The sequence below is a fragment of the Bubalus kerabau genome, chromosome 15, assembly GCF_029407905.1.
Source record: "Bubalus kerabau isolate K-KA32 ecotype Philippines breed swamp buffalo chromosome 15, PCC_UOA_SB_1v2, whole genome shotgun sequence".
In the NCBI taxonomy this organism is placed as follows: domain Eukaryota; kingdom Metazoa; phylum Chordata; class Mammalia; order Artiodactyla; family Bovidae; genus Bubalus; species Bubalus kerabau.
Genome location: NC_073638.1, coordinates 46,403,083 through 46,546,604, shown reverse-complemented (window position 1 = coordinate 46,546,604; position 143,522 = coordinate 46,403,083). Strand labels below are relative to the sequence as shown.

General features: G+C 40.0%; 1 protein-coding gene and 1 pseudogene across 2 annotated transcripts; both read right to left on the bottom strand.

Moving 5' to 3' along the window:
- Positions 1 to 38,263: 38,263 nt before the first annotated feature.
- On the bottom strand, positions 38,264 to 90,944 carry LOC129629034 (interferon-induced very large GTPase 1-like). 2 transcript variants are annotated; one of them, XM_055548806.1, is made up of 3 exons: positions 90,813 to 90,943; positions 78,401 to 78,470; positions 38,264 to 48,113 (listed from the first exon to the last, which is right to left on the bottom strand). In XM_055548806.1, exon 3 carries the CDS (start codon positions 47,767 to 47,769, stop codon positions 40,825 to 40,827), a length of 6,945 nt encoding a protein of 2,314 aa, XP_055404781.1. In that variant the 5' UTR covers positions 47,770 to 48,113; positions 78,401 to 78,470; positions 90,813 to 90,943; the 3' UTR covers positions 38,264 to 40,824. The 2 variants fall into 2 exon arrangements, with proteins under 2 accessions (XP_055404781.1, XP_055404780.1); XM_055548805.1 differs by lacking the exon at positions 78,401 to 78,470 and having other exon boundaries at positions 90,813 to 90,944.
- Positions 90,945 to 132,958: 42,014 nt separating this feature from the next.
- Positions 132,959 to 140,833, bottom strand: LOC129627755 (interferon-induced very large GTPase 1-like; annotated as a pseudogene).
- Between the last annotated feature and the right edge of the window lie 2,689 nt (positions 140,834 to 143,522).

Sequence of the window (143,522 nt, the reverse complement as noted above, 5' to 3'; positions counted from 1 at the left end):
TAGAAATCAGCATAACCCTCTGTGGTGACGCCTCCCTCTGGAAATGATGACTATTGATAATTCCAGCTTGGCTTATTTTCCTCATGTGGGTTCTTTCCCCTCTCTACTTCATTTCCTTGTATTGTGAGATGAACTGCCTGCTGCTGAAATTATAAGGTCCTTTAAGGTCAGAGAAGGACTGTGATTCATGTATCCTATCTCCTCTCTCCCTGCCTACCTCCAACCTAGTTCTGTGCTGCTCTAACCAACCCCCTGCAAAGTCTTTCAATAAAATTTTGTAAAAAACAGAACTTGGATTTTTGTTTCTTTGTGTCCCTTGATGATTTCACTTTTACTTATATCAATTGTTTATCTTTCACTTTCTCTTTCATCTGATAAATATTTGCTGAGAATTTACTATATGGCTAGGTACATTGCTTGTTAGCTACCCTTGATTATAGTTCAGTCGCTCAGTCGTGTCTGGCTCTTTGCAATCCCATAGACTTCAGCACACAAGGCTTCCCTGTCCATCACCAACTCCTGGAGCCTACTCAAACTCATGTCCATTGAGTCGGTGATGCCATGTAACCATCTTATCCTCTGTCATCCCCTTCTCCTCCCACCTTCAATCTTTCCCAGCCTCAGGGTCTTTTCCAATGAGTTGGTTCTTCGCATCAGGTGGCCAAAGTATTGGAGTTTCAGCTTCAGCATCAGTCCTTCCAATGAATTTTCAGGACTGATTTCCTTTAGGATTGACTGGTTTGATCTCCCTGCAGTCCAAGGGATTCTCAAGAGTCTTTTCCAACATCACAGTTCAAAAGCATCAATTCTTCGGCACTGAGCTTTCTTTATAGTCCAGCTCTCTTTTCATCACACTTCAACACCAAACATCTCACTAATTGTACCTCTCACAGTACATCCCTTTCTCTGTGATCTTTTGCTATTGAGTTTAAATTATTAAAAAGGTTTCTCTAGTGCATTTCTTCTTATGAATCTGAACTCACACATGACACTGACTGTATGTAGTATTTGCTGTGTATCTGACTTGCTTTTGCTTTGGGTCTGTCTCTTACCATAGCTGACATATTTCTTCATCACTGGGAGTTGGAACTTTCTTTTAGTCCATGGAATTCTCTAGATGGAATTCTCTAGACCAGAATATGGAGTGGGTAGCCTTTCCCTTCTCCAGGGGATCTTCCCAACCCAGAGGTTGAATCTAGGTCTCCCGCATAGTAGGAGGATTCTTTACCACCTGAGCCACAAGGGAAGCCCAAGAATACTGGAGTCGGTAGCCTATCCCTTCTTCAGGAGATCTTCCCGACCCAGAAATCAAACCAGGGTCTCCTGCATTGCAGTGGGATTCTTTACCAACTGAGCTGTCAGGGAAGCCCACCCTTTTATTCCCTACCCACTGTCTTAGAAACCCTAAAGCCATTTAAAAGTTGGACAGTAGACCCATCGGAGTAGATAATAGCTATAAACCATTTAAAAGAAAACTTGCTGATTATCCAGCCCACCTGTTCTTAACCTTTTCTGTGCCTTTTGACCAAGACTGATGAATTCTGTTCTTCTGAAAAATAGTTTTTTAATGTAAAATTAATTTAAAAATATTATAAAGGAACCAATTATTAATATATTGAAACACCTCATTATAAAACTCTCCATATTGCTTTACAACCCATTTTGAATTCGAGTAAGAAAAATGCTAGAATTTGTTTTTTGTCTAATTTCCATAGTCTAAAATAAATATAAAATACACAATAATGTCATTAGCAACATAACATAAAGTGAGAAATGAGCTTTAAAATGATGGGCAATATAACCACATTTATTTAAGAATGTATTCCAGTATCTAAAAACAGCAAAGTTGAGCAATGCAAAACCGTACTTATTAATAGCTTCTCTTTCTTTACTGATTTCATTTATTTTGTCTCTCTTTTTCTTCCTTGATGTGTTTCACCAGAGGTTTATCAATTTTATCTCATCGAACTAGCTTAGTTTCATTGATCTTTTCATTTGTTTTTCAGTCTCTTTTTCAATTATTTTTTCTCCAAGCTTATTATTTTTCTTTTATGAGCTTCAGGTTTTGCTTGCACTTTTTATTCTCATTCCTCTAGGTATAAGGTTAGTTTGTTTATTTGAGACTTTTTTGTTTCTTTGTTTTCTTTAGGTAGACCTATATTACTATACACCTCCCTGTTAGAGCTTCATTTGTTCTGCCTCATTGGTTTTGGAGCATTGTGTTTTCATTTTCAGTTGTCTTGAGATTATTTTTTTTAATTTTATCTTTGATTTCTTCAAGGAACCATTTGTTGTTTAGTAGCATGTTGTTTCAGAGAAGGCAATGGCACTCCACTCCAGTACTCTTGCCTGGAAAATCCCATGGATGGAGGAGCCTGGTAGGTTGCAGTCCACTGGGTCGCTAGGAGTCGGACACAACTGAGCGACTTCACTTTGACTTTTCACTTTCATGCATTGGAGAAGGAAATGGCAACCCACTCCAGTGTTCTTGCCTGGAGAATCCCAGGGACAGGGGAGCTTGGTGGGCTGCCATCTATGGGGTCGCACAGAGTTGGACACGACTGAAGCAACTTAGCAGCAGCAGCATGTTATTTAGACCACAAGTTTATGGTTTTTCTAGTTTTTTTTAGTTATATTCTTGTTTTATCCTGCTGTGGTCAGACAAGATAGTGATATAATTTTAGTTTTCTTATATATACTAAGACTTGTTTTATGGAGTTGCATATGATTTATTGTTGAGAATGTTCCTTGGGCACTTGAAAAGAATATGTATTCTGTTTTATTTGAATATAAATTTGATATTTTTTGTGTATTTAATAAGTCAACCTGATCAAATGCATTGTTTAAGGCCCGTATTTCTTTATTGATTTTCTGCCTGGATCATCTGTCCAGGGATGTAAGTGGGCTTTTAAATTCCTGTACTTTTATTGTATTACTGTTCATTTCTCCCTTTATGCCTGTTAGTATTTGCTTTATGTGCTTAGGGGACACCTGTATAGGGTGAATTAATAGTTACAAGTTTGGAAATAAGAGCTGGATCCATAAGAAATCAATTGACATTCAAATTTCAATTTTATGTACTTTTTTTTGGTAGAGAAGTCATTATGCAACACATATATCTGGTAAAGTGCCTACATGGAAAGAACAATAAAATCACCACAAAATGAATATGGATGAGAGACTTGAGCAGGCACTTTATAAAAGTGAATATTCAAATAGTCACAAGGAATGAAGGAAGTCCAGTCTCAGTAGTAATCAGGGAAACACAAACTATAGTGAGTTATTAGTACTACATAGTTCAGAGTGACTAAAATTTAAAAGAGTGATAATAGTGTTAATAAACATGAGAAGCAACTGAAATACCCATATATTGCTAGTAAAGTTATAAATTTGTACAGCTACTTTAAAAATTGACTGTTATTCTCTCCTAACATTGAAGAGACATCTAGGTATGTAGATAAACTATGACCCCAAAATTATTCTCCTGGTATATACCTAATGGAAATGTGTGAGTAAATGCAACAAAAGACATGTGCAAGAATTCTTAGAGCAGCAGTATTTAAATAAACACAGCTGAAGAAAATTCAAGTGTTTGTCAGTAGTATAATGGATAAATGAATTGTGATATATAGTGGAATATTATACAATGATGAAAAACCCAACTGTAGCTCCATTTAGTAATAGATAAATTTCCCAAATATTGTTGAATGAATGGAAGTCAGACACGAAACAGTTACACTGAATCATTCAATTTGCCTGTTCAAAAACAGAACTCATCTATGGTATTGAACTTCTGGAATAGAGAGGGTATAGTTATTAGAAGAGGACATGTGAGGGAGGTGATTCTAGGAGGTTGGTGATGTTCTGTAACTTTTCCTCCATGGTGGTTAAATTGATGTGTGTGTTATGGAATAATTCCACGAGCTATACACGTGTAATTTGTGTTGTTGGTTTTTTTTTTTTTTTGGTAGTATAACTCTTGTATTTCAGTTAAAAATAGATTTAAAAAAAATCACAGGTTTTATAGCCTCATGACTCTCTGAGAGTTATTTCTCTTTCATTCTATGAGTTGGTGTGATATAATGAATAAAGGACCCCCCCCCCAAAAAAAAGATATCCATTTTCGAATCCCCAGAAGCTGTGAATATATTGCTTTACATGCCAAAAAGAACTTTTCAGATGTGACTAAAGATATTTAGTTACAAGATTGGGAGATTATTATGGGGGTTGTGATGAATGTAATCAGAAGGGTCCTTATGAGAGGGAGGTGTGAAGGTCAGAGGTAGAGTGATGTTCCTTGCGGACAACTTGACTGGTCACTGACAGCTTTGAAGATGGAAGGAGATTGTGAGCCTAGGAAGGAGGCAGCCTCCCTCCAGCTCCTGGAAAAAGCAAGAAAACAGACTTTCCTTTAGAGCTTCCAAAAGGAATGCAGCTTTGCCAATTATTTGTGTTTAGCCCCATAAGACCCAATTTTGGACATATCACCTCTGGAACTATAAGAGAATTAACCTGTTGTTTTAAGTCACCAAATCTGTGGTAATTTTTTACAGTAGCAATAGGAAACTAATAGTGGTAGCTCATGGGCGGTGTACTCTGACAGGTACAATGTCAGAGTACACTGTCCATAATAGGTGCTCTGCAATTGTGCTGAATGTATGGTCAAGCTTCAGAAGTGTCATTCCTAAGTACGGTAAGGGGATTTTTGAAATAAATAAGGATGTTGAGAATTCAAGACCACTATGATGTGATGTGACCAGGCAGTTTGTACCAGTCTCTTTCCCTCTAATCTTCAAACTTCCATAAACATGAAAGGCTTAGAGTCTGGAGGTGAAGGAAAAGAGCACAGGGTTTGTAGTTATCAGGCACAACAAAATTGGAGATGAGGATGCAGATGAAGATGGCATGATAGCACTTTCCCTTAGTCTGTGAAAGGCATTTGTTGTCAAGAGGGTGATTACAATATTTTACAAAGGAAATAAGACAGAGGTAATAATTCTCTTGATATCCCAAATGGACTTTGTTGTTGTAGTTCAACCACTCAATCCTGTCCGACTCTGCAATCCCATGGACTGCAGCACGTCAGACTTCCCTGTCCTTCACCATCTCCCAGAGATTGCTCAAACTCATGTCCATTGAGTTGATGATTCCATCCAACCATCTTGTCCTCTGCTGTCCTGTTCTCCTCCTGCCAACAGGCTTTCCCAGGATCACAGTCTTTTCCAATGAGTCCATTATTTGCATCAGGTGGCCAAAGAATTGGAGCTTCAACATCAGTCCTTCCAATGAATATTGAGGATTGATTTCCTTTAGGATTGACTGGTTGGATCTCCTTGCAGTCCAAGGGACTCTCAAGAGTCTTCTCCGACACCACAGTTCAAAAGCACCAGTTCTTTGGCACTCAGCCTTCTTTATCATTCAACTCTCACATCCATACATGACTATTGGAAAAACCATAGTTTTGACTATAGGACCTTTGTTGACAAAGTAGTATCTCTGCTTTTTAATATGCTGTTTAGGTTTGTCATAACTTTTCTTCCAAATTAAAATAATTTCGTGGCTGCAGTCACCATCCACAGTGATTTTGGAGCCCAAGAAAATAAAGTCTGTCACCGTTTCCACTGTTTCCTCATCTATTTGCCATGAAGTGGTGGGACTGAATGCCATGATCTTTGTTTTTTTGAATGTTGAATTTTAAGCCAGCTTTTTCATTCCTCTTTCACCTTCATCAAGAGGCTCTTTAGTTCCTCTTCACTTTATGCCATAAGGGTGGTGTCATCTCCTTTTCTGATGTTATTGATATTTCTCCCTTGAATCTTGATACCAGCTTGTGCTTCATCCAGCCCAGCATTTTGCATGATGTACCCTGCATATAAGTTAAATAAGCAGGGTGACAGTATACAGCTTTGACCTACTCCTTCCCAATTTTAACCAGTCCATTGTTCCATGTCCCGTTCTAACTGTTGCTTCTTGACCTGCCTACAGGTTTCTCAGGATGCAGGTAAGGTGGTCTGGTATTCCCATATCTTGAAGTATTTGCCACAGTTTCTTGTGATCCACAGATTTAAAGCCTTTAGTATAGTCAATGAAGCAGAAGTAGATATTTTTCTAGAATTCCTTTGCTTTTTCTATGATCCAGCGGGTGTTGGCAATTTTATCTCTGGTTCCTCTGGCTTTTCTAAATCCATCCTGAACATCTAGAAGTTGTCAGTTCATGTACTGTTGAAGCCTAGCTTGGAGAATTTTGAGCATTTCTTTGCTAGCGAGGGAGATGAGTTCTATTGTGTGGTAGTTTGAGCATTCTTTGGCATTGCCTTTCTTTGGTATTGGAATGAAAACTGACCTTTTCCAGTCCTGTGGCCACTGCTGAGTTTTCCACATTTGCTGGCACAATGAGTGCAGCATCTAACAGCATCATCTTTTAGGGTTTGAAATAGCTCAGCTGAAATTCAGTCACCTCCACTAGCTGTGTTCTAAGGTCTACTTGACTTAGCACTCCAGGATGCATTCTAGGTGAGTGATCACACCATCGTGGTTATCTGGGTCATTAAGATCTTTTATGCCTAGTACTTCTGTGTATCGTTGCCACCTCTTCTTAATATCTTCTGCTTCTGTTAGGTCTATACCATTTCTGTCCTTTATTGTGCCCATCTTTGCATGAAATGTTCCCTTGGTATCTCTAATTTTCTTAAAGAGATCTCTGGTCTTTTCCATTCTGTTGTTTTCCTCTATTTCTTTGCACTGATCACTTAGGAAGGCTTTCTCATCTCTCCTTGCTATTCTTTGGAACTCTGCATTCAGATGGATGTATCTTTCCATTTCTTCTTTGTCTTTAGCTGCTCTTCTTTTCTCAGCTATTTGTAAGGCCTCCTCAGACAACAGTTTTACCTTTTTGCATTTCTTTTTCTTGGGGATGGTCTTGATCCCTGCCTCCTGTACAGTGTTACAAACCTCCATCCATACTTCTTCAGGCACTCTATCAGATCTAATCCCTTGCATCTATTTGTCACTTCCACTGTACTATCATAAGGGATTTGATTTAGGTCATACCTGAATTGCTTAGAGGTCTTCCCTACTTTCCTCAATTTAAGTCTAGTTATAATTACTACGGAGAAGGCAATGGCACCCCACTCCAGTACTCTTGCCTGGAAAATCCCATGGATGGAGGAGCCTGGTGGGCTGCAGTCCATGGGGTCGCTAAGAGTAGGACACGACTGAGTGACTTCACTTTCACTTTTCACTTTCATGCATTGGAGAAGGAAATAGCAATCCACTCCAGTGTTCTTGCCCGGAGAATCCCAGGGACCGGGGAGCCTGGTGGGCTGCCATCTATGGAGTCGCACAGAGTCAGACACGACTGAAGCGACTTAGCAGCAGCAGCAGCATAATTACTAAGATCTGTTCCCAACCATAGAACACTTCTGACACTAAAATGTGGGTTTTCCCTACCAAACAGTTCTCTAATTCTGTGCAGATACCAACTGGGTGTCCTACAATTTAATTCAATTCTGACACTAACTACCTGGAGTTGGTCCAGACCTCCCTTGTTAAGGGCTCAGCCCCACCAGACTGCCCTCCCACTTCAGATAGCAATTGCAAATTTTGGATACCTAGTTATCCACAAGTTGTCTGCCTTGTCTTAAAATTTGGGATTCCCATGACCCTCTCTTCTAGTTTGATAATTTGCTATGACAGCACGTGGAAATCAGGGACTTTTCTTATTTATAGCTAAATATATATGGGAGATATGTATTTATATATCCTTATAAAGGATGTTGCTACTGCTGCTGCTGCTGCTAAGTCGCTTTAGTCGTGTCCGACTCTGTGTGACCCCATGGAGTGCAGCCTACCAGGCTCCTCCGTCCATGGGATTTTCTAGGCAAAAGTGCTGTAGTGGGATGCCATTGCCTTCTCTGATGTAGGATATTAGAAAATATATACATGAAGAACCTGATTAAGAGGCAAATAATATGAGGTACGGAAGTATCCTGAATCCTTTCTGTGTGTGGAGGTGTTCACCATCCTAGAAGCTCTGCAAACCCTTCCCTTTTCAGTTTTATGGAGGTCCCATGACATAAGCATGATTAAATCATTGGCAACTCTGGATTAACTCAGTCTCTATCCCGTTTCCCTCCTGGAGGTGTGAGGGGATTTGGAGCTGAAAGTTCCAACCCTGTAATCACATGGTTTCTTTGGCAGGCAACCTCCATCCTGAAACTATCTAGGGGGCTCATACAGAGTCACCTCATTAACATAAACTCAAGTATTCTCTACAGGGATTTTTTTAGGAGTAACGAAAGAGGCTCCTCTCATCCTTGTAACTCATGAAGTCCCAAGAATTCTAGGAGCTCTGCTCCAGGAACCTGGACAAACCTGGAACTGGATGTATCTTTATTATTGTATCACAATATTGTACTAGTTAATAATGAGAAGTAATTGAAAACATCTCCTGGAAGCAGCCCCTTCCTTTTCCAGAAGAGACTCATCTGTGTTGCCAGTTTATTTCTCCTCTTCTCCCTCTTCTTCATTTTTCTTCATCTGTGTGTAAACTGTTCATTGAATCAGCAGGACTCAGTGGTGTATAATTGAAATATTTCTTTATTTATCTCTACTCTCTGCTTGCTACCATGTTATTTTGGTTCTCCCTGCCCCCATTCCTGGTAATATTCTTGGGAAATTGACTTTTCTAGTCACTTTTGGTATTAGAATATCTAAAGTCTTAGGCATTAAAAAGTTTAGTCCTATCTACTATCAAAACTTCCACCTCTCATTAAACCCTAAGCTGGCTCTTTGACCACCTTTCACCACCTCCATCAAGATCAGGCCTGATTTACAATTTCATAGGACAGTAGGGACTAAGTATGTCTTGGCCTGTTTTTTTTTTTTTTTTCTCATTTCTTTACTTCTTTTACTCCTCCTATTCTCATTATTTGGTTTGAGGGATGAGAGCTGAAGGGTAGCTGGTGCTATTTGTGATTTTTCTTTTAGTTGTTGAATATACAATAGCTGCTTCTTGTGGTTGTGCTTTTGTGGAGTCTTCAGAATGCGCCCATACACTTAATCACCTGATAGTGTAAGCTACCAGCACAACACATTGATGGATTTGTGGATAACAACCCATCCTAGCATCCCTGGGATGAATCCTACTTGATCACTGTATATGAGCCTTTTAATGTATTTTTGAATTTGGTTTGCTAATATTTTTTTTGAGAATTTTTGCTTCTATGTTCATTAGTGATATTGCCCTAATGTCTTCAACTATTTGCTGGCCTGTTTTGCTGACATCCCAGGGTAACCTGTTTGACTTTCCCCTCATTCCTGCTTCTGGCAGTATATTTCCAGTTGTCTCTGCTAAAGTGGGCGGTGGGAGGGGTGGGGCATGGCAGGGGTGAGGGGTGGGCGGGGTGAGAAAACTGTTGGGCAGAGGATCCCATCTGTATCCCATGGATCTTGGAGAAATTCAGCATCTTGTTCAGGAATAGAGAACACTAGTGACCATGAGCAGGTAGCCCCAGCCTCCATGTTAGCTACCATTATTGCTATTTCCTGAAGGTTGCTCAAACTCAGTGATGCTGTCTAAACATCTCATCCTCTGCTGCCCTCTTCTTTTGCCTTCAATCTTGATATCTCCTCCAAATTAAAAGACATAGAAGTCTGTCTTAAATCCCTATGGATTTCGGGATGACAGAAATATTGAGTCTGTAACAGTCCATAATACACTTCATTTACTTAGAGACCTAAATGAAAATCTTCTTAGTGCAAATTTCCATCTTTTTTAAAGCATGTGCTGGTGCTCAGTCATGTCCAACTCTTTTCAGCCTCATGGACTGTGGCCCACCAGTCTCGTCTGTCTATGGAATTTCCAGGCAAGAATACTGGAGTGGGTTGCCATTTCCTTCTCCAGGGGATCTTCCCAACTTAGGGATTGAACTTCGCTGTCTCTTTTATCTCCTGCATCGGCAAGTGAGTTCTTCACCATTGGTGCCACCTGAGAAGCAACTCACATCGTATTTGTGTTATTATCTTGTCCTAGAATCCATCCGGAGAAGGCAATGGCACCCCACTCCAGTACTCTTGCCTGGAAAATCCCATGGATGGAGGAGCCTGGTAGGCTGCAGTCCATGGGGTCGCTAAGAGTTGGACACGACTGAGTGACTTCACTTTCACTTTTCACTTTCATGCATTGGAGAAGGAAATGGCAACCCACTCCAGTATTCTTGCCTGGAGAATCCCAGGGACAGGGGAGCCTGGTGGGCTGCCGTCTATGGGATCATACAGAGTCGGACACGACTGAAGTGACTTAGCAGCAGCATGAATGCAGGAAAGATTACATTAAAGAGAGCATTAGTTGAGGCTCCTCTCACATTTGGTTACATCCCTTTCCATTTCTACAGAGTGTAGGAGCTATGTGGTCAGACCTTTCTCATCTTCAAAGATTGTCACCTTCAAATTAAGACTCTATTATCCATTCTTGTGTTCTTCCCTCTGGTCCCTAAGGAAGAGGCATCCCTAACCTCTTTGCAATACTAACTCTGTTCTCTAAATCCTTCTGTACTCACTTCCCTTGGGCTTTTTCCTTTTTCTCTTTATCTTGGGTCTAAAATATCTTCAGTTTTTACTTTCGTGGTTTCTTTACTTTGGATAAGAAAACACACATCTTCCTATTTTGTTTAAATATAGAGTGGATCTTGCCTCCTTCATGAGCTTTTCTTTATATGTCTTTTATTGCCAGATTTCTCAAAAAGGAATTTCAAATTTAGCACTTCTGGCTCAGTAAATGTTTGTTGATGAAATAAATAGCTGAATGCATCCTATCCACTTATTATTATTATTTAGTTTCACTTCTGCCCTCACCTTTTTCTAGAAGAAGTTCTCTAGAAGCCTGATATTCACATTCTAATTATCAAATCCAGGGAGCCTTTCCAGCTTTCTATCCTGTTAAACCTGGGAGCTCCTCTTTGTGGACCATCTCTCCTCTCTTGTACCCATCATGATAATGTGCCTTTGAGTGAATGAGATCATACAAGTACTGCTGATTGGAAGTTTGGTAAAGATTTTTTAAATGTCAGCATTTACTTCACACATATTTATTGAGGGCTTTCAGCATGCTGGGAAATGCTTTAGGTACTGTGTGTTGACCAATGACTAAGGCAGGTTAGCTCCCTGCCTCTAGTGTTTACCTCTACCTGAGGGAAGCAAACCATAAACTTCAAAATATTTGAAGAAGGAAAATAATTTCAGGTTAAGTGTTAGCAAAGAAACAATCAGATAATTGGATGGAGAGTCACCTGAGCCTGCTTTTGATCATGTAGTTAGAGAATATGTGTTCAAAGACTCTGCTGCTAATCGTGAGCTGCTTTAGGCTCTTTATGCAGTGTCTAGCAGTCCATGGGGTCTCTAGGAGTTGGACACGACTGAGCGACTTCACTTTATTTTTTCACTTTCATGCATTGGAGAAGGAAATGGCAACCCACTCCAGTGTTCTTGCCTGGAGAATTCCAGGGATGGGGGAGCCTGGTGGGCTGCTGTCTATGGGGTCGCACAGAGTTGGACACGACTGAAGCGACTTAGCAGCAGCAGCCTTTTCCAGTTTCTGTCAAATATCATGATCCACCAGTGACACCAGTGGGTATTTATCTAAAGGAAAGAAAATAGTAATTTGAAAAGATCCTCCCCATCCCTGACCAGGTTCATTCCAGTATTTACAATAACCAAAGTTGAAAGCAACATAAATGTCCATTGATGGATAGATGGATAAGAAAGTGTGGTACATTTCTAATGGAATATTACTCAGCAAAAAAAAAAAAAAAAAAAAAAAAGAGAGAGAGAAATCCTGCCATTTGTGACAACATGGTTTGACCTTGAGGGCATTATGTTAAGTAAAATGTCAGACAAAGATAAATAAATACCATATGATCTCACTTACATATGGAAGCTAAAACAAAACATAACAAAACCACAAACAAGCTAAATGATACAGAGAACAGATTGGTGGTTGCCAGAACTTGGGAGAGAAGGACAGAAAATGGGTGAAGGAGGTACAAAGGCTGAAATTTCCAGTTATAAAAAGAATAAGTCCTGGGAATGTTATGTGCAGCATGATGACTATAGTTGATAATACACTATTGTGATTTGAAAGTTGCTAAGAAGACTTTTGGAGAAGGCAATGGCAACCCACTCCAGTACTCTTGCCTGGACAATCCATGGGTGGAGGAGCCTGGTAGGCTGCAGTCCATGGAGTTGCTGAGAGTTGGATGTGACTGAGAGACTTCACTTTCACTTTTCACTTTCCTGCATTGGAGAAGGAAATGGCAACCCACCCCAGTGTTCTTGCCTGGAGAATCCCAGGGACGGGGAAGCCTGGTGGGTTGCTGTCTATGGGGTCGCACAGAGTTGGACACGACTGAAGCGACTTAGCAGCAGCAGCAGCAGCAGCAAGAAGACTTTAAAATTTTTCATCATAAGGAAAAGTACACTATAACTGTGTGGTGATGGATGTTTACAAGGCTTTCTGTGGGTTATCCTTTTGAAATATATACACATATGGAAACATGAGGCACAGTTTAATATTATATGTCAATTAATATCTCAATAAAAAAGAAAAAAGTAACAAAATGTTAGCTTGCCTCTTAATGTCTACCTCCTATTGTAGATTTTACTATTTCTTTTTTTTTTTTTTTTTTTTTGATTCATCTGTATTTCTTTTTTTTTTTTTTTTTTTTTTAATTTTATTTTATTTTTAAACTTTACATAACTGTATTAGATTTGCCAAATATCAAAATGAATCCGCCACAGGTATACATGTGTTCCCCATCCTGAACCCTCCTCCCTCCTCCCTCCCCATTCCATCCCTCTGGGTCGTCCCAGTGCACCAGCCCCAAGCATCCAGTATCGTGCATCGAACCTGGACTGGCATCTCATTTCATACATGATATTTACATGTTTCAATGCCATTCTCCCAAATCTTCCCACCCTCTCCCTCTCCCACAGAGTCCATAAGATTTTACTATTTCTGTAGCTCCTCTTTGGACTTGGATTTAAGGTGTTAGTGGCTTATCCAGTTAGAAACTTATTTTGAATTCCTAACTCTGGCCCTTTGGGGGTATTATTCCATTTTAATGGGCAAATGGTGATGTGGGCACCTTTTATTTCTTGGAAGCCATTTTTTCCTACTTCTTCACCTAAACTATGTCCCTGTTAGTTACCTACTAAATACCGGGCATTAGTTTCTGCTATTTGACTGCTCTGTATAAGAAGCGCTTAAATCTGTATCTCTATCCTTGTATGGTCCACCTTTCACAGTGCATCCTGAAACTCATAGGTAAGTAATTTACTTGTTTACAAAACTCGAGAAGTCCTCATTGGTTTATGATATGATCAAATTACTTGGCCCTAGCATTCAATTCTTCTCACAATCTGGCAACAGTCAACCCAGTCACCCCTTTTATTCTTTGAAATGAAGTGAAATGAAGTCACTCAGTTGTGTCTGACTCTTTGTGACCCCATGGACTGTAGCCTACCAGGCTCCTCTGTCCATGGGATTATCCAGGCAAGAGTACTGGAGTGGGTTGCCATTTCCTTCTCCAGAGGATCTTCACGACCCAGAGATTGAACCCGGGACTCCAGCATTGTAGGCAGACGCTTTACCGTCTGAGCCTTCTGTTATAATATTACTTCTCTCTTAGGGTTTGGTTACCTGGCTGCAAGGCAGTTGGCATCTTAGCTCCCCCACTGGGGAGCTAAGCTAAGTCCCAACCTAATTCTTTTTACAACCACTCTTTTTCCTTTTCTGAACTTCTAGTTCACTTTCTTCCCTTAAAAGCTGTACTCTGTCATCTTTCCTCAATCTCATAGTTTTTTTAACCCTGTATGTTGAGGTGGAGCAGAATATTCCATGTCCAAATCTGCCACTTTGACATGTGGATTGTTCTGAGCAGAAGACAATTAAGACCCATCAGACTCAGGAATTGGAGAAGGCAATGGCACCCCACTCCAGTACTCTTGCCTGGAAAATCCCATGGATGGAGGAGCCTGGTAGGTTGCAGTCCATGGGGTCGCTAAGAGTTGGACACGACGGAGCAACTTCACTTTGACTTTTCACTTTCATGCACTGGAGAAGGAAATGGCAAACCATTCCAGTATTCTTGCCTAGAGAATCCCAGGGATGGGGAAGCCTGGTGGGCTTCCATCTATGGGGTCGCACAGAGTCAGACACGACTGAAGCGACTTAGCAGCAGCAGCAGACTCAGGAATAGCTTTTTTACCTCTTCTTGAACTGCTTAAAAGAATTATATAGAGGGCCTGTACCAGAAATTCTTGGAGAAGGAAATGGCAACCCACTTCAGTATTGTTGCCTGGAGAACTCCATGGACAGAGGAGCCTGGTTGGCTACAGTCCGTGGGGTAGCAAAGAGTAGAGTGACTGAGCGACTAACACTGTACCAGAAAGAACTATTACCAGAGAAAGCTTTTTTATCAGAAAGACATATTTGCACGGCATTGCAAACATTTGCTTACCAATCATTTGCTCTTCCCATCTTCTTAACTGTCACCCTCCTCTTTGAAGCCCCAGACCCCTACTGCCTCCTCCTTAGCTTGAGATGGTATATATGCCTCAATTGCCAGACCATCTTTGAGTCTTGGTGGGGATTCTGTAAGTATGTAATTAAACTTAACTTTGTCCTGTTTATCTGTTTTATATCAATTCAAATATTAGATCAGCAAAATATTATATTAGAAGAGCATTTCCCAGGATACTATACTCCTAACCCAATTCTCCTTATTTGTGAAGCCTTCCTTTATTCTTCCAGGTCCAGTTAGTTCCCTTCTTCTCTGTATTTACCATAGCACCTGTTACTTACATGAGTCATAATAAAGTTAAACTTTTCATGAGTCCTTTGCTCTCGGAAAGCAGTGATGGTTAAAAGAACTTCATGCAACCTTTTGTGCTCTGAGAATTAACTTACTGCAAAGAGCCCCCTTTTTGCATATGACTTTGGTAGGACTCATTGGTGTGTTCCCCTGTTACTTACAAGGAGGCCAGACACAGACCCCCTTTTTAAAAATTAACTGCTTTTCTTTCTCTCTTTATTGTTATACAGTAGATCTTTCTTGGTTACTTGTTTTAAATATGAAATCAGACAAAGACCCTTTAAATTCCATTCTTTGCCTCATGAAACTTTCACTGAGCTGTTTGTCCCCCTGATCAACTGCAGTGTTTGAAACTAAACATTAATTAAACTTCTCTCCTTTTTAGCCCCCTTAAGGTTGACCCATCCTCGTTCTGATCCAGCATACAACCCCTCCTTAATGATCGCTCCTAAGAATAAAAATATTTCCTTTTATACACACTCTCTATTCTGTGTTCTTTCTAGCTTGTTGACCCTCCCCTACAAAAGAAAATTCCTTTCAGCCTGTCCTTTGAGATGGTTGCAGTTCTGTTTGAATTATTTTCTCTATTACAATAGTCTTTTTCCCTTTATTGCAAAAATCCTTTCAAACGAAGTCTGTTTTTTATGTAAGTGTAGATTTATTTTTATTTGACGATAGAAGTTACCAAATTGTTTGTCTCTTTTGGTAATGTATTCCCTTTCCCTCAGATTTGGAGCGTTTATTGGAACAATGAGAATGTTAGATTCATATTTGTGTTCTCATCATGCCTTAATCTGCCTTGATCTCTGACTGTCCCTATTCCCGTTTCCATCAATTTCTGTTTTTTTAAGTCTCTGAGTATGTTGTTTTATCTCTCTGTCTACCAATTCTCTCCTTTTCCTTCACTTACCTGCCTCCTTGAGGCCAAGCTCCTGTCTTCAGTTTACTCCAGAGAGATGAGCGAGAAGGCAGAGCAGGTTCCTTCCCCGAGTCTGGCAGTTTGCTTATTGAAATCTCTAGCCTAGACCTCAGCTTGTTCTGTGGTAAAAGGGCAAGCAGGAAGTGAAAAACTGGTTTCACTTTGGGTTTTTTTTAATTTCTTTTAAAAAATCAGCTGATTTTAAGAAATCCTACTCATTTATTCATTCATTCATTTATAATTGTGATTTATATTTATTTATATATTTATGATTAAATAATTGTGATTTATAATTGGGTTTACATTGTGATTCCTGGGTGTTAAGGTTATTGCAAATGGAAGACTAATCTGAGGGGGAGTGGTGTGTGAGCATGTTTCTTTATGGTGGCCTGGGGTGAGCACCAAATAAAGAACATGGGAGAAGCAGGATAGGGAAAGAATTTCAGAAAAGAGACAAGGGCACCTTAGGAATGTCTTCCTCAGGGAACTTACTTTAACTGCTTTACTGTTCTAGCTGTGTGATTGATTTGAAAATTAACAAAGTTTCAAAATTGTATTACCTGATGTGGATGCTTCAACACTAACATGAGCTAAATTCTTAAAAGCATGCTGCTGCTGCTGCTGCTGCTAAGTCGCTTCAATCGTGTCTGACTCTGTGCGATCCCGTAGACGGCAGCCCACCAGGCTCCCCTGTCCTTGGGATTCTCCAGGCAAGAACACTGGAGTGGGTTGCCATTTCCTTCTCCAATGCATGAAAGTGAAAAAATAAAGTGAAGTCGCTCAGTCGTGCCTGACTCCCAGCGACCCCATGGACTGCAGCCTACCAGGCTCCTCCGTCCATGTGATCTTCCAGGCAAGAGTACTGGAGTGGTTTGCCATTGCCTTCTCCGTCTTAAAAGCATACTCTGTGTTTATAGTGAGAAAGAGAATTTTACTGTTCTCTAACGACTGAGCGACTGAACTGAACTGAACTGAACTGAATTTTATATTAGAGCTTTTGTCCGTCTAGTCAAGGCTATGGTTTTTCCTGTGGTCATGTATGGATGTGAGAGTTGGACTGTTAAGAAGGCTGAGCGCGGAAGAATTGATGGTTTTGAACTGTGGTGTTGGAGAAGACTCTTGAGAGTCCCTTGGACTGCAAGGAGATCCAACCAGTCCATTCTGAAGGAGATCAGCCCTGGGATTTCTTTGGAAGGAATGATGCTAAAGCTGAAACTCCAGTACTTTGGCCGCCTCATGCGAAGAGCTGACTCACTGGAAAAGACTGATGCTGGGAGGGGTTGGGGGCAGGAGGAGAAGGGGACGACAGAGGATGAGATGGCTGGATGGCATCACTGACTCGATGGACGTGAGTCTGGGTGAACTCCGGGAGCTGGTGATGGACAGGGAGGCCTGGCGTGCTGCGATTCATGGGGTCGCAAAGAGTCGGACATGACTGAGCGACTGAACTGAACTGAACTGAGCAGGTGTCTTACAATTTAACTTGATTCTGACACTATGTATCTTTCTGAATATACTGTCAGGTTCCACAGTTTACGGGCTCAGTCCCAGGAGACTGCCACTGTCTTCACATGTAAATTTCTGGCAGTAGATCCCCAGATTACCCTCAACTTCTGTATGCTGCTGCTGGGTTGCTTCAGTCGTGTTGGACTCTGTGTGACCCCAGAGACGGCAGCCACCAGGCTCCTCCATCCCTGGGATTCTCCAGGCAAGAACACTGGAGTGGGTTGCCATTTCCTTCTCCAATGCATAAAAGTGAAAAGTGAAAGTGAAGTCACTCAGTCATGTCTGACTCCTAGTGACCCCACGGACTGCAGCCTACCAGGCTCCTCCGTCGATGGGATTTTCCAGGCAAGAGTGCTGGAGTGGGGTGCCATTGCCTTCTCCAAACTTCTGTATGACTTGGCTATAAATCAGAAGTTCCCTAAAGCTGCCTCTTCAGGTTTGATGTACTTGCTAGAGCATCTTCTAAAACTCAGGGAAGACTTATGTTTACTAGTTGAGTAAAGAATGTGATAAAGGATGTAGATGAAGAGACAGATGAAGAGATACAAAGGTTGAGGTCTGGTGGGTTCTGTTCTTCTGGAGTAGGGGTCCATCCCTCTCTTCGTATATGTGGATGTGTTCACCAAACTGAAAGCCCTTCAAACCCCATGCTGTTGGGATTTTATGTAGGCTTTCTCATATAGGATTCATTTATCTTTAAGTTAATTTCCAGCCCCTCTCTGGAGAATGGGAAGTGGAGGCCTGAAAATGTGAAACTTCTAATCATGGCTTTGTCTTTCTGGTGAACGTCTCCCATCCAGGGGCCCAACCAGTGTTGCTCATTAGAAGAAAAGTGGTTCTACCATTCTTACTACTTAGGAATTTATAAGCATTTCAAGAACCTGTTTTATGAACTGGGACAAAGATTAATTATATATTTCTCATTATAAATAACAATATTACACAGGGAAAGACACAGAGGCATCAGATCCTGCCTTCAGTGGACTTCTCCCCCTACCTCTCAGGGCAGGGCCCAGCTGCAGCCAGTAGGGCTTTGCTAGCCCTAGGTAGAGGTAGAAAGAAAGAGCGTCTTCTTCTGTGAACCCTGAGATTTTACTGCTTCTGCTGTCTGACCCTACTTCCAGTCTACTCCCTTTAGAAAACATGAATTTCTAAGCAAATATTTAGGTGGCATTATCCTTGTAGATGACAGGGATATAAAAATTTGGGGTGATTTGTCAAGTTTAGGGATGGCTATCAGTACTAGTCTCCTTAAAGGTATGTATTTTCATGGAAAGTGGACCTGAACTCCATTGTTGTTACTTTCTAATAATGCAAACTTTGGTCACACATTTAATCTTTCTCAGTTTTTCAGTAACTAAGTTGGACCCTTTAGGGCTTTCCCTAAACCAAACTGCCCCACCCTGCCATGTGCTCCATCTGCCTCTTTGTAGAAAAGCTTTAGTCTCCCAGGTCTCTCCTGAATCACAAAAGGCTGGCTCAAGACTTGATTTAAAGACTGTGGATTTGTAGTAACAAAAAAAAGCAGCTGGGCCAGGAGAACTGGTAACAATTTAAACAACAGATCAGCCACATAGCAGTCACAGGATCTTTAGTTTCTTCCTGAAGTACATAGATAATGGTGTCTGATACAACTTCTTGAGTTGTTTTGCAAATACTATAAAGCCTCCACCAGATGCAAGAAGTTAACTGCATTATGACTATGAGAACATGGCCCCCAGACTGATTAGAGTCTGAGGATTGATGGTATTCACCCCTATGACACTAACTTGTTATATAACCATCAACCAATCAGAGAATTATGCACAAGCTGATATCCCACACCTGTAATTCTCTTCCTCACTTTGTGTTTAAAAAAAAAGGGGGGGCCTTTTCTGAAATCTACTGGGGAATCTGGACCTTTTGAGCCCATATGACACCTTGTATGGCTCTCTAATAAATGCAGCATGTTTCATAGCTCAGCTGGTGAAGAATCAGCCTGCAGTGTGGGAGACCCCAGTTTGATTCCTGGGTAGGGAAAATGCCCAGGATAAGGGATAGACTTCCCAATCCAGTATTCTTGGGCTTCCCTGGTGGCTCATCTAGTAAAGAATCAGCCTGCAATGTGGGAGACTGGGTTCGATCCCTGGGTTAGGAAGATCCCCTGGAGAAGTAAACAGCTATCCACTCCAGTATTCTGGCCTAGAGAATTCCATGGACCATATAGTCCATGGGTACAGTCTGCAAAGAGTCAGCAAGGACTGAGTGACTTTCCCTTTCACTTTCCTTCACCAAAACTTGGTGTCAGTAGATTGGCTTTACATGTGCTAATGGACTCAAGTTTGTAAACGTTCAGACATTTCTTCTTGTGACTTTTCATTGTGTTGATGAAATGAGAATTTCAGGGCTGAACCTGAGGTAGGGGCTCAAAATATTAGTTCTTTCCATCTCTTCTTCCCATTTAAGTTCTGCTTAAAGGAATCTCCAGTGTAAACTCCATCTCAGTTTCAGTTGGGGATATTGAAACTGATTGTGCAAAACTGATGGTATCTCAGACAGTAAAGAATCCACTTGCAGTGCAGGAGTCCTGGGTTCGATTCCTGGGTCAGGACGATCCCTGGAGAAGGGAATGGCTACCTACTCCAGTATTCTTGCCTAGAGAATTCCATGGATAAAGGAGCCTGGTAGGCTACAGTCCATAGGGTTGCAAAAAGTTGGACATGACTGAGTGACTAACTTTCATTTTCACACTGTGTGAGACAGAAGATGGAATTCAAGGATGCTTCCATCACCAAGCGGAGAACATATTATGCCTTTCTAGACATTAAGATAGGTTTTATAATTGATGATATTGAATACTTTAGAATCCAGGGTAAATATCCATCAATATGAATCTAGAAGAGCAAATGTAGTAAATTTACAGTGGTTGGGATATAGAGTGGCCCCCATTTCAGAAGAACCTGAGGGATTTTCAGAATAGCCAGGAAGCATGCAAAGGGAAATTAAGTCAGAAGCTTAATTTAGAGTATCTACCATGGAAGTGGTAAGAATGAACTTAGGGAACAGCTCCCAGTAATATGGGAGCAGTCGTGGATTTTGCTCACTCTGAAAGGGATTTAGTTGCATTCTGGTACCACTCATGAATACTGAAAACTTTAGAAGACATTACTAATTACTAAAGGTATCTCTCAGGTTTGAGGTCAGATATGAGGGGGAAGCAGATCCAGGATTTTTGCTAATTTGGTCAAATAGAGACTTGGAGTTGACATAATTTGAGATACCATTTTAGGGGAATATTTTTGAACCCTCAATCTGACTATCGCAGACATGTTAGAATATATGCTTTATTGAGCCCTAAAACATGTGCTGCTTCAGTTCGTCCAGGATCTAGTAGCTACTAACTATATTTAGGTGTGGGGGCTATCTAGGTAAGCAACTGTCCAGTGGTGGAATGATTTTCCAGCAGCACTGGCTACCTCACACAACATTAATGAGGATAAATGAGAAAGGTCTGTCCCACCCAGTGCTTGACCTGAAGCTGGTATTCAACTATGAATTCTTTTCTCCCCCAGCACATGATTTGTTTGAAGGTCAAAAGTGTCCGAACAAGAGATATCAAATAGAGTGTCTTCAGCTGCAGTGTTCCTTCAGTGTTTACTTTGAATCTGAGTATTTCTATATGAGTGGAGTTTTTTTTTTTTTTTTTTTTGTATCAGTGCCTGTGTCTTCTCTATTGCTCTGCTGTGGAGAGATCATAGAGTCTTTGTCTGATGTACCTTAGGTTCTCACAACGTGAGCACATTTTCTATATGTGATTAAGATTTCAGGAAACGATAAATTAACTAGGGGGTAAAGCAATCCCATGAACTCAAAATCAGATTCACAAACAAGTTTATTTCAGCACATAGCTGCTGCTTGCTACTCAGGTCCACTCCCACGGCTGAGAACAGACTTTTGGTTTCATTTCTCAGTCTGATGTCAAAGTTCCAGAAATGTTTTTAACATAAATGTTTGTTAAATGATCAGTAAAAGATTTGAGGAGCCCTGTGTCAGGAATGAGAATGAATATACATTTCTTATTATAAATCACAACATCACACCATGGAAAGACACAGAGGCATCAGATCCCACCTTCAGTGGCCTTCTGTCCCTCTCAGGGCAGTGCCCAGCTGCAAACAGTAGGGCTTTGCTTGCTGGAGGAGGTAGAAAGGAAGAGCGTCCTCTTCTCTTGTGAACCCTGAATTTTTCCTATTTCTGCTGTCTGATCATACCTCCATCCTACTCACTTCAGAAAACATGGAGTTCTGAGGAAATTATCAGGTGGCATTATGCTTGCAGATGACCGGGATCTGAAAATTTGGGGTTATTTGTCCAGTTAAGAGATAGCTATTATCATTAGTCCCCACTCTTTTCTCACTTCTTCCTAACTCTGTGATCTTGGATTTCATCTTTCAGTTTGTCTCTCCTCTTACCACTTTAAATTGGGTTAATCAAATGAAATAATTTCAGTGCTTTATCTGAAGTAGTGACTCAAAAATTCAACTCTTTCCATCCCTTCTTCCCATTTAAATCTTGCTTAAAGGACCCTCCAGTGTAAATTCCATCTCAGCCTCCTGTGGGGATATAAAACAGAAGATGGAATTCAAGGAAGCTTCCTCCACCAAGCCAAGGGGAAAACCTCTTATACATTTCCAGACATTGTGCTGTGCTGTGCTGAGTTGTGTCCCACTCTTTGTGACCCTGTGAACTGTAGCCCACCAGGCTGCTCTGTCCATGGGGATTCTCCAAGCAAGAATACTGGAGTGGGTTGCCATTTCCTTCTCCAAGGGATCTTCCCAACCCAGGGATTGAACCCAGGTCTCCCACATTGCAGGTGGATTCTTTACCATCTGAGCCACCAGGGAAGCCTATAATTTCCTATAATAGATGGTATTGAGCACTCTAGGATCCAGGATAATTATTCACCAATAAGGATCTGGAAGTGTCAATGTAGAGAACTTGCAGTGAATGGGGATTTAGGAAGGCCCCCGTTGTGGAGGATCCTGAGGAATTTTCAGAATGGCTGGGTAAAGGACAAAGGGCAATTGAGTCAGAAGACTAACTCAAAGAGTAGCCACCAGGGTAGTGGTAGGGATGGACTTTGGGAAGCGCTTCCAGTAATATGGCAGCAACTGTGGACTTTGCTGACTCTGCAGGGGTGCGCTTACATTCTGGTAACACCAGTGAATATTGAGAGCATTAGAAGAGATTGTTAATCACTAAAGGTACTCCTGGGGCTTGGGGTCATATTTGAGGGAGAAACAGATCCAAGATTTTGTTAGTTTACTCAAATAGAGATTTGGATTTGATGTGATTTGAGATGGTACCCCACTCCAGTACTCTTGCCTGGAAAATCCCATGGACGGAGGAGCCTGGTAGGCTGCAATCCATGGGGTTGCTAAGAGTCAGACACGACTTCACTTTCACTTTTCACTTTCATGCATTGGAGAAGGAAATGGCAACCCACTCCAGTGTTCTTGCCTGGAGAAGCCCAGGGATGGGGGAGCCTGGTGGGCTGCCGTCTATGGCTGCCGACTGAAGCGACTTAGCAGCAGTAGCAGCAGCAGAGATACAATTTTAGGGGATCATTTTTGAACCTGGTTTATTGTTTACATATCCAATTCAAGCAGTTATTCGATCTACCATGAAATGTATTCTGGGAGAGATCAAGATGGCAGAGTAGGAGGATGTGGAGCTCACTGTTCCCAATGAGCACATCAGAAATTCATCTACATGTGGAATAATTCTCATTAAAACATAACATGAAACTGGCTGAAGGAATCTTATATAATCAAGGCTTTTAGAAAGATCTCATGTTATCAGGTAGGTTGGGAAGAAAAGTGATTGGGTTGGGACCTGAGCCCTTAGAATGGAACTCAGAGGAAAAGGAAGAGTCCACAGGTGGGCATCCACTCTGGGTCATGAGGAGGTTGAGTCACAGACTTGCCATCCTAGTCTTGAGGTCCTATGTATAGGGAGCAAACCCTACTGGATGATTGGAGAACTTTGAAGAACAGATAAAAAGGCTCTAGAAACCTCAGTTCCACTCATGAACAAGTCCCCTCTCTGCATGGAGAGACGTCTGCCCTAGCAGCTGCCTCACCATACTCCTCAGCCCCAACTGGAGTGAATGCCCTGGCCCTGTGCATTTTACTTCACAGAGTGGCACCGAACCTAGGGCATCCAGGACCAGGGAAAATACTCAACCTTGCAATGCAGAGGCCGTCCATTCCTAGGGCAGAGCACCGGTGGGTGGGTGTCAGCCATTGCTGGCCCTTACTCAGGCAGTGCCCCACAAGCAGCCCAGACTTCTGATTGCAGTGCAGCTGCCAGGATGCTCATGACTGTCTCACTGTGCATCCCAGTTCCAACGAAGCAAACGCTCCATTCACTTACCTACACTTTCCACGTGGCATTAGATCTTGGGTAGCTATGACAGGGGAAAATGTAACCATGAGCTGTGTCTGCATGGATACACAGATGCCTACAAAGGCAGAGCATAGGACCTCAGTAGGTGCATAAACCCCATTCCTCATTCCCTTTGTGGCAAAGGATCTAGAACAGGCAGAAAGAAACCATAACTTTAAGGGGACAGAGCAAACACAAGACTGGCCCTAAGGACTTCCACATCAGCAACTTGGGATCAGACCCCACCCTTGGCCACTGAGTAGAGAGAAGTCCCACATGCAGAGAGGAAGTTCTTATAGCCTGCAGAAAGACTGCAGGCTGTAGCTCCACCATATCTAGTCCCACCTCTACCAAGGTGATAGCTGCCAGTACACGCTGAGGAAAGGCGGCTGATGTCCATGTCAAATTCAGGTTCTCACTAAAGGCACTGGACACATTTAATATGTATAGATGTTCTTCCACAAAAGAATACCCCTTCAGGACCACAGTAACTGTTTCATCTAAATTGAAAGAGGCAGAGAATGTTAAGCAAAAATGAAAATGCAGAAGAACTACTCTCAAATGAAAGAGAAAGAGACAACTCCAGGTTAAAAAAAAAAAAAAGAATAAACAATTTACCAGATAAAGATTTTAGAAATTGGTAATAAAAATGTTAACTGAATAAGGGAAGATGATTGATCTAAATAGTAATCATTTCAATAAGGAACTAAATTATATAAAAAGACCCAATGAAAAAGAAATAATTCAATATCTGAGATTAAAAAAAAAAACACTAGAAGGAATGAATAGCAGACTAAGTGGTTCAGAAGAACACATACATGATCTGGAAGATAGAGTAATGGAAATCACCTAATTAGAACAGCAGAAAAAAATTCAAATTAAGAAAAAATGTTAGCAATCTATGAAATCTCTGGGAAACAATTAAATGTGCCAATATTCACATTATAGATGTTTCAGAAGAAGAGAGAGAAGAAAATGGAAAGTGTATTTGAAGAAATTTTGCCTGAAAACAACCCAAACCTGAAGAAGAAAACAGATATTCAGATATAGGAAGCACAGAGGGTCCCAAACAAGATAAACCCCAACAGACCCACACCAAGATACATCATAATTATAATGGCAGTAGTTAAAGAGAATTCTAAAGGCAGCAAGAGAAAAAGTTATATACAAGGGAACCTCTCTAAAGCTACCATCTGATTTCTCTGCAGAAATTTTGCAGGCCAGAAGCAAATGACATAATATATTCAGAGTGGTGTAAGGGAAAACCCTGCAACCCAGGGTACTCTATCCAGTAAGACTGTCATTTAGAATAGAAGGATAGATAAAGAACTTAAACAAGCAAAACTAAAATAATTCCACAATAATAGACCTACCCTGAAACAAATGCTAAAGGGTCTTCTCTCAATGGGAAAGAAGTAAGAGTCATAGGAAAAGAAAAATCCCAACAGGAAAGACAACTATATAGTAAGGATTGAAGATCACTTCAACAAGCAGGTACACAGATTAAAAAACAAAAAATTGGCCAAGTAGTATTCCATTTTATATAGGTACCACACCTTCTGAAGTAAGTCTGAAAGAGAAAAGCAAGTATAGTAACACATATATATATGTAATTTAGAAAAACTGTCCTGATGGACCAGTTTGCAAGATAGAAATAAAGATGCAGATGTAGAGAAAGGACTTGTGGACACATGCGGGGAAGGAGAAGGAGAAGGAGAGATGAATTAAGAGAGTAGCACTGATACCCGTACATCACCATGTGTCAAACAGAAGCTGCTGTATAACACAGGAAGCTCAACCCAGTGCTCTCTGATGACATAGAAGGGTGGGATGTGATAAGATGACAAAATGAATTGTACAAACTCAGTGCCGTCAAAGGCCAAAGCATTATGTCTGGCTTTGTTCTAAGGAAAAGGTAAAATCTGTCATAACAAAACTGGGAATTCTTCAAAAGGCATCATGCTTACCAGTTATCCATTGTGGTCATATTTCCACAAGGGAAAAATATATATAAAATAAATTTTTAGGGAATATATATAACTTTAGGAAACTCCCCAATATTATGGGCTTCCCTGGTGGCTCAGATGGTAAAGGATTTGTCTGCAATGCAGGACACGTGGGTGGCAACCACAGGAAAAAATGTATATGTAAAATAAATTCTTAGGGAATATAAATAGTCTTTTAGGAAACTCTCCAATATTATTAGGTTGGTGCAACATAATTGTGGTTTCAGATTGTGAATTTTAAAGCATTGTAACTAGGCTCAAACACATCTTTATTAATCAAAATAGGAACCATTACAATCAACACGTTTTTCCCAATGAAAAATAAGTTTATTATTCCTGTAGCATAAAACTGCATGCTTCGAGTTTTCGAAAAACTCTTGGAAAGATTTTTCTGTCTCTTTTGGTTGTGGAAGTCTTTTCTCTGCAACAAGTTGTTGAGATGCTTGACGAAGTGGTAGTCAGTTGGCAAGAGTTCAGGTGAATATTGGGCTTCCTAGCTGGCGCAGGGCTAAAGAATCTGCCTGCCAATGTAAGAGAAGAAGGTTCAATTCCTGGGTTGGGAAGATCCCCTGGAGTAGGAAATAGCAACCCACTTCAGTATTTTTGCATGGAAAATGATAAGGACAGCCCACTGGTGGGCTACAGTCCATGGGGTCACAAAGAGTTGGACACGACTGAGCCCATATGGAGGATGAGGCAAAACTTTGTACTCCAATTCATTCAACAGTTGAAGTGTTGGCTGTGCAACATGCGGTTGGGCATTGTCTGGAGAAGAATTGGGCCCTTTCTGTTGGCCAATGCTGGCTGCAGGCATTGAGGTTTTCAGGCTTTTGGTGCATCTCATCAATTTGCTGAGCATACTTCTCAGATTTACTAATGGTTTCGCTAGGATTCAGAAAGCTGTCATGGATCAGACCAGCAGCAGACCACCAAACAGTGACCATGACCTTTTTTTGGTGCAGGTTTGGCTTTGGGAAGTGCTTTGGAGCTTCTTCTCAGTCTGACCACTGAGCTGGTCATCACTGGTTGTTGTATAAAATCCACTTTTCATTGCACATCACAATCTGATTGAGAAGTGGTTCGTTGTTATTGCTTAGAATAAGAGAAGCTGACACTTCACAACAATGATTTTTTAAGATTTTCGTCAGCTTACGAGGCACCCATTTATTGAGCTTTTTCACCTTTCCAATTTGCCTCAATTTCCAGTCAACCATAGAATGGTTGATATTGAGTTCTTTAGCAACTTCTTGCGTAATTTTAAGAGGATCAGCTTTGATGATGGCTCTCAATTGGTCATTGTCAACTTCCAATGGCCAGCCACTACTCTCCTCACCTTCAAGGCTCTTGTCTCCTTTGGAAAACGTTTTGAAATACTGCTGCACTGTACATTTGTTAGCAGTTCTTGGGCCAAATGCGTTAATGTTGCAAGTTGTCTCCGCTGCTTTACAACCCATTTTGAATTTGAATAAGAAAATTGCTAGAATTTGCTTTTTGTCTAATATAATTTCCATAGTCTAAAATAAATATAAAATACATAGAAAGTAATGTCATTAGCAAAATAACATAAAGTGAGAAATGAGCTTTAAAATGATGTGCAATATAACCACATTTATTTAAGAATGTATTCCAGTATCTAAAAACAGCAAAGTTGAGCCATGCAAAACCACAATTATTAATAACTTCTCTTTCTTTACTGATTTCATTTATTTTATCTCTCTTTTTCTTCCTTGATGTGTTTCACTAGAGGTTTATCAATTTTATCTCATCAAAGAGCTAGCTTAGTTTCATTGATCTTTTCACTTGTTTTTCAGTCTCTATTTCAATTATTTCTTTTCCAAGCTTATTGTTTTTCTGTTATGAGCTTCAGGTTTTGTTTGTACTTTTTATTCTCATTCCTCTAGGGATAAGGTTAGTTTGTTTATTTGAGACTTTTTTTTTTGTTTGTCATCTATACGTAGGCCTATATTACTATGTACCTCCTTGTTAGAGCTTTTGTTCTGCCTCAAAGGTTTTGGAGCATTGTGTTTTCATTTGCAGTTGTCTTGAGATTGTTTTTTAAATTTTATCTTTGATTTCTTCAAGGAACCATTTGTTGTTTAGTAGCATGTTGTTTTCTGAATGTTCAGCTTTAAGCCCACTTTTTCACTCTCCACTTTCATTTTCATCAAGAGGCTTTTGAGTTCCTCTTCACTTTCTGCCATAAGGGTGGTGTCATCTGCATATATGAGGTTATTGATATTTCTCCAGGCAATCTTGATTCCAGCTTGTGTTTCTTCCAGTCCAGCGTTTCTCATGATGTACTCTGCATATAAGTTAAATAAACAGGGTGACAATATACAGCCTTGACGAACTCCTTTTCCTTATTTGGAACCAGTCTGTTGTTCCATGTCCAGTTCTAACTGTTGCTTCCTGACCTACATACAAATTTCTCAAGAGGCAGATCAGGTAGTCCGGTATTCCCATCTCTTTCAAAATTTTCCACAGTTTATTGTGATCCACACAGTCAAAGGCTTTGGCATACTCAATAAAGCAGAAATAGATGTTTTTCTGGAACTCTCTTGCTTTTTCCATGATCAAGTGGATGTTGGCATTTGATCTCTGGTTCCTCTGCCTTTTCTAAAACCAGCTTGAACATCAGGAAATTCACGGTTCACATATTGCTGAAGCCTGGCTTGGAGAATTTTGAGCATTCCTTTACTAGTGTGTGAGATGAGTGCAATTGTGTGGTAGTTTGAGCATTCTTTGGCATTGCCTTTATTTGGGATTAGAATGAAAACTGACCTTTTCCAGTCCTGTGGCCACTGCTGAATTTTCCAAATTTGCTGGCATATTGAGTGCAGCACTTTCACAGCATCATCTTTCAGGATTTGGAATAGCTCAACTGGAATTCCATCACCTCCACTAGCTTTGTTCGTAGTGATGCTTTCTAAGGCCCACTTGACTTCACATTCCAGGATGTCTGGCTCTAGGTCAGTGATCACACCATTGTGATTATCTGGGTCGTGAAGATCTTTTTTGTACAGTTCTTCTGTGTATTCTTGCCATCTCTTCTTAATATCTTCTGCTATTGTTAGGTCCATACAATTTCTGTCCTTAATTGAGTCCATCTTTGCATGAAATATTCCTTTGGTATCTCTGATTTTCTTGAAGAGATCCCTAGTCTTTCCCATTCTGTTGTTTTTCTCTATTTCTTTGCATTGATCGCTGAGGAAGGCTTTCTTATCTCTTCTTGCTATTCTTTGGAACTCTGCATTCAGATGCTTATATCTTTCCTTTTCTCCTTTGCTTTTCGCTTCTCTTCTTTTCACAGCTATTTGTAAGGCCTCCCCAGACAGCCATTTTGCTTTTTTGCATTTCTTTTCCATGGGGATGGTCTTGATCCCTGTCTCCTGTACATGGCATCTGGTCCCATCTCTTCATGGGAAATAGATGGGGAAACAGTGGAAACAGTGTCAGACTTTATTTTTCTGGGCTCCAAAATCACTACAGATGGTGACTGCAGCCATGAAATTAAAAGACGCTTACTCCTTGGAAGGCAAGTTATGACCAACCTAGATAGCATATTGAAAAGCAGAGACATTACTTTGCCAACAAAGGTTCGTCTAGTCAAGGCTATGGTTTTTCCTGTGGTCGTGTATGGATGTGAGAGTTGGACTGTGAAGAAGGCTGGGTGCCGAAGAACTGATGCTTTTGAACTGTGGTGTTGGAGAAGACTCTTGAGAGTCCCTTGGACTGCAAGGAGATCCAACCAGTCCACTCTGAAGGAGATCAGCCCCGGGATTTCTTTGGAAGGAATGATGCTAAAGCTGAAACTCCAGTACTTTGGCCACCTCATTTGAAGAGTTGACTCATTGGAAAAGACTCTGATGCTGGGAGGAATTGGGGGAAGGAGGAGAAGGGGACGACAGAGGATGAGATGGCTGGATGGCATCACTGACTTGATGGACGTGAGTCTGGGTGAACTCTGGGAGTTGGTGATGGACAGGGAGGCCTGGCGTGCTGCGATTCATGGGGTTGCAAAGAGTCGGACATGACTGAGTGACTGATCTGATCTGATCTGATCTGAGCATGTTGTTTATACCACAAGTTTATGGTTTTTCTAGTTTTCTTTGGTTATATTCTTGTTTTATCCTGTTGTGGACAGACAAGATACTTGATATAATTTTAGTTTTCTTAAATATACTAAGACTTGTTTTGTGGAGTTGCATATGATTTATTGTTGAGAATGTTCCTTGGGCACTTGAAAAGAATATGTATGTGTTTTATTTGAATGAAATATTTTTTTGTGTATCTAATAACTCAACCTGATCAAATGCATTGTTTAAGGCCCGTATTTCTTTATTGATTTTCTGCCTGGATCATCTGCCCAGCGATGTAAGTGAGCTTTTATATTCCTGTACTTTTATTGTATTACTGTTCATTTCTCCCTTTATGCCTGTTAATATTTGCTTCATATGCATAGGGGGCATCTGTATTGGGTGAATTGATGGTTACAAGTTTGGAAATAAGAGCTGGATCCATAAGAAATCAATTGACATTCAAATTTCAATTTTATGTACTTTTTTTTTGGTAGAGAAGTCATTATGCAACACATACATCTGATAAAGTGCCTCCATGCAGAATATGGAAAGAACTATGAAATCACAGCGAAATGAATATGGATGAAAGACTTGAGCAGGCAGTTTATAAAAGTGAATATTCAAATAGTCACAAGGAATGAAGGAAGTCCAGTCTCAGCAGTAATCAGGGAAATGCAAACTACAGTGAGTTATTAGTACTACATAGTCCAGAGTGGCTAAAATTTAAAAGAGTGATAATAGTGTTAATAAACATGAGAAGCAATGGAAACACTCATATATTGCTAGTAATGTTATAATTTTGTACAGCTACTTTAAAAATTGGCTGGTATTCTCTCCTAAAGTTGAAGAGATATCTAGGTATGTAGATAAACTATGACCCCAAAATTATTCTCCTGGTATATACCTAATGGACAGGTCTGAGTAAATGCAACAAAAGACATGTGCAAGAATTCTTAGAGCAGCAGTATTTAAATACAAGCTGAAGAAAATTCAAATATTTGCAGTAGTATAATGCATAAATGAATTGTGATATATAATGGAATATTATATAATGTTGAAAAACCTAACTGAAGCTCCATTTAGTAACAGATAAATTTCCCAAACATTGTTGAGTGAATGGAAGTCAGACAGAAAACAATTACACTGAATCATTCAATTTTCCTGTTTAAAAACAGAACTAATCTATGGTGTTGAACCTCTGGAATAGAGAGGGTATAGTTATTAGAAGAGGACATGTTGCGAGGGAGGTGATTCTAGGAGGTTTGTATGTTCTGTAACTTTTCCTCCATGGTGGTGAAATTGATGTGTTTGTTATAGAATAATTCCATGAGCTGTACACATGTAATTTGTGTTGTTGTTGTTGTTTTTTTTTGGTAGTATAACTCTTGTATTCCAGTTAAAAATAGATTAAAAAAAATCACATCTTTTATAGCCTCCGGACTCTCCAAGAGTTGTTTCTCTTTCATTCTATGAGTAGGTATGATATAATGAATAAAGGACCCCCACCCAAAAATATCCATTTTCTAATCCCCAGAACCTGTGAATATATGGCTTTACATGGCGAAAAGAATTTTTCAGATGTGACTAAGATATTGAGATTGGGAGACTATTATGGGTTATCTGGGTGTTCTTTGGAAGGAATGATACTAAAGCTGAAATTCCAATACTTTGGCACCTGATGCGAAGAGTTGACTCACTGGAAAAGACTCTGATGCTGGGAGGGATTGTGGGCAGGAGGAAAAGGGGGTGACAGAGGATGAGATGGCTGGATGGCATCACCGACTCGATGGGAGAGAGTCTGAGTGAACTCCAGGAGTTGGTTATGGACAGGGATGCCTGGCATGCTGCGATTCATGGGGTTAAGAGTTGGACATGACTGAGCGACTGAACTGAACTGATGGGTTATCCAGTTGTGACAAACGTAATCAGAAGGGTCCTTATGAGAGGGAGGTGTGGGGGTCAGAGGTAGAGTGATGTTCCTTGCGGACAACTTGACTGGTCACTGACAGCTTTGAAGATGGAAGGAGATTGTGAGCCTAGGAAGGAGGCAGCCTCCCTCCAGATCCTGGAAAAGGCAAGAAAACAGACTTTCCTTTACAGCTTCCAAAAGGAATGCAGCTTTGCCAATTATTTGTGTTTAGCCCCATAAGACCCAATTTTGGACATATCACCTCTGGAACTATAAGAGAATTAACCTGTTGTTTTAAGTCACCAAATCTGTGGTAATTTTTTACAGTAGCAATAGGAAACTAATAGTGGTAGCTCATGGGCAGTGTACTCTGACAGGTACAATGTCAGAGTACACTGTCCATAATAGGTGCTCTGCAATTGTGCTGAATATATGATCAAGCTTCAAAAGTGTCATTCCAGAGTACAGTAAGGGGATTTTTGAAATAAATAAGGATGTTGAGAATTCAAGACCACTATGATGTGATGTGACCAGGCAGTTTCTACCAGTCTGTTTCCCTCTAATCTTCAGACTTCCTTAAACGTGAAAGGCTTAGTGTCTAGAGGTGAAGGAAAAGAGCACAGGGTTTGTAGTTATCAGGCACAACAAAATTGGAGATGAGGATGCAGATGAAGATGGCATGATTAGGAATTTCACTTAGTCTGTGAAAGGCATTCATTGTCAAGAGGGAGATTAGAATATTTTACAAAAGAAATGTGCAAAGAAATAAGATGGAGGTAATAATGCTCTTGACATCACAAATGGATTTTGTTGTTGTAGTTCAACCACTCAGTTGTGTCCGACTCTGCAATCCCATGGACTGCAGCACACCAGACTTCCCTGTCCTTCACCATCTCCCAGAGCTTGCTGAAACTCATGTCCATTGAGTCGATGATGCCATCCGGCCATCTTGTCCTCTGTCGTCCCCTTCTCCTGCCATCAATCTTTCCCAGCATCATGGTCCTTTCCAATGAGTCCGTTCTTTGCAACAGGTAACCAAAGAATTGGAGCTTCAGTATCAGTCCTACCAATGAATATTGAGGATTGATTTCCTTTAGGATTGACTGGTTTGATCTCCTTGCAGTCCAGGGGACTCTCAAGAGTCTTCTCCAACACCATAGTTCAAAAGCATCAATTCTAGGGCGCTCAGCCTTCTTTATGGTTCAGCATTTACATTCAAAAACTGGGCTTCCCTGGTGGCTCAGAGGGTAAAGTGTCTGCCTGCAATGTGGGAGACCTGGGTTCAATCCCAGGGTCAGGAAGACCCCCTGGAGAAGGAAATGGCAACCCACTCCAGTACTCTTGCCTGGAAAATCCCATGGACAGAGAAGCCTGGTGGGCTACAGTCGATGGGATGACAAAGAGTCGGACACGATTGAGCGACTTCACTTTCTCATATCAATACATGACTACTGGAAAAACCATAGCTTTGACTATAGGACCTTTGTTGCCAAAGTAGTGTCTCTACTTTTTCTTTTTATGCTGTTTAGGTTTGTCATAACTTTTCTTCCAAGGAGCAAGCATCTTTTAATTTCATGGCTTCAGTCACCATCCGCAGTGATTTCGGAACTCAGGAAAATAAAGTCTGTCACCATTTCCATAGTTTCCCCGTCTATTTGTCATGAAGTGCTGGGGCCAAATGCCATGAGCTTCCTTTTTTTGAATGTTGAGTTTTAAGCCAACTTGTTCACTCTTCTCTTTCACTTTCATCAAGAGCCTCTTTAGTTCCTCTTCAATTTCTGCCATGAGGGTGGTGTCATCTGCTTCTCTGAGGTTATTGATATTGCTCCCAGCAATCTTGATTCCAGCTTGTGCTTCATCCAGCCCAGTATTTCACATTATGTACCCTGTATATAAGTGAAATAAGCAGGGTGACAGTATACAGCCTTGACATACTCCTTTCCAAATTTTGAACCAGTCCATTGTTCCATGTCCCATTCTAACCGTTGCTTCCTGACCTGCATACAGGTTTCTCAGAAGGCAGGTAAGGTGGTTTGGTTTTCCCATCTCTTTAAGAATTTTAATCACCACAGTTTGTTGTGATCCAGAGAGTTAAAGACTTTAGTATAGTCAATGAAGCAGAAGTAGATGTTTTTCTAGAATTCCCTTGCTTTTTCTATGATCCAGCAGATGTTGGCAATGTGATCTCTGGTTCCTCTGTCTTTTCTAAATCCATCTTGAACAGCTGGAAGTTGTTGGTTCATGTACTGTTGAAGCCTAGCTTGGAGAATTTTGAGCATTTTTTTTGCTAGCAAGGGAGATGAGTCCTACTGTGCAGTAGTTGGAGCATTGTTTGGCATTGCCTTTCTTTGGGATTGGAATGAAAACTGACCTTTTCCAGTCCTGTGGCCACTGCTGAGTTTTCCACATTTGCTGGCACAATGAGTGCAGCACCTAACAGCATCATCTTTTAGGGTTTGAAATAGCTCAGCTGAAATTTAGTCACCTCCACTAGCTTTGTTCTAAGGTCTACTTGACTTAGCACTCCAGGATGTCTGGTTCTAGGTGCGTGATCACACCATTATGGTTATCTGGGTCATGAGGATCTTTTATGTCTAGTACTTCTTGTATTCTTGCCACCTCTTCTTAATATCTTCTGCTTCTATTAGTCTATACCATTTCTGTCCTTTATTGTGCCCATCTTTGCATGAAATGTTCCCTTGGTATCTCTAATTTTCTTAAAGAGATCTCTAGTCTTTCCCATTCTATTGTTTTCCTCTATTTCTTTGCACTGATCACTTAGGAAGGCTTTCTCATCTCTCCCTGCTATTCTTCGGAACTCTGCCTTCAGAGGGATGTATCTTTCCTTTTCTCCTTTGCCTTTAGCTGCTCTTCTTTTCTCAGCTATTTGAAAGGCCTCCTCAGACAACCGTTTTGCTTTTTTGCATTTCTTTTTCTTGGCTCTGATCTTGATCACTGCCTCCTATACAATGTTACAAATCTCCATCCATAGTTCTTGTGGCACTCTATTTATCAAATCTAATCCCTTGAATCTATTTGTCAATTCCACTGTATAATTGTAAGGGATTGGTTTAGGTCATACCTGAATTGCTTAGTGATTTCCCCTATTTGTTCAGTGTAAATATAGTTATAATTACTAAGATCTATTCAAAACCATAAAACACTTCTGACACTAAAAATGTGGGTTTTCCCTACCAAACAGTTCTCTAACTCTGTGCAGATACCCACTGGGTGTCCTACAATTTGATTCAGTTCTGACACTAACTACCTGGAGTTAGTTCAGACCTCACTGGTTAAGGACTCAGCCCCACAAGACTGCCCTCCCACTTCAGACAGCAGTTGCAAATATTGGGTCCCTAGTTACTCACAATTTATCTGACTTGTCTTAAAATTTGGGATTCCCATAACCCTCTCTTCTGGTTTGATAATTTGCTGTGACTTCACATGGAAATCAAGAACTTTTCTTATTTACAGCTAAATATATGTAGGATATATAGTTATGTATCCTTATAAAGGATGTTAGAAAATATACACATGAAGAACCTGATTAAGAGGCAAATAATATAAGGTGTGGAAGTGTCCTGAAACCAAGGGTTTCTGTGACTGTGGAGGTTGGGGTACACCACCTTTCTGCATGTGGGGGTGTTCACCACCCTAGAAGCTCTTCAAACCCTTTCCCTTATGGATTTATGGAGGTCCCATGACATAAGCATGATTAAATCATCGGCAACTCCAGATTAACTCAGTCTCTATCCAGTTTCCCTCCTGGAGGTGTGAGGGGATTTGGAGCTGAAAGTTCCAACCTTCTTATCACATGGTTTCTTTGGCAGGCAATCTCCATCCTGAAACTATCTAGGGGGCTCATACAGAGTCACCTCATTAACACAAACTCAAGTATTCTTGACAGGGACCTTTTAGGAGTAACAAAAGAGGCTCCTCTCATCCGTGTAACTCATGAAGTTCCAAGGATTCTAGGAGCTCTTCTCCAGAAACCTGGACAAAGACTGCATATATCTTTATTATTATATCACAATATTGTACTAGTTAATAATGAGAAGTAATTGAAAACATCTCCTAGAAGCAGTCCCTTCCTTTTCCAGGAGAGACTCATCTGTGTTTCCAGTTTATTTCTCCTCTTGCCCATCTTCCTCATTTTTCTTCATCTGTGTGTAAACTGTTCATTGAATGAGCTGGACTCAGTGGTGCATAATTGGAATATTCCTTTATTTATCTCTACCCTTGATTGCCACCATGTTATTTTTGTTCTCCCCACCCCCATTCCTGGTAATATTCCTGGGAAAGTGACTTTTCTAGTCACTTTTGGTATTAGAATATCTAAAGTCGTAGGCATTAAAAAGTTTAAGTCCTATCTACTGTCAAAACTTCCATCTCTCATTAAATCCTAAGCTGGCTCTTTGACCACCTTTCACCACCTCCATCAAGTTCAGGCCTTATTTACAATTTCATAGAACTGGAGGGAATAAGTGTGTCATGGCCTGTTTTCTTTTTCTCATTTCTTTACTTCCTTTTCTCCTCCTACTCTCACTATTTGGTTTGAGGGATGAGAGCTGAAAGGTAGCTGGTGCTCTTTGTGATTTGTCTTTTAGTTGTTGAATATACAATAGGGGCTTCTTGTGGTTATGCTTTTGTGGAGTCTTCAGAATGCCCCCATACACTTGATGATCTGATAGTGTACTGTTTGCTGACCTGTTTTGCTGACATCCCAGGGTAAGCTCTTTGACTTTCCCCTCATTCCTGCTTCTGGCAGTATATTTCCAGTTGTCTGTCTCTGCTGAAGTGGGAGGTGGGAGGGGTGGAGCGTGGGAGGGGTTGGAGGGGTGGGAGTGGAGGGGCATGGGTGGGGTGAGCTGTGGGAGGGATGAGCCATGGAAGGGGTGAGGAAACTCTTTTGGGCAGAGGATCCAATCTGTATCCCATGGACCTTGGAAAAATTCAGCATCTTGTTCAGGAGTAGAGGACACTAGTGATCATGAGCAGATAGCCCCAGCCTCCATGTTAACTATTATTATTGCTGTTTCCTGGAGGTTGCTCAAACTCAGTGATGCTATCTAAACATCTCATCCTCTGCTGCCCTCTTCTCCTTTTGCCTTCAATCTTGATATCTCCTCCAAATGAAAATGCATATAAGTCTGTCTTAAATCCCTATGGATTTAGGGATGACAGAAAGAATTAGTCTGTAGTAGTCTGTAATACACTTCATTCACTTAGACCTAAGTGAAAATCTTCTTAGTGCAAATTTCCATCTTTTTAAAGCATGTGCTGGTGCTCAGTCCTCCCCAGCTCTTTGCGGCCTCATTGACTGTGGCCCCTCAGGCTCCTCTGTGTATGGAATTTTCCAGGCAAGAATACTGAAGTGGGTTGCCATTTCCTTCTCCAGGGGGTCTTCCCAACCTAGGGATTGAACTTCACCGTCTCTTTTATCTCCTGCATTGGCAAGTGAGTTCTTCACCATTGGTGCCACCTGAGAAGCAACTCACATCGTATTTGTGTTCTTTGTCTTGTGCTAGAATCCATCACTCTCCTAGCCCCATTCCTGCAGGATTTGTCCTGTCTTGCTTAAATCACTCTGGAAATTCCCTATGTCTATTGATATGGTGACCCCTGATTCCTTTGTTTCCGTGGTCCACATTTTCAGTGACTCTGAGAGACTCTTTCTACTGATCATGTGAACCTTACCTCCAGTGACTTTACAATGCTGGCCATCTCTAATCCCTGTGACCTAAACTGGGCCCAGCATCTCCCACTTTGATGACTATATGATTCATTCCTATGAACTCTATCACCCTACTCCAGTGTTCCTAAGATCTCCCTCACTGACCTCAACCCATTGACACTTTGATCCTGACCCCACCTTGATGGCACTTTACTCTCCACTACTATCATAGAAAACTGCATTCGTATGTTTCCATCTACCCTCATTCCCAACTTATGTCTAGCCATTTTGTAGGGAACTCTTGAGACCATCTCAGAATTGCATTTAGTAATCACTCTACTTAAATGACTGAGAAATTTTTTAAAAAATTATTTGTTTATACACAAGAATTTTGCCTGAAAATCAAAATTAATTATAATGCTTGTTAGTTAAAAGTTTTAATGGACTTATTGAACAAATATGAAAATCATTGAACAAATGTTAACATTACACAGTTATCAAGGATGCAGATGTCAGAGACAGGTACTATATTGTGCATGGGTTCTGTTTTTATCACTATTTCAACTTTATCCTATTCGGAGGCTCCTCCAACTCTCAGTGAGACTATTTTTAAAGAACAAAAGGAAAATCCATCTATTCAAGAACATCTGCTTTCTATATAGTTTTTCTGTTTCATGATTTCTTCTGGAGACATGGTCATTTGACCTGAAACTGAAGAGTATGCTTGGGGCACAGAGATAGCAGAGTGAGCACTCCTATCCCCCCACTCTGAAGATCCAAGTCCTTTGATTGTTCTTCTTTGTACTGTATGTTTTCATACAGGCTGTGGAGGGGTAGAGAGTGTACTCTTAAAGGGAAGCCAATGAATGGCCCTGTGTCAGACATGAGTAACTTTTTTCTTTGCATCAGGATTCCTTCAGATCATTAGCTTTGAGAACCTAGCATAAGTCATTGTTTCAGAAGGTATAGGTTTGCCAAATGGAGATTTCCTCCCCTCTCAGGTCCCTGATTGGCTTCAAAATGTTCTTTTTTATTTCTGATCATGACTGTATGGCTCAGGTAATGTGAAAAGTCACAAGGTGCTTGGTTGGAGATAAGCATTTTCTTACATTTTAATACATAGAAACATTTCTTATTGAATTATCACTAGGTTTAGTGACTAAGACATGTCCGACTCTTGTGACCCCATGGACTGTAGTTAACCAGGCCACTCTGCCCATGGGATTCTCCAGGCAAGAATACTGGAGTGGGTTGCTATTTCCTTCTCCAGGAAATCTTCCCAACCCTGGACTTGAACCCGGGTCTCCTGCATTGCACGCAGACTCTTTACTGATTGAGCTACGAGGGAAGCCCTGACCTGGTTCACAGCCTTGATTAAAATGGCCCTTTTTCCCTGGTCATAAATCTTGTTCCAAAAATGGGTCCTTCTCAGACTTGTACAGAGCTCTAGGCTTTGAATATCTAAACTTCTGTGATTTTTTTCTTTATCTTTTTTTTTTAATTTTATTTTATTTTTAAACTTTACATAATTGTATTAGTTTTGCCAAATATCAAAATGAATACACCACAGGTATGCACAGGCAAGTGCCAAAGTGCCCAGGAAGAAGAGAAAATGGTTAAATTAGAAAAAGTTATTTAAGACTGAGTGACTGAACTGAACTGAACTGATGACATAAATACTAAGTACTTTCATCTTCAAGACATCAATAAGCCTTTACAGAAACTACTTGCTTCTGCATATAAGATGGGTTCCAATAGCTGGATAAGAAGCCAGAAACCCATGATATTTCTCAATACCAACTGCCTTTCAAAGGTGATTTGGTCATTCAATAACTTTATGATGAGCTAAAGATGCTAATATACACCACTAACTGTAACTTGACTTTTTTTTTCTGTTACTGCTATTATACTAGTTTTTAGGCTGCATTAAAAAGCAGTAAAATACATTAGAGAAGATTACATAATTCATATCTTAGAAAAAGAGAGTTTATTTTGCTTTTTTCTATTGAGGTATAGTTGATTTACAATGTTGTGCCAATCTCTGTTGTACAGCAAAGTGAAGCAGTTTTACACATACAGACATTCTTTGTAAAATATTCTTTTCCATTATGGTTTATCCCAGGAGACAGTATACAGTTCCCTGTACTATACAGGAGGACCTTGCTGTTCATCCATTCTAAAAGCAATAGTTTGCATATATCAACCTCAAATTCTCAGTCCATCCCTCTCCTTCTGCCCTCTTCCCCCAGGCAACCACAAGTCTAATCTCTGTGCCTATGAGTCTGTTTCTGTTTGGTAGATAGGTTTGTTTGTGTCATATTTTAGATTGCACATGTATGTTATATTATATTTGTCTTTCTCTTTCTGACTTACTTCACTTAGAAGGGTAATCTATAGTTGTATCCAATGTTGCACAAATGGCATTATTTTATTATTTGAAATGAAAGTTTAAGTACAAAATGAATTAACATAATGTGTTGAGTTTTGTGAATTAAGACCTTGTCAATTATGATATATTACAGCACCTTGTAAAATGTCTATATTCTTGGAAAGGTACCTGCATTAAAGGGAACAACAACAAAAAAGATATGTCCCAAGCAAAGTCTTGAAGCTAAGTATAAATTTCAGACAATGAAAAATAATGGATGGTCAATTAGAAAAGACTAAAAATGATAACATACAAAAAAAAATGCATAGGCAAGTGCCAAAGTGCCCAGGAAGAAGAGAAAATGGTTAAATTAGAAAAAGTTATTTAAGTTCTATTTTTCATATTTGTTTAATATTGTTTCTTGAATAGATGCAGGCTCTATCCTGGCCAAATTTCTGTTTTTTTTTTTTTTAATTCCTATAATAGAATAGCTCTAAATGGCATTATATTTGAGAATTGGAAATCTTGAATTTCCTATGAATGTTTTTGCATTGAAGCATTAATAACTCTTCCTCACAATTTCATAGAGTGAAAAAAATGCACTTAGAAATGAAAAGAATTTGTAACTTCCAGTCAATAACTGTATATTGATAAAAACATTTGTATAGTTATTCTGTAGATTTTGTAGCCATCTGCAATGGTTTTAATTTCCCTCCATGAAAATGACTTTCTTGAAGCTTTATATAACATTATATATTTAAAAATAAAAACATTCAGAATAATAATATAAAATATGCAGTTGGTATATTAAATGCACTTTATTCGATTTTATCATGTACTCATATATATCAGCTGTTTTTAAAGAAGAAGGAATTGAGGCAAAGAGAAATAATTTTCTTACTCAAGAAATCTTCAACTCTTGCTATGATTGATTTAGTTTTAGATGTTTCATTTGAAAAAAATTGATATAAGGAAGGTTTTCATTCTGAGTCGGTGGTATTTTAAGCTTGTTCTGGTAATGTGCCTTCTTTGTTTAGATATTGGAACCTTTCTCTGGTCATTGAGTATTAATGTTTTTTCAAGTCATCGAGCACATCCTGCTTTGTGATTTTCTTCCAGGCATCAGGAATTTCACCTCTATTGATAAATCTTCTGTGATATTTTTCTTCTAGCTTTGATTTGAAGTGACAGACAAACCATTTCCAGTATGGCTGCATTGATGTGTCTGGGGTGATGCTCCATGTGGCATATTCCCCTCCTGCTTCTCGATAGGTCTTATATGGGATTCTCCTGCCATCACTCAAAATAAAATTACAATCACTTGCTACTGAACTAGTACAGTAATCAATGTCAAAATGGTCTGTTTGATACCACCCCCATCCACTGACAGCCTTTGGACGGTGGAAAGGAACACTGTGGTCTCCGTCATGGGTAGGGATTGTGTTCGTACAAATTGCTTTACAGAAGGGACACTGTTTCCAGCAGCCACAGAGATGTTCAGAGAGCATTTTCTGGATTTCAGGAACCATTTCTTTTACAAGTTTAGACAAACAGTTCTGTTCTACCTTCTTCATTTCAGGATCCAAAGCTTTACTCATGGCCTCTTTGATAAACTCGGTATCTTTTATCTCCTGGTGTTCAATGTTTATCAAGTCTTTTCGTGGAAAGATCAAGATACTCCCCAGGCGATCACAGAACAAATCTAACCACCCAGACACTGTGCTGCTTTTATCTTTAGCTATTGCTGTAGATGCATGTATAGCTGAGAGGATGGCGCTCTTGATGTCATCTAAACTCATTTGTAGAAAAGTCTTTATTTTCTCACTTCCTGTGTCAGAAAAATATCTTCTAACATGGTTTTCAATGTAATTCTTCAAAAATGATTCTGGATTATGAAGGTACTGCCAGTAGTTATCAAAATTTTCCTCTTCTGCCAGAGAGATGAGAATGTGTTTCTCCAGGTTAGCTCTGTTTTCATTGAATGCCCGGCAGGTGGATCGAATGTCCCCAGCAATTTTGAGGGCCATGTTTTTCCTTATGGTGCTGGAGACAGCAGGTGTGAGTTTCTTCCAAAGAAAATCAACAAATGTTTTAATTGAAGATGCTCCTTGACAAGAGATCTTAAAGCTCATGAAGAAATCATCTTTCTTGCTTTGCAGATAGTGTACAGGATCATTTGCCCTCTTGAATGCCTTGTGCATCTCCTTAAATGTCACTGATGCTCTTTGGAATAAACACAATGATAAGTCTATTTCATATTTTTTTGTAAATGTGTATCTTTTCTGAGTGGGTGCAGACTTCACCTCCTCATGTATTATTCTCAGGATTTCATGGAAATAAGTTGGATTGTAATCATGCCTTTGCTGAGATATTTTGTTAAGAGTTTCATTAACTTTTGAAATAATGCAGTCAGTAGTCATATTTATGGAGTGTTTATCTTGGGGCTCTATTGTCATTGCAAAGAGTCCCCAAGATATACTTTTCATCTTAACATGTTTGTCATAGTTGATTTCAAACTTTTCTCCAGAATAGTTCATCAGTATGCTTGCTATGTCTTTTTCCTTTTTGAAATATTCCAAAAGGATGCTTTCAGAATCCACTTCAATTTTAGGCTCTGTGGCTAGAGGGAGACTTGAGGACACATCATAGACCCATTTTTTCCAAACTGAGTTGAATTTCTCATGGAGCTCTTCCTCACTCAATTCGGTGCCATTTAGCAGTAAAGCCAAATTCTGGCTGTTTTCCAATAATTCCTTTTCATAACCTGACTTTTTGTTATCCAATTTTTCTTGATTTTCTTTAAAACTAATAAGTTCTTTGGCTTTTCTTTGGACATCTAAAATTAGTGCCTCTTTAAGTGTTATGAGTTTATTTTCAAAATTTCCTTTCCACTGAACCAGCACTTCACTATCTGGGTCTTCATTAACATATTTTTCAAGTTCTTGCTTGATGGCTTCATATATCTCTGTAACTTGAGCCTCCAGGGTATATGTTTCAAGTGTCTGGATTTTTCCATTCTGAATCTGGATGATCAGCTGGTCCTGTAATCTCTGCACATGACTCCTCAGCTCCCATGTCCAGGAGTTATACATGGTTTCCAGTTTGCTCATGGCCGTGACTTCTTGAGTGTTCTTGAAGCTAAAAATAAAGTTCTCATTCAGTAGGGCTCTCCACAAATCTTGAACTCGGAATTTTACATCTGATAACTTCATGATGCTTCCCCTAGATTCCTGTTGGGCAGTCACAAGAATTCTGCTTTTTAGTTCCTGAACATTGTGGCTGTAGCGAGGATTGGGTGGGGCCATTGGGGGATTGCCATCCCAGAGGTGAGCAAAGTAGTAGACGTGGGTATTGGCATCAAACTTAATGACATCACTAAAGCAGGTTACATCGGAGCACTGCTCTTCTTCAGCTGCTGTTGCTGCCATCTTGTCCAATCTCTGCTCTAGCCGCCTTCTTCCATCCATAGTATCATCTTTAGCTGTAACTTCCCCCACGTTCTGATGGACAAAGAGGCAACTGGGAGAGATTTTTACTTGTTTCATCCTCAGAAAAGCTTGGACAACTATTTGTAGAATACCTTGCATTTCAGATGGATTTTCCCCAAAAATATTGATCAGAGTCAAGTTTGCAAGTCCGATGACAAAGGTTGCCAACTCATTGTCATGATTCTGGGACTTGTTGCTGAGTTCTGGGGCTCGGAGTCCCTCTGTGTCCACAACAAGCACAAAGTCAAAGCCAAGTTCAGCTGTGAATGTCTCCTCCACTTTCAGAAGCTGCATGTAGGCCCCCCGGGTACACCTCCCAGCACTGACAGTGAACTGCAGCCCAAAAAGGGCATTCAGCAGGGTGGACTTCCCTGAGCTCTGCAGGCCGAGGACAGAGAGAACAAAGAGCCGCTTGTTTCCAAGGTTCTCAGAGAGCTTGTCAAAAACAGCTGCCACCCACCTCAGGGGCACATATGAAACATCCCCATCCATCAGCTCAATGGGAACACCAGATATCATCAGATCTGCAGCAATGTGGGGAAGGGAGAGAAATAGGGTATCTTTCGCGGGTGAAGCTTCTTCCAGAGCTTCATAGATCTGGCCAGCTTCTCTGAGAATGTGCTCAATTCCCAAGGAACAGTCATTAATCTGTCTGGAAATAGCTTCTATCTCATTTTGCCAGTCTTTCAGAGAGCTACACTTTGGGCCCTCTTGCTTTTCTTTTTGAACCAATACCTTTTTCTTCTCATTTAGATTTTCCAAGTGTCCTGCAGTCAGTTTGTCCAAAGCTACATTCAGCCATTGGAGGAAGTAGAGTTTGGTGTGAGTTTCTGAATGATTTTGGAGAATTTCAAGGACAGAACGCATTAAAGCATTGAGAGGAAAGGCTTTTCTGAACTGTTCATGTCTTATCATTTGTTTTTCTGTCTCAGTCTCACTTTTGTGTTGTTCAATGCTGCAATTCCCCTTTTCTCTCAGATGATAGAGTTCTTTGTCCTTTTTACACCAAAGTTGCCACAGTTTTCCCTGAAGAGGTAGTAAGTTTTCCTTGACCTGAGGTATTTCCATTTCTCTCAGTAGGGTCATTAGGCCCTCTGCCTTTTCTTTGGCTTCCTTGCAATCTTTCTGGTCTTCATCAATAAGCATTCCTTGCTTGCGAGCAACTTGGGCACAGTTCTCCAAGCTGAGTGCAGTGTTAGAGAGCTTCAGCAAACGTTTGATTGTAGTTGTGAGCTCCCCTATTAATTCTGCCTCATTTCTGTTCCTGATCCCAATTCTCACTCTTGGGCCAGAATTATCGACTGTGACTTTTCCTTTATCATCAAGCAAAAAGATTAAAGGTTTTGATGACTGACACATGTCACTGACTATTTTTCGGTTTCCTTTATTGTGATCAGAAATTGACATCAGGATCACAATTATGGAAGAAACTTCCTTCAAAAAGGTGAGTTGCTTCTCATGTTCCTTTGCATCTCCATGAAGATTGGTAAAGGTCAAGCAGTTGTCAAATCTGTCCTGCTCTTCCCCTCCAGGACAGAACCAGGAGACTTCCACCACGCCTCCCATCAAGAGACAGTCTCTGCTGCTGCCTTTGCAATGTCGGTGAAAAAAGACATCATGTTTGCGTTCACTGAGAAGACAGTTCATGATCTGCGATTTGGAAGCAGAGAAGCCAGTTCCAACTCTAATAAAGGACACAATAGGGAGAGAAACATAACACATCTGGTGATTCTTGTAATTGTCCTTCTCCTCATTTATTGATTTCCCTACTTGCTGCCAGCTCCTTCGAATTTGTCTGAGAGACCAGAGAGAGAATTCAATTTGAGCATTGCAAGGATTAGGTATGAGAAGGGGGAGGGCAAACTGACACATGGAAAGTTTGTGCAAAATATATTGTCTGGTAAAATCATCTGCACAGTGAAGAATTGCCATCTGAATATCCATAGGGTGAACATAGGGTCTGACATTGGTGGCTGCTGAAGGCTTAGTAGGATGAGCACTTTCTTCAGGTAGATCTTCATATGGATCAAAAGCCTCCTTTTCTTGGTTTGAGGTGCTTGAATAGACTTGGTTCTCTGTGTATTCTTCATGTTTGGTGATCAGGTATCTCAGCCCGTAATCCAGCATCAATAACTTCTGTAGGAAGTAGAAGGGAAGTTCTCTTTCAGAGCAGGGCTGAGTGTTGTACACAGAAGTCTTGTGGATTAGTTGGAAGTTAGCTCTGCTCATTTTTCTTGGGTAGTAATGTTCTAGGCCTAGACGCTGGAGTAAGTCTTGGAAGGCTCCGTTTTCTATGACTTCCTCCTTTTTGTTTTCATTATCATGTGGTTCATGGCGCTCTTTCTTTTTATGGAAGACACTTTGCAATTCTTTTATCACCTCCTCCACTTGCAATGAAGAGACAGCAGCCTCATAATTCCCATCAATGAGCAGTCTCAAGTCTTTTTCTAGGTTTTCCCAATCATGATCTCCACGGTTGGTGAGGACATATACAACTTCTTTAGTCAAAGATTGTCCCATGTGATGTTTGATCAATGCCAAGTGTTGTGTTTTCTCCTCTGGAGAAAGAGCTTTGATGCCCGCTGTTGCTGTGAGACCTGTGAGCACCAGGAATGCCTGAGCCCTGTAGTAGCAAATATTTTTGAGCTCTTGGTATTTATTTTGCACAGTTTGCATTTTGTCCAATAGGAAGTGTAACTCATCATGCCCCAGGAGATGCTGAAATATATTGTCAACCACATGATATCCTGCACCAGATGCCATCAAAAGTAGCAAGACGTGTGTGTCTGGCTTCCCTGTTTCTCGGAGGTATTTCAAGAAGCACCCAAGAGACAAGCTGACCTCATAAGTCAGCTTTCTTTGAGCTTCCTCCACCAACTCTGTGCATTCAGAGTTGGCGTTTACTTCCCTAAGGTCATTCTGTGCTTTTTTAAATATTTCAATTAATTCAGAAAATTGGGTGATATGGACATTGTCTTTCTTTGGTTCTGACTGAAATATCCACTGCATAATGGATTGAGCCTGAGGAAAGTTTCTTACTGTATAAATGTGAGGATCCAAAAGACTACTCAACTGAGATTTAATAAATTTAGTTTCATAAATGGAAATGTTTTTGCAAAAGTTTACTGTGTTTACCAGAAAATTCTGCAGACCCCAGTCTTTGAGGCATATATTAGTCCAAATGGTATAACTTTCAGTTTTTTGACTCAATCTTTGCATGAAATTTATCAGCCTTTTAAGCTGTTCTTCAGGATCAAAAACTTTCCAGGATTTCACATCCTCTAGGAAAATTCTAGCCTCCTTCTCAATACTCAAGAATTCTTCTCCCTCCTGGATCTGGGCAGTGAGTTCATTCAGAACAGTATAGTTGTCTTTCAGGCAGTTAGCTACTTTAAGAGGATCCTTAAAATCGTCTCTGTGGCCATAGAGGACAATGTCCCAAACAGGTACCAGCTGAAGTCCACGGTCAATGACATACCAGGTTTGATTATTGGCAACTAGACCAGCTTTCCAGTCAGAAAAGCCATCTGCTTCTGGTGGGCCACCTGTCTGGGCCACAGATAATTTGACTTTGGTTTGGAGATTTTGGAAGGTTGATCTCTGAGAGGCTTTTTTCGAATGAGAGTCTGACATATCCAGACCTGCACCAATGTTCACTCCAAAGCCACTGTAACTGCCCCTTATGTAACTATCCAGGGCCTCTGCTGCTTGCTGCTTCACTTCTGCCAGCTGCTCTTTTTGGAAACCCTCTGAAATGGCTTTCCACCAGTAGATTCCCCCGAGGTGCAGAGGGCCCTGATCAGCATGAGACCCAAACCTCTGGAAGAAGGCTTCAGTCCTATGCCTCAGCAAGAGTAGTTTGTCTGGGTCTTCTGACTGACCCAAAAGGTCTTCAATGTATTTTAAATCCTGGAGAGCAGCATTGGAAAGTTGGAGCTGGTCAATGGAAAAGATGCAGGAGGCCAGTGGGATATAGATGAACTTGGTTGAGCAGAAATAAGAGTGTTTAGAATGTGACTGTTGTATTTTCTTGGATTCTGAATGCATGCTCTGATCCATACCAGCTTCCAGGCTAATTCCCCAGCCTCCACCCTTTGCTAAGGCTGTTACACTGAAGCCCAGCTTCTCTACAGTCTGAGTGAACATGGATTCTTCTTGAGAAGATGCAAATTCCTTCATTTCCATCTGTGTACACTGATTAGGGCCACGGAGTACAAACTCCTTGGGGACACAGAGTAGCTCTTCTTTCTTCTCCATAAGACACCTTTGGTCACTGGTTTTGTAAATTCCCTGTAGGGCTAGTCCTCCAGAAGCATGTCTCACCAGTTCTCTATCTGAAAGAATTTTCCTGTAAGAAATTGCCCCTTCCATAAGGTTGAGTTGTCTCTGCATATCTTCCATGACTTCTCCTGGGGGCTTTTCAGGAGATGGCTTGAACTCTTTGGGGATCTCCATTGTTTGCCTCAGCTCTGCTTCCTTTATCCCCACTGCCTCTTCCTGTTGTTGCCTCCGTTCTGACAGCATTTCTCTTTGTTCCTGCAGTGCCTATTCTGCTGCCATCTTCCTTTTCTTTAATGATCCCACCCAAGACTCATGTAGCTCTGAAAGAGTATTTGAGTGTGACAGGTTAAGCAGTTTCTCCAGGGCCCTTTTCTCCCAGGGATGTTGCACCTGGCATTTCAGTTTCTGGAGGTATTTTTCTTCTAGGTGTTGTGAGGCATGGGCAGAAGTCACACCCAGGTGTTCCTGCAGCTTTGACAACTAGTACTCAACTGCCAATCCTACTTCTCTGAGCATCTCTTGGATATCTTGCCTATTTTTGCCTCTGAGCAGGGGTTCATTGGGCATAGACTCTGCTGTGTCCATGGCTGTTGGAAGAAAAGACACTCAGTTAGCCTGTGGCATGTTAATATGCAGAATTCTGTGATTAGTTTGCATAAATCTGTTGCTTTTGTATACACTAATAATGAACTATCAGAAAAAAAAAATTCAGGGAACAATCCCATGTATGATCAGACTAAAAAGAATGAAATACCATGGAATAAACTTAACCAAGAAGGTGCAAGACCTATATTCTCAAAAGTGTAAACACTGATGAAGGAATTTGAAGATGATAAAAAGGAATGAAAAGATATCCTGTGTTCCTTGATTAGAAGGATTAATGTTGTTAAAAATGGCCATATTATCCAAAGTAATCTATAGATTTAATGCAATGACTATCAAAATACCCAGGACACTTTCACAAAAGTAGGACAAAATGATTCTAAAAAATTTTTTTGGAACCACAAAAGACTCAATTGCCAAAGCTGACTGGAGAAAAAAAAAATAGGTGGATGTATCACGTTCCCTGTTCAGACTGTACTCTAAAGCTACATTAATCAAAAAAGCATGATATTGGCATAAAAGCAAACACATAGATCAATGGAAAAGAGTAGAGAGCCCAGAAATAAACCTACACACTATGGTCAATAATCTATGACAAAAGAGGTGAGAAAACAATGGGAAAAAAGACAATTCCAATAAGTGGTGGTGGGAAAATTGGATAGCTACATCAAAGGAATATTAGGAAAAAATAGGCAAAGAATAAATAGATGTTTCTCCAAAGAAGACATACAGATGACCAACAGGCACATGAAAAGTCACTCAACATTGTTAATTGTTCAGTTCAGTTCAGTTCAGTCGCTCAGTCATGTCCAACTCTTTGTGACCCCATGAATCGCAGCATGCCAGGCCTCCCTGTCCATCACCAGCTCCCAGGGTTCACTCAAACTCATGTCCATCGAGTCGATGATGGCCATCCAACCATCTCATCCTCTGTCGCCCCCTTCTCCTCCTGCCCCCAATCCCTCCCAGCATCAGGGTCTTTTTCAATGAGTCAACTCTTCGCATGAGGTGGCCAAAGTATTGGAGTTTCAGCTTTAGCATCAGTCCTTCCAATGAACACCCAGGACTGATCTCTTTTAGGATGGACTGGTTGGATCTCCTTGTAGTCCAAGGGACTTTCAAGAGTCTTCTCCAACACCACAGTTCAAAAGCAGTTAATTGTTAGGGAAATGCAAATCAAAATGATAATGAGGTATCACCTCAAGCCAATCATAATGGCCATCATCATATATTCTACAAATAATAAATGCTAGAGAGGGCTTAGAAAAAAGGGAACCCTTGTGTACTGTTGCTGAGAATTTAAGTTGGTTTAACCACTATGGAAAGGATTGTAGAGTTTCCTCAAAAATGGAAAATAGGATCACAATATTACCCAGCAATTCCACTCCTGGGTATATATGTAAAGGAAATGAAGACAGGATACTGAAGAGATATATGTACCCCCATGTTTACTGGATCATTATTCACAATAGCCAAGATATGGAAACAGACTAAGTGTCAGCCCATGGCTTAATGGATGAAGTGTATGTGATACAGTATGCACACATGTGTGCACAGACAGAGACACACAGTGGAATATTATACAGTCACAAGAAAGAGGGAAGTCCTGCCATTTGTGCATGACAACATGGATGGACCTTGAGTGCATTATGCTAAGTGAGATAAGTCAGACCAAGGAAGAGAAATTCTGTATAATATCACTTAGATGTGAAATCTAAAAAAGCCAAACTTGTAAAACCAGAGTAGTATGGTGGTTACCAGGGGTTGGAAGGTGTAGGAATTAGGGAGATACTGTTTAAAGGTACAAATGTGCCATCAGTAGATGAATAAGACCTAGACATCTAGGCTTCCCTAATGGCTCAGATGGTGAAGAATCTGCCTGCAATGCAGGAGACCTGGGTTTGATCCCTAGGTTGGGAAGATCCCCTGGAAGAGGGCATGGCAACCCACTCCAGTATTTTTTCCTGGAGAATCCTCAAAGCACAGGAGCCTGGCGGGCTCCAGTTCATGGGGTCACAAGGAGTTGGACATGACTGAGCGACTAAGCAGAGCATATAGCACACATAGTGATTATAAACAGTACACTGTATTATAAACCTCAAAGTTGCCAAGAGACTTAATCTTAATTGTTCTCACCACAATAAAGAAATGATACTGTGATGTAATAGAGGTGTTAGCTAACTCTATCTTGGTCATATGGCAATATAAAAATGTATCATATCAGCACCTTGTATACCTTAGACTTATGCAAGGTTATATGTTGATTTATCCCAATAAATAAAATGCACTTCTTAGCTGGTTTATACTTGTCACCCACTTCTCACTATTCCTCTGACACTAGTTAATATCATTATATTATATACATCTATTTTATATTATAAACTATATATGTATAATCAAATTCTCTTTATCTACTGATGCCATCTTAATGTGTGTATGTAGAATCAAATACTCTTATATTTAGTGTTTTCTCAATGTCATGTTTTTAACCCCACTGTCTTTGAGACATATTATATGAGATGAGATTTCACGCATTTCAACTTCACACATAATTCAGGTTTCCTCTCTTCTTGTATTTCCTGTCCTACTGAATGTCACTATTATAATCCTATGCATCCTTCCTCCTAATGTGAATGTAGTTTCATGTCCTTTCAAAGTATCCTTTTCAATCTCTCCTAAATCTCAATTCTTTTTAATCCCCTACCAGCTCTCCCTTAGATTTTTCCTTCATTTTTTCTTTACTGGATCATTCTAATTGCCATCTCATCTTACAGTCATTTTGATTTTGTGCTTTCCATCTTCCCCAGTGTCACTAAAATTTGAATCTAAATTTAATGGCAGACTCAGTAATTCAAAAAACAGCTTTTCTGGGCTTCTCTGGTGGACAGTAGTTAGGAATCTGCTTAGCAATACAGGGAACACTGGTTCGATCCCTGGTCCAGGAAGATCCCACATGCCACAGAGCAACTAAGCCTGTGCACCACAACACCTGCGCCTGTGCTTAGAGCCCACAAGGCACAACTACTGAGCCCATGTGCTGCAACTACTAAAACCCGTGTGCCCTGGAGGCTGTGCTCCACAATAATAGAAGCCACCACAATGAGAAGCCCTGGGTATATATGCAAAGGAAGTGAAGACAGGATATGGATGGGATATATGCAGTGTGCATATGAGCACTGCAACTAAAGTAGCCCCCACTACTTTCTCAACTAGAGAAAGCCTGTGCACAGCAATAAGGACCCAGCACAGCCAAAACATAAATTAATTAAAAAAGAACAACTTTTCCAACTGAGTTATCCAAAATATCTAGATAAAATTTTAAGACAAATTCTTTGAAGTCTCAAGGAATTTAATAGACAGTGAAATAATATCTGATGGAAGAGGTAAATAAATTTGAAGCAAGTGAACTTGCAACTTCCATTACTAATGAAAGACAACACTTAAGATACCATGGCATATACCTCGGAAGACAAAAGAAATTCACAATCAGACATATCATAGTGAACCTGCAGAAAATACAATAGGAAAAGCAAAGCATTTAGAGAAAAGCAGATTTTTAAACATCAGTGTATTTTAATTGGAGAATAATTACTTTACAATATTGTGATGGTTTGCCATACATCAACATGAATCAGCCACAGGTATATAAGTGTCCCCCACAATTCTGAACCCCCCTTCCCACCTTTCTCCCCACCCTATCCTCGGTTGTCCCAGAGCACCTACTCTGGATGCTCTGCTTCATGCATCAAACTTGCACTGGTCATCTATTTTACATATGGTAATGTACATGTTTCAGTGGTATTCTCTCAAACCGTCCCACCCTCAACTTCTACTGAGTTCAAAAGTCTGTTTTTTATATCTATGTCTCCCTTGCTGGCCTGCATGTAGGATTGTCAGTACTGTCTTTGTAAATTTCATGCTGCTGCTGCTGCTGTAAGTCGCTTTGGTCGTGTCCGACTCTGTGTGACCCCAGAGACGGCATCCCAGCAGGCTCCCCCGTCCCTGGGATTCACCAGGCAAGAACACTGGAGTGGGTTGCATTTCCTTCTCCAATGCATGAAAGTGAAAAATAAAAGTGAGGTCGCTCAGTCATGTCCAACTCCTAGTGACCCCATGGACTGCAGCCTACCAGGCTCCTCTGTCCATGGGATTTTCCAGGCAAGAGTACTGGAATGGGGTGCCATTGCCTTCTCCATATATCTGTGTTATTATACAGTATTTGTCTTTCTCTTTCTGACTTACTTAATTCTGTATAATAGGCTCCAGGCTCATCCACCTCATTAGAACTGACCCAAATGCATTCATTTTTAATAGCTGAGTAATATTTCATTGTGTATATGTACTACAACCTCCTTATCCATTCATCTGTCAATGGATGTCTAGGTTGCTTCCATGTCCCGGCTCTTGTAAATAGTGCTGCACTGAACACTGGGGTATATGTGTCTCTTTTAATTCTTGCTGCCTTGGAGTGCATGCCCAACAGTGGGATTACTGGGTGGTATGGCAGTTCTATTCCCAGTTTTTAAAGGAATCTCCATACTGTTCTCCATAGTGGCTGTACCAGTTTGCATTCCTACCAACAGTGTAAGAGCATTCCCATATCTTCACACCCTCTCCAACATTTATTGGTTTTAGATTTTGATGATGGCCATTCTGACCAATGTGAGACGATACCTCATTGTGGTTTTGATTTACATGTATCTAATGAGTGATGTTGAGCATCTTTTCATGTGTTTATTAGCCATGTGTATGTCTTCTTTGGAGAAATGTCTTTTTACATCTTTTGCCCACTTTTTGATTGGGTTGTTCATTTTTCTGGTATTGAGCTACATGAGCTGCTTGTATATATTGGAGATTAATTCTTTGTCAGTTTTTTCATTTGCTATTACTTTCTCCCATTCTGAGGACTGTATGAGAAAAGCAGAGTTTATCTTCAAATAATAATAAGAGAGAATGATGACCTCAACAGTGCTGATGGAAGCCAGAAGGCAGTAGGATGGAGGGTTAAACCTATGGAAAGAAAATAGCTGATAAAGTAGGATTCTATACAGAGTTAAAAATATCCTTAAAGAATTATGGTGGAAGAAAAACATTGAAAACAGCACAGTAACAGAATTTGTTACCTGGAAATGCACATTGAAGGAACTACTAAGGCATGTTTTTTCAGGAGAAGGAAAATATCACCAATGACTAGTCAGAGATGCAGGAAAAGATGGTGAGCAACAAAGGAATAAATATATGGAAAAATCTAAATAAATGCACAAAACAGTGGGGTTTAAAATACATGATGGCAATTGCATTTAGGCTGGAGTGTGCAGCAAAATGGATTTAAAGGACCCTCAGTTCTTTGAGGTATTTGAGAGGAAGGTCAAAGATTCTGTTGATTTTGTAGAATATATGTTGCAATTTCTAGTACAATCTCAAATATAAGAGTCAAGAATATATCATTGTCAAACTAACACAGGAAAATATAATAAGAAACATTTGATTAACAACTTATCAAAATTTGTGGGCTACAGTGAAAGCTGTGCTTAGAGGGAAATTTACATTGAATGCATACATAACAAAAGAATAATTATATGAAAACAATAATCTAAGTTTCCATCTGAGGAAATGAAGAGAAAATTACATCCAAATAAGCAAGAGAAAAGAAATTCCGAGGAAACCAGAGTTGAAAGAGATACGTGTACCTCAATGTTCATTGCAGCACTGTTTATAATAGCCAGGACATGGAAGCAACCTAGATGTCCATCAGCAGATGAATGGATAAGAAAGCTGTGGTACATATACACAATGGAGTATTACTTAGCCATTAAAAAGAATACATTTAAATCAGTTCTAATGAAGTGGATGAAACTGGAGCCTATTATACAGAGTGAAGTAAGCCAGAAAGAAAAACACCAATACAGTATACTAATGCATATATATGGAATTTAGAAAGATGGTAACAATAACCCTGTATACGAGACAGCAAAAGAGACACTGATGTATAGAACAGTCTTTTGGACTCTGTGGGAGAGGGAGAGGGTGGGATGATTTGGGAGAATGGCATTGAAACATGTATAATATCATATAAGAAACGAATATCCAGTCCATGTTCGATGCAGGATACAGGATGCTTGGGGCTGGTGCACTGGGATGACCCAGAGGGATGGTACAGGGAGGGAGGAGGGAGGAGGGTTTGAGATGGGGAACATGTATATACCTGTGGTGGATTCATGTTGATATATGGCAGAACCAATGAAATAAAAATTATTAAAAAAAAAAAAGAGAGAAAAGAAATAAGAACTAAAAAACCAATAAAATTGAAAAGAGGAAATCAATAGAAAAAAATCAGTAAAAGTATGACATGACTCTTTGGAAATACCAACAAAACTAATAATTCAGACTGTGAAAATAAGGAAGATACAAATTACTAATATCAGAAATAAAATAAGGGTTATGGATATGAATTCTATAAAATATAGATATATGATATAGAAAAAAGAATATAGATATATTCTATAGAATAAAAGAGTACTATGAAAAACTGCTCTCACAGTTGATAGCCTAGATAAAATGTATCAATTCCTTGGAGATAATAAACTATTAAACTTACATGAAAGGAAATAAATAATATTAATATGCCTGTGTCTTTTAAAAAAATTGAATCAATATTTAACAACCATCCAAAACAGAAAGCACCAGTCCCAGTGGGGTTCACTGGTGAATTCTACCAAACATTTAGGGAAAAAACTGTATCAAATATTTACAATCTCTTTCAGAGGACAGAGCAGAAAGAATACTTCCTAATTTAGTTCATGAGGTCAGTGTTACCCTAATACCAAAACCAGTTAAGGACATTACAAGAAAGAAAACTGAAAACCTTTATCTCTTATGAAAAAAAATTAACAAATTAAATCTAATAATGTAAAAAGGAGTTATATACCACAACCATGTAGGATTTACCTCAGGTAAGCAAAGTGGATTCAACATTCAGAATCAATTCATGTAATATACTACAATGAACTAAGAAGAAAAACCACATGGAGAGAACCCATTTGACAAAATCCAATACATACTCATTATTAAAACTTCCAGCAAGCTAAGAATAGAGGGGAACTTACTGAACTTGATAAAAGACATTAACAAAAGCCCTACTATTAACATTATACTTAATGGTAAGAATCTAGAAGCTTTCCTCTTAAAGAAAAATAGGTTAAGGATATACAGTCTCATCACTCCTATCACACATTCTATTGGAAGAGTTAATTAATCAGATAAGGAAATAAAATATACTGATTGGGAAGAAATAAATAAAACATGTCTTTATTTGTAGATGACACTATGTAAAAAATACCAAAGAATCAACAAAAAAATCTCCCACAACTGATAAGTGAATACAACAAAGTTGTAGAATATAAGGGTTAGAATACATAAACTATTGTTTTTTTAATATGCTAGCAATAAGCAATTGGAATTTGAGATTAAAAACACAATACCATTTAAACTAGCACCCTCACAAAATAAATACTTAGATATAAACTTAGTAAAATATGTGCAAGATCTATATAAGGAAAACTACAAAACTGATGAAAGAAATCAAAGAATATCTACATAAATGGAGAGATATTTATGTTTAATATTGTTAAGGCATCGGTTCTTCTGAACTTAATTTATAGAGACAGTGTCTTCTTCAGCAGCACAATTTGAAAGCATCAGTTCTTCAGCATTCAGCTTTCTTTATGGTCCAACTCTCACATCTGTACATAACTGCTAGAAAACATATAGCTTTGACTATATGGACCTGTGTTGATAAAGTGATGTCTCTTCTTTTTAATATGCTGTCTAGGTTATTATTACTGTTTAGCCAAAAAAAAAAAAAAAAAAGAATTGAGCTATAAAGCTATGAAAGACACAGAAGAATCTTAAATCACAGTGCTGTGTGAAAGAGACCAGTCTGATAACGCTACATACTTTATGATTCCAAGTATATGAAATAGTTGAAGTCAAAACTATAGAGAGTGTAAAAAAGATCAGTGACTGCCAGGGTTTGTGGAGAGAAAAAAAAATGGTGCCAATAGACTTGCTTAATGCATGTCTGCCACAAAACTTCAGTTTGTAAAAAACACAATATCCATAAAGCACAATAAAATGAGATATGCCTGTATACCTATTCAGTTCAGTTCAGTAGCTCAGTGGTGTCCAACTTTGTGACCCCATGGACTGCAGCACACCAGGCCTCCCTGTCCATCACCAACTCCCGGAGCTTACCCAAACTCATGTCCATTGAGTCAGTGATGCTATCCAACCATCTCATCCTCTGCCGTCTCCTTCTCCTCCTGCCTCAATCTTTACCAGCATCTGGGTCTTTTCAAATGAGTCAGTTCTTCTCATCAGGTGGCCAAAGTTTTGGAGTTTCAGCTTCAACATCAGTCCTTCCAATGAATATTCAGGACTGATTTCATTTAGGATGGACTGGTTGGATCTCCTTACAGTCCAAGGGATTCTCAAGAGTCTTCTCCAATACCACAGTTCAAAAGCATAAATACTTTGGCTTTCAGCTTTCTTTATAGTCCAACTCTCATATCTATACATGACTACTGGAAAAACCATAGCTGACTAGATGGACCTTTGTTGGCAAAGTAATGTCTCTGCTTTTTAATATGATGTCTAGGTTGGACATAACTTTTCTTCCAAGAAGTAAGTATCTTTTAATTTCATGGATGCAGTCACTATCTGCAGTGATTTTGGAGCCCAAGAAAATAGTCTCTCACTGTTTCCATTGTTTCCCAATCTATTTGCCATGAAATGATGGGACCGGATGCCATGATCTTCATTTGTTGAATGTTGAGTTTTAACCAGCTTTTTCAGTCTCCTATTTCAATTTCATAAGGGGCTCTTCAGTTCCTCCTCACTTTCTGCCATAAGAGTGGTGTCATCTGCATGTCTGAGATTATTAATATTTCTCCCAGCAGTCTTGATTCCAGCTTGTGCTTCATCCAGCCTGGCATTATGCATGATGTACCCTGCATATAAGTTAAATAAGCAGGGTGACAATATACAGTCTTGACATACTCCTTTCCCAACTTGGAACCAGTCTGTTGTTCCATGTCCGGTTCTAACTGTTGCTTCTTGACCTGCATACAGATTTCTCAGGAGGCAGGTCAGGTGGTCTGGTATTCCCATCTCTTGAAGAATTTTCCAAAGTTTGTTTCAATTCACACAAAAGCTTTAGTGTAGTCAATGAAGCAGAAGTAGCTATTTTTCTGGAATTCTGCTTTTTCTATGATCCAATGGATGTTGGCAATTTGATCTCTGGTTCCTCTGTCTTTTCTGAATCTAACTTGAACATCTGAAAGTTCATGGTTCATGTACTGTAGAAGCCTGGCTTGGAGAGTTTTGAGCATTACTTTACTAGCATGTGAGATGAGTGCAATTGTGCGGTAGTTTGAACATTCTTTGCCATTGCCCTTCTTTGGGGTTGGAATTAAAACTGACCTTTTCCAGTCCTGAGGTCACTGCTGTGTTTTCCACATTTGCTGGCATATTGAGTGCAGCATTTTAACAGCATCATCTTTTAGGATTTGAAATAGCTCAACTGGAATTCCATCACCTCCTCTAGCTTTGTTCATAGTGATGCTTCCTAAGGCACACTTGACTTTGTCTTGCAAGATGTCTGGCTCTAGGTTAGTGATCACACCATCATGGTTATCTGGGTCTTGAAGATCTTTTTTTTTGTATAATTCTTCTGTGTATTCTTACCACCTCTTCTTAATATCTTCTGTTTCTGTTAGGTCCATACCATTTCTATCTTTTATTTTGCCCATTTTTCATGAAATGTTCCCTTGGTATCTTTAATTTTCTTGAAGAGATTTCTAGTCTTTCCCATTCTATTGTTTTCCTCTATTTCTTTATATTGATCACCGAGGAAGGCTTTCTTATCTCTCCTTGCTATTTGGAACTCTGCATTCAAATGGGTATATCTTTCCTTTTCTCCTTTGCCTTTAACTTGTTTGTTTTTTTTTTTTTTCTCAGCAGAGAGCAATATAATTTTATTCTAAATGGGTTTGATTTTCAATGAGGATAAAAGTAGTGGTAGTTTGATAGCACCAGGACATTACTAGTAAGGCCTGGAGGGAAAGGAGGGAAAGCTTGCTCATCTTGACAGACATTTGATCATAAGTAATTTCATTTCATTTCTAGCATCTTATCTCTGTAGAAACAATTAGTTATCTCTGTCAAACAATTCCTCAGCTATTTGTAAGGCCTCCTCAGAAGCCATTTTGCCTTTTTTGCATTTCTATTTCTTGTGGATGGTCTTGATCCCTGTCTCCTGTACAGTGTCATGAACTTCTGTCCATAGTTCTTCAGACACTGTCTATCAGTTCTAATCCCTTGAATTTATTTGTCACTTCCACTGCATAATCATAAGGGATTTGATTTAGGTCATACCTGAATGGTCTAGTGGTTTTCCCTACTTTCTTCAACTGAAGTCCGAATTTGGCAGTGAGGAGTTCATGATCTGAGCCACAGTCAGCTCCTGGTCTTGTTTTTGCTGACTGTATAGAGCTTCTCCATCTTTGGTTGCAATGAATATAACCAACCTGATTTTGGTATTGAACATCTGGTGATGTTCATGTGTAGAGTCTTCTCTTATATTGTTGGAAGAGGGTGTTTACTATGACCAGGGCTTATTCTTGTAAAAACTCTGTTAGCCTTTGGCCTGCTTTATTTTGTACTCCAAGGCCAAATATGCGTGTTACTCCAGATATCTCTTGACTTCCTACTTTTGCATTCCAGTCCCCTAAGATGAAAAGAACATCTGTTTTGGGGTGTTAGTTTTAGAAGGTCTTGTAGGTCTTCAAGAACTGTTCAATTTCAGCTTCTTTAGTATTACTGGTTGGGGCATAGACTTGGATTACTGTGATATTGAATGGTTTGCCTTAGAATTGAACAGAGATCATTCTGTCATTTTTGAGATTTCCCCTAGGTACTGTATTTCAGACTCTTCTTGACTATGAGGGCTAATCCATTTCTTCTATGGGATTCTTGCCCACAGTTGTGGATAGAATGGTCATCTGAATTAAATTCATGCATTCCAGTCCATTTTAGTTCTCTGATTCCTAATATGTTGATGTTCACTCTTGCCATCTCCTGCTTGACCACTTCTAATTTAACTTGATTCATGGACCTAACATTCCAGGTTCCTATGCAATTTTGCTCTTTATAGCATTGGAGTTTACTTCCATCACCAGTCACATCCACGACTAGGAGTTGTTTTCACTTTGGCTCCATCTCTTCATTCTTTCTGTAGTTATTTCTTCATTCTTCTCCAGTAGCCTATTGGGCACCTACCGGCCTGGGGAGTTCATCTTTTAGTGTCGTATCTTTTGCCTTTTCATATTGCTCATGGGGTTCTCAAAGCAAGAATACTGAAGTGGTTTGCCATTCCCTTCTCCAGAGAATGCATAAGGTTCATCCACCTTCTTTGAGCTTTGCTCTCTCACTTATCTTTTATTTAATACTTTGCATCTGTCTTGTTCCCCTGATTGTTTCATATTAGCCCCCAGACATGCTCAGGCATTCCTATTCTAAATGATTACAGGTTGGAGTTTGTCTCCTCTTTAAGTTCTCAGTCTCTTTATTCCTTTCACTATAATATTTCCAAAAACTTGAAACATTATCTTAGTAAGAATGACTATGTGCTGTGCTGTGCTTAGTTGCTCAGTCATGTCTGACTCTTTTCAACCCCATGGACTATAGTTCCCCAGGGTCCTCTGTCCATGGACTTCTCCAGGCAGTTCTCCAGTGGGTAGTCATTTCCTTCTCCAGGGGATATTCCCAACCCAGAGATTGAATCTGGGTTTCCTACACTGCAGGTGGATTCTTTACTCTCTGAGTCATCAAATATGAATGGTTTTAGTTACTCCCGACTCTTTGTGACCCCATGGCCTGTAGTCCACCAGGCTCCTTTGTCCATGGGGATTCTCTAGGCAAGAATAATGGAGGAGGGCTTCCATGCCCTCATCCAGAGGATCTTCCCAACCCAGGGACTGAACCCACGTCTCCCACACTGCAGGCAGATTCTTTACCATCTGAGCACCAGGGAAGCCCTCAAATAAGCATATATCATAGCTAAATAAACTAATGAACATTCAGTTTACTATTTCTTCATAAGTTTAGGTTGTTCCATATGACTTTTAAAAACACAATCCTGTCCTTCAGTCTCTGGTTGCTAAGTTAAATAACATATTTTTGTACTCTGTCTTCATCTTACAGATTGTTAAGATCAATGAAACCCTTTTCTTCTTTCTTGTGTTTATCCAAGCTAGTTTAATCCAGAAAATACTATAGACCAGAGTGAGTAAAAATAAACCAAGGTTGTGCTGTGCTGTGCAGTCATGTCCAACTTTTTGTGACCCCATGGACTGTAGACTATAGCCTGTCAGGCTCCTCTGTTCATGGGGATTCTCCAGGCAAAGAATACTGGAGTGGGTTGCCATGCCTTCTTCCGAGGGATCCACCCAACTCAGGGATTGAACCCAGGTCTCCCACATTGCAGGCAGATTACCATCTTAGCCACCAGGGAAACCCAACCAAAGATGCCCCACATTTATTTCAGTGTTTACCAATACTGGTCTTTTGCCAGTAATGTTCTAGGTTCTATAGATTGCTTGCTGAAGAAGACAGAGATGTCCTTGCTCACCCAGGGTGAGGGGACAGATAATTCATATATAAATTAATATAATATAATAAATAATAACAATATGATATTAAGTATAATACTATTACAATGTTATAATAAATGTAATATAAAAAGAGGACTACTAATTATAAGGTGGATTATCTTGTGTGTGTATGTGTGTGAGTGCCCCTGGGTGGAACATCACACATATAAGCCTTATTCATCACCCAGCTGTCAAGGTGAGCCCCTCCTTTGCTTCTACCCACTGCTGTGGAAATACTTTCAGTTTTATTTTTCTTTCTCTCATTTTCCAGAAACAATAGTTTTTTCTTTTTTTTTTTTTTTTGTTTTGTTATAATTTAGCAGTGCCTTGGCAAGGATAGAAAACTTTTCCACATAAGGAAATATTGTCAGGTACTATAGATTCTGTCTCAACTTCATTCTTCAACAGAAGTTTAGTTTACAAATAAACATTTCAGTACTGTTTTTATATCCTATGACCCTAGTTATAAATATAATGTTTAAAATAATAACACAGCCTATGAAATTTTGGTTCATACATTTTCTTCTACAAAGTCTTGATGTAGAATATTGTCTGATATTTATCTTATGATACTGCAATATTTTATTACGTTGCCTGCTGAAAAGAGCCTAAAATCTTCAGTAGTTCTGATAACTCAGAGCTAGGCAGGTAAGGGTCTATATTGTGAGAAACTCTCATTGAGATTAGAAGTGTGGTATGTGTAGGGGACAAGAATAAGTGATAAAATGGTTAGAAGAGCATACAAGAGCATTTTCAGGGAGGAATAAAATCTCAGTCATAGGCCTTCAATTCTTGACTGATTTGGGAAGCTTTTCTTATAGATTCCCTCTTAGTGCCTTCTCAGAAACCTCTGTAAACGTCTGTTGTGCCTTCAGTGACCATATTTCATGGTATCCTGGAACCAGCCTATACTGTCTCATGAGAAAATTGTTAAATGTTCAGGATTTTGTAAGCACAACCATTATGAAAAGTAAATTACATGGGAACACATCTGCAAATATGAAGGGATAAGTAACTCCAGGGGTCCATCCTTCTACTGAAACATAAATGAGGAAAAACACATCAGAATCTACTTTGTTGAAAATCTGGAAAACAATTAAAGGTTTATGTGTGCTGATCAACAAAAGGCAACTTACAAATGGGAGGGGAGTGTTGTGGCACTTTTACTTGCCTTTGAGCCACCTTCCTCTCCTGCTTGAGAGAGTCGTGAAGATATAGGCCACATTCCCATTGTGAGACCTTTCCCCCTGCTTTCAAAGGGAAAGGAGCAGACCCTGATCTCAACGATTCTGTTTGTCTATTTGGAGCCCTTTGGGGGTTATCTGAAAAACTGAAGAAAGGCAGTTTGGTTTTTATTTTGTGCAGCAGAGAGCTCCATTAGAATGCAGCCAAGTGGATGGCATTCCTTGCAAACAAGAAAGGTAAATAAACAACCCCTCCTGTCTGGGGGAAGATGTTAAGGTTGAGGTAAACAATAGACATGTTAAAAACTTGATAAGAAAGACTAAGAAGAGACATTTTGTGGGGAAGTGGAACAGTAAAAAGTTACCTATGTGTAGGATTTATATCCCTAAATGATCTTTAGGTTCAAGAGAAGCAGAAACTAAAGGCTAAGGCAGAATTGTAAAGGGCCTGGTTAAGCATTGAAGGATTTAGAAAAGGCATAGGAAGCAGAGATCAAATTGCTAAGATCCGTTGGATCATAGAAAAAGCAAGAGAATTCCAGAAGAATAGCTACTTCTGCTTCACTGACTACACCAAAACCTTTGTGTGAATTGCAACAAACTTTGGAAAACTCTTAAAGAGATGGGGATACTAGACCATCTTACCTGTCTCCTGAGAAACTTGTATGCAGATCAGGAAGCAATAGTTAGAACTGGCCATGGAACAATGGACTGGTTCCAAATTAGGAAAGGAGTATGTCAAGATTGTATATTGTCACCTTGCTTATTTAACTTATATGCAGAGTACATCATGCGATATACCAGGCTGGATGAAGCACAAGCTGGAGTCAAGATGGGCACAATAAAGGACAGAAATGATATGGATCTAGCAGAAGCAGAAGATATTAAGAAGAGGTGGAAGAATACACAGAAGAACTATATGAAGAAGATCTTCATGACCCAGATAATCACGATGGTGTGATCACTCACCTAGAGCCAGACATCCTGGCATGTTAAGTCAAGTGGGCCTTAGGAAGCATCACTACAAACAAAGCTAGTGGAGGTGATGGAATTCCAATTATGCTATTTCAAATCCTAAAAGATGATGGTGTTAAAGTACTGCACTCAATATGCCAGCAAATTTGGAAAACTCAGCAGTGGCCACAGGACTGGAAAAGGTCAGTTTTCATTCCAATGCCAAAGAAAGGTAATGTCAAAGAATGGGTGTGAGAGTTGGACCATAAAGAAGGATGAACTCCAAGGAATTAATGCTTCTGAACTGTGGTGTTGGAGAAGACTCTTGAGAGTCCCTCGGACTGCCAGGAGATCAAACTAGCCAATCCTAAAGGAAATCAGTCCTGAATATTCATTAGAAGGACGGATGCTGAAGCTGAAGCTCCAATACTTGGGCCACCTGATGTGAAGAGCTGACTCATTGGAAAAGACCCTGATTCTGGGAAGGATTGAAGGTAAGAGGAGAAGGGGATGACAGAGGAAAAGATGGTTGGATGGCATCACCAACTCAATGGACATGAGTTTGAGCAAGCTCTGAGAGATGGTGATGGACAGGAAAGCCTGGTGTCCTGGAGTCTATGAGGTCCTTAAGAGTTGGAGACATCTGAGTGACTGAACAACAAAGTATTCAAGGCATGCTAAACACTGAGCCAGTATGCAAAGAGAGTTGTTTTTTTCCTTGCTGTTGTTTGTTTGGGTATGTTTTTGTTTTGTCTCAAGGCAAAAAACTCAAACAACGCATAAACTTACCATAAGATAAAGGACACATTTCTGAGAGCACATACCACTAATATTTTTACATAAAAAGGTAGAAAAATGCTAGACATATAACCAAATCCCACAGGAACCAACCACAACAAGCCCTGAGCACAAGAAAGCTTATGATTTCCAGAGTTATCTTATTATAAAATTCAAAATGTCCAGTTTTCCACAAAAAAATTAAAAATCTTGCAAAGAAACAAGAAAATATGACCCATTCACAGAAAAATTAATAGAAACTATCAATGAGGAATCAAGTCATAGAAGTTATTCAGCAAGGCCTTTAATTCAACTGGCTTAAATATGCTCAAAATACTCAAAATAAAGGAAATTATGGAAAAAAATTGTATAACTCCAGGGGAATGATATTCCTCAAACAGTGTACACCTCTAAAGAGATGCAGGTTATAAAAAGGGACCAAACTGATTCTAGATTAAAAATTACAATACCAGAAATGAATTCACTAAGAATTTCAACATCAGATTTGAGCAGTCAGAGTTGAAAATCAGAGAACTTGAAAACATTTAAAATTATCCAGTCTGAGGAACATAAAGACAAGGGAATGAACAAAAATGACAAGAGCCTATGAGATCTGTGAGACACCATCAATAATAGCACATCAAATAATGCAAGTTTCATAAGGAGAGAATAGAGAGAAAGGAATGTAAAAGAATTTTGAAGAAACTATGACCAACAAATGATATTTTGATTAAATATATGAATCTACACATTCAGGAAGCTCAATGAACTTTAGAAAGGAAAAACACAAGAGATCCACACTGAGACATGTTATAATAAAACTTTTAAAGACAGAGACAAAGGAAGAACCTTGAAAGCAGCAAAAGAGAAATGACTGTCCTATATAGGGGAGACTCATTAAAAAAAAGACTGGACATCTTAGCAGAAACCATGGAGGCCAGAAGGCAGTGCGATGACATACTTAAAGTACCTAAAGAAAGAGAAAGCCCGTAACTCTATACCTGGAAAAACTATCATTCAAAAATAAAGAATTTAAGACATTCCCAGATTAACAAATGCTGAGGGAATTCATCACTAGTATATGTGTCCTATTTGTTCAGTCGCTGAGTTTTGTCCAACTCTTTGTGATCCTGTGGACTGTGGCATGTCAGTCTTCCTTGTCCTTCACTATTTCTTGGAGTTTTCTCAAATGCATGTTCATTGAGTTGGTGATGCTTGATGTGTACTATAGGAAATGCTAAAGAGTCCTTCAGGTTGAAATGAAAGGATACTAGACAATAAACTTGAAGCCATGTGAAGAAATAACACAGGTAAAGGAATATATAAGCCAGTGTTAATGTATTTTTCATTTGTGACTCCTTTTTCTTTCCCAGTTTGATCAAAAAGACAAATCATAAAATGATAATGATAAGCCTATGTTAAATGGGCACACAAAGTAGAAAGATGTAATTTGTGACACAGTAATGTAAAGTGGGGGAGGGATGGAGAAATGTAGGAACAGAATTTTTACAATTGTTACATGTTTGTGAGGTTAATTGTTAGCTCCAGCACAACCAATGCTAAAATAACTTTTAAATATACAGAAAAATAGATTAGAAAGGAATCAAAGTCATACATTACAAAAATACCAAACACAAAAGAAAGCAGTTAATGGTGGCATTGAGGAACAAACAAGATATGAAACATATGAAAGACAAATCAAAATTGCAGAAATAAATATTTCATTATCAGTAATTATAAATGGATTAAACTCTTCTAGAAGGTAAATATTCAAAATAGATTAAAAAACAAAATGCTATTATATGCTGTCTAGAAAAGACTCATTTTATATCCAAGACAAATAGGTCAAAAGTAAAAGAATGGAAAAGGACATTCCAGGCAAATAGTTACTAAAAGAGAACTGAGATATCAGTGCTAAGATCAGATAAAATAGACTCAGTCAAAAATTGGGGGTGGTCTTAAGATGGCGAGGGAATAGGATGGGGAGACCACTTTCTCCCCCACAAATTCATCAAAAGAACATTTGAACACTGAGTAAATTCCACAAAACAACTTCTGAATGCCAGCAGAGGACATCAGGCACCCAGAAAAGCAGCCCGTTGTCTTCTAAAGGAGGTAGGAAAAAATATAAAAGATAAAAAGAGAGACAAAAGAGGTAGGGACGGAGCTCCATCCCGGGAAGGGAGTCTTTAAAAAGAGAGAAGTTTCCAAACCCCAGGAAACACTCTCACTGGCGAGTCTGTTGTGAACCTTGGAAACTCAGAGGGCAACATAACCGGGAGGAAAAATAAATAAATAATTAAACCCACAGATTACATGCCCAATGGTAAATCCCAGCAGAGAAGCAACTCAGACACCTGCATCCGCCACTAGCAAGCGGGGGCTGTGAGGGAGGCGGGGGCTTCACTGCTTAGAGTAAGGACAGGGCCTGAATGCCCTGAGGGCAATCTGAGAGAACTAACTTGAGATAGCAAACCAGACTGTGGGATAGCTACCTCGCGAAAAGCCCTAACCTAAGACACCACCAGGCCCGCTCACAGAACAAAGGACTGACTAGAGCTATGCAAAAAGCCCTAACCTAAGACACCTACAGGCCTGCTCACAGAACAAAGGACTGAGCAGAGCTAGCTGGCTGCAGACCGGCCCATCCCCTGCTGGAGACAGGCAGGCGAGGGCAGCCAGAGCTGGAAGAGGGCAATCGCAGCCCCAGAGAGGCCATTATCTACCAAACTGCAAGCAGGCTTCATTGCTAACCAAGATTTCTTCAGATTCTGGACAGTCAACATCCACCTGAGAAGGTGCGCCGGTTGTACACCCAGAAAACTGAGCAGCAGGGATCGGGGAGGCGATAAGTCACAGCAACTGTGCTCACCAAACACATGGTCACCTGAGCTGCTTGGACCTGGGAAGGGCACAAAACGCAGGCCCAACCGAGTCTGCGCCTCTGAGGACTACCCGAGTACCTGAACCTGAGCAGCTTAGACCTAGGAGATGCATACAACCCAGGGCCGGCCTCAGACAGCTCCCAGCAGAGCAACCTAGAGCCTAAGCAGTGTAGACAGGGAAAGCACACACGCCGTGAGTGGGGGCAAACCCAGTGTGGCTGAGACACTGCCAGCACAGGCCAGTGTTATTTGTTTGCAGCGTTCCTCCTGCCCCACAGCACGACTGAACAAGTGAGCCTTAAAAAGTGTCCACCACCATCCCCTTGTGTCTGGGCGGAAATTAGACACTTAAGAGACCAGCAAACAGAAGAAGCTAAAACAGAGGGAACCACTTTGGAAGTGACAGAAGAATTCCAGCTCCACCCACCAGAACACCGACACAAGCTTCCCTAACCAGGAAACCTTGACAAGCCACCAGTCCAACCCCACCCACAGCAAGGAAACTCCACAATAAAGAGAACTCCACAAACTTCCAGAATACGGAAAGGCCGCCTCAAACACAGCAATATAAACAAGATGAAGAGGCAGAGAAAAGGAACAGGATAAATGCCCACCAAACCAAACAAAAGAGGAAGAGATAGGGAATCTACCTGATAAAGAATTCTGAATAATGATAGTGAAAATGATCCAAAATCTTGAAAACAAAATGGAGTTACAGAGAAATAGCCTGGAGACAAGGATTGAGAAGATACAAGAAAGGTTTAACAAGGATCTAGAAGAAATAAAAAACAGTCAATATATAACGAATAATGCAATAAATGAGATAAAAAACATTCTGGAGGGAACCAACAGTAGAATAATAGAGACAGAAGATAGGATAAGTGAGGTAGAAGATAGAATGGTAGAAATAAATGAAACAGGGAGGAAAAAAGAAAAACGAATTAAAAGAAATGAGGACAATCTCAGACCTCTGGGACAATGTTAAATGCCCCAGTGTTCGAATCATAGGAATCCCAGAAGAAGAAGACAAAAGAAAGACCATGAGAAAATACTTGAGGAGATAAGAGCCGAAAACTTCCCTAAAATGGGGAAGGAAATAATCACCCAAATCCAAGAAACCCAGAGAGTCCCAAACAGGATAAACCCAAGGTGAAACACCCCAAGACACATATTAATCAAATTAACAAAGATCAAACACAAAGAACAAATATTAAAAGCAGCAAGGGAAAAACAACAAATAACACACAAGGGGGTTCCCATAAGGATAACAACTGATCTTTCAATAGAAACTCTTCAGGCCAGGAGGGAATGGCAGGACATACTTAAAGTGATGAAAGAAAATAACCTACAGCCCAGATTACTGTACCCAGCAAGAATCTCATTCAAATATGAAGGAGAAATCAAAAGCTTTACAGACAAGCAAAAGCTGAGAGAATTCAACACCACTAAACCAGCTCTCCAACAAATGCTAAAGGATCTTCTCTAGACAGGAAACACAGAAAGGGTGTATAAACTCGAACCCAAAACAATAAAGTAAATGGCAACGGGATCATGCTGCTGCTGCTATGTCGCTTCAGTCATGTCTGGCTCTGTGCGACCCCAGAGACGGCAGCCCACCAGGCTCCCCCGTCCCTGGGATTCTCCAGGCAAGAACACTGGAGTGGGTCGCCATACTTACCAATAATTACCTTAAACGTAAATGGGTTGAATGCCCCAACCAAAAGACAAAGACTGGCTGAATGGATACAAAAACAAGACCCCTAAATATGTTGTCTACAAGAGACCCACCTCGAAACAAGGGACACATACAGACTGAAAGTGAAGGGCTGGAAAAAGATATTCCATGCAAATAGAGACCAAAAGAAAGAAGGAGTAGCAATACTCATATCAGATAAAATAAACTTTAAAACAAAGGCTGTGAAAAGAGACAAAGAAGGACACTACATAATGATCAAAGGATCAATCAAAGAAGAACATATAACAATTATAAATATATATGCACCCAACATAGAAGCACCGCAATATGTAAGACAAATGCTAACAAGTATGAAAGGGGAAATTAACAATAACACAATAATAGTGGGAGACTCTAATACCCCACTCGCACCTATGGATAGATCAACTAAACAGAAAATTAACAAGGAAACACAAACTTTAAATGATACAATAAACCAGTTAGACCTAATTGATATCTATAGGACATTTCACCCCTAAACAATGAATTTCACCTTTTTCTCAAGCACACATGGAACCTTTTCCAGGATAGATCACATCCTGGGCCATAAATGTAGCCTTGGTAAATTAAAAAACATTGAAATCATTCCAAACATCTTTTCTGACCACAATGCAGTAAGATTAGATCTCAATTACAGGAGAAAAACTATTAAAAATTCCAACATATGGAGGCTGAAAAACATGCTGCTGAATAACCAACAAATCACAGAAGAACTCAAAAAAAGAAATCAAAATATGCATAGAAATGAATGAAAATGAAAACACAACCCAAAACCTGTGGGACACTGTAAAAGCAGTGCTAAGGGGAAGGTTCATAGCAATACAGGCATATCTCAAGAAACAAGAAAAAAGTCAAATAAATAACCTAACTCTACACCTAAAGCAACTAGAAAAGGAAGAAATGAAGAACCCCAGGGTTAGTAGAAGGAAAGAAATCTTAAAAATTAGGGTAGAAATAAATGCAAAAGAAAATAAACCATAGCAAAAATCAACAAAGCCAAAGCTGGTCCTTTGAGAGGATAAATAAAATTGACAAACCATTAGCCAGACTCATCAAGAAACAAAGGGAGAAAAATAAAGTCAATAAAATTAGAAATGAACATGGAGAGATCACAACAGACAACACAGAAATACAAAGGATCATAATAGACTACTATCAACAATTATATGCCAATAAAATGGACAACTTGGAAGAAATGGACAAATTCTTAGAAAAGTACAACTTTCCAAAACTGAACCAGGAAGAAATAGAAAATCTTAACAGACCCATCATAAGCAAGGAAATTGAAACTGTAATCAGAAATTTTCCAGCAAACAAAAGCCCAGGTCCAGACGGCTTCACAGCTGAATTCTACCAAAAATTTAGAGACGAGCTAACACCTATCCTACTCAAATTCTTCCAGAAAATTGCAGAGGAAGGTAAACTTCCAAACTCATTCTATGAGGCCACCATCATTCTAATGCCAAAACCTGACAAAGATGCCACAAAAAAAGAAAACTACAGGCCAATATCACTGATGAACATAGATGCAAAAATCCTTAACAAAATTCTAGCAATCAGAATCCAACAACACATTAAAAAGATCATACACCATGACCAAGTGGGCTTTATTCCAGGGATGCAAGGATTCTTCAATATCTGCAAATCAATCAATGTAATACACCACATTAACAAATTGAAAAATAAAAACCATATGATTATCTCAATAGATGCAGAGAAAGCCTTTGACAAAATTCAACATCCATTTATGATCAAAACTCTCCAGAAAGCAGGAATAGAAGAACATACCTCAACATAATAAAAGCTATATATGACAAACCCACAGCAAACATTATCCTCAATGGTGACAAATTGAAAGCATTTCCCCTAAAGTCAGGAACAAGACAAGGGTGCCCACTCTCACCACTACTATTCAACATAGTTTTGGAAGTTTTGGCCACAGGAATCAGAGCAGAAAAAGAAATAAAAGGAATCCAAGTGGGAAAAGAAGAAGTAAAACTCTCACTGTTTGCAGATGACATGATGCTCTACATAGAAAACCTTAAAGACTCCACCAGAAAATGAGTAGAGCTAATCAATGAGTATAGTAAAGTTGCAGGATATAATCAACACACAGAAATCCCTTGCATTCCTATACACTAAAAATGAGAAAATAGAAAGAGAAATTAAGGAAACAATTCCATTCACCATTGCAATGAAAAGAATAATATATAGGAATATATCTACCTAAAGAAACAAAAGATTATATATATATATATATATATATATATATATATATATATATATAACTATAAAACACTGGTGAAAGAAATCAAAGAGGACACTAATAGATGGAGAAATATACCGTGTTCATGGATTGGAAGAATCAATATAGTGAAAATGAGTATACTCCCCCAAAGCAATCTATAGATTCAATGCAATCCTTAACAAGCTACCAATGGTATTTTTCACAGAGCTAGAACAAATACTTTCTAGCAAATACTTTTTGTATGGAAATACAAAAAAACCTCGAATAGCCAAAGCAATCTTGAGAAAGAAGAATGGAACTGGAGGAATCAACCTGCCTGACTTCAGGCTCTATTATAAAGCCACTGTCATCAAGACAGTATGGTACTGGCACAAAGACAGAAATATAGATCTATGGAACTAAATAGAAAGCCCAGAGATAAATCCACCAGCCTATGGACACCTTATCTTTGACAAAGGAAGCAAGAATATACAAAGGAGAAAAGACAATCTCTTTAACAAGTGGTGCTGGGAAAACTGGTCAACCGCTTGTAAAAGAATGAAACTAGAACATTTTCTAACACCATACACAAAAATAAACTCAAAATGGATTAAAGATCTAAACGTAAGACCAGGAACTATAAAACTCCTAGAGGAGAACATAGGCAAAACACTCTCCGACATAAATCACAGCAGGATCGCCTATGACCCACCTCCCAGAATATTGGAAATAAAAGCAAAAATAAACAAATGGGACCCAATTAAAATTAAAAGCTTCTGCACAACAAAGGAAACTATAAGCAAGGTGAAAAGACAGCCTTTAGAATGGGAGAAAATAATAGCCAATGAAGCAACTGACAAATAATCTCTAAAATATACGAGCAACTCCTGCAGCTCAATTCCAGAAAAATAAATGACCCAATCAAAAAATGGGCCAAGGAACTAAACAGGCATTTCTCCAAAGAAGACATACAGATGGCTAACAAACACATGAAAAGATGCTCAACATCACTCATTATTAGAAAAATGCAAATCAAAACCACAATGAGGTACCATTTCATGCCAGTCAGAATGGCTGCTATGCAAAAGTCTACAAGCAAAAAATGCTGGAGAGGGTATGGAGAAAAGGGAACCCTCTTACACTGTTGGGAATGCAAACTAGTACAGCCACTATGGAGAAGAGTGTGGAGATTCCTTAAAAAACTGGAAAAAGTACTGCCGTACAACCCAGCAATCCCACTGCTGGGCATACACACCGAGGAAACCAGAGTTGAAAGAGATACGTGTGCCCCAATGTTCATCGCAGCACTGTTTATAATAGCCAGGACATGGAATCAACCTAGATGTCCATCAGTAGACGAATGGATAAGAAAGCTGTGGTACATATACACAATGGAATATTACTCAGCCATTAAAAAAATACATTTGAATCAGTTCTAATGAGGTGGATGAAACTGGAGCCTATTATACACAGTGAAGTAAGCCAGAGAGAAAAATACCAATACAGTATCAGTTCAGTTCAGTTTAGTCACTCAGTCATGTCCAATTCTTTGTGACCCCATGAATCGCAGCATGCCAGGCCTCCCCGTCCATCACCAACTCCCGGAGTTCACCCAAACTCATGTCCATCGAGTCGGTGATGCCATCCAGCCATCTCATCCTCTGTCGTCCCCTTCTCCTCCTGCCCCCAATCCCTCCCAGCATCAGAGTCTTTTCCAATGAGTCAACTCTTCACATGAGGTTGCCAAAGTATTGGAGTTTCAGCTTTAGCATCAGTCCTTCCAAAGAACACCCAGGACTGATTTTCTTTTACTAATGCATATATATGGAATTTAGAAAGATGGTAATGATAACCTTGTATGCAAGACAGCAAAAGAGACACAGATGTAAAGAACAGTCTTTTGGACTCTGTGGGAGAGGGTGAAGGTGGGATGATTTGGGAGAATGACATTGAAACATGTATATTATCATATGTGAAATGAAGCGCCAGTCCAGGTTCATTGCATGATACAGGATGCTCGGGGCTGGTTCACTGGGATGACCCAGAGGGGTTGTATGGGGAGTGAGCCGGGAGCGGGGTTCAGGATGGGGCACATGTGTACACTCGTGGCGGATTCATGTCGATGTATGGCAAAACCAATACAATGTTGTAAAGTAATTAGCCTCCAATTAAAATAAATAAATTATAAAAATTGTTACAAGAGGCAAGGAGGAACACTAAATATTGATTAAAATGTGAACCCATCAGTAAGATATAAACCTAGGGACCTAAAAACAGAACTCTAAAACATAGGAAGCAAAAATTGAGAAGTGAAAGCAGAATTATACAGTTCTAAAATAATAGTTGGAGATTTCAATGCTGTACTTTCCATATGGATAAACAATTAGAAGATCAGTAGCAAATAGGGGAGTTGAACAATACTCTAAACCAGCTACATCTGACAGACATAAACAGACACTCTCTACAACATCAGCTTAGTAGTGTTTCTGCTGAACAGATTTTCCCAAGAACTTTGTGGATCTTCTGTTAATGTCAGTGGGAGTAACTCCTCTAGGCAAAAGCCAGATTTATAGATCTTTTGCAGACAAACCCTTCTAAGCTTTGCCCTCCTGCTGAAATAGTAGGAAACAGTACCCTTAAGCTTCCTAGAGGACTTCTAATTTGGTTGATATCTGTGAGGGAAATCCTTATCCTCTTTTTTGGGGAGGGTGTGGTTAAAATGATTTTTATTCATTTATTATTATTTTTAATTGGAGGATAATTGCTTTACAGTATTGTGTTGGTTTCTGCCATATATGAACATGAATCAGCCAAGTATACATATGTCTCCTCCCTCTTGAACCTCCCTCCAACCTATTATCCCACCCCTCTAGGTTGTCACAGAGCAGTGGGTTGAGCTCCCTGCATCATATAGCAAATTCCCACTGGCTATCTATTTTACATATGGTAATGTGTGTTTCCATGTTACTCTCTGAATTCATCTCAACCTCTCCTTCCACTATTGTGTCCACAAATCTGTTCTCTTTGTTTCCATTCAGTTCAGTATAGTTGCTCAGACGTGTCTGACTCTGCAACCCCATGGACTACAGCATGTCAGGCCTCCCTGTCCATCACCAACACCTGGAGTCCACTCAAACTCACATCCATCAAGTCGGTGATGCCATCCAACCATCTCATCCTCTGTCGTCCCCTTCTCCTCCTGCCTTCAATCTTTCCCAGCATCAGAGTCTTTTCCATTGAGTCGGCTCTTCACATCAGGTGGCCAAATATTGGAGTTTCAGCTTCAGCATCACTCCTTCTAAAGAATATTTAGGACGGATGTCCTTTAGGATGGATTGGTTGTACCTCCTTGCAGTCCAAAGGACTCTCAAGAGTCTTCTTTAACACCACAGTTCAAAACATCAATTCTTCAGCCCTCAGCTTTCTTGATAATCCAACTCTCACATCCATACATGACTACTGGAAAAACCATAGCTCTGACTAGGTGGACCTTTGTTGGCAAAGTAATGTCTCTGCTTTTTAATATGCTGTCTAGATTGGTCATAACCTTTCTTCCAAGGAGTAAGCATCTTTTTATTTCATGGCTGCAATCACCATCTGCAGTGATTTTGGGCCCCCCCAAAAATAAAGTCAGCAACTGTTTGTTTCGACTGTTTCCCCATATATTTGCCATGAAGTGATAGGACCAGATGGCATAATGTTAGCTTTCTGAATGTTGAGTTTTAAGCCAACTTTTTCACTGTCCTCAACTTTTTCACTTTCATCAAGAACCTCTTTAGTTTTTCTTTGCTTTCTGCCATAATGGTGGTGTCATATGCATACTGAGTTTATGATATTTCTCCTGGCAGTCTGGATTCCAGCTTGTGCTTCATCCAGCCTGGCATTTCGCATGATGTACTCTGCATATAAGTTAAATAAGCAGGGTGACAATATACAGCCCTGACATACTCCTTTGTCAATGTTGAACCAGTCCATTGTCAATGTCCAGTTCTAACTGTTGCTTCTTGACCCGCATACAGGTTTCTCAGGAGGCAGATCAGATGGTCTGGTATTCCCATCTCTCTCAGAATTTTCCGCAGTTGTTGTCATCCACACAGTCAAAGGCATTGGCATAGTCAATGAAGCAGAAGTAGATGTTTTTCTGGAACTCTTTTGCTGTTACTGATGATCCAACGGATGTTGGCAATTTGATCTCTGGTCCCTCTGCCTTTTCTAAAACCAGCTTGAACATCTGGAATTTGATGGTTCATGTACTGTTGAAGCCTAGCTTGGAGAATTTTGAGCATTATTTTACTAGCATGTGAGATGAGTGCAATTGTGTGGTAGTTTGAGCATTCTTTGGCACTACCTTTCTTTGGGACTGGAATGAAAACTGACCTTTTCCAGTCCTGTGGCCACTGCTGAGTTTTCCAAATTTGCTGGCATATTGAGTGAAGCACTTTCACAGCATCATCTTTTAGGATTGTTTCCATTGCTGCCCTGTAAATAGGTTCATCAATACTAGTTTTCTAGATTCCATATATATGTGTTAATATACCATATTTGTTTTTATCTTTATGACTTACTTAACTCTGTATAATAGGCTCTAAGTTCATCCACCTCATTAGAACTGGCTCAAATGCATTCCTTTTAATGGCTGAGTAATATTCCATTGCATATATACACCATAACTTCTCTATCCATTCATCTGTCAATAGACATCTAGTTTGCTTCCATGTCCTAGCTATTATAAATAGTGGTGCAGTGAATATTGGGGTATGGTGTCTCTTTCAATTATGGTTTTCTCAGGATATATACAGCCCAGTAGTAGGATTGTTGGCTCATATGGTAGTTTTATTTCTAGTTTTATAAGGAACGTTTCTCCTTAAAACGATAGGAAGGCCTATTTTTGTGCCTGATTCCTTTACCTTTTAATCTTTCTGAAGTTTTAGGGAAAAGTTGTACAATCATACTAAACAGAGATTAATAAGACTGTGAATCTCTCTATTCTTACAGATGGTGAGAAATTTCAAAATTGTAAGGTCTTGATTTCTTTTTGTTTAACAGTTCTTTCCTCAATTTATCATCCTCCTCTCACATATTATCATAAATAGAAAAAAGAATTCAAGAGCCACTTTTAACCCTTTACTTGGAAGTCTCCCTAAGTATAAAACCAGCTTTTAAGTATTTTCTTGAACATAACTCCAGGATATAATTTTGCTAAGTTTTTTTTTTTATCACTTTGTAACAAGAGTCTTCCTCCTTCTGTTTCTAATAACATGTTCCTCAATTTCTTCTGAACTCTCACTGAAGCATACTTAAACATTAGATTTCTACCAACAGTCTGTTGAAAACATATAGGCTTTCTCTCAAAGTCTCTTCAAGTCTCTGCTCACTTGACTCATTCAAAGCTATGTCCAAGTTTTTAGGTATCACTTCTAGGCATCAAAATCTGTTTTATTTTTATACTGTTGTATAATGGATTACCACAAACTTAGTATCTCAAAACACAGATATATCCCAGTTTCTGTCAGGAGTCTGGCATGACTTAGCTGGGTGCTGTACTCGATGTTTTATAAGGCAGCACTCCACGTGTTGACTGAGCTGTATTTTCATCTAGAGTTTCAACTATAATAGCTGCTCTTAGCTTATACATATTGACAGAATTAATTTTCTTGTGATTTTAGGACTGTTCACAGTTCCTGGCCACATTATCTTTTCCATAGGCCTTCCTTTAACATGATAGCTTACTTCGGTAAGTCACCAGGAGGGAAAATTATTTCTAAAGAAGGGCTGAGTCTCTCTTTAAGGCCTTTTGCCTGATTAAGTTGAGCCTATCCAGGATAATCTTCCTTTTGGTTAAAGCAAAATCAATTGGTTTGAGTCCTTAATTTTATCTGAAAATTTCTTCATCTATGTTACATTCTATTCTTTAGCAGCAAAGGGAGGTCATTAGGTAGGCCTTGAATCATGGAGCTACACTCATCTGCGTGCCAAGTGGTAAAGTATATGTGAAGTCCTCAGTCCAGTATTTGACGTATACTAAGAGCACAAGCTGGAATCAAGATTGCCGGGAGAAATATCAATAACCTCAGATATGCAGATGACACCACCCTTATGGCAGAAAGTGAAGAGGAACTAAAAAACCTCTTGATGAAAGTGAAAGAGGAGAGTGAAAAAGTTGGCTTAAATCTCAACATTCAGAAAGCAAAGATCATGGCATCTGGTCCCATCACTTCATGGAAAATAGATTGGTAAACAGTGGAAACAGTGTCAGACTTTATTTTTGGGGGCTCCAAAATCACTGCAGATGGTGATTGCAGCCATGAAATTAAAAGACGCTTACTCCTTGGAAGGAAAGTTATGACCAACCTAGATAGCATATTGAAAAGCAGAGACATTACTTTGCCAGCAAAGGTCCGTCTAGTCAAGGCTATGGTTTTCCAGTGGTCATGTATGGATGTGAGAGTAGGACTGTGAAGAAAGCTGTGTCCTGAAGAACTGATGCTTTTGACCTGGGGTGTTAGACAAGACTCTTCAGAGTCCCTTGGACTGCAAGGAGATCCAACCAGTCCATTCTGAAGGAGATCAGCCCTGGGTGTTCTTTGGAAGGACTGATGCTAAAGCTGAAACTCCAGTACTTTGGCCATCTCATGCAAAGAGCTGACTCATTGGAAAAGACTCTGATGCTGGGAGGGATTGGGGGCAGGAGGAAAAGGGGATGACAGAGGATGAGATGGCTGGATGGCATCACTGACTCAAGGGACATGAGTTTGAGTGAACTCCGGGAGTTGGTGATGGACAGGGAGGCCTGGCGCGCTGCGATTCATAGGGTCGCAAAGAGTCAGACACAACTGAGTGACTGAACTGAACTGAAGAGCTCAATAAATGTTAAGACCTCCTATCTTTTGATCTTTCTAAAGTCTCTGTTGGAACCACAGTCTCAGTGCTCAGAGGGATGTGGGACTCAATGAGGTAAATCCCACTGAAGGGGAGGCAGATCTAAAAGAGTTTGCCACTACCTAGCCAAAGGAGAATCAGATTCTCTTAATTATAAGAGCATGCTTCACAGTTTAGGAAAATCTGGAGAGGGGAACTGTTAGTGGAGACTTGAAGACCTAAACCAGAGAACTTGGTAGGAATACATATATAGATCAGGTTCCAGGGAATTTTTCAGTGCATCAGGGTAGAGTATAGAAAGGAATTAAGAGAGAAGCATAGCCCGGGGAGTGTATTCCATTCAAACAAGTAAGATGGCTGTTATATGGAGATACATATAACCTTCCAGATATCCTTTTAGTTGACCAAAGGGACTTGGAGTTTAGGTCGTTTAGGATTATAACTGAGCTATTCTGTACATGAAATTCTTTTGGTGCCTATACCTATTCCAGACAGTAAAGGCAAATTTTAAGAGACGATATTCAGTTAAGATTGCCCTATGAACTAAAGTAACCTGAAAAGTGGCAAGTGTATCTGGGTAAACATCATGAAAAGAGACAAAGGCTGTTTTAATGGGATGAATAAATTCCAAGGACTAGAGCATTCTATGGGACCAAGAATGGAAATGTAGTTAAAAGAGAAGCTCCCCAAGGTAGAAGCAGGTTCCAATCTCCAAGAGACCATGAAGACTGAAAGTAGAATGTCAGACCCACCACTCCAGGGAGAATAAATATAGGGTTAATGATAATATGTCAAGTCCAATAAAGATTGGGAAGCTTACATACATTGGAGAATGAAAGGAAAGATCAAGACTTAAGGGTCTAAATTAAGGCCAAGGTTTTTTGTTCGTTTGATTTTTACTTTAACTAGAAACTACATACCACAACTGCAGTCAGGAACGCTGATCCTGTAGGTTTTCTTTCAGAAGTGACTTTCCATCTCCTGAAGCTTCTGCCATGAGATAATAGGAAATAGCAATTTGGAAATTTCCAATTTCCAATGAGGAAATAATAGGAAACAACAATATGGAAATTGCTGCAACATGGAAAATAACTTTCAAAATTTTGGAAAGTTAATGGAGATGCTGTTTGTCTTTTCTGCTAATGTTTTAGCAATTCTCTTATTTTCTTGTCTCAAAATGGGGAGATGCTTTCCTTTAGGAGATGTGGGAGACTGTAACCCAAAGAAGGCTTCTTCAGCATTTGAAATCCCATAGTCATTGACTTCCATATAGGTTAGGAATGAACAAAAAATGTAGAACAGTAGTTGTAGTGGCTTTTTCCTTCTAGGACTTTTAGACTAAGCCTACTGACCGAGAATTCTCAGAGCTGTCAGTTCAAGAGCACAGACAAAGACACATAGGGAGGAGGTTAGACTTGTCAATGATTGTCTCCACTGGATGGTCTGGTTCACATTTGGACACATATTGTTGTGACACTGGAAAGCTGGGAAGTCTGTCTGTCCTGTTACACTGTCAGACTCCTGTCATTCTTCATTCTGCATGAGTAACTGTGCCGAGTGTTGGGTAGGAGTTGAATGTGTCAGAAGACATTTTTCAAGATTACCTTCCCTGAAGGGAACTGGCACACTATGGATATATCCCCACATTAGGAGATGATCTGCCTGTGACTTGAAAGCATTGGTTTATACCCCAATGGACACAACCTTTGATCACCAAGCAGCATGGTAAAAGTAAGATTTTATATTGACTACAGAAAGTGCAATGTGGAAGTCAATCCATATATTTAATTCTTGCTAAAGACTGAATCCTTGGTATCTATTGTAATCTAACAAAATGATCTCTGCTGAAGATGAATGCAGAGGCATTTACTAGGTGTATGTAGTTCCAGAACACACTAGTATTTTCCTCAAGAGTAAATCAATTTTATAGTTGAGTTGTATACCAGGATCCCTCCTTTCCACCTCCAACTAGAGTGTCTGGAAAGAAGTCCTTTGAAGTCACATAAAAATCATGTTTGTCAGTTCCAGCAAAGATCTAGTAATAGTAATAGTCATAGAACTATATCATTGTTGAAGATCCTGTTTTGTCTTTTATTGACTTTTTCTGAAAGAAAAATACATATAAAATAGTGTGTATATTTGAACACTTGTGTATAAGGCACTTGTTCTAATAGTTTCCAATGTCAATGAGTCATTCTTTGTAGCTTTGTGTGCCTCAGAGCTGATACTGGTATTGTGTCAATGAAAGAGAACTAGAGGTATGTGTAGTAGGAAGAAGGATGAGGAGAAGAAAAGGTTCTTTTAGTTCTTGTCTGCTTTGGTATTGCCTACAGTGAAGGCCTTTTGGGCTAGAGGTAGATTATTTACCCATTCCTTATGGTGCTGGAAAGATTTTATCAATGGTTTCTCTACCTTGCTTATCATATGAAAATGAAGTGAAATGTTAGTCTCTTAGTTTCGTCCAACTCTTAGTGATGCTATGGGCTGTAGCCTGCTAGGCTCCTCTGTCCATGGAATTCTCCAGGCAAAAATACTGGAGTGGGTTTTGTTCCCTTCTCCAGGGAGTCTTCCAAACCCAGGGATCAAACCCAGGTCTCCTGCATTTCAGACAGTTTCTTTACCATTTGAGTCACCAGGGAAGTATATAGTTTTGGTCTATTTGCGTGCCAAATTATAGATAGATTTAAAGAAGGCAAGAATCTATTCAAAAAAAGGCAGAAATTGCAGCAAATTAATGCAGGTGTTAAGGATTGTAATGTCCTCACTCTTCTGACTGATTGAATTTGACTTGGTTTTAAACCAATTTAAAGTTAAAAACATGAGTTAATCTTTCAAAGTAGTTGTCCTCAGACTTTATATTGAGTAATGATTACCTGAGGACATCTTAAAAATGTGGATTCCCAGCCCCACTCACAGAGAATCTGACATGGAGGGTCTAGCTTATTGCTCAGGAACTATGGTTTTTACAAACACCTCAACTTTCATTTTACAAATGCTGCCAAGTGATGAATCACATTAAAAAAAAAAAAAAAAACTAAAAAACTCTCTTCTAGGAAAACATTTTTTAGTGGAGAAAAGGTGGGAGTGTAAAAACTAAATTTGCCATTTCTGTTGGCCTGAACATGATGATGTATCATTTGACTCTCTTTATTTCTTAGTTTCCAGTTGAAGTACTGTTTCTATCTCAGTATTTGAATGAATACACATGAAAATTCAACTGCTGTCCTAGAACGTTCAGCTGAGTTAAATTTTTTAAGACTTTAACTTCAAAGGATAAAGAAATGGAAAGGCCTGTGCAGAGGTATAAAGCTTTTTAAGGAGACAGGTAAGCTAGATCCAGAAGTGCTGCTGACATGGGACTGAGTCTAATATGGTCAGAAAAATTACTTGACATTTCTGATAATTTCAGAAATTATCAAAGAAAAAAAAATAGACTATTTCCCAGAGCTGTAGTAGGCCTGATTGTCCATAATGAAAATTTAGATCAAATGTTGTATGAAGTTAACAACAACAGAAACAACTCTGTTTACTAGATGCTGGAAATGCTCTCCTATTCGTAGAATAGATAGTAAGGAGTTTGAATATTAAGCAAATGAACAGTCTTGGTTATTTACAGATATGTTATTAATAAAAGCAGACGGATGTCAGAGTTCCCAGTAGCAGCCTGGTATTGCTACATGATATTACAGCACTATTTTTAATATTCTTAAGGAATATGATTTGGGTCCTAAGATTATCTGCCAACCAAATTAGTAAAGGAAAAAGTAAAGCTACTGGTGTAAATGATTTTTATTGTATAAGGTAAAAATTGAAAACAGTTATAATGAAAATTCTAGCTAGTTCATACAAGCAATGAATGCTTGAGAGGGTATGGAGAAAAGGGAAACCCCTTGCACTGTTGGTGGGATTGTAAATTGATACAGCCATTAAGGAGAACAGTATAACTATTCCTTAAAAAACTAAAAATAAAACTAAAATGTGACCCAGCAATCCCACTACTGGGCAATTACACAATGAAAACCATATTTCAAAACGACACATGCACCCCTGTGTTCACTGCAGCACCATTTACAATAACCAGGATATGGAAACAACCTAAGTGTCCATCAACAGAGAAATGGATAAAGAAGAAGTGGTACATATACACAATGGAATATTATTCAGTCATAAAAAGGAACAAAATTGGGTCATTTGTAAAGAAGTGGATGGACCTAGAGACTTTTATACAGAGTAAATTAAGTCAAAAAAAGAAAAACAAATATCATATATTAATGTATAGATGTGGAATTAGAAAGAATTGCCATAGATGATCTTATTTATAAAGCAGAAATAGTGACACAGATGTAGAGAACAAATACACAGATAGGTATCAAGGGGGAAAGGAGGATGGGATGAATGGGAAGTTGGGACTGACATATACATACTATGTATAAAATAGGTAACAAATGAGAGCCTACTGTATGGTTCAGGAAACTGTACTCAGTGCTCTGTGGTAACCTAAATGGGAAGGAAATCGAAAGAAGAGAGGATATATGTATTTGTATAGCTGATTCACTTTGCTATACAGTAGCAACTAATACAATATTGTGAAGCAACTATACTTCAATAAAAACTTTAAACATTCCAGTTAGCTCAATACAACATGAGGTGGTATAGGTGAGGATACTGTGTGTGTGTGTGTGTGTGTGTGTGTGTGTGTGTGTGTGTTTGGTGGTAATGAGAGTGAAAATGTACCAAGGTGGTAAAAATTTATTTTTGAATGTGACAGATAAGAATGAAAGTTAGTAATGACATAAAAGGGTGATTCCTTTCTCTCTGTGTGTGTGCATGCTCAGTCATGTCCAACTTTTTGTGACCACATGGAATGTAGTCCCCCAGGCTTCTCTGTCCATCATCCTAACTAATGAAATCATAAAATGAAATAAAGAAATCTCAATTGATATCACAAAAGTAGACAAGAAAAAAGGAAGAAATTATGGGTACATACAAATAAGTGACAGGAATAAGTCAAGTTTCTCATCCTTATGTATATGCCAGCAGAACTGTGTGTAAACATACATCAAGACATATCCACCAGAATGTTCATAGCACCACTATTCATCAAAGTGAAAAATTGGAAATAATCCTGATGTCTTTTCACAATCACATGGAAAATAAAAAGCGACATATTCATAGAATGATAAAAACAATATCATGGTGATACACAACAATATGGGTAAATCTCACAATTTTAAAGTTTTGAAACAAGCCAAATACAAAAGAATACAGATAATATGATTCCATATACAGAAAGATAATTATCTGCCAAAATTAATTTGTAATATCTCAAGTCTGAGTAATGACTAGTGTAAACTGTTAGGAAGTAGAGAAATTAATGATAAAAGTAGCTAAGAGTATGAGTGATTGTTCTGGAATATGGGCAGTGTTCTAATACACCATCTGGGCATGCTTATGTGGTCAATTTGGGATACTTCATTAAACTATAGATACTGGTAGACTCTAATCTCATGGCATGATCTTCTCTATGGTTTGAGAAGTCATTGGTCAGTGGAGGAAGGATCAAAGAGACCAGGAGAAAAGACCAAAGCAGTCTTTGTTCCATGCCAGGAGGACTGCCAAGTTAATCTGTGTTGTTCCTAATTAGGGTGAAGTCACAGGCACATGTTTTATGGTTATTGGGCTCAAATCTTTCATAGTCACATAAACAGAAAGCAGAGAATCTCAGACCTTATATGGAAAACCCCCTGAGAACCTGTCTGTTATTTCCTGAGCTATAAAGCCTGAACATGGTCAGTCTGAGACAGATTTGAGGGTACAGTTGAACAGGACTAGAGGAAGACTTGTAATTCTTTAGGATAAGAGTCAGGCCACTGGGAAATGGAGATTTTCAGAGACTAGAAGGTAAATTTAGGCTTATTATTAAATGACGTGTCTCCTGTAAAAAAGGAGAGCATAATTCTTTGTTTAATTTCCTGTTGTCTAAGAAAAACACAGATAAAGTTGTGTGGACATCTGTGTGACAGGAAAATAACATCAGATAACTTGTATTCAGAGATCTTCTTGACATCCCCTAACTCAAAGTTTCCTTTCTATCACACCTCAGGTTCTAAAGAGGAAGACTGGAGAATAGGCCTTTCAGCCATGTTTAGCAGAAATTCAGTAGAAGGGATATAGTTGATGACATAGATGTTATAAAGGTTCAGATATTTGTTCATTTTTCTAATCTATACTGATCTCTCTAGCTTGTTAAAGTTCATGAATACTATTATTTCCAACTTGCTGAGACTGTCAGGAAGCTTTGAGCTATTCAAACTCAAGATGTTTTCTCTCAGAAATAGGAATTTTTTTGACTCTTTTGTCCTAAGTAAATTGCACATGCATATGTGGTTTGGGTGTGTATATAAAAAAGAAAGAGGTCATTACATTGTCTCATTTTAAGACTTGTATACAGCTACCAAGAACGAGATGGTATTAATGAAGACAGATAAAAGTCAATGGAAATGGAAGAGTACAGAGGATCTAGAAATACACTCATACATATATGCTACACCGATTTGCAAAGAAGAGTGGAAAATCTATTCAACAAATGGTGCTGGGACAATTAGATATCCATGTTGAAAAAACCTGATCATTGACCCTGCTTTATACCACACCCAAAACAGCTCATCACACCACACCCAAAATAACTCAAAATAAACCAAAACTTAAATGTAAAAATTAACCTATTAAATTTCTGAATGAAAGAAGAGTGAAAAATATTAATATTCATGGCCTTGCAGTGGGCAAAACTTTCTTAGGACACTAAAATCATGAGCCATAAAAAAACTGATCAACTAGAGAATCAAAATGAAAAATTTGGCACTATGAAAATTACATTAAGACAATTAAAGTTCCAACTAAAGAATGGAAGATTTTCTTTTTTATTTATTTTTTTTAATTTTATTTTATTTTTAAACTTTACATAATTGTATTAGTTTTGCCAAATATCAAAATGAATCTGCCACAGGTATACATGTGTTCCCCATCCTGAACCCTCCTCCCTCCTCCCTCCCCATTCCATCCCTCTGGGTCGTCCCAGTGCACCAGCCCCAAGCATCCAGTATCATGCATCGAACCTGGACTGGCAACTCGTTTCATACATGATATTTTACATGTTTCAATGCCAAGATTTTCAATGAATATATCTGACAAAAAACTGGTATCCAAATTATATAAAGACTCTTTCAGTTCAATAATATGTAAGAGAATGTAGTAAGAATAGGGCAAAGTGTTTGAATAGCTGATTTCATAAAAGAAGATGTTGAGTGGTCAGTAAGTGCATGAAAAGATGGTCAACGTCATTAGTCATTAGGGAAATTCAAATTAAAACCGCAATGACAAAACACAACAAACTCATTAGAAAGGCTACAATTAAGAAGACTGACCATATCAAGTGTCAGAGAGGATGCAGAGCCCCTAGAACAGCCTCACTATTGGTAGTAACCATTTCAGAAACTTGTTAAGCACTTGTGAAACATGCACACACCATATGACTCAGACATTTCACTTCTAGATATCTATCCAAGAGAATTAAAATTTTTGTCCACACAATGATTCGTGTATAGATGTTCATAGTAGATTTTTGCATAATAGTTAAAAACTGGAAATATTCAAAATGTCCATAAATAGATAGATACTGGGTTGGCCAGAAAGTTCTTTTGGGTTTTTGTGTAACATCCCCTGAATGAACTTTCTGGCCAATCCAATAGCTAAACGAAATATGCTATACAATAAAATACTGCTTAATAATAGAAATGGATAACTATTCATACAAGCAACAACATGGTTGAATTTAAAATTTATTATGCTGTGTGAAAGAAGGCATCAACGAAAGAATACTTATTGTATTATTCTATTTATATAAAATGCAAACTAATTTATAGTAACCCAAAGCATATCTGGTTGCCCTGGACTGGAGCAGAGGGAGGAATAGACTGCAAAGGGGCACTGTAAATTTTGGGGATCTTGAAAATATTTTCTGTCTTGATCATGGGAATGGTTTCAAGGGTTTAGTGGTTTCACCTTGGCAAAATTCATCAAAATGTGTACCTTAAATGGGTGCATTTTTGTGTGCATAGGTTATTTCTCAATAAAATTGACATAAAACTAAGAAAATAATTTTAAACTAGGATAGAAGAAGCCACATGTTTCCATCTTCTGTGGGACCTTTCAAGTGCAAGAACACAGGTTCATTTATGTGGGAATATATGCTTACACTTCTACATGACTTCCTTGAGACCATTTTATTCCTATATTCTAATTTGCTTTTAGACTAGTGAGGCTTCTGGGAGCATTCTAAAACCACGTAGAAAGAGAAGATCTTTTCCCTTTCCTTGGTTTTTACATTTTTGTCTTTATGTACCTAGCGATTAGTAACAAATGCCTTGGCTACAGTTGAAACATGAGACATTGTCTTGAGGACAGAAAGAAACTGAACTGGGACCTGAACCAGGAGCAGCAGAGTGTTTAGAGGATGTTTTTGGATAACTGAGGAGACTGAAGAAAAAAGTTGAATCCCTGGGGGCCCAAGGAAATGTGAAACCATCATGGAAACAGCCTAGGACCGAGTCGCACTTCTTACCAGCAGGTGAGACCCTTGAGGTGGAATATAAGTGCATCCCAGCTTGCACCCAGTAACTTGTTTAAACCTCTCTGCCTTTTGTTTTCTCAACGCATCCATTCTATTGCCATCTTCCCAGTGTCTTAGGCCCCAAAAGAGTCTAGTTTCATTCTTCTTCATTCTCTTTTTCACTTCCCACAATCAAACGACTCATCTTCATAATTTTACATATAATTTACACTTACTGGTCTACTCCTAAGTGCCAGGCACTTTTTGAGACAATGGGGTTAGAGAGATAAATACGAAAAAGGCCGAGTAGGTCCTTTGAACCAACAGTCCAGAAGCATTGAGAGGGGTCTATGAATGCAGGAAAGATCACATCAAAGAGAGCATTAGTTGAGGCTCTTCTCACGTTTGGTGACGTCCCTTTCCATTTCTACAGAGTGTAGAAGCTATGTGGTCAGAACTTCCTCATCTTCAAAGATTGTCACCTTCAAATTAAGACTGTATTATCCATTCTTGTGTTCTTCCCTCTGGTCCCTAAGGAAGAGGCATCCCTAACCTCTTTGCAATACTAACTTTGTCCTCTAAATCCTGCTGCTACTCACTTCCCTTGGGCTTTTTCTTTTTTTTTCTTTATCTTGGGTCTAAAATATCTTGAATATTCTACTTTTGTTGTTGCTTCACTTTGGATAAGAAAACACACATCTTCCTATTTTGTTTAAATATAGAGTGGATCTTGCCTCCTCCATAAGCTTTTCTTTATATGTCTTTTATTGCCAGATTTCTCTAAAAGGAATTTCAAATTTTGCACTTCTGGCTCAGTAAATGTTTGTTGATGAAACAAATAGCTGAATGCATCCTATCCACTTATTATTATTTAGGTTCACTTCTGCCCTTTTTCTAGAAGAAGTTCTTTAGAAGCCTGATATTCACATTCTAATTATCAAGTCCAGGGAGCCTTTCCAGCTTTCTATCCTGTTAAATCTGGGAGCTCCTCTTTGTGGACCATCTCTCCTCTCGTGTACCCATCATGATAATGTGTCTTTGAGTGAATGAGATCATACAAGTACCACTGATTGGAAGTTTGGTAAAGATTTTTTAAATGTCAGCATTTATTTCACACATATTTATTGAGGGCTTTCAGCATGCTGGGAAATGTTTTAGGTACTGTGTGTTGACCAATGAATAAGGCAGGTTAGCTCCCTGCCTCTACAGTGTTTACCTCTGCCTGAGGGAAGCAGACTATAAACCTCAAAATATTTGAAGAAGGAAAATAATTTCAGGTTAAGTGTTAGCAAAGAAACAATCAGATAATTGGATGGAGAGTAACCTGAGACTGCTTTTGATCATGTAGTTAGAGAATATGTGTTTAAGGACTCTGCTGCTAATCGTGAGCTGCTTTAGGCTCTTTATGCAGTGCCTAGCCTTTTCCAGTTTCTATCAAATATCATGATCTACCAGTGACACCACTGGGTATTTATCTAAAGGAAAAGAAAATACTAATTTGAAAAGATCCTCTCCATCCCTGACCAGGTTCATTCCAGCATTATTTACAATAACCAAAGTTGAAAGCAACATAAATGTCCATTGACGGATGGATGGATAAAGAAAGTGTGGTACAGTTCTAATGGAATATTATTCAGCAAAAAAAGAGAGAGAGAAAGAAATCCTGCCATTTGTGACAACATGGTTTGACCTTGAGGGCATTATGTTAAGTAAAATGTCAGACAAAGATAAATACCATATGATCTCACTTACGTATAGAATCTAAAACAAAACATAACATAACCAAAAAGGAGCTAAATGATACAGAGAAGAGATTGGTGGTTGCCAGAGGGTGGGGGAGAAGGATGGAAAATGGGTGAAGGAGGTACAAAGGCTGAAATTTCCAGTTATAAAAGGAATGAGTCCTGGGAATGTTATGTGCAGCATGATGACTATAGTTGATAATACACTATTGTGATTTGAAAGTTGCTAAGAAGACCTCAGCACTTTTCATCATAAGGAAAAGTAAACTATAACCGTGTGGTGATGGTTGTTTACTAGGCTTGCTGTGGGTTATCATTTTGCAATATATACACATATGGAATCATGTCACACAGTTTAACTAATATTATATGTGAATTATATCTCAATAAAAAAGAAAAAAGTAACAAAATGTTAGCTTGCCTCTTAAACTCTACCTCCTACTGTAGATTTTACTATTTCTGTAGGTCCTCTTTGAACTTGGATTTATGGTGTTGGATGGCTTATCCAGTTAGAAACTTATTTTGAATTCCTAACTCTGGCCCTTTGTGGGTATTATTCCATTTTGATGGGCAAATGGTGATGTGGGCACCTTTTATTTCTTGGAAGCCATTTTTTCCTATGTCTTCACCTAAACTATGTCCCTCTTAGTAACCTACTAAATACCAGGCATTAGTTTGCACTATTTGACTACTCTGTATAAGAAGCTCTGGAATCTGTATCTCTGTCCTTGTATGGTCCACCTTTCACAGTGCATCCTGAAACTCATAGGTAAGTCATTTACTTGTTTACAAAACTCTAAACATCCTTATTGGTTTATGATATGATCAAATTACTTGTCCCCAGCATTCAATCCCCCTCACAATCTGGCAACAATCAACCCAGTCCCCCCTTTTTTTCTTTGAAGTGAAGTGAAGTGAAGTCGCTCAGTTGTGTCCGACTCTTTGTGACCCCATGGACTGTAGCCTACCAGGCTCCTCTGTCCATGGGATTATCCAGGCAAGAATACTGAAGTGGGTTGCCATTTCCTTCTCCAGCGGATCTTCCCGACCCAGGGACTGAAACCGGGTCTCCAGCATTGTAGGCAGACACTTTACCATCTGAGCCTTCTGTTATGATATTACTTCTCTCTTATGGTTTGATTTCCTGGTAGCAAGGCAGGTGGCATCTTAGCTCCCCCACTGGGGATCAAACCTCAAAAAGCAAAGTCTTAACCACTGGACCGCCAGGGAAGTCCCAACCCAATTCTTTTTACAACCACTCTTTTTCCTTTCTGAACTTCTAGTTCAGTTTCTTCCCTTAAAAGCTGTACTTTGTCATCTTTCCTCAGTCTCATAGTTTTTTTAACCCTGTATGTTGAGGTGGAGCAGAATATACCACCTCCAAATCTGCCGTTTGACATGTGGATTGTTCTGAGCAGAAGGCAATTAAGACCCAGCAGACTCAGGAAAAGCTTTTTTACCTCTCCTTGAACTGCCTAAAAGAATTATATAGAGGGCCTGTATCAGAAATTCTTGGAGAAGGAAATGGCAACCCATTTCTGTATTCTTGCCTGGAGAACTCCATGGAGAGGAGCCTGGTTGGCTACATTCCGTGGGGTAGCAAAGAGTTGGAGTGACTGAGCGACTAACACTGTACCAGAAAGAGCTATTACCAGAGACAGCTTTTTTTATCAGAAAGACATATCTCCATGGCATTGCAAACATTTGCTTACCAATCATTTGCTCTTCCCATCTTCTTAATTGTCTCCCTCCTCTTTGAAGCCCCAGACCCCTACTGCCTTCTCCTTAGCTTGAGATGGTATATATGCCTCAATTGCCAGACCATCTTTGAGTTTTGGTGGGGATTCTGTAAGTATATAATTAAACTTAACTTTGTCCTGTTAATCTGTTTTATATAAATTCAAATATTAGATCAGCAAAATATTATATTAGATGAGCATTTTCCAGGACACTATACTCCTAACCTAATTCTCCTTATTTGTTAAGCCTTCCTTTATTCTTCCAGGTCCAGTTAGTTCCACTCTTCCTTGTATTTACCATAGCACCTCTTACTTACATGAGTAATAATAAACTAAACTTTTCATGAGTCCTTTGCTTTTGGAAAGCAGCGATGGTTAAAAGAACTCCATGCAACCTTTTGTGCTCTGAGAATTAACTTACTGCAAAGAGCCACCTTTTTGCATATGACTTAGGTAAGACTCATTGGTGTGTTCCCCTATTACTTATAAGGAGGCCAGACACAGACCCCCTTTTTAAAAATAAACTGCTTTTCTTTCTCTCTTTCTTTATTGCTATACAGTAGATCTTTCTTGGTACTTATTTTAAATATACCATCAGACAAAGACCCTTAAAATTCCATTCTTTGCCTCATGAAGCTTTCACTGAGCTGTTTGTCCCCCTGATCACTTGGAGTGTTTGAAACTAAACATTAATTAAACTTCTCTTCTTTTTAGCCCCCTTAATGTTGACCCATCCTCGTTCTGATCCAGCCTACAAACCCTCCTTAATGATCCCTCCTAAGAATAAAAATATTTCCTTTTATACACACCCTCTACTCTGTGTTCTTTCTAGCCTGTTGACCCTTCCCTACAAAAGAAAATTCCTTTTTGCCTGTCCTTTGAGATGCTTGCAGTTCTGTTTAAATTGTTTTCTTTATTACAATAGTCTCTTTCCCTTTATTGCAATAATCCTTTCAAATGAAGTCTCTTTTTATGTCACTGTAGATTTATTTTTATTTGATGATAGAAGTCACCAAATTCTTTGTCTTTTTTTGATAATGTACACCCTTTCCCTCAGATTTGGAGCTGTTTGTGGGAACAATGAGAATGTTAGATTCATATTTGTGTTCTCATCATGCCTTAATCTGCCTTGATCTCTGACTGTCCCTATTCCCGTTTCTGTCAATTTCTGTTTTTATTTTAGTCTCTGAGTATGTTGTTGTATCTCTCTGTCTACCCATTTCTCTCCTTTTCCTTCACTTACCTGTCTCCTTGAGGCCAAGCTCCTGTCTTCAGTTTGCTCCAGAGAGATGAGTGAGAAAGCAGAGCAGGTTCCTTCCCTGAGTCTGGCAGTTTGCTTATTGAAATCTCCAGCCTAGACCTCAGCTCCTTCTGTGGTAAAAGGGCAAGCAGGAAGTGAAAAACTGGTTTCACTTTTGTGTTTTTTTCCCCTCTTTTAAAAGATCAGCTGATTTAAAGGAATCCTACTCATTTATTTATTTATTCTTTCATTCACTCGTTTATAATTGTGATTTTTATTTATTTATATAATTGTGATTAGATAATTGTGATTTGTAATTGTGTTTACACTGTGATTCCTGGTGTTAAGGTTATTGCAAATGGAAGACTAATGTTGGGGGTAGCGGTGTGTGTGCATGTTTCTTTAGGGTGGCCTGGGGTGAGCACCAGATAAAGAACATGGGAGAAGCAGGATAGGGAAAGAATTTCAGAAAAGAGACAAGGGCACGTTAGAATGTCTTCCTCAGGGAACTTGCTTTAACTGCTTTACTGTTCTAGCTGTGTGATTGATTCAAAAATTAACAAAGTTTCAAAAGTGTATTAGCTGATGTGGATGATTCAACACTAACATGAGCTAAATTCTTAAAAGCATACTGTGTGTTTATAGTGAGAAAGAGAATTTTACTGTTCTCTAATTTCGTATTAGAGCTTTTGTAGTAGTTTAGTTGCTAAGTCGTGTCCGACTTTTGCAACCCCATGGACTGTAGCCTGCCAGGCTCCTCTATCCATGGGATTCTCCAGGCAAGAATACTGGAGTGGGTTGCAATTTCCTTCTCCAGGGGATCTTCCCAACCAAAGAATTGAACCCAGGTCTCCTGCATTGCAGATGGATTCTTTGACTGAGCTACAAGGGAAGCAGAGCTTTTGAGTAATGTTAAAAATCTATTTTCCCTTACACATCTCATGTAAAGCATTTTGTTTCAGTGATTATTATCTTACCCCATGATTTAATTCATTATAATTTTGCTTGTAAACAGTACTGCCTGCTCCATTGTTCCTCTGTTTCAAGCTGTGTATGTCTGCTCATGTCTTCTTGGAGGAGAACCTCATACTCATTTTTCCCAGGACCTCTAGAAATGCTACCCACATCAGCTCATATTTCCCCTTTCCACTCCCAGTGCAGCTGTCCGTCTCCCCTACACGGGCCTGTACTGAGCTGTCTGTGCTGCTCTCAGAGCACCGACTCCACCTGCGATGCTCCCGTCACAGTGTGCTGCTCTGTAACTGCTGCTTGTCTCCCTCATTTCTCCCATCCCCCAACCTCAAACATCCCACCTCCCTTTGTTCCTCCCAGTTGTGGGGGATCTGTCTTATTCATCTTTGTATTCCACGCATAGTGCATGAACCATATAGATGAACAAAACGTCATGATTGAATAAGAAAATAATTGGTCTGTCTGAGCCTGTTTCTTCAGTTTTATGTGAGAATATTAACAGCTATTTCAGTGAGTGACATGAGACACAAGGAAGGTATAAGAAGGGCTGGAATGGTACCCTTCCAATAAGACTTCCCTTTTCCTACTTTTAGAATAGGAATGGAAGTGTTTTCTAGTAGGCCAGAGTTTACATGTCAGCCATTAGTTTGAGTCCAGGGTGCAGCAGTTCCTAGCTATATTTGCTTATGCGTGTGGAGAGGGCGACCTAAGGAATGAGGAGCAGTCGAGGGGTGGAATGGATTTGTGTCAGTAGCACCATCCACTCGCAGAATATTAATGAGGATAAAATGAGATAGGTTAATCTCACCCAGTGCTTGGCCTGAAGTAGACGTTCACATATGAAATCTTTTCCCCAGCACACGATTTGTTTGATGATCAAATCTGTCAGAACAAGAACTATCAAGGGACGTGTCTTTAGTAGCAGAGTTCCCTCCACTGTTCAATCTTCACGTCTGAGTGTTTCTGTGTACGTGCCTGTTTTTGCGTTCTTGTGCTGGGCTTTGTGTCAGTGCCCGTGTCTTCTCTATTGCTATGCTTTGGGTCTAGAGATCATAGAGTCTGATGCACCTCAGATTCTCTCACAGAGTGAGTAAATTTTCTGTACATGGTAAGATTTCAGTAAATGTATAAATTAGTGAAGGGGTAAAAGCAATCCCTTAGAATAAAATCAGATTTGAAAACAAGTTTATTTCACCACACATTTACCTCCCATTACTCCATGTCAACGCCCAATACAGGAAACAGACTTTTGCTTTCTTTTTCACTTTTCTCTCAATTCCAGGAAATGTTTGTTTTTAACATGAACTAGTGAGTGTTTTTTGAAAGATGTTTTCTCTGGGCTTTTTTGTTTCTTTTTTTATTGCCAGTTTTTAACTTAAGTTCTCTTTGAAAAATTATAGCCTTATTTTGAATAAACTAAGGAAAAAGGAAATCACCCTGTCCTCCACAGTGATACTAGAGAGAGCCGAGCACCCAGGGCTGGAACTAGGGTGAGGCAAGAGAAGAGTTTAGGGTGTAAGGGAAATTTCTGTAAATTTTGTAGTCTGGGTGCCTCACTTGCTTCACCCTAATTTCAGCCCTTCTTTTAGCTTCAACTAAAAATCCTGGCATGAACCAATCCATCTCTAACCCATTGATTATAGAGAAAATGGGAGCTGAGATCAGTGGGTCTCTCTTGTCTGACATTTCCCCATGATTCTTTCCGTCTAATTGGCTCTTCTTTGACTAAGAGAATATGTCTGTTAAGGGACTCTGTTGGCCTCTTCTGAAATCAGGTGGGTGATACTTGACAACAAAAAAAGGGGTGGTGGTATTTTTCTTTTTCCCCTTTTATTTCTTTTGGCTAGTCAAATAATTAAAATGACATAAGACATTCACAGTAGAAAATAAGTTTAATACATATGTTTGGAGAATTAACATAGGCATGAGAAATTTGAAAGATAGTAAGGCAAGGTGAGGTACATTTATAAATCATATTGGACTAAGGAGAAAGAGGTAGGAGTCTGGGACTTCAAAGGGAAGTAAAGTAATTCACAGGAAAACATAGAGATTTAATGTTTGTTAAACAAATGTTCGCTGGTCAATCTAGAGAGAATAGGACACAGAGAGGACTGTGATCAAACTGGCCTTGCTAAGTTCCTCCGTGTTTAGCACACCTAGTTCATAGTTTACTATAGTTATATATAGTGTTGTATAGTTCTCTTTAGTGGTATCTCCCTCCTAGAACAGGCTGTATATTCTGTTCTCTTAGGCAGTTAGGTAGAAGTTCAAAGTTTCTTTCTGAGTCTTTTGGAACTTCCTTACCTTCAGGTTGAAATAATCTACACACCCAAGTGGCACATGTTGGGTCACCTGCACTGTATCCCCTCAAAAGAGAGGAAGAAGAGGAGGAAAAAAAGCAGACAACCTAGGTGTTTTAGGAGAAAAAAACAAAAACAAAAACAGTTTTCCTTTGTTTCAACACCAGACGTATGTGGGGCTTTCCCCACAACAAGCAATTCTGCAGCACTAGCTTGTGTCTTACAATTTAACTTGATTCTGACACTATGTATCTTTCTGAATGTACTGTTAGGTCCCACAGTTTAAGGGCTCAGTCCCAGAAGACTGCCACTGGCTTCACATGTCAATTTCAGGCAGTAGATCCCCAGATTACCCTCAAGTTCTGTATGACTTGGCTATAAATCAGAAGTTCCCGAAAACTGCCTCTTCAGGTTTGATGTACTTGCTAGAGCAACTTCTAAAACTCAGGGAAGACTTATGTTTACTAGTTGAGTAAAGAATGTGATAAAAGATACAGATGAACAGACAGATGAAGAGATACATAGGTTGAGGTCTGGTGGGTTCTGTCCCTGTGGAGTAGGGGGTCCATCCCTCTCTTGGTATATGTGGATATATTCACCAAACTGAAAGCCCTTCAAACCTCATGCTATTGGGATTTTATGTAGGCTTTCTCACATAGGATTCATCTATTTTTAAGTTAATTTCCAGCCCCTCTCTGGACAATGGGAAGTGGAGGCCTGAAAATATGAAACTTCTAATCATGGCTTTGTCTTTCTGGCGACCATCTCCCATCCAGGGGCACAACCAGAGTTGCCTCATTAAAACAAAAGTGCTTCTACCATTCTTATTACTTAGGAATTTATAAGCATTTCAAGAACCTGTTTTATGAACTGCGACAAAGATTACTTATATATTTCTCATTATAAATAACAATATTACACAGGGAAAGACACAGAGGCATCAGATCCTGCCTTCAATGGACTTCTCCCACTACATCTCAGGGTAGTGCCAAGCTGCAACCAGTAGGGCTTTGCTAGCCCTAGGTAGAGGTAGAAAGGAAGAGCGTCCTTTTCTGTAAACCCTGAGATTTTCTGCTTTTGCTGTCTGACCCTACTTCCAGTCTACTCCCTTTAGAAAACATGAATTTCTAAGAAAATATTTAGGTGGCATTATTCTTGCAGATGACAGGGATATAAAAATTTGGGCTGATTTGTCAAGTTTAGGGATGGCTATCAGTACTAGTCTTCTTAAAGGTATGTATTTTCATGGAAAGTGGACCCAAACTCCATTGTTGTTCCTTTCTAATTATGCAAACTTTCAGTTCAGTTCAGTTGTGTCCAACTCTTTGCAACCCCATGAACCTCAGCATGCCAGGCCTCCCTGTCCATCACCAATTCCCAGAGTTCACTCAAACTCACGTCCATTGAGTCAGTGATGCCATCCAGCCATCTCATCCTCTGTTGTTCCCTTTTCCTCCTGTCCCCAATCCATCCCAGCATCAGGGTCTTTTCCAATGAGTCAACGCTTCACATGAGGTGGCCAAAGTATTGGAGTTTCAACTTTAGCATCATTCCTTCCAAAGAACACCCAGGACTGATCTCCTTCAGAATGGACTAGTTGGATCTCCTTGCAGTCCAAGAGACTCTCAGGAGTCTTCTCCAACACCACAGTTCAAAAGCATCAATTCTTCGGTGCTCAGCTTTCTTCACAGTCCAACTCACATCCATACATGACTACTGGAAAAACCATAGCCTTGACTAGATGGACTTTTGTTGGCAAAGTAATGTCTCTGCTTTTTAATATGCTACCCAGGTTGGTCATAACTTTCCTTCCAAGGAGTTTGGTCACACATTTAATCTTTCTCAGTTTTTCAGTAACTAAGTTGGACCCTATAGGGCTTTCCCCAAACCAAACTGCCCATCCTCCCATGTGCTCCATCTGCCTCTTTTTAGAAAAGCTTTAGTCTCCCAGGTCTTTCCTGAGTCACAAAAGGCTCGCTCAAGACTTGATTTAAAGACTGTGAATTTGTAGTAACAAAAAATAGCAGCTGGGCCAGGAGAACTGGTAACAATTTAAACAACAGATCAGCCACATAGCAGTCACAGGACCTTTAGTTTCTTCTTGAAGTACATAGATAATGGTGTCTGATACAACTTCATGAGTTGTTTTGCAAATACTAGAAAACCTCCACCAGATGTAAGAAGTTAACAGCATTATGACTATGAGAACATGGCCCCCAGACTGATTAGAGTCTGAGGATTGATGGTATTAACCCCTATGACACCAACTTGTTATATAACCATCAACCAATCAGAGAATTATACACAAGCTTATCACATACCTGTGATTCTCTCACTCACTTTGCCTTAAAAAAAAAGAAAAAAAAAGGAAGTCTTTTCTGAAATCTACTGGGGAATCTGGACCTTTTGAGCCCATATGACCCCTTGTATGGCTCTGTAATAAATGCAGCATGTTTTGTAGTTCAGCTGGTGAAGAATCTGCCGGCAGTGTGGGACCCCCCAGTTTGATTCCTGAGTAGGGAAGATTCCCCAGGAGAAGGGATAGGCCACCCACTCCAGTATTCTTGGGCTTCTCTGGTGGCTCATCTAGGAAAGGATCAGCCTGCAATGTGGGAGACCTGGGTTCGATCCCTGGGTTGGGAAGATCCCTTGGAGAAATGAACAGCCATCCACTCCAGTATTTTGGCCTAGAGAATTCCATGGACCATATAGTCCATGGGTACAGTCTGCAAAGAGTCAGATAGGACTGAGTGACTTTCACTTTCACTTTCCTTCACCAAAACTTGGTGTCAGTAGATTGGCATTACATGTGCTAATGGACGCAAGTTTATAAAAGTTCAGTAACATTTCTTCTTGTGACTTTTCATTGTGTTGATGAAATGAGAATTCCAGGGCTTAACCTGAGATAGGGGCTCAAAATATTAGTTCTTTCCATCTCTTCTTCTCATTTAAGTTCTGCTTAAAGGAATCTCCAGTGTAAACTCCATCTCAGTCTCAGATGGGGATACTGAAACTGATTATTCAAAACTGAAGGTGTCTCAGACAGTAAAGAATCCATTTGCACTGCAGGAGTCCTGGGTTCCATCCCTGGGTCAGGAAGATCCCTGGAGAAGGGAATGGCTACCTACTCCAGTATTCTTGCCTGGAGAATTCCATGAACAAAGGAGCCTGGCAGGCTACAGGCCATGGGGTTGCAAAGAGTTGGACATGACTGAGTGACTAACTTTCACTTTCACACACTGTGTGAAACAGAGGATGGAATTCAAGGACACTTCCATCACCAAGCCAAGGGGAGAACTTACTATGCCTTTCTAGACATTAGGATAGGTTTTATAATTGATGATATTGAATACTTTAGAATCCAGGGTAAATATCCATCAATATGAACCTAGAAGAGCAAATGTAGAAAATTTACACTTGTTGGGGATATAGGGTGGCCCCCGTTTCAGAAGAACCTGAGGAATTTTCAGAATAGTCAGGAAGAATGCAAAGGGAAATTAAGTCAGAAGCTTAATTTAGATTGTCCACCATGGAAGTGGTAAGAATGAGCTTAGGGAAGAGCTCCCAGTAATATGGGAGCAGTCATGGATTTTGCTGGCTCTGAAAGGGATTTGGTTGCATTCTGGTACCACTCATGAATATTGAAAACTTTAGAAGAGATTACTAATTACTAAAGGTATCCCTCGGGTTTGGGGTCACATATGAGGGGGAAGCAGATCCAGGATTTCTGCTAATTTAGTCAAATAGAGTCTTAGAGTTGACATAATCTGGGACATCATTTTAGGGGAATATTTTTGAACCCTCAATCAGATTATCGCAGACATGTTGGGAGGTCTGGGATATTAATTCAATTCAATGAATCTTATTGGTTCTACTATCAAAATATATCCTGGATTTGGCCACAGGCCATGTGTAGCACTAAGCACTATTGTAATACAGGCTGTTATCATCTCTTTCATGAGTTGTTGCAATAGCCTTCTAACTTATTCCCCTGAGTTGTCTTTGTCATTGTACTTTTCCTCATTTTCTCTGTCCATTCACACAGTATGAACATTTTAATAAGAGAATGACCCTGTTAAATAAAAAGTAAGATGTCACTCCTCTCCTTAGAAATCTCCAAGAGCTTCCCATCTCTCTCTTAACAAAAGTAGCAAGTCCTACAATGTCCCACAAGGCCTTATGTCAGTTTCCTTTGTCACCACTCTCTCCCTTGTTTGTGTGTGTGTGTGTGTGTGTGTGTGTGTGTTACAACTATACTGGCTCCTTGTTAGACCTCACCTGCTTCCATCTTTGGAGTCTTTGCTCTTGCTCTGTCTGAAAAAAATTTTTGTTTCCATCACTTTCTTCAGAATTATGCTCATATTTCACTGTACCTGGAAAAGTATTTCCTGATGACCCTATATTAAATAGCAGTCTTGTATGCCCAGCACACATTACTTTCTTCACTTTGCTCTATTTTTTTCTTAGCATTTGTCATCATCTAACATATGATTTATGACCTAAATCAGATCCCTTACAAGTATACAGTGGAAGTGACAAATAGATTCAAAGGGTTAGATCTGATAGACAGAGTGCCTGAGAACTATGGACAGAGGTTTGTGACATTGTACAGAAGGCAGTGATCAAGACCATCCCCAAGAAAGAGAAATGTAAAAAGGCAAAATGGTTGTCTGAGAAGGCCTTACAAATAGCTGAGAAAAGAAGAGAAGCCAAAGGTAAAGGAGAAAAGGAAAGATATACCCATCTGAATGCAGAATTCCAAAGATAGCAAGGAGAGATGAGAAAGCCTTCCTAAGTGATCAATGCAAAGAAACAGAGGAAAACAATAGAATGGGAGAGTCTAGAGATCTCTTCAAGACAATTAGAGATACCAAGGGAAAACGTCATGCAAAGATGGGCACAATAAAGGACAGAAACAGTATGGACCAAACAAACTGAAGATATTAATAAGAGCTGGCAAGAATAACCCAGAAGAACTATACAAAAAAGATCTTTATGACCCAGATAAACCATGATGTTGTGATCACTCACCTAGAGTCAGACACTTGGAGTGCGAAGTCAGGTAGGCCTTAGGAAGGATCACTGCAAGCACAACTACTGGAGGTGATGAAATTCCAATTGAGCTATTTCAAATCCTAAAAGATGATGGTGTTAAAGTGCTGCACTCAATGTGCCAGCAAATTTGGAAAACTCAGCGGTGGCCACAGGACTGGAAAAGGTCAGTTTTCATTCCAATCCCAAAGAAAGGCAATGCCAAAGAACGTTCAAACTACCGCACAATTGCACTGTATCTCACACACTAGCAAAGTAATGCTCAAAATTCTCCAAGCCCGGCTTCAACAGTACATGAACCAAGAAATTCCAGATGTTCAAGCTGGATTTAGAAAAGGCAGAGGAACCAGAGATCAAATTGACAACATCTGTTGGATCATCAAAAAAGCAAGAGAGTTCCAGAAAAATATCTACTTCTGCTTTATTGATTATGCTAAAGCTTTGACTGTGTAGATCACAACAAACTATAGAAAATTCTTTAAGAGATAGGAATACCAGACTACCTTACCTGCCTCCTGAGAAATCTATATGCAGGTCAAGAAGCATCAGCTAGAACCAGACATGGAACAACAAACTGGTTCCAAATTGGAAAAGTAGTATTTCAAGGCTGTATATTGTAACCCTGCTTATTTAACTTCTATGCAGAGTAAATCATGCGAAATCCTGGACTGGATGAAGCACAAGCTGGAATCAAGATTGCCAGGAGAAGAAATATCAATAACCTCAGATATGCAGAGAATACCACCTTTATGGCAGAAAACAAAGAGGAGCTAAAGTGCCCCTTGATGAAAGTGAAAGAGGTGAGTGGAAAAAGTTGGCTTAAAACTCAACATTCAAAAAACTAAGATCATGGCATTTGGTCCCATCACTTCATGGCAAATAGATGGGGAAAAATGGAAACAGTGGCTGACTTTATTTTCTTTCCTCCAAAATCACTGCAGATGGTGACTCAGCCACAAAATTAAAAGATGCTTGCTCCTTGGAAGAAAACCTATGACCAACTAACAGCACATTAAAAATCAGAGACATTACTTTGCCAACAAAAGTTCATCTAGTCTAAAGTATGGTTTTTCCAGTAGTCATGTATGGATGTGAGAGTTGGACTCACACTCAGCTTAAGAAAGCTGAGTGCTGAAGAACTGATGCTTTTGAACTGTGGTTTTGGAGAAGACTCTTGAGAGTCCCTTGGACTGCAGGAAGATCAAACCAGTCAATCCTAAAGGAAATCAGTCCTGAATATTCATTGGAAGGACTGATGCTGAAGCTGAAGCTTCAATACTTTGGCCACCTGATGTGAAGAACTGACTCCTTGGAAAAGACCCTGATGCTGGGAGGGATTGGGGACAGGAGGAAAAGGGGATGACAGAGGATGAGATGGTTGGATGGCATCACCGACTGGACTGACATGAATTTGAGCAAGCTCTGGGAGTTGGTGCTGGATGGACAGGGAAGCCTGGCATGCTGCTGTCCATGGGGTCTCAAAGAGTCAGACATGACTGAGCAACTGAACTGAACTGAACATTCTATTTATATCCTTGTTTATTTATTGTCTCTTTCCATTAGAAAGTTTATAAAAAAGTTTATAAAAATAAGTTTCTTTAACACTTGCTCACTACCTTTTATAATACTAGCTAGAACACAGAATGTGCCTCAATGATTATTGACCCTATGTAATAGTAATCGTTTCTTTAACAAAATTGGACCACATTTATTTCATGTGTGTTCATATTTTTCTAATAGATGTACAAGGCATTGTCTCATTTTTCTTAATTTCTGTATTAAATCCTATTGAAGAGATAGATTGTTTTCCTGCTTAGCATCTTCAAAATAATGGACTTTTAAACCCTTTTCACATTTTGTTTTATGTACTTTTCTATGAGCAGTACTTTTCCATAGTTAGCTTGTATATGTTTATATATTTACTTAGAATAAATTCCTACAAGTAAAATTGCTAGGGCATGGACTTTATTAAGGCTTTGATACACATCATGAAATTACCTTCCAGTGTACTGCTTTATATTTCTATTAGCAGTACAGGTGCTAGTTAAAAGTGACATGATTGTTTGCTTTAACGTTTGTTAAGTTTGTTTTAATTTTATTCAGTTTAAAATTATTTTGATATTAATGATATTTAAGATTTATTTATACATTTATTTATGATTTTTATTTCAGTTTTTTGGATATGCATTTTAAATTCTCATTTTCCTTTTGATGTGTTTATTTTTTCATGTTTAATTATTTTAAGTAAACTTTATACATTAAAGATGGCAAATTTTTGTCTTTATTATATATTGCAGTTATTTTTTTCTTTTTGTTGTATCTTTAAATGTAATTGTTTTTGTTTTGTTTTATTTTTGCTATGTTGATCACTCAGTCGTGTCCAACTCTTTGTGACCCCATGGACTGCAGCACGTCAGGCCTCCCTGTCTTTCACCATCTACCAGAGCCTGCTCAAACTCATGTCCATTTTTGCTATATAAAAATTTTAAAGTTTAAGTGAAAGCGTTAGTCACTTAGTTGTGTCCAACTCTTTAGGACCTTATGGACTGTAGCCTGCCAGGCTCCTTTGTCCATTGAATTCTCCAGGCAAGAATACTGCAGTGGGTAGCCTTCCCTTCTCCAGGGGATCTTCCTGACCCAGGGAATGAACCCAGGGTCATTGTATTGCAGGCAGACTCTTTACATCTGAGCCACCAGGGAAGCACGTAAAAGTTTTAAATTGATATGAAGTCAGATCTGTTAATATTTTCCTTAATATTGCCTGCTATTGGTTTATTAAAAGGTCTTTATCACTGAAACAGTGTAAGTTACTCAAAATATTTGTCACTTCTATGGGGATTTTTGTACATTTGGATTTTTATTTTATGTGAAGTATGTGTAATTATCCAACAAATATTTTCCTAAATGATATACCGTGTTTTTCTAGTCACATTTGTCAAACCCACTCCATTCTGTGTTTGATCCCTGGGTCAGAAAGAATCCACCTGCAATATGAGGAGACCCGGGTTCGATTCCTGGGTTGGGAAGATCCCCTGGAGAATAAAATGGAAACCCACTCCAGTGTTCTTGCTTGGGAAATCCCATGGACAGAGGAGCCTGAAGGGCTGGTTGATGGGGTTACAAAGAGTCGGACACAAGCGAGCAACTAACACTTTCACTTTACAGTAGCCTTGGGAGTGTTAAAAACAAAACTCAACTCAGTGAATTTTAAAGATCTCTTGGGCTTTAGTCAGCGAATCATGTACTAGTCAGAGTCCAATCTAGTAGACAGAAGGGATCTCTGAAGAGCTATACAGTGAAGTAATTTCATAGACAGAGGGGAAAAGGAACAAGGAAGCTGAACTAGGCGAAAAGCAGATCGGTTACTAAAAGGTTAATTTCCTTATAGGGAATGGGTAGAATTTATCAGGCAGATAACCTAATCCATGCTGATCAGGATATTCCTGATTGCGTGGTGTTAGACTACTTTTTGGGAAAGCCAAAACTATAATTGTCTCAGTTTGCTGTATAGGATTAGCATGAATGACTCAATTTAGGGCCTGATGTCTTGTTTTTTTTTTTTTTTTTCCTAATGGAAATCAGTCCTGAATATTCACTGAAAGGACTGATGTTGAAGCCAAAACTCCAATACTTTAGCCACCTGATGCAAAGAACCGACTCATTTGAAAAGACCCTGATGCTTGAAAAGGTTGAAGGCGGGATGAGAAGGGGACGAGAGAGGATGAGATGGTTCGATGGCATCACCGACTCGATGGACATGAGTTTGAGTAAGCTCTGGGAGTTGGTGACGGACAGGGAAGCCTGCAGTCCATGGGGTCACGAGTCGGACACGACTGAGTGACTGACCTGAACTAATCTGATCTGTCTTGTTTTTAACAGAGCCTGTGACAATCTTCCTGCTTCCTGAAAACACCACAGACTTTCAAGACAGAGCACTTTTCTATGCTCCTTTGCAACTTGGATGCACTTCTCCTCTGTTGGCTTTGCAGGCTTTTCAAAACTTATGCAGACATGCATATGATAATTCGTTACGGCACTGTTGTACAATATTCCTCATCTACTTTGTTCTCTCACTCTAAATGACCCCTTGGCTTCACTGGTCAGTTCAGTTCAGTTCAGTCCCTCAGTTGTGTCTGACTCTTTGCGACCCCATGAACCACAGAATGCCAGGCCTCCCTGTCCATCACCAACTCCCGGATTCCACCCAAACCCATGTCCATTGAGTTGGTGATGCCTTCCAACTATCTTATATTCTCTCGTCCCCTTCTCCTCCTGCCCTCAATCTTTCTCAGCATCAGGGTCTTTTCAAATGAGTCAGCTCTTCACATCAGGTGGCCAAAGTATTGGAGTTTCAGCTTCAAAATCAGCCCAACCAATGAGCACCCAGGACTGATCTCATTTAGGATGGACTGATTGGATCTCCTTGCAGTCCAAGGGACTCTCAAGAGTCTTCTCCAACACCACAGTTCAAAAGCATCAATTCTTCGGCTCTAGCTTTCTTCACAGTCCAACTCTCACATCCATACACGACCACTGGAAAAACCATAGCCTTGACTAGAGGGACCTTTGTTGGCAAAGTAATGTCTCTGCTTTTTAATATGCTGTCTAGGTTGGTCATAACTTTCCTTCCTAGGAGTAAGCGTCTTTTAATTTCATGGCTGCAATCACCATCTGCAGTGATTTTGGAGCCCAGAAAAATAGAGTCAGCCACTGTTTCCACTGTTTCCCCATCTATTTCCCATGAACTGTTGGGACCGGATGCCATGATCTTAGTTTTCTGAATGTTGAGGTTTAAGCCAATTTCTTCACTCTCCTCTTTCACTTTCATCAAGAGGCTCTTTATTTCTTCACTTTCTGCCATCAGGGTGGTGTCATCTGCATATCTGAGGTGATTGATATTTCTCCCGGCAATCTTGATTCCAGTTTGTGCTTCTCCAGCCCAGCGTTTCTCATGATGTACTCTGCATATAAGGTAAATGAGCAGGGTGACAATACATAGCCTTGACATTCTCCTTTTCCTATTTGGAATCAGTCTGTTGTTCCATGTCCAGTTCTAACTGTTGCTTCCTGACCTGCATATAGGTTTCTCAAGAGGCAAGTCAGGTGGGCTGGTACTCCCATCTCTTTCAGAATTTTCCACAGTTTATTGTGATCCACATAGTCAAAGGCTTTGGCATAGCCAATAAAGCAGAAATAGATGTTTTTCTGGAACTCTCTTGGTTTTTCCATGATCCAGCGTATGTTGGCAATTTGATCGCTGGTTCCTCTGTCTTTTATAAAACCAGCTTGAATATCTGGATGTTCATGGTTCATGTATTGCTGAAGCCTGGCTTGGAGAATTTTGAGCATTACTTTACTAGATTGTAAGATAAGTGCAATTGTGCAGTAGTTTGAGCATTCTTTGGCATTGCCTTTCTTTGGGATTGGAATGAAAACTGACCTTTTCCAGTCCTGTGGCCACTGCTGAGTTTTCCAAATTTGCTGGCATATTGAATGCAGTACTTTCATAGCATCATCTTCCAGGATTTGAAATAGCTCAACTGGAATTCCATCACCTCCACTAGCTTTGTTCATAGTGATGCTTCCTAAGGCCCACTTGACTTCACATTCCAGGATGTCTAGTTCTAGGTGAGTGATCACACCAGCATTATTATCTGGGTCGTGAAGATCTTTTTTGTACAGTTCCTCTGTGTATTCTTGCCACCTCTTCTTAATATCTTCTGCTTCTGTTAAGTCCCTACCATCTATCCTTTATTGAGCCCATCTTTGCATGAAATGTTCCCTTGGTATCTCTAATTGTCTTGAAGAGATCTCTAGTCTTTTCCATTCTGTTGTTTTCATCTATTTCTTTGCATTGATCACCGAGGAAGGCTTTTAAAATCTCTCCTTGCTGTTCTTGGAACTCTGTATTCCCATGGGTATATCTTTCCTTTTCTCCTTCGCTTTTAACTTCCCTTCTTTTCACAGCTATTCGTAAGGCCTCCTCAGAAAGCCATTTTGCTTTTTTGCATTTCTTTTTCTTGGGGATGATCTTGATCCCTGTCTCCTGTACAATGTCATGAACCTCCGTCCATAGTTCATCAGGCACTCTGTGTATCAGATCTAGTCCCTTAAATCTATTTATCACTTCTACTGTATAGTCATTAGGTATTTGATTCAGGTAATACCTGAATGGTGTAGTGATTTTCTCCACTTTCCTCAATTTCAGTCTGAATTTGGCAGTAAGGGGTTCATGATCTGAGCCACAGTCAGCTCCCGGTTTTGTTTTTGCTAACTGTATAGAGTTTCTCCATCTTCGGCTGCAAAGAATATAATCAATCTGATTTCAGTGCTGACCATCTGGTGATGTCCATGCGTAGAGTCTTCTCTTGTGTTGTTGGAAGAGGGTGTTTGCTATGTCCAGTGCGTTCTCTGGGCAGAACTCTATTAGCCTTTGCCCTGCTTCATTCTGTATTCCAAGGCCAAATTTGCCTGTTAGTCCAGGTGTTTCCTGACTTCCTACTTTTGCATTCCAGTCCCCTATAATGAAAAGGACATCTGGTAAATTTATATGTAAATTATTGTTTTGTGTATCAAGCACTTTATCAGAGTTCTATCTAAAAGAAAACTGTTACTTTGAATAATTTGGAATATGGGATTTATTCTAGGGGTTTGATTTCATGAAGCAGTATGACTATTGCCTCTGTGATTAGCAATGGGCCTAAGTCATAGGGGAGGAAAGATAAATGGGGAAGAAAGATAAATATGACATGGGGGAGGATAATGATAAACTAGAATTCATGAAGATGAGCTATAGACTGTTGTGGTCTCTTACAGCCTCCAATTACCTGACTTTGATAAATTCAGGTAATCTACAAAAGAAGCTGGTATCCTTGGTCACGATATTAAACTTCTACCTGGCTCATGATTCAGTGAAGATGAAGGAGGGGAGCTGGATGGGAACCGATGGAGTTGTCAACTGATCCACTGCCCCACATCTACAAGGTGAGTCAGTGACAACCTCTGTGAGTTGAGATAGTGTCCCTAATCAACTTCCTACATAGAAGAAGCATACAAAGAATATAGCTGCTGCTTCAGCTCTGCCCTCTAAATCACACACAAAATCTCTCTGTGGTTTCCACTAACCTTGAGCTATTAATAACACAAGGAAGGAAGTTCTAGAGAATGTAGTCTCAGTTTAACTAAGTAGACACAGGACAGCTCCACTACAGTCTTGATTTTCAGCCCCATAAAACTATGGTGACCACATGTTTTGCTTTTAAAATGGGGCACTTTAAAGAGCGAAAGATGATGGGGCAAATGCTAAAATCCTCACAGCACTCCAGGCCATCTATTTAGAACATATATACTCTAAACCTGCAAATTATCTACTTTAGACTGGTATTTCCTCCAAGTTCAGTTTCTGATGCTAGTCGAGTTTATTCTTAGCATCATGCTAAACTGTATTAAAAAGACACATTCCTGTGGCAACCAAAATTTCTCCCCTGGCCTTTACAATCTTCTGCCATGGTGGTCTCTATAATGTGCGCGTGTTCTTAGTCGTTGAGTTGAGTCCAATTCTTTGCAACCCTGCGGACAGTAGCTCACCAGGCTCTTCTGTCCATGGTCATTCTCTAGGAGAGAATACTGGAGTGGGTTGCCATGCCCTCCTCCAGGTTTCTATAATAATGAGCTCTAAATATATTGTTTTCCTATTTTCCATTTACTTCTGCTTTTTTCCTCCATGGAATCTTCTCAGTTTAAGTGAGAAGATTCTCCTCTGTATATGAAATTACTTCACAGTATAGCTCTTCAGAGATCCCTTCTGTCTACTAGATTGGACTATGACTAGTACATGATTCATTGAATAAAGCCAAGTTCAGTTCAGTTCAGTCGCTCAGTTGTGTCCGACTCTTTGCAACCTCATGAATTGCAGCATGCCAGGCCTCCCTGTCCATCAACAACTTCCGGAGTTAACTCAAACTCACGTCCATCGAGTCGGTGATTACATCCAGCCATCTCATCCTCTGTCGTCCCCTTTTCCTCCTGCCCCCAATCCCTCCCAGCATCAGAAATTTTTCTAATGAGTCAACTCTTCTCATGAGGTGGGCAAAGTATTGGAGTTTCAGTTTTAGTATCATTCCTTTCCAAGAACACCCAGGACTGAACTCCTTTAGGATGGGCTGGTTGGATCTCCTTGCAGTCCAAGGAACTCTCAAGATTGAGTCTTCTCCAACACCACAGTTCAAAAGTATCAATTCTTCGGCTCTTAGCTTTCTTCACAGTCCAACTCTCACATCCATACATGACCACTGGAAAAACCATAGCCTTGACTAGATGGACCTTTGTTGGCAAAGTAATGTCTCTGCTTTTCAGTATGCCATCTGGGTTTGTCATAATAATTTTCCTTCCAAGAAGTAAGCGTCTTTTAATTTCATGGCTGCAATCACCATCTGCAGTGATTTTGGAGCCCAAAAAAAATAAATTCTGACACTGTTTCCACTGTTTCCCCATCTATTTCCCATGAAGAGACGGGACCAATTGCCATGATCTTCGTTTTCTGAATGTTGAGGTTTAAGCCAACTTTTTCACTCTTCTCTTTCATCAAGAGGCTTTTTAGTTCCTCTTCACTTTCTGCCATAAGGGTGGTGTCATCTGCATATCTGAGGTGATTGATATTTCTCCCAGCAGTCTTGATGCCACCTGTGCTTCTTCCAGCCCAGCGTTTCTCATGATGTACTCTGCACATAAGTTAAATAAGCAGGGTGACAATATACAGCCTTGACATTCTCCTTTTCCTATTTGGAACCAGTCTGTTGTTCCATGTCCAGTTCTAACTGTTGCTTCCTGACCTGCATATAGGTTTCTCAAGAGGCAGGTAAGGTGGTCTGGTATTCCCATCTCTTTTAGAATTTTCCACAGTTTATTGTGATCCACACAGTCAAAGGCTTTGGCATAGCCAATAAAGCAGAAATAGATGTTTTTCTGGAACTCTCTTGCTTTTTCCATGATCCAGCAGATGTTGGTAATTTGATCTCTGGTTCCTCTGCCTTTTATAAAACCAGCTTGAACATCTGGAAGTTCACGGTTCACATATTGCTGAAGCCTGGCTTGGAGAATTTTGAGCATTAATATACTAGCATGTGAGATGAGTGCAATTGTGCGGTAGTTTGAGCATTCTTTGGCATTGCCTTTCTTTGGGATTGGAATGAAAACTGACCTTTTCCAGTCCTGTGGCCACTGCTGAGTTTTCCAAACTTTCTGGCATATTGAGTGCAGCATTTTCACAGCATCATCTTTCAGGATTGAAATAGCTCAACTGGAATTCCATCACCTCCACCAGCTTTGTTCGTAGTGATGCTTTCTAAGGCCCACTTGACTTCACATTCCAGGATGTCTGGCTCTAGGTGAGTGATCACAAGATAATAAGAGATTATCTTGGTCGTGAAGATCTTTTTTGTAGAGTTCTTCTGTGTATTCTTGCCACCTCTTCTAATATCTTCTGCTTCTGTTAGGTCCCTACCATTTGTGTACTTCATTGAGCCCATCTTTGCTAGGTTCCTACCATTTCTGTCCTTCATCGAGCCCATCTTTGCATGACCACTAGATCATTCACGTATGACCTAGATCAAATCCCTTATGATTATACAGTGGAAGTGAGAAATAGATTTAAGGGACTAGATCTGATAGATAGAGTGCCTGATGAACTATGGATGGAGGTTCGTGACATTGTACAGGAGACAGGGATCAAGACCATCCCCATGGAAAAGAAATGCAAAAAAGCAAAATGGCTGTCTGGGGAGGCCTTACAGATAGCTGTGAAAAGAAGAGAAGCGAAAAGCAAAGGAGAAAAGGAAAGATATAAGCATCTGAATGCAGAGTTCCAAAGAATAGCAAGAAGAGATAAGAAAGTCTTCCTTAGCGATCAGTGTAAAGAAATAGAGGAAAACAACAGAATGGGAAAGACTAGAGATCTCTTCAAGAATATTAGAAATACCAAGGGAACATTTCATGCAAAGATGGGCTTGATAAAGGACAGAAATGGTATGGACTTAACAGAAGCAGAAGATATTAAGAAGAGGTGGCAAGAATACACAGAGGAACTGTACAAAAAAGATCTTCACGACCAAGATAATCGTGATGGTGTGATCACTCACCTAGAACCAGACATGCTGGGATGTGAAGTCAAGTGGGCCTTAGAAAGCATCACTACAAACAAAGCTAGTGGGGGTGATGGAATTCCAGTGGAGCTGTTTCAAATCCTGAAAGATGATGCTGTGAAAGTGCTGCACTCAATATGCCAGCAAATCTGGAAAATTCAGCAGTGGCCACAAGACTGGAAAAGGTCAGTTTTCATTCCAATCCCAAAGAAAGGCAATGCCAAAGAATGCTCAAACTACTGCACAATTGCACTCATCTCACACGCTAGTAAAGTAATGCTCAAAATTCTCCAAGCCAGGCTTCAGCATTATGTGAATCGTGAACTTCCTGATGTTCAAGCTGGTTTTATAAAAGGCAGAGGAACCAGAGATCAAATTGCCAACATCTGCTGGATCATGGAAAAAGCAAGAGAGTTCCAGAAAAACATCTATTTCTGCTTTATTGGCTATGCCAAAGCCTTTGTGTGGATCACAATAAACTGTGGAAAATTCTGAAAGAGATGGGAATACAAGACCATGTGATCTGCCTCTTGAGAAATTTGTATGCAGGTCAGGAAGCAACAGTTAGAACTGGACATGGAACAACTGACTGGTTCCAAATAGGAAAAGGAGTACGTCAAGGCTATATATTGTCACCCTATTTATTTAACTTATATGCAGAGTACATCATGAGAAATGCTGGACTGCAAGAAACACAAGCTGGAATCAAGATTGCCGGGAGAAATATCAATCACCTCAGATATGCAGATGACACCACCCTTATGGCAGAAAGTGAAGAGGAACTAAAAAGCCTCTTGATGAAAGTGAAAGAGGAGAGTCGAAAAGTCGGCTTAAAGCTCAACATTCAGAAAACTAAGATCATGGCATCCGGTCCCACCACTTCATGGGAAATAGATGGGGAAACAGTGAAAACAGTGTCAGACTTTATTTTTTTGGGCTCCAAACTCACTGCAGATGGTGACTGCAGCCATGAAATTAACAGACGCTTACTCCTTGGAAGTAAAGTTACGACCAACCTAGATAGCATATTAAAAAGCAGAGACATTACTTTGCCAACAAAGGTTCATCTAGTCAAGGCTATGGTTTTTCCTGTGGTAATGTATGGATGTGAGAGTTGGACTGTGAAGAAGGCTAAGCCGAGAAAAATGGATGCTTTTGAACTGTGGTGTTGCAGAAGACTCTTGTGAGTCCCTTGGACTGCAAGGAGATCCAACCAGTCCATTCTGAAGGAGATCAGCCCTGGGATTTCTTTGGAAGGAATGATGCTAAAGCTGAAACTCCAGTACTTTGGCCACCTCATGCAAAGAGTTGACTCATTGGAAAAGACTCTGATGCTGGAAGGGATTGGGGGCAGGAGGAGAAGGGGACAGAGGATGAGATGGCTGGATGGCATCACTGACTCAATTGACGTGAGTCTGGGTAAATTCCGGAAGTTGGTGATGGACAGGGAGCTCTGGCGTGCTGCGATTCATGGGGTCGAAAAGAGTCGGACACGACTGAGCGACTGAACTGAACTGAACTGAATCAGGTCTCCATTTGAGGGGCCACAAGAGTAGGTTCTAAGTGAGTGAAGTGAAGTCGCTCAGTCGTGTCTGACTCCTAGCGACCCCATGGACTGCAGCCCATCAGGCTCCTCTGTCCATGGGATTCTCCAGGCAAGAACACTGGAGTGGGTTGCCATTTCCTCCTCCAGTGCATGAAAGTGAAAAGTCAAAGTGAAGTCACTCAGTCGTGTCCGACTCCTAGCGACCCCATGGAACGCAGCCCACCAGGCTCCTCCGTCCATGGGATTTTCCAGGCAAGAGTACTGGAGTGGGGTGCCATTGCCTTCTCCAGGAGTAGGTTCAGCTCACGGTAATAAAGAGACTTCCGGCAGTGTTTACCAGGGCGGTCCCAATTCTTCCCCAACTCCAGCCAGATCCCGCCCCCTCAGGGCAGGCCTACGAGAGGAACAAGCGAGTCACGCCCCTTAACCTTCTCGGGGTAGCCCCTCAGGTCGTCCACGCGTGCCCATGACGCCTCGATGCGTTCGTGTCGCACCAGTCCCGTAAGCAAGTTCTGCAACAGGTGAATGCGGGACTCGGGACCAAGGCCTAGGCGGCGGTATACGCGGCCGTGGGAGATCGCGGGGGCGAACAACAGCCGCATGTTCCCAGCTTCTCCCCGCCCCTGTGAGGTCGGAACTGGAAACTCAAGAGACGCGGCCGAGAAGCGGAGCGTAGAGGACTCACGCGCTTTACGTAGCTGCGTGGTGGACGTGTTTGCGCATGTGTATCGGAGCCTGCCTCGTTGGCAGCCTTGGGGAGGGCGGGGACGAGGTTTTGACCTCGTCCGGAGGAGGAGAGACGGGCGGAGTTTGGTCTAGCGAGCGCTGCTGGTTTGTCCGGGAACCAGGCGCCCCCTAGTGTGGAGTGAGTAGGCCGACGGTTTCTCTGATGCGGCGACAGTAGTCATGTGACCCCGCGCTGGGAAGCTCCGCGAGGAGCTGGCTGGGAGAGTGAGTGCCTAAGGGGAAAGTGCCTGGCGGTGTTCCAGTCTTCAGGCCGGCGGACCTGCTCTTTCTGAGGCGCGGGGCGTCTGACACGCTGAGCGTGTCATTTTGAAAAGAAAATTATTTTCAGTAGTAATGGCGAAATGAAGGGAATAACAATGATAGGAAAGAAATGGAGGTGGTGAAAATTTTCTTTCCTTGAAGTTGTTGACTGGAAAGAAATAGCACAACGTGAAAGTTGAGAGTTGTTTTATCTAGCAGACAAAACTGAGAACTTGATCCCACGACACAGTAGCTAAGTTAACTCCGAGAGGCTATGGTGGTAGAGGGGGTTGTAGAAGGGGTTTGGAGTGGGTGGGGGGCAGAAAATATAAGAGATTTTGCAGGGAAGACAGGGTAGTTGGAGCATGAAAAGATTACTCTTAAAGAAAGCCAGATATCTCAAGGAATTTAGTGCTTTTCTATGTATGAGAATATGCAAGAGTCTAGGCTCACTGAGTTCTTTGTTTTGAAATGCACCCCAGCTACTTGGGGCTGCTGCTGCTGCTGCTGCTAAGTCACTCCCGTCGTTTCCGACTCTGTGTAACCCCATAGATGGCAGCCCACCAGGCTCCCCCAACCCTGGGATTCTCCAGGCAAGAACACTGGAGTGGGTTGCCATTGCATTCTCCAATGCATGAAAGTGAAAAGTGAAAGTGAAGTCGCTCAGTCGTGTCCGACTCTTAGCGACCCCATGGCCTGCAGCCTACCAGGCTCCTCTGTCCATGGGATTTTCCAGGCAAGAGGACTGGAGTGGGGTGCCATTGCTTTCTCCGTTATTTGGGGCTAGTATGAGTGAACTCCAGGAGTTGGTGATGGACAGGGAGGCCTGGAGTGCTGCAATTCATGGTGTCGCAAAGAGTCAGACACGACTGATTGACTGACTGATCCTGTTTTCTCATCCCGAGTCTCCTCAGGTTGCTCCATTCAGTGAGTGGCTGTAGTGTCTGATGATTCACTGGGCAGAGTTATGTTTCTGTCCTGAGTTTCCTTGGGGTTTACTGTGATAGAGAGGACGTGCCTGCCCTGGTTGATGGCTGCAACATCTTTGTTTACTAATGTGGCAGGTGACATTTTAAATTCACAAAGCACATATAACCATCCTAGTTGAAGAAAAAGTACTGTGCTCAAAGAAAAAGTAATGACTTAATATTTTTAAAATCAGTTCAGTTCAGGTCACTTGTTCAGTCGTGTTCTTTGCGACCCCTTGGACCACAGCACGCCAGGCTTCCCTGTCCATCACCTACTACCAGAGTTTACCCAAACTCATGTCCATCGAGTCGATGATGCCATCCAACCATCTCATCCTCTGTGGTCCCCTTCTCCTTCTGCCCTCAATCTTTCCCAGCATCAGGGTCTTTTCAAATTAGTCAGCTCTTTGCATCATTTTTTTTTTAATTACATCACTGTGTTTTTTATTTTAAAGGGGAAAACATACGTATGCATTATGTGTTAAAGAAATGAACAATAACATTATAATTTCTGGTTTTGAGCCTTTGTGTCAGCTGATTTGCAATGACTTAGTCAAAATTGTTCCTTGTTATGTATTCAGATGTGTCCCCCCGCAAAAAATATATGCTATGTTCTACCCACCCCCACACTTCCTGTATCTCCTTCACCCAATACCTCAGGATGTGACTTTCTTTGGAAATAGAGTCCTTGCAGATGTAATTGGTTAAGATGAGGTCATACTGGACTAGTTCACTTCAGTTGCTCAGTTCAGTCGTGTCTCATTCTTTGCAACACCATGGACTGCAGCTGGACTAGGATGGATGCCTAATCCAAAATGGCTGGTGTCCTTATAAAAAGAACACTTGTGAAGAGACAGAGACACACAAGGGCAATGCTATGTCACCAGGAAGGCAGAGATCATAGTTGTCTAATGCAAGACAAGGATTTCTGGCAAACATGAGAAACTTAAGAGCAAGTGAAACTGTCAAGTGTCCTTTTGGGAGGCTCTGAAGAGTTGTGGTCCTTTATGTCTCAGTGCAGAAATAATTCAGCCAGAGGCAAAGTGATAGATAAGAACTGATTTATTAGGATAGGATGCTTGTGAGACTTACAAGCAGGTAGACAAGAGGTTGCTGCACCCCAAGAACTTACTGGGCTACAGTTGTATAATCAAAAAGTGAGGAGGAGGAGAAGAAGACTTCTTCGTCATTCTTGAGTAGAGGTCATGCTTCCATCATTTGTTCCTCCTCCAGGCTGGGCAGGGGAGTTTTCTTGTCCCTACGTGGTCAAGCTAGGTTCACAAATTATTGTTTTTTTATGTGTGCACAGAGCATGTCCTAACTTACTGAGTTCATTGGTCAGGATGTGGGGCTCATGCTACCATTGTTTTCTTGTTTGGGGCATGTCTCTTGCTTCTGTTCATGGTTTTGTTGCTAAACAAGCCTCCTTGGTTTTGTGGTTAAGCAAACCTGCTTTCTTGAGTAATGATTAACTTACAGGGGTCTCCCATGTATTTTTCTATTTGCAATCCCCTAGTGGGATTAACTATTTAATCATCTACTTCTCTCCTTTACTCTGTCCCTGTCACAAGATGTGGAACAGATTCTTCCCTAGATCCTTCAGAGAATGCTTGGCTTAGAGGACAAGTTGATTTTGGACTTCTGAACTATAAGACAGTAAATTTCTTCCCAGTTTGTGGCATTTTTGTTACAGAAGCCCTAGATACATATTCATGTTTGTTAGAAAGCATGTTTATATTTGTCATTCTGTTTTCCTCTTAGATAACCAGAGAACACTTCTTGTTAATTTTAGTTTTGAAAAATTTCCTTAGTCTGAAGCAACAATTATGCAAATAGGAAAAGTGTTAAAGATATGGATATGTTGGCAGAAAATTATACAAACCACAGTTCACAATAAATTCCAGAAATTGCAATATTCTCTATGTCTCATTTCAGTTCATTTCAGTTCAGTCGCTCAGTCGTGTCTGACTCTTTGCGACCCCATGAATTGCAGCACGCCAGGCCTCCCTGTCCATCACCAACTCCCGGAGTTCACTCAGACTCACGTCCATCGAGTCAGTGATGCCATCCAGCCATCTCATCCTCTGTCGTCCTTCTCCTCCTGCCCCCAACCCCTCCCAGCATCAGAGTCTTTTCCAGTGAGTCAACTCTTCGCATGAGGTGGCCAGAGTACTGGAGTTTCAGCTTTAGCATCATTCCCTCCAAAGAAATCCATGTCTCATTTATTTGGGATTAATTCTTACAGTTTTCAGTTATCTCCACATTTTACTCTAACATCATCGTCAGAAAATTCATCCTAAATTTCTACTGGTAAAAATTGCGTAGATTTTCTTCTTTGCAAATTCAGGGAAATTGAATATTGACACTGGTGTTATTTGATCCATTGCTTTAAAAAAGGAATATCCACATGGTGAAAATGTACAGCACCAAACATCATCCTTATTTGTATAGGTTGGTGCAAATGTAAATGTAATTGTGGATTGTGGTTTCGGATCACAAATTTTAAATCATTGTTACTAGGCTCAAACACATCTTTATTAATCAAAATATGAACCAATACAATCAACACGTTTTTGCCAATGAGGAATAAGTTTGTTTATTCCTGTAGTGTAAAAATCTGTGCTTCAGGATTGGTCAAACTCCTGGAAAGAATTTTCTGCCTCTTGCTGGTTGTGGAAGCGTTTTCCCTGCAAAAAGTTTTCAAGATGCTTGAAAAAGTGATAGTTGGTTGACGAGAGGTCAGATGAATATGATGGATGAGGCAAAACATCACAGTCCAATTCTTTCAACTTCTGAAGCATTGGTTGTGCAACATGTGGTCAGGTGTTGTCGTGGAGAAGAATTGGGCTCTTTGTGTTGACCAGTGCCAGCTGCATGTGTTGCAGTTTTTGGTGCAACTCACCTATTTCCTGGAAGGACTGATGCTGAAGCTCCAATACTTTGGCCACCTGATGCAAAGAGCCAACTCATTAGAAAAGACCCTGGTGTTGGGAAATATTGAAGGCAAGAGGAGAAGGGGACGACAGAGGATGACATGGTTGGATGGCATCACTGACTCTATGGACATGAGTCTCAGCAATGTCCAGGAGATGGTGAAGGACAGGGAAACCCAGCGTGCTGCAGTCCATGGGGTCACAAAGAGTCAAACATGACTGAGTGACTGAACAACAAATCAATTTTCTGAGCATGTTTCTCAGATGTAATGGTTTCACTGGGATTCAGAAAGCTGTAGTGGATCAGACCGACAGTAGACCACCAAACAGTGACCATGGCCTTTTCTTGGTACAAGTTTGGCTTTGGGAAGTGCTTTGTACTTCTTCTGTGTCCAAGTACTGAGCTGGTCATTGCCAGTTGTCATATAAAATGCACTTTTCATTGCACATCACAATCCGATCGAGAAATGGTTTGCTGTTATTGCATAGAATAAGAGAAAATGACACTTCAAAACATTGATTTTTTTTGTTTTTTGGGTAGCTCGTGAGGCACCCACTTATCGACTTTTTTCACCTTTCCAATTTGCTTCAAATGCCAAATGACTGTAGAATGGTCGACGTTGAGTTCTTTGGCAACTTCTTGGGTAGTTGTAAGAAGACCAGCTTTGATGATGGCTCTCAATTGGTCGTTGTCAGCCTCTGATGACTGGGCCATACCCTCCTCATCTTCCATGCTCTCATCTTCTTTGCAAAACTTCTTAAACCACCACTGCTCTGTACATTCATTAGCAGTTACTGGGCGAAATGCGTTATTGATGTTGCAAGTTGTCTCTTCTGCTTTACCACCTATTTTTAATTTGAATAAGAAAATCAATCGAATTTGCTTTTTGTCTAAAATCTTTTCTGTAGTCTAAAATAAATATAAAATAGTAAGTAATGTCATTAGCAAAAAACCATAAAGTAAGAAATGCACATTAAAATGATACCTAACATAACCACATTTATTTAAGAATGTATTCCAGTATCAAATGGTAAAGTTCAACAGTGCAAACCCACAATTACTTTTGCACCAACTTAATGTTTTTTGACTGTATGAGACTATCATCTCTTGTTTGTTCTCCTGACAGTACTCATACTTTGATTCCTTTTGTCTATGTCGCTTTCCTTACATTATGTTGGTGCGTAGTTAATGGCTTTCTATACAATTTTGTGGATTGATGTTCAAGGAACAATTTTAAACCTTGGTGTCTTATTTGTGTCCAAGGCATATTCTGGCTGTTTGCAGATACTTTTGTGTCTGACTTGACCTCATTTGAAACTTCATCTCAAAACAAAAAATAACTCAGGAGAGAAAAATCTTACATGACTAGGGTTATTTTAAATTTATAGTTTTAGAAGCAGGGCTGTGTTCTACCACAAGGGTTGGAGGAATAAAATGTGCCTGATATAAGCTCTGGGAGATAGTGGAGGACAGAGGAGCCTGGGTGCTGCAATGCATGGGGTTGCAAAGAGTAGGACATGACTTAGCAATTGAACGACAAAACGATCATTTGTTTAGCACTTAGAGAAACAAAAGATTTTTCTTTGAGAGTTATTGTATCACTAACATTGTTTAGCATAGTGATGCAATGTGATGAAAATCAGATTGACTTTCTTTCAGTCTTATTACTATTTTAAAATTCTTTGCAGATGATTCACCTGCTTATGCTTACACTGGGCCAGGCTATGTCTACCTCCCAACCCTTGCTACTCACTGTCTTTGAGAGATTTTGAGAATAGACTTGCTTTGGGGTCAGAAGAGTTGTAAATAGAAAAACATGCCTTTTTACAATATTGTAAAGTAATTGGCCTCCAATTAAAATAAATAAATTTAAATTAAAAAAAATCCCAAATGAAAACAAGAAATCTTGTAAGCAGTTGAATTTAGGAAAATAAGTCACTAAACTATATGCAACTAAAGTTGAAGTGGTCCAGAGCTATAGAGGGACATGGAGATTGGATAGAAATCAGCATAACCCTCTGTGGTGACACTTCCCTCTGGAAATGATGACTATTGATAATTCCAGCTTGGCTTATTCTCCTCATGTGTTCTTTCCCCTCTCTACTTCATTTCCTTGTATTGTGAGATAAACTGCCTGCTGCTGAAATTATAAGGTCCTTTAAGGTCAGAGAAGGACTGTGATTCATGTATCCTATCTCCTCTCTCTGCCTACCTCCAACCTAGTTCCTTGCTGCTCTCACCCCCCTCCCCCCCCACAAAGTCTTTCAATACAAGTTTGTAAAAAAGAGAACTTGGATTTTTGTTTGTTTGTGTCCCTTGATGATTTCACTTTTACTTATAGCAATTGTTTATCTTCCCCTTTCTGTTTCACCTGATAAATATTTGTTGAGAATTTACTATATGGTTATGTACATTGCTTGTTAGCTACCTTTCATCACAGTTCAGTCGCTCAGTTGTGTCCAACTCTTCTCAATTCCATAGACTTCAGCATTCGAGGCTTCCCTGTCCGTCACCAACTCCTGGAGCCTTCTCAAACTCATGTCCATTGAGTCGGTGATGCCATCCACCCATGTCATCCTCTGTCGTCCCCTTTTCCTCCCGCCTTCAATCTTTCCCAGCATCAGGGTCTTTTCCAGTGAGTTGGTTCTTCGCATCACGTGGCCAAAGTATTGGAGTTTCATCTTCAGCATCAGTCTTTCCAATGAATTTTCAGGACTGATTTCCTTTAGGATTGACTGGTTTGATCTCCCTGCAGTCCAAGGGATTCTCAAGAGTCTTCTCCAACACCACAGTTCGAAAGCATCAATTCTTTGATGCTCAGCTTTCTTTATAGTTCTCTAGTGCATTTCTTCTTATGAATCTGAACTCACACATGTCACTGACTGTAGTATTTGTGGTGTATCTGACTTGCTTTGGCTTTGGGTCTGTCTCTTACCCTAGCTGACATATTTCTTCATCACTGGGAGTTGGAACTTTCTTTTATAGTCCATGGAATTCTCTAGGCCAGAATACTGGAGTTGGTAACCTTTCCCTTCTCCAGGGGATCTTCCCAACCCAGAGATTGAACCCAGGTCTCCCACATAGCAGGTGTATTCTTTACTAACTGAGCCACAAGGGAAGCCCAATACAGGACTGGGTAGCCTATCCCTTCTCCAGGGGATCTTCCCGACCCAGGAATCAAACCAGGGTCTCCTGCATTGCAGAAGGCTTCTTTACTAACTGAGTTGTCAGGGAAGCCCACCCTTTTATTCCCTACCCACTATCTTAGAAACCCTTAAGCCAGATAAAAGTTAGACAGTAGACCCATTGGAGGAGATAATAGCTATAAACTTCATCCATTTGAAAGAAACCTTGCTGATTATCCAGCCCACGTGTTCTTAACATTTTCTGTGCCTTTTGACCAAGAGTGATGAATTCTGTTCTTCTGAAAAATAGTTTTATAATGTAAAATGAATTAAAAATATTATAAAGGAACCAATTATTAATATATTGAAACACCTCAAAATATTTATAAAACTCTCCAAATTGCTTTACAACCCGTTTTGAATTAGAATAAGAAAATTGCTAGAATTTGCTTTTTGTCTAATATAATTTCCATAGTCTAAAATAAATATAAAATACACAGAAAGTAATGTCATTAGCAAAATAACATAAAGTAAGAAATGTGCTTTAAAATGATGTGCAATATAACCACATTTATTTAAGAATGTATTCCAGTATCTAAAAACAGTAAAGTTGAGCAATACAAAACCATCTTTATTAGTAGCTTCACTTTCTTTACTGATTTCATTTATTTTGTCTCTCTTTTTCTTCCTTGATGTGTTTCACTAGAGGTTTATCAATTTTATCTCATCAAAAAACTAGCTTAGTTTCATTTATCTTTTTACTTGTTTTTCAGTATCTATTTCAATTATTTCTTCTCCAAGCCTATTATTTTTCTTTTATGATCTTCAGGTTTTGTTTGTACTTTTTATTCTCATTCCTCTAGGGATAAGGTTAGTTTGTTTATTTGAGACTTTTTTGTTTCTTTGTTTTCTTTACGTAGGGCTATGTTACTATACACCTCCCTGTTAGAGCTTCTTTTGTTCTGCGTCATTGGTTTTGGAGCATTGTGTTTTCATTTTCAATTGTATTGAGGTTGTTTTTTAGATTTTATCTTTGATTTCTTCAAGGAACCATTTGTTGTTAGTAGCATGTTGTTTAGATCACAAGTTTATGGTTTTTCTAGTTTTCTGTGGTTATATTCTTGTTTTATCCTGTTGTGGTCAGACAAGATAGTTGATATAATTTTAGTTTTCTTATATATACTAAGACTTGTTTTGTGGAGTTGCATATGATTTATTGTTGAGAATGTTCTTTGGGCACTTGAAAAGAATATGTATTGTGTCTTATTTGAATGAAATATTTTGTGTGTATTTAATAAGTCAACTTGATCAAATGCATTGTTTAAGGCCCATATTTCTTTATTAATTTTCTGCCTGGATCATCTGTCCAGCGATGTAAGTGAGCTTTCAAATTCCTGTACTTTTATTGTATTACTGTTCATTTCTCCCTTTATACCTGTTAATTTTTGCTTTATGTGCTTAGGGGGCACCTGTATTGGGTGAATTGATAGTTGCAAGTTTGGAAATTAGAGCTGGATCCATAAGAAATCAATTGACATTCAAATTTCAATTTTATGTACTTTTTTTTTTGGTAGAGAAGTCATTATGCAACACATATATCTGATAAAATGCCTACATGCAGAATATGGAAAGAACTATAAAATTACCACAAAATGAATATGGATGAAAGACTTGAGCAGGCAGTTTATGAAAGTGAATATTCAAATAGTCACAAGGAGTAAAGGAAGTCCAAACTCAGTAGTAATCAGGGAAATGTAAACTATAGTGCGTTATTAGTACTACATAGTCCAGAGTGGCTAAAATTTAAAAGAGTGATAATAATGTTAATAAACATGAGAAGCAGCTGAAACACTCATATATTGCTAGTAATGTTATAAATTTGTACAGCTACTTTAAAAATTGGCTGGTATTCTCTCCTAAAGTTGAAGAGATATCTAGGTATGTAGATAAACTATGACCCCAAAATTATTCTCCTGGTATATACCTAATGGAAATGTGTGAATAAATGCAACAAAAGACATGTGCAAGAATTCTTAGAGTGAAAGTGAAGTCGCTCAGTCTTGTCCAACTTTTTGCGACCCTGTGGACTGTAGCCCACCAGGCTCCTCCGTCCATGGGATTCTCCAGGCAAGAGTACTGGAGTGGGTTGCCATTTCCTTCTCCAGGGGGTCTTCCGGACCCAGGGATCGAACCCAGGTCTCCTGCATTGCAGGCAGAGGCTTTAACCTCTGAGCCAACAGGTCAAGAATTCTTAGAGCAGCAGTATTTAAATTAACATGAACTGAAGAAAATTCAAATGTTTGTCAGTAGTATAATGGATAAATGAATTGTGATATATAATGGAATATTATACAATGATGAAAAACCCAACTGTAGCTCCATTTAGTAACAGATAAATTTCCCAAACATTGTTGAGTGAATGGAAGTCAGGCACAAAACAATTACACTGGATCATTCAGTTTGGCTGTTCAAAAACAGAACTCATCTATGGTGTTCAACCTCTGGAGTAGAGAGGGTATAGTTATTAGAAGAGGACATGTTGTGAGGGAGATGATTCTAGGAAGTTGATGATGTTCTGTAAGTTTTCCTCCATAGTGTTTAAATTGATGTGTTTGTTATGGAATAATTCCATGAGCTGTACACGTGTAATTTGTGTTGTTTTTTGTTTCTTTTGGTAGTATAACGCTTGTATTTCAGTTAAAAACAGGTTTTAAAAAATCACAGGTTTTATAGCCTCCTAACAGAGGAAAACAACAGAATGGGAAAGACTAGAGATCTCTTTAAGAAAATTAGAGATACCAAGGGAACATTTCATGCAAAGATGGGCTCGATAAAGGACAGAAATGATATGGACCTAACAGAAGCAGAAGATATTAAGAAGAGATGGCAAGAATACACAGAAGAACTATACAAAAAAGAGCTTCACAACCCAGATAATCACGATGGTGTGATCACTGACCTAGAGCCAGATATCCTGGAATGTGAAGTCAAGTATGCCTTAGAAAGCATCACTACAAACAAAGCTAGTGGAGGTGATGGAATTCCAGTTGAGCTATTTCAAATCCTGAAAGATGATTCTGTGAAAGTGCTGCACTCAATATGTCAGCAAATTTGGAAAACTCAGCAGTGGCCACAGGACTGGGAAAGGTCAGTTTTCATTCCAATCCCAAAGAAAGGCAATGCCAAAGAATGCTCAAACTACCGCACAATTGCACTCATCTCACACGCTAGTAAAGTAATGCTCAAAATTCTCCAAGCCAGGCTTCAGCAATATGTGAACCGTGAATTTCCTGATGTTCAAGCTGGTTTTAGAAAAGGCAGAGGAACCAGAGATCAAATTGCCAACATCCGCTGGATCATGGAAAAAGCAAGAGAGTGCCAGAAAAACATCTATTTCTGCTTTATTGAGTATGCCAAAGCCTTTGACTGTGTGGATCACAATAAACTGTGGAAAATTCTGAAAGAGATGGGAATACCAGACCACCTGACCGGCCTCTTGAGAAATTTGTATGCAGTTCAGGAAGCAACAATTAGAACTGGACATGGAACAACAGACTGGTTCCAAATAGGAAAAGGAGTACGTCAAGGCTATATATTGTCACCCTATTTATTTAACTTATATGCAGAGTACATCATGAGAAATGCTGGACTGGAAGAAACACAAGCTGGAATCGAGACTGCCGGGAGAAATATCAATAACCTCAGATATGCAGATGACACCACCCTTATGGCAGAAAGTGAAGAGGAACTCAAAAGCCTCTTGATGAAAGTGAAAGAGGAGAGTTAAAAAGTTGGCTTAAAGCTCAACATTCAGAAAACGAAGATCATGGCATCCGGTCCCGTCACTTCATGGGAAATAGATGGGAAAACAGTGGAAACAGTGTCAGACTTTATTTTTCTGGGCTCCAAAATCACTGCAGATGGTGACTGCAGCCATGAAATTAAAAGACCCTTACTCCTTGGAAGGAAAGTTATGACCAACCTAGATAGCATATTCAAAAGCAGAGACATTACTTTGCCAACAAAGGTCCGTCTAGTCAAGGCTATGGTTTTTTCTGTGGTCATGTATGGATGTGAGAGTTGGACTGTGAAGAAGGCTGAACGCCAAAGAATTGATGCTTTTGAACTGTGGTGTTGGAGAAGACTCTTGAGAGTCCTTTGGACTGCAAGGAGATCCAACCAGTCAATTCTGAAGGAGATCAGCCCTGGGATTTCTTTGGAAGGAATGATGCTAAAGCTGAAGCTCCAGTACTTTGGCCACCTCATGCGAAGAGTTGACTCATTGGAAAAGACTCTGATGCTGGGAGGGATTGGGGGCAGGAGGAGAAGGGGACGACAGAGGATGAGATGGCTGGATGGCATCACTGACTCGATGGATGTGAGTCTGGGTGAACTCTGGGAGTTGGTGATAGACAGGGAGGTGTGGCGTGCTGCAGTTCATGGGGTCCCAAAGAATCGGACACGACTGAACGAGTGAACTGAACTGAACTGAACTGAGGATTGACTGGTTTGATCTCCTTGCAGTGCAGGGGAGTTTCAAGTGTCTTCTCCAACACCACAGTTCAAAGGCATCAATTCTTCGGCGCTCGGCCTTCTTTATGGTTCAGGTCTTACATCCATAATACTGGGCTTTCCTGGTGGCTCAGAGGGTAAAGCGTCTGCCTGCAATGCAGGAGACCTGAGTTCGATCCCTAGGTAAGGAATACTCGCTGCAGAAGGAAATGGCAACCCATTCCAGTACTCTTGTCTGGAGAATCCCATGGACAGAGAAGCCTGGTGGGCTACAGTCCACGGAATGGCAAAGAGTCAGACACGACTGAACGACTTCACTTTCACTTCTTCACTTTCTCACATCCATTTATGTCTACTGGAAAAACCATAGCTTTGATTATAGGACCTTTTTTGCCAAAGTAGTGTCTTTGCTTTTTTTATTATTCTTTTTAGGTTGGTCATAACTTTTCTTCCAAGGAGCCAGCATCTTTTAATTTCATGGCTGCAGTCACCATCCACAGTGATTTCAGAGCCCAGGAAAATAAAGTCTGTCACCGTTTCCATTGTTTCCACATCAATTTGTCATGAAGTGCTGGAGCCAAATGCCATGATCTTCCTTTTTTTGAATGTTGAGTTTTAAGCCAACTTGTTCACTTTCCTCTTTCACTTTGATCAAGAGGCTCTTTAGTTCCTCTTCACTTTCTGCCACGAGGGTGGTGTCATCTGCTTTTCTGAGGTTATTGATATTGCTCCCAGCAATCTTGATTCCAGCTTGTGCTTCATCCAGCCCAGCATTTTGCATAATATACCCTGCATATAAGTGAAATAAGCAGGGTGACAATATACAGCCTTGACATACTCCCTTCCTAATTTTAAACCAGTCTATTGTTCCATGTCCTGTTCTAACTGTTGCTTCCTGACCTGCGTACAGGTTTCTTGGGAGGCAGGTAAGGTGGTTTGTTTTTCCCATCTCTTTAAGAATTTTCCACAGTGTATTGTGATCCACGGAGTTAAAGCCTTTAGCATAGTTGATGAAGAAGAAGTAGATGTTTTTCTAGAATCCCCTTGCTTTTTCTATGATCCAGCAGATGTTGGCAATTTGATCTCTGGTTCCTGTCTTTTCTATCCATCTTGAACACCTGGAATTTGTTGGTTCATATACTGTTGAAGCCTATCTTGGAGAATTTTGAGGATTTCTTTGCTAGCAAGGGAGATGAGTCCTATTGTGCAGTAGTTTGAGCATTGTTTGGCATTGCCTTTCTTTGGGATTGGAATGAAAACTGACCTTTTCCAGTCCTGTGGCCACTGCTGAATTTTCCACATTTGCTGGCACAAGGCAATGGCACCCCACTCCAGTACTCTTTCCTGGAAAATCCCATGGATGGAGGAGCCTGGTAGGCTGCAGTCCATGGGGTCGCTAGGAGTCGGACATGACTGAGCGACTTCACTTTGACTTTTCACTTTCATACATTGGAGGAGGAAATGGCAACCCACTCCAGTGTTCTTGCCTGGAGAATCCCAGGGATGGGGGAGCCTGGTTGGCTGCTGTCTATGGGGTCACACAGAGTCGGACACGACTGAAGTGACTTAGCAGCCTCTGGCACAATGAGTGCAGCACTTTAACAACATCATCTTTTATGGTTTGAAATAGCTCAGCTGAAATTCCGTCACCTCTGCTAGCTTTGTTCTAAGGTCTACTTGACTTAGCACTCCAGGATGTTTGGTTCTAGGTGCGTGATCACACCATCGTTCTTATCTGGGTCATGAGGATCTTTTAAGTCTAGTGCTTCTGTGTAATCTTGCCACCTCTTTTTAGTATCTTCTGCTTCTTTTAGGTCTATACCCTCTGTCCTTTGTTGTGCCCATGTTGGCATGAAATGTTCCCTTGGTGTCTCTAATTTCTTAAAGAGATCTCTAGTCTTTCCCATTCTATTGTTTTCCTCTATTTTTTGCATTGATCACTTAGGAAGGCTTTCTCATCTCTCCCTGCTATTCTTTGGAACTCTGCATTCAAATGGATGTATCTTTCGTTTTCTCCTTTGCCTTTAGCTGCTGTTCTTTTCTCAGCTATTTGAAAGGCCTCCTCAGACAACCGTTTTGCTTTTTTGCATTTCTTTTTCTTGGGGCTGTTCTTGTTTACTGCCTCATGTACAATGTCAGAAACCTCCATCCATAGTTCTTGAGGCACTCTATTTATCAGATCTAATCCCTTGAATCTATTTGTCACTTCCACTGTATAATTGTAAGGGATTTGATTTAGGTCTTACCTGAATTGCTTAGTGGTTTTCCCTACTTTCTTCAGTGTAAGTCTAGTTATAATTACTAAGATTTATTCCCAACCATAGAACACTTCTGACACTAAAAATGTGGGTTTTCCCTACCAAACAATTCTCTAACTAGGTGCAGATACCAACTGGGTGTCCTACAATTTAATTCAGTTCTGACACTAACTACCTGGAGTTAGTTCAGACCTCACTGGTTAAGGGCTCAGCCCCACAAGACTGCCCTCCCACTTCAGATAGCAATTGCAAATATTGGGTCCCTGCTGCTGCTGCTGCTAAATCGCTTCAGTCGTGTCCGACTCTGTGCGACCCCATAGACGGCAGCCCACCAGGCTCCCCTGTCCCTGGGATTCTGCAGGCAAGAACACTGGAGTGGGTTGCCATTTCCTTCTCCATATTGGGTCCCTAGTTACCCACAATTTATCTGACTTGTCTTAAAATTTGAGATTCCCATGACCCTCTCTTCTAGTTTGATAATTTGCTATGACAGCACATGGAAACCAGGGACTTTTCTTATTTACAGCTAAGTATATAATATTGAGAGTCCCTTGGCCTGCAAGGAGATCCAACCAGTCCATTCTCAAGGAGATCAGTCATGGGTGCTCTTTGGAAGGACTGATGCTAAAGCTTCAACTCCAATACTTTGACCACCTCATGTGAAGAGTTGACTCATTGGAAAAGACTCTGATGCTGGGAGGGATTGGGGGCAGGAGGAGAAGGGGACGACAGAGGATGAGAGGGCTGGATGGCATCACCGACTCGATGGACGTGAGTTTGGGTGAACTCCGGGAGTTGGTGATGGACAGGGAGGCTTGGAATGCTGCAGTTCATGGGGTTGCAAAGAATTGGACATGACTGAGCGACTGAACTGAACTGATCTGATGTATAGTTATGTATCCTTATAATGGATGTTAGAAAATATATAAATGAAGAAGCTGATTAAGAAGAAAATAATATGAGGTACAGAGGTGTCCTGAATACAAGGGCTTCTGTGACTGTGGAGGTTGGGGTACACCACCTTTCTGCATGCGGGGGTGTTCACCACCCTAGAAGCTCTCCAAACCCTTTACGGTTTTATGGAGGTTCCATGACATAGGCATAATTAAATCACTGGCAATTCCGGATTAACTCAGTCTCTATCCTATTTCCCTCCTGGAGATGTGAGGGGATTTGGAGCTGAAAGTTCCAACCCTCTAATCACATGGTTTCTTTGGCAAGCAAAGTCCATCCTGAAACTGTCCAGGAGGCTCATGCAGAGTCACCTCATTAACATAAACTCAAGTATTCTCGACAGGGACTTTTTAGGAGTAACAAAAGAGGCTCCTCTCATCCCTATAACTTACGAAGTTCCAAGAATTCTAGGAGCTCTGCTCCAGCAACCTGGACAAAAACTGGATATATCTATTATTATATCACAGTATTGTACTAGTTAATAATGAGAAGTAATTGAAAACATCTCCTGGAAGCAGCCCCTTCCTTTTCCAGAAGAGACTCATCTGTGTTGCCAGTTTATTTCTCCTCTTGCCCCTCTTCCTCATTTTTCTTCATCTATGTGTAAACTCATTGAATGAGCAGGACTCAGTGGTGTATAATTGGAATATTCCTTTATTTATCTCTGCCCTTGCTTACCACCATGTTATTTTGGCTCTCCCCTCCCCCATTCCTGGTAATATTCTTGGAAAAGTGACTTTTCTAGTCACGTTTGGTATTAGAAAATCTAAAGTCTTAGGCATTAAAAAGTTTAGTCCTATCTACTATCAAAACTTCCATCTCTCATTAAATCCTAAGCTGGCTCTTTGACCACCTTTCACCACCTCCATCAAGTTCAGGCCTGATTTACAATTTCATAGAATAGGAGGGAGTAAACTGAACTGAAGTGTGTCATGACCTGTTTTCTTTTTCTCATTTCTTTACTTCCTTTCCTCCTCCTACTCTCATTATTTGATTTGAGGGATGAGAGCTGAAGTGTAGCTGTGGTGCTATCTATGATTTTTCTTTTAGTTGTTGAATATACAATAGCTGCTTTTATGGAGTCTTCAGTATGCCCTCATATACTTAATGACCAATAGTGTACTGTTTGCTGACCTGTTTTGCTGACATCCCAGGGTAACCTCTTTGACTTTCCCCCCATTCCTGCTTCTGGCAGTATATTTCCAGTTGTCTCTGCTGAAGTGGGCAGTGGGAGGGGTGGGGCGTGGGAGGGGAGTGTGTGGGTAGGGCGTGGGAGGAGTGGTCTGGGTGGGCAGGGTGTGGGAGGGGTGGAGGGTGGGGATGGGTGGCTTGGGGTGTGTGTGGGGGGTGGCGTTTATTGGGGTGGGGGGGTTCTGGGAGGGGTGGGCATCGGTGAGCCAGTGGGAGAGATGAGGGTGGGAGGGGTGAGGAAATTCTGTTGGGCAGAGGATCCAATCTGTATCCTATGGACCTTGGAGAAATTCAGCATCTTGTTCAGGAGTAAAGAACACTAGTGATCACAAGCAGGTAGCCCCAGCCTCCATGTTAACTACTATTATTGCTGTTTCCTGGAGGTTGCTCAAACTCATTGATGCTATCTAACCATCTCATCCTCTGCTGTCCTCTTCTCCTTTTGCCTTCAATCTTGACATCTCCTCCAAATGAAAAGACATATAAGTCTGTTTTACATCCGTATGGATTTAGGGATGACAGAAATAATTAGTCTGTAATAGTCCATAATTCACTTCATTCACTTAGAGACCTAGGTGAAAATCTTCTTAGTGCAAATTTCCATCTTTTTAAAAGCATGTGCTGGTGCTCAGTCATGTCCAACTTTTGGACTGTGGCCCATCAGGCTCCTCTGTCTATGGAATTTTCTAGGTAAGAGTACTGGAGTAGGTTGCCATTTCCTTCTCCAGGGGGTCTTCCCAACCGACGGATTGAACTTCACCGTCTCTTTTATCTCCTGCATTGGCAAGTGAATTCTTCACCATTGGTGCCACCTGAGAAGCAACTCGTCATATTTTTGTTCTCAATCTTGTCCTAGAATCCATCACTCTCCTAGCCCCATTCTTGCAGGATTTTTCCTCTCTTGCTTAAATCACTCTGGAAATTCCCTACGTCTATTGACGTGGTGACCCCCAATAACTTTGTTTCCATGATCCACATTTTCAGTGACTCTGAGATACTTTTCCTACTGATCATGTGAACCTTACCTCCAGTGACCTTACAATGCTGGCCATCTCTTATCCCTGTGACCTACACTGGGTTCAGGATCTCCTGCTTTTCATGACTATATGATTCTCATCCCTATGAACTCTATCACCCTACTCCAGTGTTCCTAAGATCTTCCTCACTGACCTCAACTCATTGACACTTTGATCCTGACCCCACCTTGATGGCACTTTACTCTCCACTGCTGCTGCTGCTGCTGCTAAGTCACTTCAGTCGTGTCCGACTCTGTGCAACCCCATAGACGGCAGCCCACCAGGCTCCCCCATCCCTGGGATTCTCCAGGCAAGAACACTGGAGTGGTTTGCCATTTCCTTCTCCAACACATGAAAGTAAAAAGTGAAAGTGAAGTTGCTCAGTCATGTCCGACTCTTAGCGACCCCATGGACTGCAGCCTACCAGGCTCCTCCGTCCATGGGATTTTCCAGGAAAGAGTACTGGGTTGAGGTGCCATTGCCTTCTCCATTACTCTCCACTACTATCATAGAAAACCTCATTCATATGTTTCCATCTACCCTTGTTCCCAACTTATGTCTAGCCATTTGTTAGGAAACTCTTGACACCATCTCTGAATTACATTTAGTAATCACTCTCCTTAAATGCCTGAGGAATTGATAAAAAAATTATTTGTTTATACACAAGAATTTTGCCTAAAAATAAAAGTTAATTATAATGCTTCATAGTTAAAAGTTTTAATGGACTTATTGAACAAATATGAAAATCATTGAACAAATGTTAACATTGCACAGTTATCAAGGATGCAGTGATGTCAGAGACAGATGCTATATTGTGCATGGGTTCTGTTTTTATCAGTATTTCAACTTTATTCTATTTGGAGGCTCCTCCAACTCTCAGTGAGACTATTTTTAAAGAACAAAAGGAAAATCCATCTATTCAAGAACATCTGCTTTCCATACAGTTTTTCTCTTTCATGATTTATCTGGAGACATGATCATTTGACCTGAAACTGAAGAGTACGCTTGGGGCACAGAGATAGCAGAGTGAGCACTCCTATCCCCCTACTCTGAAGATCCAAGACCTTTGATTGTTCTTCTTTGTACTGTATGTTTTCATACAGGCTATGGAGGGGTAGAGAGTGTACCCTTAAATGGAAGCCAATGAATGGCCCTATGTCAGACATGAGTAACTTTTTTCTTTGCATCAGGATTTCTTCATATCATCAGCTTTGAGAACCTAGCATAAGTCATTATTTCAGAAGGTATAGGTTTGCAGAGTGGAGATTTCCTCCCCTCTCAGGTCCTTTGTTGGCTTCAGCATGTTCTCCTTTTTTATTTCTGATCATGACTGCCGGAGTCCAACTTCAGCAGCCAGGGATTCAACCTGAAGAGATGGACAGTGTCAGCGAGTAATGAGACAGCCTCTCAGTTTTCTATGGACTGCCTGTTTATTTCAAGTTTAAGATTCTCTTTTATCTTTTACAAAAACATTAGGCCAGAGGTTTGACATTTTCAATTCCCCCTCTCCCAGATTTATTATATCCATAAATCATTGTTGCTCTTCAAACAGAGTTCCTGCCTCTCGGAATCAGCCTTATCATCTATTATCTACCTCCTCTAACCTGTCCTATAGTTAACTTGTGATTACATTGTAACTCATGCTACATTCCTCAGTTTACTACTTATCTTCCTAAATCCTGTTTGCCCCTAACATCCTGAGCTCACTATCTCTTAAAAAGGCTTCTAGCTATAGTGTCTCTAAAAATTCCTAACTTCTATAAGCTATAGTAAAATATGATAACTTTACAACATTCCTTAAATCTTTAACTTCTAACTATTTTAATTATTTCTAAGCCCTAAATTCAGTAAACTCCTTTGCCATAAACATTCTCCTCACAAATAGGCTTCAGATATCAATCCCTCCCATGGCCTCAAGCTACGGCCTATGTGCTCATCCTGGAACACTCTTTTGTAAAAGTCCTTGAACAAATGTGAATGATTAACTTTATGAATTATTTTCTGAGCAATGCTGCAGAAGGCTTTGTGCCTTCTCATGCCCCTATCAAGAACAAGATGCACCTTAATATTCCTTTTCAGTCAACTCAACTGAGGAGAGGAAAATTCAAGTCAGAATTACAAGGCCTAACTCTTTCATACTGGGATCTGTGCCCGTGGAATGAGGAGAGGGGGCTGGGGGCCATGCCTCCATTTTGTCAGTAATGCCTAACGCAGCTCCTGACACGTAACTCTATGGCTCAAATGGTGTGAAAAGTTACAAAGATGCTTGATTGGAGATAAGCATTTTCTTATATTTTAATATACAGAAACATTTCTTATTGAATTATCACTATGGTTTAGTCACTAAGACGTGTCAAACTCTTGTGACCCCCATGGACTGTAGCTAGCCAGGCTCCACTGCCCATGGGATTCTCCAGGCAAGACTACTGGAGTGGGTTGCTATTTCTTTCTCCAGGGAATTTTCCCGACCCTGGACTAGAACCCGGGTCTCCTGCATTTCAGGCAGACTCTTTACCAACTGAGCTACAAGAGAAGCCCTGATCTGGTTCACAGTCTTGATTAAAATGGCCCCTTTTCCCTGGTCATAAATCTTGTTCCATAAACGGGTCCTTCTCAGACTTATACAGAGCTCTAGGCTCTGAATACCTAAACTCTGGTGAATTTTTTCTTTACCTTTTTTAAAAAACATGCACAGGCAAGTGCCAAAGTGCCCAGGAAGAAGAGAAAAATGGTTAAATTACAAAAAGTTATTTAACTTCTATTTTTCATATTTGTTTAATATTGTTTCCTGAATTGATGCAGGCTCTATCCTGGCCAAGTTTCTGATTTTTTATTCCTATAATAGAATAGCTCTAAATGACATTATATTTGAGAATTTGAAATATTGAATTTCCTATGAATGTTTTTTTCATTCAAGCATTAATAACTCTTCCTCACTGCTGGGAGCCAGCACGGGAGAGCCCGCCCATTACAAGGTCATGCAGAAGAGACCTGACAGGCAAGGTGGATCAGGACTCGAGGGACTCCCTGGACCTGCTCGAGCATCTACCCTGAAACCAAAGTCTGTCTGTCTACTGTTTACTATATTATGCTTTTCACCAACTTTTCTGACATTAACAGGGGGCTATCCTGGACCACCTTTCTCTGAAAAAAAAAAAAAAATCAACTTAAGGCTCTAGTTATAAGTCTCCTGGGCTTAAAAGGAGTATTTCAATTCTAACCCCTCTGTTAGCATTTTAGCTTGCTTGGCAGGTTTATCCATACCCTTGCAACTAATGCACATAATTGCTCACAACTCCCCAGCCATGAAAGGCATGGGAAGCCTAAGCATTCTAAAAGTCCTAATGAGCATAGAGCCCTTTGAGGGATGAAAAATTATTAGAATAGTATTGGTAAAGAGCTTCATTATTGGGCCAATGCTTGCTTCCAAGTTCCCATATCCCTTATCCATTGTGCACCTGGGAGTGCATTAGTTAATGTAGTTGGAATGAAAGAAAAACAAGTAGTAGCCTTGGTATTAACCACATCAGACCTTTGAGCTAATAAGTTCTTTCTTTGTTGTGACCCACTGCACCTTTGCTCCATGAGAATGTAACTTTATTTAGTACTTTCTGAGGCTGGGAGAAATAAAGAAAAAGCACTTTAAGGGAAAACAAGTTTTCTGGCTGATCAACCTTTATCAGAAAAGAGTCATGAAATGTTAACAGGCCACAGGGCCAGACATAACAAAAGACCTTTGTTTATGAAAAGGGGTACAGAAAATGTCCTGGTTTCAATAAAGGTAAAATTGATGGAATGTTGAGCTGACTCTGTATCTTTTACTTTGAGAAATGTGTAACTCAGAGTATAAAAGTTCCTTTTGAAAATAAAGCTGCGGATCCCACTTCACCAGAGCTCTGGTCTCTGTGTCTTTCTTTCTTTTTTTCTCTCTCTCTCCCTTTTTTTTCAGGCTGACTCCCTGGAGCACAGAGGCCCTCTGAGTTCACTTTTTTGCCTGGGCTTCTAAGACCCAATGGGGAAGTTGCTCTGCGTCTTCACCCCACTGAGAGGGTGCCTGAGGCCTCCGTGAATGGAGCAAGTCCTGTGTCAGGGCCTTTATTGGCTTTCTGTGTAAACCAAGGAATATCAGCCTCTTTCTCTCTCCCTTATTCTTTCTCTTTACTTTTTGTTTTTATTTTTGACCCCGGACCACCAGTTACCAGTCCATTATAAGACCCATGTCATCTCTCTTGCCGACGCTGACGCCGTTCATCCTGAGAGTTCCCCTGGATCCTGCTGGGGCTGGACCCTGGAACCTCACAATTTCAGAGAGTGGAAAAAATACACTTAGAAGTGAAAAGAATTTGTAACTTCCACTGAATAACTGTATATTGATAAAAATACTCATATAGTTATTCTATAGATTTTGTAGCAGTCTGCAGTGATTTTAATTTCCCTCTATGAAAATGACTTTCTTGAAGCTTTATAACATTACATATTTAAAAACAAAAACATTCAGAATAATAATATAAAATATGCAGTTGTTATATTAAATGGACTTTATTCGATTTTATCATGTACTCATATATCAGTTATCTGTTTTTAAAGAATAAGGAATTGAGGCAAAGAAAAATAAGGTTCTTACTCAATAAATCTTCAACTCTTGCTATGATTGATTTAGTTTTAGATGTTTCATTTGAAAAAAATTGATACAAGGAAGGTTTTCATTCTGAGTGGGTGGCATTTTAGGTTTGTTCTGGTAATGTGCCTTCTTGGTTTAGATACTGGAACTCTTATCTGGTCATTGAGTATTAATTTTTTTTTCAAGTCATCAAGCACCTCCTGCTTTGTGATTTTATTCCAAGCATCAGGAATTTTACCTTCATTTATAAGTCTTTTGTGATATTTTTCTTCTAGCTTTGATCTGAAGTGACAGACAAACCATTTCCAGTATGGCTGGGTGGATGTGTCTGGGGTGGTGCTCCATGTGGCATATTCCCCTCCTGCTTGTTGATAGGTCTTATATGGGATTCTCCTGCCATCATTCAAAACAAAATTAGAGTCACTTGCTACTGCACTAGTACAGAAATTAAGGGTAGAATGGTCTGTTTGTTACCACCCCCATCCACCAAGAGCCTGTGGACGATGGAAAGGAACACTGTGGTCTCCTTCATGGGTAGGGATTGTGTTTGTACAAATTGCTTTACAGAAGGGACACTGTTTCCAGCAGCCACAGAGATGTTCAGAGAGCATTTTCTAGATTTCAGGAATCATTTCTTCTACAAGTCTATGCAAACATTTCTGTTCTACCTTCTTCATTTCAGGATCCAAAGTTTTACTCATGGCCTCTTTGATAAACTCACTATCTTTTATCTCCTGGTGTTCAATGCTTATCAAGTCTTTTCGTGGAAAAGTCAAGGTACTCCCCAGGCAATCACAGAACAAATCTAACCACCCAGACACTGTGCTGCTTTTATCTTTAGCTATTGCTGTAGATGCATGTATAGCTGAGAGGATGGCATTCTTGATGTCATCTAAACTCATTTGTAGAAAAGTCTTTATTTTTTTACTTCTTGTGTCAGAAAAATATCTTTTAACATGGTTTTCAATGTAGTGCTTAAAAAATGATTCTGGATTATGAAGGTACTGCCAGTAGTTATCAAAATTTTCCTCTTCTGCCAGAGAGATGAGAATGTGTTTCTCCAGGTTAGCTCTGTTTTCATTGAATGCCCGGCAGGTGGTTCGAATGTCCCCAGCAATTTTGAGGGCCATGTTTTTCCTTATGGTGCTGGAGACAGCAGGTGTGAGTTTCTTCCACAGAAAATCAACAAACGTTTTAATTGAAGTTCTCCTTGACAAGAGATCTTAAAGCTCATGAAGAAATCATCTTTCTTTCTTTGCAGATAGTGTACAGGATCATTTGCCCTCTTGAATGCCTTGTGCATCTCCTTAAACTTCACTGATGCTCTTTGGAATAAACACAATGATAAGTCTATTTCATATTTTCTTGTGAATGTGTATGTTTTCTGAGTGGGTTCAGACTTCACCTCCTCATGTATTATTCTCAGGATTTCATGGAAATAAGTTGGATTGTAATCATGCTTTTGCTGAGATATTTTGTTAACAGTTTCATTAACTTTTGAAATAACGCAGTCAGTAGTCATATTTATGGAGTGTATATCTTGGGGCTCTATTGTCATTGTAAAGAGTCCCCAAGATTTCCCGTTCAAGTTAACATGTTTGTCATAGTTGATTTCAAACTTTTCTCCAGAATAGTTCATCAGTATGCTTGCCATGTGTTTTTCCTTTTTGAAATATTCCAAAAGGATACCCTCAGAATCCACTTCAATTTTATGCTCTACAGCTGGAGGGAGACTTGAGGACACATTATAGACCCATTTTTCCCAAAGTAGGTTGACTTTCTCATGGAGCTCTTCCTTGTTCAATTTGATGCCATTTAGCGATAAAGCCAACTTCCAGCTTTTTTCCAATAATTCCTTTTCATAACCTGAATTTTTGTTATCCAGTTTTTCTTAATTTTTTTTTAAACTAATAAGTTCTTTGGCTTTTCTTTGGCCATGTAAAATTAGTGCCTCTTTAAGGGTTATGAGTTTATTTTCAAAATTTCCTTTCCACTGAACCAGCACTTCACTATCTGGGTGTCCATTAAAATATTTTTCAATTTCTTGCTTGATGGGTTCATATATCTCTGTAACTAGAGCCTCCAGGGTATATGTTTTGAGTGTCTGTATTTTTCCATTCTGAATCTGGTTGATCAGCTGGTCCTGTAATCTCTGCACATGACTCCTCAGCTCCCATGTCCAGGAGTTATACATGGTTTACAGTTTGTGCATGGCCATGACTTCTTGAATGTTCCTCAAGCTGAAAATAAAGTTCTCATTCAGTAGGGCTCTCCACAAATCTTGAACTCGGAATTTTATATCTGATATCTTCATGATGCTTCCCCTAAATTCCTGTTGGGCAATCATAAGAATTCTGCTTTTTAGTTACTGAATATTGTGGCTGTAGCGAGGATTGGGTGGGGCCATTGGGAGATTGCCATTCCAGAGGTGAGCAAAGTAGTAGACGTGGGTATTGGCATCAAACTTAATGATGTCACTAAAGCAGGTTACGTCAGAGCACTGCTGTTCTTCAGCTGCTGTTGCTGCCATATTGTCCAATCTCTGCTCTAGCCGCCTTCTTCCATCCATAGTATCATCTTTAGCTGTAACTTCCTCCACATTCTGATGGACAAAGTGGGAGAGATTTTTACTTGTTTCATTCTCAGAAAAGCGTGGACAACTATTTGTAGAATATCTTGCATTTCCCCCATCAATATTATGGGGGAAATCAATATTTCCCCCATAATATTGATCAGAGTCAAGTTTCCAAGTCCGATGACAAAGGTTGCCAACTCATCGTCATGATTCTGGGACTTGTTGCTGAGTTCTGAGGTTCGAAGTCCCTCTGTGTCCACAAGCACAAAGTCAAAGCCAAGTTCAGCTGTGAATGTCTCCTCCACTTTCAGAAGCTGCATGTAGGCCCCGCGGGTACACCTCCCAGCACTGACAGTGAACTGCAGCCCAAAAAGGGCATTCAGCAGGGTGGACTTCCCTGAACTCTGCAGGCCAAGGACAGAGAGAACAAAAGAGCCGCTTGTTTCCAAGGTTCTCAGAGAGCTTGTCAAAAACAGCTGCCACCCACCTCAGGGGCACATATGAAACATCCCCATCCATCAGCTCAATGGGAACACCAGATATCATCAGATCTGCAGCAATGTGGGGAAGGGAGAGAGATAGCATATCATTCATGGGTGAAGCTTCTTCCAGAGCTTCATAGATCTGGCCATCTTCTCTGAGAATGTGCTCAGAGAATGTGCTCAGTCATTAATCTCTCTGGAAATAGCTTCTATCTCATTTTGCCAGTCTTTCAGAGAGCTACTCTTTAGGGCCTCTTGCTTTTCTTTTTGAACCAATACCTTTTTCTTCTCATTTAGATTTTCCAAGTGTCCTGCAGTCAGGTTGTCCAAAGCTACATTCAGCCATTGGAGGAAGTAGAGTTTGGTGTGAGTTTCTGAATGATTTTGGAGAATTTCAAGGACAGAACGCATTAAAGCATTGAGAGGAAAGGCTTTTCTTAACTGTTTATGTCTTATCTTTTGTTTTTCTGTCTCAGTCTCACTTTTGTGTTGTTCAATGCTGTGATTCCCCTTTTCTCTCAGATGATAGAGTTCTTTGTCCTTTTTACACCAAAGTTGCCACAGTTTTCCCTGAAGAGGTAGTAGTAAGTTTTTCTTGACCTGAGGTATTTCCATTTCTCTCAGTAGGGTCATAAGAGCCTTTGCCTTTTCTTTGGCTTCCTTGCAATCTCTCTGGTCTTCATCAATAAGTATTCCTTGCTTGTGAACAACTTGGGCACAGTTCTCCAAGCTGAGTGCAGTGTTAGAGAGCTTCAGCAAATGTCCGATTGTAGTTGTGAGCTCCCCTATTCATTCTGCCTTGTTTCTGTTCCTGATCCCAATTCTTACTCTTGAGCTAGATATATTGACTGTGACTTTTCCTTTATCATCAAGCAAAAGGATTAAAGGTTTTGATGACTGACACATGTCACAGACTATTTTTCGGTTTCCTTTATTGTCATCAGAAGTTGACATAAGGACAATTATGCAAGAGACTTCCTGCAAAAAGGCAAGTTGCTTCTCATATTCCTTTGCATTTCCGTGAAGATTGGTAAAGGTCAAGCAGTTGTCAAATCTGTCCTGCTCTTCCCCCTAGGGACAGAACCAGGCGACTTCCACCACTCCTCCCATCAAGAGACAGTCTCTGCTGCTGCCTTTGCAATGTCGGTGAAAAAAGACATCATGTTTGCGTTCACTGAGAAGACAGTTCATGATCTGTGATTTGGAAGCAGAGAAGCCAGTTCCAACTCTAATAAAGGACACAATGGGGCAGAAACACGACACATCTTGTGATTCATGTAATTGTTCTTCTCATCTTTTATTTATTTTCCTAGTTGCTGCCTTTGAATTTGACTGAGAGACCAAAGAGAGAATTCAATTTGAGCATTGCAAGGATTAGGTGTGAGAAGGGGGAGGGCAAACTGACACATGGAAAGTTTGTCCAAAATATACTGTCTGGCAAAATCATCTGCACAGTGAAGAATTGCCATCTGAATATCCATAGGGTGAACATAGGGTCTGACATTAGTGGCTGCTGAAGGCTTAGTAGGATGAGCACTTTCTTCATGTAGATCTTCATATGGATCAAATGACTCCTTTTCTTGATTTGAGATGCATGAATAGACTTGGTTCTCTGTGTATTCTTCATGTTTGATGATCAGGTATCTCAGCCCATAATCCAGCATCAATAGCTTCTGTAGGAAATAGAAGGAAAGTTCTCTTTCAGAGCAGGGCTGGGTGTTGTACACTGAAGTCTTGTGGATCAGTTGGAAGTTAGCTCTGCTCATTTTTCTTGGGTAGTAGTGTTCTAGGCCTAGACGCTGGAGTAAGTCTTGGAAGGCTCCATTTTCTATGACTTCCTTCTTTTTCTTTCATTATCATGTAGTTCATGGGGCTCTTTCTTTTCATGGGAAACATTTTGCAGTTGTTTTCTCACCTCCTCCACTTGCAATGAAGAGACAGTGGACTCATAATTCCCATCAATGAGCAGTCTCAAGTCTTTTTCTAGGTTTTCCCAATGATGATCTCCAGGTGAGGACATATACAACTTCTTTAGTCAAAGATTGTCCCATGTGATGTTTGATCAAAGCCAAGCGTTGTGTTTTCTCCTCTGGAGAAAGAGCTTTGATACCCGCTGTTGCTGTGAGACCTGTGAGCACCAGGAATGCCTGAGCCCTGTAGTTGCAAATATTTTTGAACTCTTGATATTTATTTTGTGCAGTTTGCATTTTATCCAAGAGGAAGTCTAACTCATCATGCCCCAGGAGATGCTGAAATATATTGTGAACTACATGATATCCTGCACCAGCTGTAATAAAAAGTAGCAAGATGTATGTGTCTGATTTCCCTGTTTCTCGGAGGTATTTCAAGAAGCACCCAAGAGACAAGCTGACCTCATAAGTCAGCTTTCTTTGAGCTTCCTCCACCAACTCTGTGGATTCAGAGTTGGTCTTTACTTCCATAAGGTCATTCTGTGTTTTTTGAACATTTCAAGTAATTCAGAAAATTCGATGATATAGATATTGTCTTCCTTTGTTTCTGACTGAATTATCCACTGCATAATGGAATGAGCCTGAGGAAAATTTGTTACTGTATGGATGTGAGGAACCAAAAGACAGCTCAACTGAGATTTAATAAATTTAGTTTCATAAATAGAAACTTTTTTTGCAAAAGTTGACCATGTTTACCAGAAAATTCTGCAGACCCCTGTCTTTGAGGCATATATTAGACCAAATGGTATAACTTTCAATTATTTGACTCAATCTTTGCATGAAATTTATCAGCCTTTTAAGCTGTTCTTCAGGATCAAAAACTTTCCAGGATTTCACATCCTTTAGGAAAATCCTAGCCTCCTTCTCAATCAATACTCAGTAATTCTCCCTCTTGGATCTGGGCAGTGAGTTCATTCAGAACAGTATAGTGGTCTTTCAGGCAGTCAGCTACTTTAAGAGGATCCTTAAAATCACTTCTGTGGCTAGAGAGAACAATGTCCCAAACAGGTACCAGCTGAAGTCCATGGTCAATGACATACCAGGTTTGATTATTGGCAACTAGACAAGCTTTCCAGTCATAAAAGCCATTTGCTTCTGGTGGGCCACCTGTCTGGGCCACAGATAATTGGACTTTGGTTTGAAGATTTTGGAAGGTTGATTTCTGAGACACTTTTTTCGAGTGAGAGTCTGATATATCCACACCTGTAGCAATGTTCACGCCAAAGCCACTGTAACTGCCCCTTATGCAAATATCCAGCACCTCTGTTGCTTGCTGTTTCACTTCTGCCAGCTGCTCTTTTTAGAAGCCCTCTGAAATGGCTTTACACCAGTAGATTCCTCCCAGGTTCAGAGGGCCCTGGTTAGCATGAGAACCAAACCACTGGAATAAGGCTTCAGCCCTATGTCTCAGCAAGTGTAGTTTGTTTGGGTCTTCTGACTAACCTAAAAGGTCTTCAATGTATTTTAATTCCTGGAGAGCAGCATTGGAAAGTTGGAGTTGGTCAATGGGAAAGTGGAAGGAGGCCAGTGGGATATAGCTGAACTTGGTTGAGCAGAAATAAGAGTGTGTAGAATGTGACTGTTGTATTTTCTTGGATTCTGAATGCATGCTCTGATCCATATCAGCTTTCAGGCTAATTCCCCAACCTCCACCCTTTGCTAAGGCTGTTACACTGAAGCCCAGCTTCTCTAAAATCTGAGTGAACGTGGATTCTTCTTGAGAAGATGTAAATTCCTTTGTATCCATCCATGTACCCTGCTCAGGGCCACGGAGTACAAACTCCCTGGGGACACAGAGTAGCTCCTCTTTCTTCTCTACAATACACCTTTGGTCACTGGCTTTGTAAATTCCCTGTAGGGCTAGTCCTCCAGATGCATGTCTCACCAGTTCTCTATCTGTGAGACTTTTCCTGTGAGACAGTGCCCCCTTTATGTTGAGTTGTCTCTCCGTGTCTTCCATGACTTCTCTTAGGGCTTTTCAGGAGCTGGACAGAACTCTTTGGGGATCTCCATTGCCTGCCTCAGCTCCGCTTCCTTTTTCCTTTCTTCCTCATCCTGTCACTGCCTCCTTCTGACAGCATCTCTCTTAATTTCTACAGTGCCCATTCTGCCTTCTTCTGCCTTTTCTTTACTGATTCCACATGAGGCTCCTATAACTTTGAAAGAGTATTTGAGTATGACTGGTTAAGCAGTTTCTCCAGGGGCCTTTTCTTTCAGGAAGGTTGCACCTGGCATTTCAGTTTCTGGAGGTATTTTTCTTCTAGATATTGTAAGGCATGGTAGAAGTCACATCCAGGTGTTCCTGCAGCTTTGACAACTAGTATTCAACTGCCAGTGCTACTTCTCTGAGCATCTCTTGGAGATCTTGCCCATTTTTGCCTCTGAGCAGGGGTTCATTGGGCATAGACTCTGCTGTGTACATGGCTGTGTGAAGATAAGACACTCAGTTAGCCTTTGGCATGTTAATATGCAGAATTCTGTGATTAATTTGCATAAATCTGTTGGTTTTTACACTAATACAATTCATATACTAATAATGAGCTATCATAAAAAGAAATTCAGGCAACAATCCCATTTATGATCACACTATAAAGAATAAAATACCAGGGAATAAACTTAACCAAGAAGGCGAAAGACCTATACTCTGAAAACTATAAACACTGATGAAGGATTTCGAAAATGATGAAAAGGAGTAGAAAACATGCTGTGTTCCCTGATTAGAAGGATTAATGTTAAAAATGTCCATACTATCCAAAGCAATCTATAGATTTAATGCAATCACTATCAAAATGCCCAGTACACTTTCACAAAAGTATGACAAAATGATTCTAAAAATTTTTTTGGAACCACAAAAGACTCAAATGCCAAAGCTGACTGGAGAAAACAAATAGCTGGATGTATCATGTTCCCTATTCCGACTATGCTACAAAGCTACATTAATCAAAACAGCATGATATTGGCATAAAAGCAAACACAGATCAATGGAACAGAATAGAGAGCCCAGAAATAAACCTACATATTCATGGTCAATAATCTATGACAAAAGAGGTGAAAAAACAATGGAAAAAAGATAATTCCAATAAGTGGTGCTGGAAAAACTGGATAGCTACATTAAAAGAATATTAGGAAAAAATAGGCAAAGAATAAATAGATGTTTCTCCAGAGAAGACATACAGATGACCAACAGGCACGTGAAAAGTCACTCAACATTGTTAATTCTTAGGGAAACCATAATGAGGTATCACCTCAAACCAATCAAAATGGCCATCATCATATAGTCTACAAATAATAAATGCTAGGAGGGTGTGGAATAAAGGGAACCCTTGTGTACTGTTGCTGAGAATTTAAGTTGGTTAGCCACTATAGAAAGGATTGTAGTTTCCTCAAAAATGAAAAGTAGGATCACAATATTACCCAATAATTCCACTCCTGGGTATATATGCAAAGGAAGTGAAGACAGGATATTGAAGAGATATATATACCCCCATGTTTTCCACATCATTATTCACAATAACCAAGATATGGAAACAGCCTAAGTGTCAGTCCATTGCTTAATGGATAAAGGATATGTGATACAGCATGCACACATATGCACACAGACACAGACACAGACACAGAATGGAATACTTCATAGTCATGAGAAAGAGGGAAGTCCTGCCGTTTGTGTGTGACAACATGGATGGACCCTCAGTGCATTATGCTAAGTGAGATGTCAGACCAAGAAAGAGAAATTTTGTACAATATCACTTACATGTGGAATCTAAAAAAGCCAAACTTGTAAAACAGTTGTATAGTGGTTACCAGCGGTTGGAAGGTGTAGGAATTGGGGAGATACTGTTTACAGGTACAAATGTGCCATCAGTAGATAAATAAGTCCTAGACATCTAGGCTTCCCTGGTGGCTCAGGTGGTAAAGAATCCGCCTGCAATGCAGGAGACCTGGGTTTGATCCCTAGCTTGGGAAGTTCCGCTGGAAGAGGGCATAGCAACCCACTCCAGTATTTTTGCCTGGAGAGAATCCTCATGGACATAGGAGCCTGGTGGGCTACAGTCCATGGGGTTGCAAAGAGATGGACATGACTGAGCGAGTAAGCAGAGCACATAGCACACATAGTGATTATAAACAATACGCTGTATTATAAACCTCAAAGTTGCCAAGGGACTATATCTTAATTGTTCTCACCACAATAAAGAAATGATACTATGATGTGATAGAGATGTTAGCTAACTATCTTAGTAATATGGCAATATAAAAATGTATCATATCAGCACATTGTATACCTTAGACTTATGCAAGGTTATATGTTAATTATATGTCAGTAAATAAAATGCACTTCTTAGCTGGTTTATACTTGTCACCCACTTCTTACTCTTCCTCTGACACTAGTTAATATCATTATATTATATATTTTTTTATATTATAAACTATATATGTATAATCAAATTCTCTTTATCTACTGAAGCCATCTTAATGTGTATATGTAGAACCGAATACTCACATATTCAATGTTTTCTCAATGTTATATTTTTAACACCACTATCTTTGAGACATATTATATGAGATTTCACATGTTTCAACTTCACACATAATTCAGGTTTCCTCTCTCCTTGTATTTCCTGTCGTACTGAATGTAACTGTTATAATCCTATGCATCCTTCTTCCTCCTAATGTGAATGTAATTTCATGTCCTTTCAAATTATCCTTTCCAATCTCTTCTAAATCTCAATTCTTTTTAATCCCCTACCAGCTCTCCCTTAGATTTTACCTTCATTTTTTCTTTACTGGATCATTCTAATTGCCATCTCATCTTACAGTCATTTTGATTTTGTGCTTTCCATCTTCCCCAGTGTCACTAAAATTTGAATCTAAATTTAATGGCAGACTCAGTAATTCAAAAAACTTTTCTGGGCTTCTCTGGTGGACAGTGGTTAAGAATCCGCCTTGCAATGCAGGGAACACTGGTTTGATCCCTGGTCCAGGAAGATCCCACATGCCACAGAGCAACTAAACCTGTGCACCACAACACCTGTTCCTGTGCTTAGAGCCCACAAGGCACAACTACTGAGCCCATGTGCTGCAACTACTAAAACCCGTGTGCCCTGGAGGCTGTG

Bases quoted from the DNA above. Each gene is read 5' to 3' on its own strand.
- LOC129629034 (XM_055548805.1), bottom strand. From the start codon at position 47,769: ATGCTGTCAGAACGGAGGCAACAACAGGAAGAGGCAGTGGGGATAAAG.